We start from the raw sequence: 144,179 nt of genomic DNA, 5'->3' as shown, positions 1-144,179 counted from the left end.
TGGATTTCTTCGAGGACTCAATTTGGAAACTTTCATTGGGAAGCATGTTGTATTTTTAGAGAGGTTTTAAGTGCTTGGAAACCAAGCGGAGCAGAAAACACAAAAGGAATGTTTAGTATTTTTTATAACTTCAAAGTTCCTTACAACTTCTAATGCAACCAAATTTTTGATGAGAGAATGGAAAGATTAGCTGAACCCATTTGCAATCCCTCTGGTTTAGATGAGCTTTTAAAATCAAATATTTTCCATGCATATAAAAAAAACAAATAGATGTGATTTGAAAGTTGTTTTTTTTAAAAAAAAAAATGACTATTTAGCTATGCTCTGAGTCTGTATTTGCTATACTCACATGGTGCTAGAGAAGATATATTATGAGTGAATCTTCCCTGCACTTCTACCAGTTGGTTGCAATAATCACTCAGAAAATATGATTCCACTCTGATTATTTTGTATTTTATTGTGCTTGTGATCTTTTATGCAGCCTATAGTCAAGACTGGAATGTATCATTCCTGTTCCACTATTAGCATGCAAAATACATGAGGAAAAGAGCTCAATACTTTGCGCATTGCCATTTAGACTTTGCCATTTTGAAAAGCCAGAGTGGTAAAATGTGGAGACAGTGACAGATACTGCACAGAAGGACATAAATAGATATGCAATATACTTGTCAGTCACAAAACATGACAAATACCTCACATATCCAAATAAAAACTTGTAATGTAAGCTGACTTACCTTTTCAGAGATAAGGTTACATCTGTGATATTTTGTGCTTTTTTTCCCAAGAGCAATGGGTAATAAGTTTGACTCCAGCATCTAAAAAAAATACCTTATTCTCTCAGTTAATTCAGTAACATCAAAATAGCATGGCATCACCTTTGAGACTAAAAGGAGATTCAGTTAAAACAGCATTTCATCCTCCTTTTCTTCGCTTTCTTTAGTATTTGGCACCTATTTGGCATTCTTGTTTCTAGTAGGACTGACAAAGAAATGGAATGCCTCTCCTGAAAATCACCTGTTTTACTTCAGCCTTGTATTTCTCTTTACTTCCAACACACACAGCTGTCTTTAACTTCCTTGATTCTCTCTTCCGTAATTCTTCTGGATTCCTGTCTCCAATCAAACATCTCATGAGCATCTTGTGCTTCTCGTTCTTAAAGAATGACACTTATCTTCTCAAAGGTCAATCTTCCGAGCTCCCTCACCTATCTCGTTCCTGCTCTTCCACACCTGTTGCATTCTTCAAAGAAGCAGCTATTAGAAGCTGAAGAGCATCTAACAGGAGATTTTAATTCCCACGTTCGACTTTGAACTTGAGGGTGAAATATACTTTTGTCTATATAACTAGGTTCTTAGGTCTCAAAGCATATTAAAAAAATTCAGATCACCTCAATATAGAGGGAATGACAAAAATAATTTAAAAAATCATAAATATCATACATTAAGCCAAGTTTCATAGAAAACTTAATAGATAAATTAGCCTAACCATATACTTGTAGAAAACACCTCTAGATCCCTAAGGTTACTTGGGATCCCTTAATCAGGACTCTTGACAGAAAAGTAAAATGCAGGAAGTATAACACTCCAACTATCCACTATGTGTGTGTTCCTAAAGCATTCACATTTGCATCTCAGTAAAAAATAATTACCAGTCACTTTAATGGAGATGTTTTTTCCTCTTTTCTCTGGATGTTGTAAGATATTCCAAATCTGGGGTAAGTCTGTGGCCAGTTCTTTGAACATTGCCCTGTGAGGTTGTCATTTATAGTAGTATACATCTTTTAATTATTCAGACCTATCTGTTTGTTTATTTTCAGTAAAATCAGTGTTATATAAGTGTAAATGTACACTTATTCTATGAAATAAGAGTATTAATACAGAGGCAAACAATAACAAGCTGGCACTGCAGAAACCCAGTCTATGCGCTCCTCAAAGTCTTTAACAGAAAAGACGGGAAGGAAAACAGTTGGCTTTGCAACATGACCAGAAGGTTAACAAAGCTCGGCCTTTTCCAAAGAGCTATAAGATTATTGTTGCTTTTCTCTCTAGACCAATATTGATCATATGCTCCAGTTTCATCCAGATATTGAATTTGTTTTATTGTGCAAACAGCCGCAGTCATCATTTCCTGTCTCTTAGCAAATATTATTTCAAACTTTTTTTGAACTCATATTACACAAATACGACTCCACTGCGCTCACAACAGTTTTGCCACCGTGTGACATCGATTGAGGATTATATAACTGGTCCAAACACAAACTAACATACCAGTTGTTCTAAACTATGCCTTTCCAGAGCTTTTCTTGATGTTTTAATGGCCTGGTGGTTCTCCACTTGTGGGCAGCACACTCCTGGTCATCCAGCAGGTCAGGTAAACTACTGTCACCAGGTAAGAAAATTTGCTGTCTTCATAACATTTTCAAATAAAAGTCAGGCATTAAAGTATATGATTGCCCTAAAAACAAAAACCCAGTAAACACTGAAATAGTCATCAGTCACTTCAAAAAACTGGGGAAAACTGGAGCTGATGATTCTCTTTCAATCACAGCCTTAATCTGCTTTATTTTTTAAAAAATTATGACTTTCCTCAGAAATAAACAGTGTTTGAAGACAAACCTTTTAAGCATGGCTTCCCTGGACTTCCTTTAGTTAGTAGCCTCCAGCCTATTTCCGAGGATGTTCTGTCAATCTTGTTTGAAGGAATTGGACAGAGCAGACATAGAAGAGCATCAGCATAAAGTCAAAAATGCATGCAGCCCTAGGTGAACTAACATGACAGAACTGAAGACATATAACTGCAGTCGTTTCCATTTCCATAAAGAATAGTGCAGGAAGAAAGATCTGGCATTTAGCGTGTGGTTGTTGGAGTACTTTGGAATTTGGAGATGAACAGGAAGTAGCTGAGAAGCGATGCTACACAAAAAGTACAAAGGTCTTTTGAAAATCATATTTATTAATGGCTTGAGATGTTTAGATTTCAACTTCTGCTTTAAAATTATAATATAGAGCAAGATGCATAATTTTGAAGAGTTGCTTCAAAAACATGCTCAAAACATTTCATCCGATAAATGTCAAAAGAGGAGATGGATGCCAAAATATTTTCAGAGACCCATCCCTTCACCCAGCTCTTTATTCCTCAGTGTTCTCCAAATGTAAAAGCAAAACAGTGTTCTCCTAATGTAAAGAAACATTTTGATTCTAGTGGAGCTGCATTTTTTGGTAGAAAATGTTCTGCTAATTTTTCAATCATTATTACTGTGAAGAATGTTTCAGGAAGCTTTAATATACCAACCAAAATAATAATCTTTTGAGGTTGGTTGATTAAAATTGTTCTGCACAAATCTAGCTCTGTGAACTGCCTAGACTGTTTCAAAAACGTGAAAAGGCAAAGCAGATAGTTTAACCATCCATTGCATTGATTGTGTTCTCTGATTGATATAACTGTGGGTTTTTTTCAGACATGGATGTTATTAAACTATTTTTGAAAAATATAGGTTGAGGTTTTTAAAATTAGAATATCCTTGGTGTTTTAGGAAACAGAACCTTTTGGTTTTAAAATTAAACAAAAAAATCTGTTTTTATTTTGTAGAAAATACTCCATATCAGTAGTTTTTATAGGAATTTATATCTATGTATTTAGATAGATAAAAAATTAATTTTCCAGACAGCCCCAACTCTGATATCACTGAGTGAATCCATAAGGCAATTAAGCCCTACTCCACCGTCACCTTTTCTATTACTGGCTATTTATGCTTGGCTCCTCATGGCTATATACACTAATCTTATAAATCTTCTTTAATTCCAGATATGAGGTTTCTCCAAACACCTCCTAATCTTACCTTGGCTGTGAAATTTGTTTGGGATGCATTTGATCAAGTGAGCTTCAATTACAGGGTATCCCATAGCAAAAAATCCCATCTTTCTTTGTCCTGATTTCTGGTATTTCTTAACATTGTATCATCTATAAGTAGAGACAAACTCTGAAGTCTCCCTCAGAGTAGTTCCTAGAAGGATTATACTTTGCCAATAAGAAGCAGAACTGAAAATTTTGTTAAATTGTATAATATAGGCTGAAAAAATATGTGAAAAGCTCACATTAACTGCAGTACTGATGAAGCAAAATGAAACAAACAACTACAGAAGTAATCAGCAATATCAGTGGTTCTAGTTTATTTGCAGATGCGTACCAAAATCACAAAGCTTTGCCTCTTTGTGTGCAAGAAGACGGGCTTAAAGAAATCTGTTTTCCCATTTTCCTCCAGCTTCCTTGCATCTATAGAAATGCACATACAGGTGAACAAAGCTTTCATATTCAGAGCCACCCGCTCAGTGTGAGACTCATAAAATCTAGAGATATAAAAATGAAGGAACGATCCATTACACTGATACATGACTGAAGACATGCAAACAGGGAACAGACCAAATAGGTTAAGTATTGGTATAAATTAAACAGAAAGCACATTTGCTCTAGCACTGGCCTTTCAAATTGAGAGTGATAGCATGATTAAATAATTGAACTGTCTCACCTTGCACAGTCAGACAGAATTCCAACATGAATAATTATTCCAAAATGGGTATTAAGGCAAATTAAGCTCTTCAGCAGCTACACAAAGCAGTTTGGAACCTGACTTTTTGCTGCCTTGTGGAATGTAGTGCGATCAAGATCAACAGGTCGTTTTTCTTTGGTGTTGCAAGCGTGTCGATTACTTTATTCACTTATGTATGTGTGTGTGTGTGGACAAGGTTTGGTTATTGCTCATGTCAAGTAGTGCTGCAAATAAGATGCCAGTAAATCGCTCTTCTCCTAAAGATTAATTTCCAGGTTCACCCAGCGTATCATTTCAAGCCCAAGCGTCAGCTCAGCTGGCTTGAAGCCTCTTTCCTGAAGTCCCTGCCACAAGACAGACAAATGTCTGGGCACTGTACGTGACGTGTAAGCCACACCTGGACACACCGTCCAAAGCCATCACTTAGCCTGACACGTCCCCATCTCGTAACCACACGTTGGTCACGGGCACGCGTCACAGCACAGGGTACGACCTAAGGCAGCCTGTGACCGAAATCTAACTTGATGTATCTTGTCCTTAAAAACCTCCAGTGAAAGAACTTTTGTCAAGAAGTCATTACCTGAGGTTTCACCTTCCTCAAGTTTTGAAGTGTGAATCTTCTTTGCTAAAAATTAAGCTGACTTCCTCTTCTCCTATAGCATTTTGGTGTTCAAAAGTGCACTTCAAATGGTTTCGGTCTGTGACTACAGGCAGGCACTCACCATTACCATCAGCAATGTTCTTGATTCTCACTGGTCTTACTAAGCATAGTCCTCCCAATCTTCTGAACTTACTCATCTACATTTGCAACCCTTCTTAGTTTTTATTTTAATTGCTTTTTCTTCATAGCAAATAAAAGCATATTTAGTCATTCTTCCCTGCCTCATGGGAAAAGCAAAGAATCATTCTTCTCCTCTAGCTATCTCCTTACTTCTCTTCCTCTTTAAACTCAAAAATACTATTTACAGTCACTCAAGCTTCTCTCTGTCAGGGAGCTCTTCTGATATTATTGCTACAGTTCTTTCTCTGTAGTGAATGTTTCTTTGCTGTTGCTTTAATGACCCCTGCCTGAAGAAACACTAGTAACAATTCTCCCTCTCCAATTTCTTTCTCAGCTCTGGAGCTTGGTGTTCATTTATTTTTTTCCCCTCTTTTTTGAGTTTTCTAGTAGTTTTTCTTCTAATTAGTTCAAGAGAGGTTCTTCTTTCTCATTCCTCCCTCTTTCCAGATGGTCCAACAGAAATCTTGGAAAGACTTAGTCTTTCCTTGAGCCAGGTCAATCTTACTTCTTCCAATCACTTTAGCTCCTTTTGCATTTTTATATCCACCTAGGTCTTGGTTCCCAGAAATCTGGGGGAAAAAAAAAATCTCTTTAGCTTATTTGTTGAACAGAAGTGACCTGCATTACTTTATGGTTACTTTACTTGTTTGCTTAAACAAGTTGGGAAAATGATGGAAAGCTGTAGCTTTCTCTAAACTACCTTATAAATATTTCCAGGATAGTTCAGTACACTGAAAAAATAAAACACTGTGGAAGAAACACCTTTTCCTTCCTTATTTGATTTTCATTATTCCAAACCAAAAAAATGTATACTTTCATTCAGTTTCCCAACAGATAAATTTCTCCAAAAGAAGAGAAGAGGTGTAGACCCTCACATTCATGTCCTTTGCACTTAGACTGGAGACTATACCACTGGAAGCAATCCTGCATGAATAGAGGGATGGGGCTAGGTAGTCTCATAGTTATCTTTTATCTATAACACCTAGGAATTTTGGATGCTTTGTGTGCTCTTCCTTTCTTTGTGATATCTGTGCCACTTCTCCCAGGACATAGTTGTTAACAGTCCAGTCAGGTCGCATTGTAAAGCAAAAACAGGACATGTTTTGGGAGTGCCTTGGCAACGAGTCCACAAGAACAAAGATTTAGCTTCTTGCAGCAGTGGACTAGTATGGCAAATATCCACCTTTCTTTAAAGAAAAGGCATTTAAACTCCACAGAGGTGGTCATACTTGAAACTGGAATCACCCAGGCAACCACTGTTCCATGGCCTTCTCTTCATAAATGCCAATTATTTTCAAGGTTTGACATGGCAGTGAAAAGGCTTTTAACATTTTGATCAGAATTATTGTTACGCAGAGAATCCTTTATGCTTTGTGTCATCTTCTACAGACTCAACAGACACGAACAACGCATTTGTCACTAGCAGCGATGGTGACTATCCTATAAAAAGAAAACATGTTTAGTAAGAGCTACTTTATTTACCTTACAGTTCACTTAAAGGTTTACTCTAAGGTAAAGAAGAAAGAAACAAGAGGAGACTTGAAAGATCTGGGATCATTTCCTTTCTCTCCATCTGCTACTCAACTGGAATGGGAACAAATCCTCAAATGTGAGGATCTGGGGAACTGGGAATCTGATAAGCTAGATCTTAGTTTCTGAAACTCCATCTATGTTACAGATAAGTGTACACTAGAGCACAGTCCAAATCAGCAGACAAATTTAAAGTTTTTGCTCCATGTGCACCAAGCGGTCATCCAAAAACTAACACTAGCGCCCGGTAACAGTAGACGTGGAGGACAGCTGGCTAATTAGGCATCAGGGCTGCTTTTAAAACAGTATGTGTCTAACCTTATGCCTTAATTAATATTAAGAAGACAAGAGCAGTTCCTTATTGAGGATTTTTGCCAAGATTCCTCATTAGAGGTTGAAATCCACCTAAGTAATAGAGTTTGGTTTATAGAACAATGAAAAGTACATTCAATTTTTCAAAATCTTTTGTCTTTAACACTAAGACGCTAGTGACTTAGAAGACTACTAATTATTTTTAATAGACTGATTCTAATCTGCATGAGATTCATTTCAAGATTAAGGCATCTGTATATAGATGCTCAGTGGTCAATGGAGGTCTCGGTGGTACAGTCAATGGAACTTGATCTATTCAGCCAACTAGCCACCAGCCAATTATGTAGATATAGGCATCTGGTATAATTTAAGAGGCTGGAGTGCATGGGAAACTGGAACATTTGTGGGAGACCTTTGGGTGGCCTTTCCCTTTTGAACAGCACTTGGGGACCAGATGAGCAACACATGAATACATCTCAGATGGCTCTAGATAGCTATGTGTGAGTAACTGAGCCCTACATCACTAAGTAGCCACAAGTGGAAACCCGTATGTGCATTAGCTTTTCTGAATATGGAGCTAACTGTCATGTCACATGGCTCATCGAAGTTAATCAAGTAAAGACAAGACTATGGCTAAGCTACTGGCCTAAGATCACAGAGAACTGCCCTCTGTTTCTCAGTTTATTGGATGTCTTATAAGAATAGCATCGTTTCTTTGGCTGTGTCTGCGCTGTCTTTGGGAGCTGTGTTTGAGTTTGGATCAAAATCTCAGGGCTAGATTTCTCAAGCTCACTGCATCCATGCTGTCTGCAAAGGCAGAGCAAGAGCCAATCTTCCCCTTTGTCTGAGGTTCCTTCTAGTTTACTCAGTCACCATTCGAAGCAGAACATGCATAAGGAGAGCCTGATGCCTTTTTTTTTTTTTTTTTAATTCTAACATTGTAAGCTTTGTGAGGCTGTCTCAGCTTCTAACTGTGCCCGTACAACATCAAGTGAACAGAGCCCCAAGGACCGTTGTAATCCTTCCTCTTCCTGTCCTAAAGATGGATCAGGCTCACAAATGACACTAGCTCCATAGTGAGCTTTTCTTTGTGCTTTGAGCTTTAAAATCCTGCTTTTCTGGTTTATCTCTTAGCTGATTCCTCCATAGTGACTGCTGCCTCTTCTCAGGCCAAAGCGCGGTCTTTAACAGGCAGTCACCTTTTATGCAGCAGATGTGTCCAAACAGCTGGAACTCCCTTCTCATTTCCACATGAATGACTCTCTCTCTCAACACATTTTTTTGTTCGTTGTCTCTTCTCTGATACACTTTTGCCAACTGACCACATGAAGCTGACGGTAACATTTCACTTTAAAGAGCAGACGTGTTTGAATGCCAGCTTTTTCAAAGGGTTTGTGTTTTTACCATATGCAGTAGAACAGAGTGCATCCCTATTTCAAGCTGCTTTGCATTTCTCTGTGTGCATGCGCGCACAGAAAGATAACCTTGTCTCTGCAATGTAGAGACAAACAAATGCAGCAAATAAATAACAGTCTATAGATGTGAGAAGTATCATGCTTATTCATATTGTGAGTTTATTGTAGAAAAATACTTCTGTTTTTCATATTTGTTAAAGTCAGGAAAGAGAAGTAAGATAGCATAGCATTTCACTTACCTAGTATCTCATTCTGTTGGTAATGTTTCATTAACTGAATTTAATTCAGTGCATTACCAGGTCCTAAGCTATTTCTCCAAGTCAGGGTTGGGGCACCAGTCACTTAAGGAGGACATAGTTGGTTAATTGTGCCTTCCAGCTGTATCTAAAATCACAGAAGATGTTATCTATTTGTTTGTCTTAGCACAGCAATGAACTAGTTGTTCTTTGAAGAGTTCTGCAGACAGCAGAATTAGCTATCAGCCTTTTTAGTAGGCTGGATGGAAGCTGACTGTGTTTCCTCCTAAAGAAAGCAATAACTAGAGTAGTATTTTTGACCTTAGTAGCTTACGCACACAGCAGAAATGAAATAGCTGGGGATATTAATTTGTCTGAACACTTCTTAACACACAGTAATGATATCCTGTGTAGAAAAAAAATAAGCCAAAGCTGTGCTAGCATTTGTTTCAGCTGAATAATCTCTAAAAATATTACAATATTCCCAACTAAAACATCAAAAAATAAAGTCAAAACCCAAGGAACAAGGAAAAATAAAAGAGCTTTCACAATAATATGAACAACATGAGCAGTTACAGCAGGAGCTGAAGAAAGCCTAAGGCATAAAAAAAATAAGCATTATCCCTTCTATTTGTGGTACAGCAGGACTTTTTGATGGATTATCACAATGATACCAAGTATATCAGAAATTAGTTGTACTGTAAAACTCTAATCCTTCAGAAAACAACACTAATAGGCACCTTTAATCTGCTACGGCACACAATAGCATTCTTTTCTCACCAGTGCCTTGGTCTGAGTTAAACCTGCATCAGCAGCTATGCTTCCTTGGTGATCCTAGGTAGGGAAGTAATAACAGCTACAGCAGAATATGGGCTTTTGCCTCTGCTTTTTGACTTTTTATGCTATTAAAACAGCTACACTTACTGATTTTTTTCCACTTATTTTTAAAAGAAAAATAAGATATTCGAGTCACTGCATTTTCCATGAACTTGAGGCATTTAAAAATAACCCAGCCTTGATATCCAAGATTAAACCTTGAGTGCTGGCAACAGGCTAGTTACATAGATCACAGTTTAGATCTTCAGTGTGCCATTAGGGGACTTTACTCATGCAAATATTCTTAGAGATATCAATATAATGGATCACCTTATGTAAAGGTTACTGTACCATCAGTGAAAAGATATTCATTTGAATGGTAGGAACAAAAATATTTATTTTGATTTATAATTTTAAGAGCTTCTTTTTGTTCCAACTACAAATGAAACTAATATTTTGCATAGAAGATAACAGAAATCTACTTAAATTTTTGGACTCCTCCACAATATTGTTCAAAGGAAATGTAAATTGTGACAGATCCTATGCTTGTTAAAAACAGTGGAATGCCATTTTGCACCAAAAATTAGCATCTAACCTATGCTGAGAAATAGCCATTTTGCTCCCTTCTTGCTGACTTATCTGCCAAGATAGGTCCCTGTCATAAATGAGAATCTGGTTCTGAGTATTCAGTACCAAATACCATAGCAATCTTCCTATCTACCCCTTCATTTTATGCTGTGGTAAGAATTACACAGCTCAGCTGGAACTTCTTGTGTCAAAACAATAATGTGAAACTGGAATCCCTATCCTGTCCTTTATATGCAATTAAGTTAACCGAGTTTAACGTATAGCTTTTGCAGTGATAGGACTAGAAGGGAGGAAACCAACGCATCTAAAGGAAATAGAGCATAAAGGTTAAATTCTTGCTAAGTGAAATTGAAGTGAAACTTTCTATTTGCTTCAGAAAGGCTAGGATTTCGCCCTAGATTGTTAAGAGACTGAGAGAAGAGAGATGAAAAAATGATATGGGAAGAACCTCAAAGATCATTTTTGTTCTGCTTCATATAGCAAAATCTCCATTCTCTTAAGATGCTTTGATTTATTTTAGAGCTACTTTCATCTGAAGTCACAGTCTGAGAATGCTTCAGAAGATGACAAAATTGCTAATGTTCAAAAAATGAATGTAGCATGTGGGAGACACCTTTGTACACACACAGATGCAAGGAGGTATGATATGGTCTTCTCAAGGGATCAATGTATCCATCAACTCAAGAGCAGGCATTTTTGAAAAAAAACTCCAAGGACCTATTTTGCATTTAACTTGTCTACAACTCCTGCTTGTTCACTCTCACATTCTCGTAGAACCGCTTCATGTTTGAAGGTTTCCAAACACTATTCTTACTTCTGGTCTACCAGTTAGCAAACAGCTGAGCAAATCTGAACTTGACATTTTTCCAAGGAGGTTCTTCAGTGAGATTTCCACTTGCTGCCTTAGCCTATCTCTAGCTCCTTCTGGTCAAAACCATTTTTTACTCCAATGGTGTGAAATCACCTGTTGCCTTCTGGCAACCATCTACGTACTTCTGACGATTGCAATGACATAGCTCCATCTGCAGCCATTCCTCTTGAATTTATCAAGCCTGTAGACCATTATGTAGCATGCATCCTATTAAATGTGTCAGCCTTCAGCCACCAAAACCTGACAAATCGTTAGCTCCTGTTCTATACAGGGAGTCGAAGGATGCTGGATGCCTAATCAGCTATGTCTTTAAACATGCTGAATATATTTAAACAGCATTTAATGGAGAGCCAGTTTCCCTCACAGTCAGATGGTGAGCTGTGTGGCTTAATATTACTCATGTCCCTGGGATGTGTATTACTTTGTCAGTGAAGAAACCATATTCTACTGACTTTTTAAGCTTTAAAAGTCATTACTCTCATTAATATTGGTTTGCAGGTTGATTCTTTAGGGGTTGGGTTTAGCTCAGTTGGCTAGAGCATGGTGCTAATAATGCCAAGGTCATGGGTTTAATCCCTGTATGGGCCAGTTGTTTCCCTGCTGAGCAGGGGGGGTGAACTAGATCATCTCCAGAGATCCCTTCCAACCTTACTGATTCTATGAAATGTAACGTTAGTAATTTTCACATCCACTGCAACATTCTGATCTGGCAGGTGCAGAAACAAAACAATTATCAAAATCATAATATTTTATTATTCATTATTACCTTCTCAGATTTTCACATAAACATTCTTATCCCATATTTCTTTCAACTCTTAACTACTTCTGTATGCACAACACTTAGTTCTTCTGTATGAAACAATTTCCCTCTTCTTTTTTTTGTTATTGAATTTGTAGTCGGTCTATTCACTCCTCCTAGATTTGTTCTCTGCAAATACTCACACACAGTTGAAAGTCCATTACCAAAATCAGCAGTAATATCAGCCCAAACTCCTTCTTTCCTCATTTATAGCCCTTAGAGGTTCAGCCTGTAAAATAAACCAGAGATCCACATGATATTAACTTATTTTATTTTTGACTCACAAAGTTCCACAGTTGTGAAAAAAATATCTACTAGATATACACTGTTGCACCATGGTTTTTTTCCATAGTGATACGCAGATGAATGGAGAGTGAATTAATGTAAAACAAAACAGGTAATTGTGAGGCAAAAGAAGTCATACACACAATAAAAACCCTCCTAGAAGGCAAAAAATTCTTATTGACATTAGCAGAAACAGGTAAGGATTATGATTATAGTACAAAACCTTTGTAAATAATACTACTAATACTCTCTTAAATAATTGAAAAACTTGGACTAAATGGTTAACCTATATCAATGTTAGTCTGTACATCTTTAGTACATGTTGGATCAGAAATGCAAAACTCTCCATTAAAATATCTTGGAAAAGTATTTGGATTAATAGAAGAAAAAATAAATTCTTAAAAGTAAACAACCTCCAGTTATAATTTGAAATGTGAGATATTATCCTTAATTCAAAATGGACTCTTTCATGCCTGTTGTTTTGAGCTTATGCCTACTTGAGTACTCTTCTAAGAATCCTAAAACAGAGAAACTCTACTTGGGCTTCCTACAGCAATAAATTACTATGATTTTTTTAAAAACAAACTTGAAGCTAGAATTAAAACATTATTGAAAGAAAGTTTCAGAAACACAGAGAGCTTGTTTATCAATTCCCCTGAATTAAGCAGAATTTTATTACTGATTGCAATGAAAGCATCCTGTCATCAGAGAGCTATTCTGAAGTTATTCAATTCAAGAAAAGTATTTCACATCCATGATGCGCAGTAATTAGAAGTGTATAAACACGGTAAATCAGAAAAGGGATACCCTGGAGCTGAATATCAATAAAATTTTTAAGCAATTAACAAAATAAGTATTATACATTTCTTTCAGCTCTGGTATTTCTCTTTTTAAAATATGAACAAAAAAAATGATTAAGGGTAAACAAGATGGATGCTGCTCATGTCATTTAGAGCACGCTTACCGCCTTAGGTTACCCATCAGTTGAGTTTGCAGCTTGCAGTTTCAAAGCCTGCTAGTGCAATCCTTAGGCAAGTTGCTCTCTGAGCATCTCTTCTTCCACGTAAAACACACTGCCTAACACTCTGGGAGCTTGCAAGTGCTTTCAGGACCCTTGGATCCAGCATTTTTTCCTACGGCGTGGCTGCCTTTCAGTGCTGCAGACAAAGTTTCCTAATATCTGATGGGGTGGTAGGTGCCCTTGCAGTAGCCTGGTAACGAGCCATCCACGTCACGGCAGTACCGCTGTTCGAAGCCCTGAGAGTTGTGACCCAGATCACACTCATTTGGGGGTTAATTAGCTGTTATTCGCACTTGCTTCTGTCACTTCTGCTGATCCTCATCAGTTTTTGAAACTGTTTTGGTGACACCTGAGGTCATGCTTTTCCTGGGCTGCTTACAGGGAAGACCCGAGCTCCCCTCCTGGATGGTTCAGTAGGTCTGGAGCATTTGGCTTTGAGATGTATCAGATTTTTCCATCTGGGTCCCAAAAGTTCTGCAGTGAGTGAATAAAAAAAAAAAAAGATCAAAGACAAAATCAGATTTTGTAATTAAGAATCTGTTTTAGAGATCTACCCAAATAGGCTCTGATCCTACCAACTGAACTACTAACCCTACCAACCCTATCATATTTACTTAATTACTTAATGTATATATGCATGTATGCATGTATCCATCTATGTATCTATTTTCAGGCAAATTACAGTTTTTCCAAGGTTAGTGCAGTCACAGCTAGAGCTAGTGAAGCAGGAAGAACTGCTTTTCATGGATTATTACCAGTGTCTAACACGGTAGACCCTCGAGAAATCTCAACCAAGAAAAGACACTTTCTTCACTTAAATACAGTTTAGAGGATTCAAAGTATATGGTTTGGGGATTACAGAATAGAACAGATTATTTAAATTCCTCTATCTTCTTAAATTTAGGATATTAAAATAAAATATTATAAATAAAGGTTATATTAAAACATAAATGGCCAAGGGGTGCAAATAAGAATGAATATGAGGAATGAGGAGGAAGCTTTTGTGTTGAGGAGGAAGCTTTTGTGTTCAGGTATCATTCATGAGCTTTATTCTTCTGTTTCATTTCAAACAGAAATTCAAACTATCAAAATTAAATAGTTTGGGAAATCCTACTTTCTGTTTATAACTGGTTTCTCTTCTCCCTTGACTAAAAATTAGTTCAGCTAACAACATGGCCAGTAATACTAGTGTATTTGAATGTACATGGAAAGAAAAATTAGATTAAGAATTATTTTTGATTAATGTATTCTTGGGGTTTTTTTTTCTCCTGAATGAATATTAATTTCTCAGCATAAGCCTTATAAAATAACTGAAGTTTGATTGCAAATTCTTATTTATATTCACATCTGTGAATATGGAATTTAACTCTGCCGTCAGACATGTTGATAATTGCTCTAACTGATGTTTTATTCTTCTGCTTTGTCCATAGTTATTGGCCTTCTTAAGTGAAGATTTAACTAAGTTTTACTACGGTAACTTTCTCTTAAAGGGCTCACAAATGTATAATCTGTGATCAGCATTGCCTCTGCAGTGTGGTTTTGGATTGGATGCAGCCAAGATCTGGATGCATGGGAATGATCCTGATGCATAGGAAGATCAGAGTCCAGTGCCCTGAGCGGGCAGGGGAGGGAGGAGGAAGTCAGGCAGGTCTAAGGACAACGTAAGACTCAGGAGATCTCTTCTGTCCCTTGATAAATCCACTCCCGTAAAAGGCCGTGGAAGAGAGAATAACAGGTAGGAAATAGTCACAAATAATGAGGAGTAGAGAGAGAGGGAAAGAGTTATATAACTCATGTTTGGTCCGATCAGACTGACAAATAAGAGGGACCCATGCCATCACTGAAACGTGATGGGGCAAGTGAATGTGTGTGAATATCAGCCGTTCTTGCTTGTAGTGAAATGAGTGCAAGGCCTCCAAGAGCTCAAGGCTCCTGTCAAGTCTAGCTGGGCAGCTTCTCCGCTTTGGCCTTATCAGAACAGTCTCTCACTTAACACAGGCAAACTGGAACTGAAAACCTCTCTACGAAAATTTTCAATGTTTTTTCACAACTGCAATAGAACCTCACAGTGGTCAAAAGATTCATTTTCAAAACTGGTGAAAATGGAGCATTTGGCAAGAGAAAAAAATGATTTTTTAAAGCCTTTATTTTTGCCATTAATCTTTTTTAAAGAGAAGGTTAACCCCCGCTTCCCTGTCCTCCACCTGTACAACACATATTAAGCAGCAGGAAAGAAGTAGTTAAGGTGCTCACTCGTACTATGAAATGGATTATAATGAGGAAATCCTTGAAGTAGTAGAAAAAAAACCAAGTACATCCACACAACAGCTATGTAAGCATAAGGCTTAGCAGCTTGGCCATAGTGCTACGGAAATACAGGTAGACTGTTTGTGGCTCAAACAACTCATATCCAGCCAGCCAAAATGTAGCTGGTCTACACTGGGAACAACACAAGTATTATTTGTGCCTTCCTGGCACAAAAAAATGGGAAACATCAACTCTTTTTCACCTTATATCCCTAGTGCAGAAGGAGACACTCAGGTATTATAGGTAAGGGTAAAGTATTTGTGTACTTTAGTCAAGGTTTAGTGTGATTAAAGTTTAGCAAAAGAACACAGAAAAGATAAAAGCACTTCCAAGGTTTTTGAAGGGAGCTAACCATCTAAGTCAGTAGCTCCAAAATGTGGCATCATTGGCTTCTGTCACTGGACTGGGCCACATGGTTGGAGTAGGAGAATAACTGACAGAAGTAATAAGTTGTCTTCATATGGGTATACCTAGATAAAAATGAGACTTTTTTTTTTCCTTTTCTGACAGCACTTGAGCTCTCTTTCCAAGTCCTGGAAATCAATATTGTCTGGGGAACACCTATGATTCTGATGGATCTTCCAAAACTGACCATTTAGTTTCATTTCTTCAAGCTATCTTTTCATTACCATTCTTCTCAGGTGATGCTCACTACCTGAGCATCAGCTTCTCATCCCACCTCCATAGCTTTGTACAAATGGCTCCACTCCCTCAGCTGCACTCTAGCTCCTCAGGAGATACGCTCCCCAGCAAACTTCTTTTCCCAAATTTCCTAGCTCCCATTCTCTCAAATGTAGGTGACCCAGTTAATGTTCATTAAGTACAGGAGCAACCCGTGTGATTTTCCACTCCAGCCTTTCTGCTGTTTAGCTGCCCTGTCTGTACTCCATTTGCAGCAGATATGAGTCTAGATCTACAAGCGCAGACACCAAGCTAAATCCACCGGCCTAATTAGCGATCTCATCAGGCTGTGACTGCAAAGTGCAGAATAAGCTCTTCTTTCACCCATCAATGTTATTTGAGGCAGCATGGAGAAATGTTACAGCTGACTGTTAAAAACCTAAACTTTGGGATAAAGAACTGTGACCCAGAGGACTGTTGAGCCCAGTCTTCCAGAAAGACAGTCAGCCACACAGTAGATACTAAATCATTGAAGAATGCTCAGTTTTCAGGATGCTTAGCCTTGTTCCTGCTACATTCCACTGAATTTAATAAATACCACCTTCTGCATATTTCTCAAAGAACAAAATAAGATCTGAATACCAGAGTCCATTATCACTGCATGTGGTGAGGCAAGGCCAAATGGATGCGATCCGAAACACAGAGCATCTGCTTTACTTTATTCTTTGCTTTATTCTAATACCAGGTGCGACAAAGAAAGCATAAGAAAAAAAGTACATGCAGAAGATTATTTGCCAGAGGACAGACTAAAAAGTTGTTTCTCAAGCCTATGTTGTTATCTGGCCTTCTGATATTAAAGGCCTGGTTTTGCTATGACTTCTACTTCCCAGATAAATGAAGCTAGCTCTGCTGCCAGCCCAATCCAAGCCTCTGTAATAGAGCAAATTCTCAGTCTCCTGCTAGAAGAAGTCTTTTGATGGAAACTCTCTGGACTATCATGCCTACTAGCATGTAAGTTCTGAGTTTCCCAATGCTCTTTGCACAAAGTTCCCCCCCCACACACACATCTCTTACTCTTAAATTTCACCTTTTAGGAGTAGTGGATTTGCATAGTGAGTTTCCAGAGAAAATCTTATGATGCTATAGACAATGGAGGACATTTTAATTCCTAGACAAGATCAAAGAGAAGGTATCAGTCTAGAGAAGCAGTCACTGCTTACAGGTACAGACTTTTCTTCAGGACTATTTCTTTTTCCTTTTTCTTTTAATCAATAAATAGACTTCACAATTTTTTGCAAGTCATCACATTGAAAGTTAGAGAGGCATTTTTCTGGCTCAGGGGTGTCAGCTATAGCATTGCAAGAAAAGGCGGGGTGGCTCACATATACAACCAGAAATGACTGCACGGTAGGCTGAGAGACACAGGTGTGGTCACCTCTTCCAGATACACAATTCACAGAACAGAAATAACATCCAACTTCATCATCAGTCTCACTAGCAATGGATAAATGACCCTATATCAACCCTGTTACAGTTTTATTCTTCCATGAAAACAATAAAAAATGAAGTTAGTAATATGAGGTAAATGGAAAGGCTATTAAATTTGAATCCCATACCAAATGAAATCTGTGCTTCTTGCACCAGATCCCCCCATGCTGTTGTAGTAAATGGAGCATGGAAAACCAGCCGATGATGAAAACTTTGTCCTGTTATTTCAACATGTGAAGAAAGGCATAATTTGCTGTTGTCATCCTAGTTAATTAACTTTTTGTAAGATGACATCCAAACATTTTGCAAGTCTTTGTACATACTGTTATTCCCATGCCATAGTGGACTGAAGAGAGGCAAGTCTCAGACTCCTTTGAAGTCATGCCGTAAGTTCTACAGAAAAGGCATCGACCACAGCTCAGCATCAGATATGCACAGATTGAATTACATGATTGGATCTAAATTAATCTCCTTATTAAGCTCCCCCAGCATCCTCTAAACTGCTCACTGTGCAGCAAAGACTCACACAGACCCACACAGACCTATGGCTTAGCATACTCTGATTGACTGAGGCTTTCATGTGCTTACAGAGTCCTACCTGTTGAACCTTGATTTAAAGAGGGGAAAAGAAAAAGCAAATAAGCCATGAATAACATTTCCAGTGTTCCGGGAGATGCTACTGCTTTAATGATCCAGCAGCTGGAACAAATGATTGCTCACTCATAACATACATATTGCAGTTGTCATAGAAACGCACTTAGCAACAAAGAATCCTTGACCTTTTCCCCATCTGTTTTGAATCTTCACAAAGGCACATTAATTTCTATGTATTGATCTCCCCCCCCCCCTTTTTTTTTGATTCCCAAGAGGGAAATGCCACATTTTGTGTGGCTCCTGGATATCAGCAGAAGTATTCCAGCCGTCCAACTGCAGTGGTGCTTCCCCTCCTCGCTCCTGCTGGGAGCGAGGCACCAGCTATTTCCTGGCAGTAAGATAACAGCAAATGAAGCGGTACGACAGGGAACTCCACCTCAGCCTGTCAACTTGAAAAACAATCTGTTTCAGTTTGGGGCAAGCTCAGGAATCTCACAGCACTCTGTGTTTTTGAGTGTAACCGTACTAGGAATGCACAGGTACAGTCTTTAATTAAACCAGAACATCCCCTTCAAATGCATGCAGACCATGGAAACAAGATTCTACTATCAAAGGCCAACTTGTGTATAACAACACTACCGTAAGATGAAAAAAGCCCTGCTATAAAGGGCATTGCTAAATTCCTCAAAGAAACAGAAAAGGATTAAATTAATCCAGATGCGGAATAATGATGAAATGACCGCATGCTCTGAAAGCACATCTTTTTTAGATAAAGCTCAGCTGATCTAATATAGCGTTAGATCCTTGGGGGTTGGGTTTTCGAAACTGGCATGACACCACATTTACCATCTAGGACAAGAAGAATAAACTTAAACACAAATGAATGTAAGCTAAAGAAAGGAAGAAAACAAGATTTTTAGAAAATATTTCAGTCATTTTTAAAAGTTTTAGTTTTGTATTATATTTTCTTATTTTGCACCTTCAAATGGATGATGTTTATAATTGAATATCTTTGCTTTGCTTTGTCGCCTACTCTTCTCTTCTCGTCTCATCTTGTCTCTTTTCGTCTCTTCTCCATGCAAAGGATATATATAGCTTTTGATAAGAGCTTTGAAGACCTGGTATGTGATCAAGGAACAACAAACTGTATTTTTAGAACTGAATTTCCTTAATTCTAAGCTTAATGTTTGGCTGCAGTTTAGCTAAAAGCAGATATTGGTATGTGTTTGAGTCTAATGATCCTCAATATCTTCCATTGAATTGTCAGTTGGCAAACTTATTAAAGAGAAGAGCCAAAGATGGTAACAAAAAGTGCAAGACAAAAAGGGAGGCAAGAGAAACAGAGATGAAACACAAACTCAACTGGGATACCTTCAATAGTACAAACAAAATTGTACTTGAATTTTCTTAGAAAGATACAGACGTGCAGGTGCAAGTCCATGCTTTCCAAATACCGAGAAACATTGCATACCTGTTTTTTTTTTTTCAAGTTCTTGGTGACATCAGAAATTTGTTTGGTGAAGAGAGGGACTGGCCAGGACATGTTACATTCAAAATCTTGCTTATGGCCAAACAGGAAACACACCCTGTATATAGAGACAAGAATTTATTTTTAGTATAACTGAAATCTTAACACTATAAACCAAGAAAGATTATTAGTCTAGATTTAATTATTATAGAAAAATAAATAATAATCTATGTATTAATTTCAGTAACAGTAATAATATAGTTAAGATTGCTCTATATACACTCAGTTTTTACCCATTATCCTGCTCTTATGCTCACTCTTCATCCACTCCTCAAGGTCCCCAAGTCAGCGTTTTCTTCTTGTGGTCGAAGCGCAGTGTCATGATGAGCTGCCAACCTCTTCATCCTTCACTGGGAGGAATAAGATGTTCATGTTGATGGTGTCTACCTCAATCCAGGATTTACTTAGGGTCATTTTTGTACATTTGCTTACATGCTTTTACACCTTGCTCTTTCTTCTTTGGTCTACAGCTCCAGGGCAAATCTGAATTTGCTGTGGATGGTGCCTTTTACATATGTTAGGTACAATTTCTTCCTTTACTTCGTCACCCCTAAAATAAGTTTTGCCCAGCTCTAGGTCTGCATTTCTTTAACTGATCATCAGTGAGCTGTTTATAGCTGTGGGGTCTGCAGTTCCAGCCTGTGCCCCATCTATTATCACCCCATCTGTGTGATAATACCCTCCTCCATGCCCTGTACTCTTGTACTCCTCTGTGCCACATCCAGTGTCTCTACTTCCCAAGGCCTCTGTTGTCCTCTCTGGCCTGTATTTCTCAATAATACATTACTATCTTTGAGTTGTAAACCGCAGTGGTACTATACACTAGTAGTACTATACACTAGTAGATAGTGTATAGTACTATACACTGGTAAAGATAGACAAAAGTAAAATAAAATTAGGCACATTTATGTGGTCAAGTAGAAAAAATGTTATAGCTAAATCAAATAAAACAAAGCTGCAGACAGATCAGGAAAACCTCAGACAGAGCAAACCTGACAAACCTCAGTTCTAAGGCCTTGAAAACTTAGTACAAAGGCTGTGGTTTGCTATTAGCAATAGCAATATGGTATCAGAGAACTGCAGAGTTTCAGATGCTGATTACATTCAGATCTTTCAAAGGGCTGCTTGGTGTGTCTTCCTCATGCACTAAACCGGTCACCAGATTTATAGCACAAAAGAAAGTTTTCTTACAGCAGAAAGTTTTCTTGGAGCTATAAAAAAAAAAAAAAAAAAAAAAAAAAAAAAAAAAAGTCTCTTTTCCTTAGAAAATTTTTCTTTCTTAAAGAAAGTTTGTCTTTTGGTGAAACTGGCAATAAATCCTTCCCCTTTTCTTCCTCTCCTTCCCTTTTGCTTTCCTTTCTTCTTTCCCTTGGGATACAATCCACACCCTCTTATTAGCTTAGAATTTAAAGCTCCATAGTATTATGGACTCCTGACATGCTATTTTAGAGCTGAAACAAGCTTTCTGAGGTTTTAATATAAATCCCAAGTATGGTGAGAACTATCTGCATGCATGTGTGAGCGAGGTATGTGAGGAGAGATGTTCAGTAGATAACTGGACAACCCTTCTGCTGTACGATTGCTTGAAATTTTGTGTTCTCTTCTTTTGTTCCTATAGTGTATGTTTAGAGGCTTATACGAACTACATGTATGATTGTATCCTAATGAGCACAATTTACCTTTTCTGGCTGGAAAGCAAGCAGAAGAGTGAAAAAAATATTATGATTTATAGAAAGAAAAGTGATAGATTTCCAGAGCTGATGATTGCTGATTTTTATACAGGCTGGTTTATGTTCAGCATTCTTTTAATGTTTATTTTTGTGTCTAAATGGAGACTTAGGAATCATAATTTGGGTTCCCATTTAAAGCTAATCTTAGCTGTGTATCTACAAATCAGTACCTAGATGTTGACTTAGGGCAGCATTTTCTAAAAAACATTGAACTTGTGATCAAAATCTTGAAAACTGTTTAAATAATTTGTTTTGTGTAGAGCTGGCTTCAGGCTTAATTCCCTTTGGGAATATAGGTCTGAGTCCTCTTGAATACTTACCTTCCCAAAGAGTGTCAAAGAATCTCTATATAAGGTGCTCTGTAAAACAGCACCGTTAGTAGAGAGTTATGACTTATTTTTCTTAGAAATGTTAATAAAAACAATATCAAACAAAGTCCTTCTCCATCTAGGCATCCCACAAGCATTTCTGAATTTTCACCAAAAATGTGATTAGAGAAACATTTAATCCAAACCGCAAATATTCGCACCGGGAAATCCAATTTTTCTAGTACGTCATGACGCCCAGAGTCAGGTCGGGTCATGTCAAGTAGGAGTCCAGATCTGTTCTCTAAATATTATTTAAGTGCCCAGTATACTGTCTAGTATCCCAAGATTTATAGAGTGGTTGTAAACAGCAACCATCACAGGCTCCGTCGGTGCAGGAGCACCACTCGTGACTCCTGACGAAGCACGGTCTGTGATAGACACCATGTTCCTCACTCCTGAACAGTGTCAGAGAAAAACTTTAGGCATCAAGGAACCGGTGAAAACTTAAGTTCTCAGGGAGATGGAGCATCTCCAGACTTAAGCAGCCGCCACATATGACTGTTAAATGCACAAACTTTTCTGTACATCTAGAACTTATGATCTTCCCAATACTACACAAAAAGCCAGCATTAGAGGGGACAGTAGCTGAATTTTCCAAGTCCTAGCCTAGTCTGTGCTTTCTTGAAGTTCAGATCAGTCCAGACAATTAAAAGAGATGACATGAATTCTGTATTTCTTCAATTTTACAGGGCTTTTAATCTTGTTGATATTTCCACTGATGACAAGAAACAGCAACCGCAGATACTCCTGTTTATAAGGATTTAATAGAAACCCTCAGCATAAAAATCACTGAGCAGCATCTTGATATTGGAACTGTTATATTTCAAACTCCATTAAACTTGACTGAAATCACAGCACACGTCCTCCCATAAACCTTCCAGTAAACTCCAAATGGTGAGGCACGTTCCTCCAAGAAAGGCTGGGACATAGCGGCGTGGTTTCGGAGAGGCCATCGCACAGTTAATAAAGCCATTCAGCCTGGAAGACGGTTTTTCAGGGAGCGACTCTCCTCTATAATTCTTCTTCCTTAACAAAGCAGGGAGGGGACTAGGACTGAGAGAGATTAAGTCATCAAAAAAGCCAGCACCTTTTTCTACCTTAAATTCAGGAAAAACAACAGTCTCCTTAAAATAGACCACTGTTATACCCAATGCCCAAATTTTCTTCCCTCTACCTCCCTTAATAAGTCCTATACTGCTTTAAGCAATAATCCTGTTTAGTTTGGGAGCACTCAGAGAAAGTTTCTCTCCTTGTCTTCTCTTATGGGGTTCACAGCAAGGTGGGCAAGTGAGTTAATCCTTTTCCTTTGACGACCTTAGGAGTAACCAGTTCAGTGTGCTCCAGTTTCACTGATCACTGGGGTTCCTTCACCCATTGCTTCTCTGATCCTCTGCAGATCGGTGTTTACTGTCATTTAGTCAAATATTGTTCACTCCCTTGCAGATATAACATATGAAAAGAGTCTGGGGTGGAAGGAGAACGTCTGTAGCTTGAGCAGCGAGTTCATTCGCTTTGCAGATATGAAAGGCCAGTCTAGTGCTCGGAGCCAGCAGCGACTCATATCTACCGTCTGCCACCCTCCCATGCACTATTCTAGCTAACAGCCCCCTAGCCCAGCGCTCCCCGCAGGGTCAGCAGAGATACCTCAGGACAAAGGTTTCTGTTCATCAAAATTTGGTCCAGGCTGGCACGGCAAAAGGTAATTTATTCATTTGAGAGCTCAGTATCAAATAATGGCATTTAAAATGCTTGCTATAATCCTCAGGGCATGAAACTTGGATGAATGGGTCCTAGAACTCTTGTGGGTTTCTAACTGCTAGTGAGGGTTTAGGAAAAGGTAGTATTTTTTTTTATAAACTGGCTGTTATAAATGGAAAAGTAGTCAAGCTTCCCAACACACAAGCTCTTTTTTTTTTGGTTTGAAAGAGAAGCAACAACTGTCAGTGGTAAATTCGTATTGAGAGCAATTGCTCTGAGTTCAACTTAGTATGTTAATTAGTTAAATCATCTAAGAGGAAAAAGTTGCTGGTATATGTAAAGCAAAAGCGTTTGCTGGGGAAAAGGTGATGAGGTGATTATCTCCTATGGGGAGCACAGAGCCAGGTGATTTATCACCCCTGGGAAAGGCAGAAGGCAGCAAGGAAAAGGAGGAAGAAACTGTAGCATACCTTAAACCAGGCTTTCTCCAGAGTCCATGATTTTTAGCAGCAAGTGCAGTTATGAATTTCAATTCACATGCTCATCTCTTAGGGACTCAGGGTGTCTTTTTGGAGGGCTGGGGGATGAGTGTTTTTCCTTTGAGATTCAGGCCAGAGAGAGATGGTTATTCAGTTCCTCTGTTCCTGGTGAACTGATATTTCTGTCCTTTTTTGACCATCCTTAGAAGCCTGTGCTGGTGGGTAATGGTTGTCTAGTTCTGCACGCAGTTTCCAGAACGCGCTTTGCGTGGGAGGATGTACACTTGTGCAAGTGTAATACAAGTAAAGCAAGTTTCAAAGGCATTTTGAGGATATCATTCATCATGAAGGCTGTGAAAATATGTTGACAAACTTCTACTTCCACTACTCAGGAACAGCCTGGCATCATCCAGCATGTGACGATTCATGAGGAATTTGCTTCTGATAAATAGCTTTGAGAAACTGGCAAATACTTTGTAAAGACTACAGAAATCTAGGAAAATACATGGCAAAACATTCATTTCTTCTGTGTGTGTATAGGAGACAGTTACTACACTCAGCACAATAGAGCAGAGAATAGACTGTTGTTGATCCTAAGAAATGATTTATACCATCTATGCCTGTTATCAACACATGCAAATACATATGGGTGTACATATAATTTTGTTATGCTAATGACTGCCATCAAGTGGCTCTAAGAGGCAAATACAGTCAAGCCCAAACTTATAAGCACTCTTCTTGCCCAAATAGGTGAGGTGATCAGGCATCTTTATGGAATAAAACTGGATATAGATAGTGGTGCAACTGTCCTAGACACAAAGCCAAAGGGCTGGAGTCCCACTGCCTGCTTGAAAACTCAGAGGCTAGATCAATAGCTTCCAAAATTTGCATTCATGAGCATCTCCCTAATTCAGACCATACTTCTCCCTGTTTACACTTCCAACAATAACTGGAGCTGCTGCGCCTACATTGGGACTCCTGTGCTAAAAAAAACAAGTGAAAAGCTTAAGCGAAAAAGTTTTGCAGCCACAGTATGGAGGTGATCACATGCAAATGAACCACAAGATCAGCAGTGGAAACTCTCAGGTGGGGATTATGCTTTTCTGGGAATCTGTGGCTATTGATACTATCTGCTATTGTCCATTTGCATAGCATTTGGTGAAACTGGATGTTGAGTACAGTTTTTGTGAGCAGACTGAATCTCGCCATAAGTACATGCAACTCCTACTAGGAATTTCTTACCCAAACAGAAACAAGCTACTCCCAAGTGTATTTAGTAGTGTGCAGAATGCACGCCAGCTGAAAACAGAATCAGAAATTGCTAGTAAATAAAGTAGCATCCATGGTAGTAGATCCAAAAGCAAAAAGTCCTGCAGAGACTCCTTTAAGAAATTTGTTTAGTGCCACTGATGGGTGAAAGAGAGGCAGAGACATCACAGGTTTTCTCCATTGTGCCGTAACGCTCGTACATAAATCAGAGGAGATATTGACTTAGGACACACACAGGCTGCTGCAAGTGAACCCATCAGAAGAGAGCCAGGACTTACAGCCCTCTTCACCCTCCTGACTAAAGACACCCACATATGATAAGCTAACGAGATAAGACAAAGCTACATCTTTTCTGTTAGCAGAGATGCTGCCTCTCTGAACCTCGCCATGGCTCTACACTGAACTGTCCCCCTAAGGCTGTTGTTACATTAAAGCTGACCAGCAGCACCCTCTAATCCCAACAGTTGTTGTAAAAGCAGATGGCTGTCTCCGAATCACACAGGGCTCCAAGTCCAGGCACGTTGCCAAGGGGAACGTTGTTTCATGTTGTCAATGGAATTGGCCGGTGGAAGGTTTAATTTCTTAACTCTAATCAGACGTTGGTGTGAGCTAAGCACTGAGCTGCCAAGTGTGGGGCAGTTGTGGACACCTGTAGAAGGAAACTTGAGATGCCTAGAGAACCCCAAAGTCCAATAGACAGAGATCATGGCATTTGAGGTATTTCCAGGTGGAAGAAAGGGTGTAAAAGGCTGTATCTTGGTTTCAGGCTTGAGTGCTTTACTTCTGTCTACATCCTTCTGTTTCAGACCCCTGAGTGCTATACCGGATCTATTCCTGCCTTCTGGTGGCAGATGCAGTACTAAATATCAATGTTGTCTCCAGAGTTTGTGATGAAGGCCTCCCATCTTTCTTTCCACAAGATCTAGCCCTGAGAACATTTTGGGGTACAATACAAGAAAAAGCTACTGGTTTAGGCCTGTAACTGATCATTGCATCAATACCGAAGCAGACAAGAGGTAAAGCCTCAATAGCGGTATCATTAGCTGGGACCACCATGTTTATTTGGTCTGTGTTTCCTGCACTGAGATTATCGTAGCTCAGCTGGGAGAGCATTAGACTGAAGATCTAAAGGTCCCTGGTTCAGGCCCAGGCTTCAGCAATGGGGGTCCTCTTGCTGCAACCCTGTCTAACATGCTCTAGGTGATCCTGCTTGAGCATGGGGGTTGGACTAGATGATCTCCAGAGGTCCCTTCCAACCTTACTGATTCTGTGATTCTATTTAGTCTGCATTCCCTGTATGGATTTCCTCAGTGCAAGATAGGTTACAGAGGTTACGGTTCATCTTACTAGTATTGCTCATTGCGGCACCCAGTCCACTTCACGCAAGAGGGAAATTGCCTTCTCAGATCCTTCCCACCTTTCTAATCACAGCTGCACCTTGGCTTACATTACGTGTGACGAAAAACAAGGCCAAGCCATGAATTCAATGTGAATGTTTTCCTGTATTTTAATACTTTGAAGAGTGAAAGTGTTTCTAAGTTGTATTATAAAACCACGTTAATAGATGTGGATCAATGGGAGAAGCCTTATAACCACTTGAGACTATACCAGCAGGCTTTTTCTGAAAGAGACAGAAAACCACAGGGTCTGAACTTCAACAGACTCTTTCCAGGCTTTCTTTTTTCATGCAAGAAAATCATAATACTTGGAGTATAATTCTGATTTCATCTTACCAATGTACTGCTCCACTGACTGTGTTAGAATTAATTCTGTTGACACTAGTACAGAAAAGAAATCCTGACAGATCCAAGCAAACTCAGAGTTATTAAAAGCAATAAATAATTGTTATGATCCCAGAGAAACAGTGTCTACTACTCGATTTGTTTTGGGTACGACTTCAGAGATTAGGGGACCCTGCTACTTAATTGCTCAGAGGGACACTAATCTTATAAAGCTCATCTCATAGCAGAAGATATCAAATAGAAACTGGTATCTTTAATAAAGTTCTAGTTGCTAAATTCTCTGTCTTGCTGGGAAGTTTCTGTGTTTAGAAACAATCACCAAAAATATTCTTAGAAGAATAATCAGGCTTCGGTATCAATATCTGAAATTTTTTTGATAAACTGGTACAGAGGTTTTACTTCCCAATCTTTTCTGTATGCCTTAGTTATCTCATCACACATGGTATTTCTTTCCCTCAAATCGAATCTTGACACCAAACAACAGTAATGGTGGAGAAAATTCCTTCTCAGCCTCTGCCACCCTAGGAAGGAGCAGGCTACCTCACTCCAAAGGGCGGCACAGAAGGAGAGAGACAGCAATGGGACCTACTCTAAACATCATGGGGAAATGTCAGAGTTCAAGCCAACAGATACAATTCTGATACCGCAAGTACTTGCCGTGGACCCTTCAACCTCTCTTGGAGAAATGTTGAGTGGCTAAGGCTTTTTCAGTGAAACGGTGGTAAGGGTCTGCTTTGTTTGTGTAAAAAAAAAAAGGAAGTATTTAGGAGTTTGTTCTAAGATACGGCTGTAGATATCTGGCCTATGAGGCTGAACAAACATTGGACAAGTCATAGAAAGCTTAAAACATTCTGCTATCATATGTAAGAACACAAAAGCCATTTGTAAGAGTGTAAAAGCCTTTCTGGCTTGGACCAAATCTTCAGCCAGCCCTGCAGTGCTGTCTCCAAGAATGGCCTTTCGCAGATGACTAGGGGCAAGTGAGATATTTATGATATACCTCCCAAATACTTTCTCTTAGCCTCCAATCAAATGGCAAGTAAAGGTAGTCTTAACTGCAAGAGAGTCCGCTTGTGTCACTACTAGTAATATCATAAATTAGGGAAGGTAGTTCCCTAAAACCCAGGTTTTGGGTTGCATTTGGCAGGGAACTTTCTCTCCAGCTGTTTGTGTAGTAGTCAGCAATCGATGCTTTGAGGATATATGGAATACATCAGCTGGAGTTATCTGCCCAGCTCCTCTCAGAGCAATGCAGTCCGTACCACCTTCAGTCTCTCTGTCAAATCTAGGTGAAAATGAACAACCTGACGGTTTGATCCAATTGAATTTGCTATGGAAAATGGGGGTCCTTGAGGATCCTTGTTATTAATAATAACAGCATAATAAAAATTCCACAGCTAATTGGTGATCCTCTGCTATAAACTGTTAGATTAATAGAAGTAATTCTTTACTCTCAGGAGAGCAGGCTCACTTTTACATTACAAAAATAGTTAAAATGTGATCAAGCGCTGAGATGTCACCCAGGAGGTCTGTGCCTACGTATACGTATGCCTAGGCACACGTTTCGCCTCCTGCGCCAAAGCCACTCGCGAAGGACCAGATCCGCTGTGCCGCCAGGTGCCGGTTCCCTTCTCGTGCATGCCAAAGGAGCAGCCAGGCCACGACACAACGCTCTGCGCTTTCGTACGGGGTCTAACCTCACTGTCAGACCTCCAGCTCCGTACCCGGTTTCACCTCGTCAGTTATACAGAAAAACTTCCCGCGTTCATCGAGATCTGTGCATAGCACGGTGTTTTGCTTTCAGGTTTAGAGCCCGGGAAAGGGCTGCGACATGACTGCAACGTGGCAAATACTGCTACAATCAGTAGAAGGGAAGACCACGGACGGAAGAGACGCAGACAGCGCTCTTCGGGGAGGAAACCCTAGGGGTGCTGCCTCAGGTCCGCAAAGGAAAACTCACCCCGCTGAGGCCAGCGACGTGCTGCTGTGCGGATAAGCACAGGCGCTTGCATGTGCCCCTAGCACGTTCCTCCCTCTCCTGTGTCACTTCAACGCTACCTGCAGCTTCGCTGCAGCTGTTAATGTTTCCCTCTTAGCATCTAATACAAACCAAAACGCTGCTGCAGCTCTAACAAAAGCAGCGGAAACCCACAGCTCTAGACCCACCGGCCAATAAATCTTCCTGTGGCATTTCTTTTTTAATTACTCTTTTAATCTCAGAAGTAATTTGAAGAGAGAAGATCAGAGGAAAATTTCCACTCACACACACTTACTTTCACTCTCCATATCCAATTTGCAGCTTCCTTTCACTCCAGGGGAAAAATGGAATGAAATGCCTATGGTTTCTCTTCTCTGCACTTGTGCATGGAAATAAAACTCCCCTGCAGGCACCACAATGTATTCACAGGTTTGGGGCTGAAGATCTTCACATCTGAAGCATTAGCATTAGACACTTATTCAAACACAGATCTTCTTAAAATAAACAAATAGACCAAAACAAAATAAAAAACTCCAAAAATATCTAAAATGTAATTATTATCATTAAAATTAGAACGGGAAAATAATTTTCACACTTCTGACTTTTGACGTCCCATCCCAATTTTGGGGCAAAGAAACAAATAATATGAAAACATTAATTCACCAAAAGACCAAAGCATTCAAACTGAGTTTCACAGATATTAAAGGAAAAAAAATACAGTATGTTATCTGGCCTTATGTATCATAAAAGACCAATGTACGCTTATTCCATGTTATATTGACCCTACACTGTACCTAGAGTTAGGCATTTCTATTCTTGGGAGTCTAAATGTTGTGTATCACAGGCAGAGAAAAAGAGAGACTGGAATAGCACTAATGCACAAGGATCCTGGTCGCAGAACTGAGATCTGTTCTGTCCGTGAGCCATGTTGTAATGAAAGGGGAAAAAAAAAGAAAGGGAAGAACAAAGGCAAAGGGATAAGGAAAAGAAGAAAGGAAGAAAGGAAGGAAAAAAGGAAGAATGAACCCTTCTCCCTCCAAAATTCCAACTCAAAACCCAGTGGTCCCCGACAGAAGAGCCTAGGAAAGACCTCTTTCCAGAGCCAAATCCTGCAGCGGTTGGGTTCTAGGTATGTGGACCACAAACCAGCCAAGAATCTGAAAAAAGAGGATTTCACTTTTCTGTTCTTCAGTGCTAATTCAATGTGGCAAATGTCCTGGGTCTCCCACTATGCTGAGGCAGTCTTCATACTACAAACCATCTCCACTACCAGTTTGGAGTTGTATCCAGACTTCCTCTTGCAGGTGAATGCTTTGCATCTGTGTCTTTACAGATCCTTTATCTTCGACTTCTTTTAAATGCATTCATGCCTTGCATTCAGTATCTCCTTTTTGGAATTAGCACTTAGCCTTCACTACAGTAGGCATCTTGTCCCCACTGTAACTTGTCCCAAGGATGTCATTTCAATGAGAGGTCTCACTGAACATGCCTGTTGCACCAGGTTCTGTGGCAAGAGGAAGTGAAGAATGACACCTCCTTCGAGAATCCCATTTTTAGCATCATTAGGAATTTTTTATGAGGCAGAGCTTTGAGTAGGTCATTGATTTGGGTTTGAGTCAGCACCTAGAACAATATTTCCATTCTTACTAATGGAAATCCATGCACTCAGCAAAGCTCCTTCAGCAATCTCTGAAGGAAAAATGCAGCTTTCATGTTTCTGAAATTATCAGTGGGACATAAAGTGTGGATATACAGGCTTAAAGATGCAAAGACCTACCTCGGCCTCAAATTTCACAAACATTAGACCTGATTTTTGTCTCTTACATCAGGAGTAAAACAGGAGTGCCACACTTGTACAACTGACAGAATAAGACTCGTGGACTATGTGAGGATTTTTCTATAATCCTTTTGATGTGGATAACATGCTTTCAAATCTATTTTTTTTTAGTTACTGTCTTGTTGATGATTATTTATACAAGATAAAGAATGTTTTAACGGTTCTACAGTAATTAAGTTTCATCTTTTTAGACTATACTTTACTTGTAAAGGTAATTGCTTTTAGTAGTTATAAATCTTGTGCAAAATTCCTCAAGCAATAAACTCAAGCTGCATCTTAGTAATTGTCTATTGACTGCACTTTCCAGTATGAATTAATTTTCAATTATAAACTTCCTTTCTAACTGTATCAGGTTAAAAGTCTGCATTTTGGACACATAAATATTCTTGTCTTGTGTAGATTTGTCTCACATTACACTGGAAAAAGAGAAATAGATTCATTGTGCAACCATTAGTCTGAATATTAACGCAGTATGACAATAACAGTATATGTCAAACTCAAATTTCCTCTCCAAATGCCCAGACAGCAACAAAGACGCATTACCAGCCCTAATTACTTTTATTGCTGCTGTATTGTAGTCTTCTCTACTGTTTCGTTAGAAGTTAATGGCTTGATTAAGAAGGAGACTTAAACTCAGTGAAACTTCCACAGCAGCCACAATCAAAATCCATCCCTACTAACTTAAAGTATTTTAGCTTGAGGCCTAAGAGTCTCGGAGGGATAGTCTTGGGCTGATCTATCACATAACCTTTTGAAAAAGAAGTTGGGGATTATAGCAAGATTTTCAGTGTTCCTTTGAAGTTAGGTGCCTCGTAAGTCGCACTGTACCTTAAAGTTAGGTACTAGGCTCTGCAGATGAAATATGCAATGTTGAGGGAAGTGCCAAATTTCCTCCCACACTGTATCTGGGGGAAAGCTGCTGGTCTGGGGCTTGGAAACAGCCAGCACGGCTAGTGAACACCCTGCCAAAGCGCTCCAATGGCAGGCACGAAGGGTACCGTTTCCAGTGCAGATAAAACATTGTAATGGGTTTCTGCTGCCAGAAGAAGAGGGCTCAGTCCTTCTTGCTTGTCCCTCTCTCACAGCCATGAATTCCCAACCCCCTCTTGAGGGCTCGTGCAAGACTTGGTGCTGAACCAATTGCATTAATTAAAATAGCAGAAAACTACCTACTGTTCTTTCCCTCCAGAAACTGTCTATCATTTTAGTGAAGTGAATTAGCTCACGCAAGGGTCCTAAGAATGCCAAAGGCAGCAGCGTCAAACAAATAACAGGAGAAGGAACCCAGGAAAGGAGGGTGGAAAGAGCTCTAATTATTCAGACACTGATGTGAACATGCAGGATTTTAAACATCTCACCTGCACTGTGTCCTGGCCCCTTGTATTGAATGCAATCTTTTTGCATTCATTACCTAGGTGACTGTGGTCTTCCGAGCTTATGAAGGTCTTGTAACATCCAGGGAGAGATTCAGATCCCTATAAAAGGTCTAGAGCCATTTTAAATCCCATAGAGTTTCCCATCTGGTGCCCACATACTCTCCAATGGGATGTGGATGTTTCAGAGTTCCTGTGTCATATCTGCCAGTATAGTGGAGATGTCTTGGAGATCCTACAGGGTCTAAAATGGTTCACAGACAGCTATGCCACTGTCAGTGATCCCCATTCTCAGTTGCTCTTCAGAGTTGACCTTTACTCTTTATGTCTCGGTGGTTTAGTTGATATCTTTTAGGACAATTTGACCTGTAGGATGATCCTTTTATCTTGCCGACCTTGGGCAGAGCTTGCTGGATTCTAGGAAAAAAAACTGGGCTGGGGAAAGAGACTCTTACTGTGCCCACACAACCCTTGGAGCTTACAGATACCATTCATCTCCAAGAGGCCTTTGATAGGACACAAAAACTGAAACTTAGCTTCTGCCACCAAGCCACTAAAAATTCAGTAATCTTAGTGACCTCAAAGGGGTGTATTTAGCCCAAGAAAATGGGGATATATTAATTCTTCATTAACACATAAAGTATGAGACAGCAAAGGTGTCTTTATAAGCAATTTCAGCTAGGAGTATGATCAGTGGGTTTAAAGTGCAAAATAAGAACTAATAAATAAAAGATCTCCTGCATATACCTAAGCACTCTGTACCCCTGCATTTCCAATTCCTGAATTTCTATTTATGAATAGTAGTAATTTTGCCAGGCACAGTATTACTAATTTTCTGACACCAAAGGGGAAAAAATACACAGACACACACAGACACACACATCCATATATCTCTGCAAATGATTGCACATTTGGTCATTTATTTAACAAGAGACATTTTTCTATTCTTTGGTATTTGTTGTAAATGAAAGAAAAAGAAAAGCAGCAAAAAATCTGATACTCCCACCTGCAGAAATCCTGAGAATGAAACTGAAAAGACTGTAATATTACAGGCACATAAAATGACCATTTTGCTTGACCACTGCAACACGAATAGCTCCATTAAAGCAAATTGTCCTTTTCCTTCTCTTTTTCTTGTATAAGACTTGTCCTTCTGTTTGCGAAATAAAGACTTCAGGTAATAGTGCCACCAGATGGGCCCTCTGTGGTACTGTATTCCCTGAGGGATATAATGGAAAACAGGATAAAAAGAAAAACCCAAACTTCAGCTTTTCTGTTCATGACATCCTATCTTTTCATCGGTGCTCTGGAATTCTCTCTCCAGCAAGAAACTGAAGCTTTACAGTGTCTTACATAACAAGGTGAAAAGACCTTGGTTTTACTTTTCAATGCAGTAACTTAGTGGCTTGCAAATTTCTCACTTGAGGTTAATTGTATCTTCAGAATGCGTGACCCACATTGCAGGCAGACAGAATAAAACAGTTCTGTATATTTTAATGGATTTATTTAAAAGGATGAGCAAGCAAATGTTCACTTAAGAGTGCCTATTAGTGAGCTAATATACTACAGTTTTACTAGGATAATTAAAGACTGAACAATGTAATGGTAAAATTGAGGTCACAATTAAAATTAAATCAGTAAATCAATAGACTCAGAATGACCAAATCACTGTATTAATACAATACATAATGAAATCGAGTTATGAGGTTGATAGTAGATAAAATGAGTATGTTGTAGTCTTTACTTTTGATTGCATTTAGTGAAGAGATGGTTTCCTTCCAGTAAGACCCTATGGGTGTTCTAGCCAACATGGTCTTGATCCAGCAGGTGAGGCAAGCAAATATCCACATATGTGGCTCTGCTGATCTCCAGGCAGTTTCTCCTAGGAGAGGACTAACAGGTAATAATGGAGTCTTGGATTAGGCTATAAAAGAATAGCTCCTAGTGCGTGATTTTAATGGTCCTTCCCCAAGCCTCACCGCTATTAATGCACTACTGTTGTTGTTTTTAATAACTACCCTCTGGTTTTCCACCATAATGTAAAATCTCCCAAAGGACGTAGAACAAGATTGATGATTTAGATTTATGTGATTGTGGCTTTGGAATAACAATCTTTTTCAATGCAAAAGAATCCACTGATTAAATCAATAAAAGGGTTGGGTTTATTTGGGGAAACTCTTGAGGTATCACTAATATTAATCTCATAATGATATTTAAAATATCTCTGAATATGGCCTTTCTTTCAACAAAGAAAAAATAAGGAAACTGTACTTTAAAAAAATAATTTGTTTGCACTCATAACTTAAGTGTTATGTGTTATCTAGAAAATGGTAAAAGCTGGAAGAAAGCTTTCACGTGTTGAAATCCATCACCTGTCCTTCCTCTGGACAGCCCATGAGGCAAGGATAAGCATGCAGTTTCAGCCATTTACAATATGTAAGAACATGAGAACCATGCTTCTTTTGTAAAACATGGATTTAGTAAGGATTATTTTCTTTTGTTCCATTTTTGGAGGTAAGATGTACATCAGTTCAAATACTCTGAATATTCAACACAGTCTAGTAATTAAATCAATACACATTAATTTTTTATGTTTTAGGTCATGTAGAAAAATTCAAGGATCAACTTATCCTTTTCTGTCACACCAGCTGCAGGACAGAAAGGTATGGTGTCAATATTTCAGCTAACAGTATAGACACAAGACCTTTGATACACATGTAAAAAATAAACAGATATTTACTAACAAGATTAGGTTATTAGGTTAAGTATTATCTCCATATCTGCTTTATTTTCATGGCTATTCTCCCAGTGTTTTTCAGCAATATCTAAATTTTTCTGTTTTTTTTTTTTTTTTTTTTTTTTCAGAGATAGAAAATCAGAACCTAATGACTAATTCCAGTGGTTTTTGATCTCAAAATACTCAAAAAAAGGTTTAAGTTTTATCAGCATACATTCTATATATGATTACAAAGTGTGGAACATTTTCTATTCCCCCTTAGTCCGACTCAGATTCCCCATAATCTGACTTGGACGTCTCCATTAGGTAAACCTAAATTATCTACCCAAGAGGACATGGCCAATCTGAATCAAAACTATGAAGCTCAGCCCTTCAAATATCATCCCTACTATCTTAAAAGGAATGACATTTTTTCCATCCTTTACCTCTTTAAAGTTCTAGTCCTACCCTCCAGAGCCCCTGGACAAGGTAGCCGTCCCTCTTTGCCCAGTGAGGAAGCTTCACAACGGATTAATCTTGGAAGAGACAAAGTGAGATGGCATCTAGGAGCCAGATTTCCTTAGGATATCTGATTATTTTGTGATCACCTCACTAGAACTATTTATTTAAGTCTTCTATTATAAAAGCTTTAATTCTTCAACACTAAATGGTGCCAAATTGTTGTTCCAAGATATATGCCCTATTTTAAGAGAATTTATAGAAATAGTTTTGGAAAAAAAAAGAAACACAAATTTTAAATGTTATTTTCTCCAAACTTTTGTTATTCCAACCTTCAGCAGAGGAATTCAACCAATGTTTTACTCCATCACAGTTTATTGTAATCCGATACTGATCCCATTAATGATCCACTTAACTTGTTTTAATTTCTTATTAATAGGTATTTACTATAAAAACACTTAAAAAGTAAATATAACACTTGCCTGGCTTTGATTTTGGTTGTTAAGTAACAAGCTTGGAAAACCAAGCTGCTAAATCTGAAAACAGATACACTTCTTTGCACTATAGTATTATGGGACTGAGTTGACAGATTATGGTCTTGAAATTGGACTACAGACAATCCCTAAGTAGGGAGTATTGATCTGGTGTTTTTTCTGGGCCTATCTCTAGTGGCAACATAGCCCTTTCCTATACTCCAGTAAAAACAAAACAAAACAAAAAAACAAACAAAAAAAATTATCTATTATTTGTTTGACAGCAGCTGCAATGATTTGATTGGAGCTGTGGCATGATTTTGTGACAAATTCCCTGGTGGCTCCCCTATACTGTTCATTTGCGCCACTGTCAGAGAAGTCTGGTTGTGTGTCAGCTAGATTTCTTTTGTAGGAAACAAAGTAGAATCATCTGCTCCAAATGCATGCCAATGCCCAATGGGGACACACTAGTGGGAGGTTGTCCAGAAGGTACCTAACACTTTTTTCTTTCAAAGAGTCTTCCAACACCATGTAGCAGAGATGTTCAGTTCAAGGGACCATGCTAAATCTTACCAAAAAATCTTACTTACATAATAGAGATTCGAGTCAGAAAACACTGACTGTTTTCATCTACCTATCAGCTTATGCTGTGCAAAATTATTTTTTAAAGATGACACAACCAATATAGCAAAAGGCTCTGAAATAGGGCTGAGAAGTTCTTAGCTATGAGTTGGGCAGTGCTTCAAGAAGATACAGGACTAAATCCATAAGGGTATTTTTGTATCAACAGTCCCACTGATTTCAGTTAGACAGTTAGACTCTTTGTGCCCATTTGACATATTTTTCAAGAAACACATGCCTGTTTCTCCACTGAATAACTAACTTTGATTAAATTCCTAGCTTTTAGACAATTAACATGCACCTCAATTCCCTGCCTATTTCCCTGCAAAACAGCTCTATCTTTCAGTGAGAAGTTACACAGTAGACTCATATTGGATCTGTGCCACAGGTTTTGTTTCCGAGAGATCACAGCCAACAAATACCCCAAAGAGCATATCCCAGACCAAAATGTGGATTGCATTCTAGAATTGCTATGGCCTTGATGTGTCTCATAGGCTCAGTATGAAGCTGCAGAAGAGATTCTCCTTTATCTCCAGCAGGAGATATGAAGGTGGGAACCTGAGCTTAAGCAACAGCATAAGTTTAGTTTAGTACCAATGGCCACATGCATTTCAAATGGTCATAGTGGCCATGGATGGACAAACATCAAGTCCTAAACTTTACATAGTTTGAGTGGATTCGGGGAGGGAGACAATAACTCAGGAAGTTCTTAAACAACCATCAAAACAGATCTGAATGTAAGAAGGTTTTGTACTAGCATATTAAATAAAATCCCTGATAGATAGCTAAGTCACAGGAGGCCAGTAACAAGCTTTTGCTGCTGTCAAATTATTAATTTCCATAAAAACATCAAAGACAGGAAACAAAGAAAATGGATGAGATGCTTGCTTCTTAGTAGGGGACAGCAATGGGGGATTTGCCTGCATTAGAACTGCACCATATGCCCAGAGCTGGCATAACACACTGTAATTTCTGTTGCATTGGATTTGCATAATCTCAACAAGTAGTAAAATTTACTTTTCTCCAGAGCAGCAGGAAATACCAGAAGGTATGCACATTTGAGAGAGGCAAGATAACACTACTAGTCTGCTCTTCCCAACCCTAGAAATAATGAGATCAAGTTTAAAAATCACAATATTTAAAAAGAAAATAAAATCTTTGTGCTGTGATTTAGAGCACAAACCATTCTCTGTAACTGGGAGGGATACATTTTCATCTTTAAAAATGAAGTCCAAGATTCTTACACGAGCAAGCGGAATTCTGCTGTCAGGGCTTTGTAAAAAAAGAAACTAAAGAGTATGAGAGCCTGTAATGCTGTTGTCACATCTGTGTGGACAACACCTTGTCCAGAAGACCCGTCAATGTTACTAATGTTCATAGGAAGCTATAACCGTGGTCTAGAGAGAAATGTGTTGTCTAGGCCACAGCATGCCTCTGGCTTAGTACTTTTGTCGGTGGACCAGTGAAGAGTGAACAATTGCTACAGAATTCACCTAAAAGACAGAGCATATTGCTGCCAGAAGAATTTTTGAATCCTGATCCTAGCTTTGTATTGAACATTTGATAAGGCTTTGGGAAGTGTGCAGACATCAATGAAGAGTGAAGAAGCTGGAAAGGATCATTTTATAATGGAGAGGATCATGTTTTTTCTGTGGCACAGTGATAGACCTTCTGCAGAAAGGGTGAATGCTATTTTGTAGTTTAATCAGCCTTTTTGGAGAGTTTGGTGCTTAGGATAAACTCCACCAGCCTAGTTGGGTAGAATTTGAACTCTCATTCCTGACTGAGTAACCTAACATAGACCAACACAGACTAACAGCAAAAAGGGTGGGAATTGTCATTGGTGGGGAGCAGGAGGGTGGAGGGGGGAGAGGGGAGGAGTTGACACCTGCTCTCTTGAGAGTATTTCAGAATTGAACTTTCCATGGACAGACTTGTCCGCTGCTTTCAGACACCTCTCGCCTCGGTGTTTCCTACTACCAGCTATGGATTTCTCTCTGCTCAGCTCATACACATTTTTTGCTCATTGGATTCTCCCCAGACGGAAATCCAGGCTCCCTAATTCTGAGCCTATGGAGTCTATTTGGGTGAAAGGGGACAAAAGCCTAAACTTGAAAGAGCCTAAGTTGAATTTTCACTGCTTTCTTGGAAATGAGACATAATACATAAATGCTATAATCCAAATTCTAGGGCCCTAGCAACCTGGAAATGCTTAAATGAAACCTCGGGTTGTAACTGTTGGTACTGAGGAGAACATGTTCGAAAGCTAGATGAGTTTTGAGAGATTGATACAGCTCCAACCAATTTAACATACAGGATATCCAGGGCTTCCCTTTGCATACTCACAAAAACACATAGCAAATGGCAGTCCTAAAATACCTATCAGTAGAAATTCATAGATTTCAAGAGAATTGATCATAGCCCTCTGAAAGTATGACCTCTTGTTTAACACAGGCCACAGAATTTCACCTGTGGTGGAGAGAATTATTTTTTCTTTCTTTTTAGTTGAATATTATCAAGCCCAATAACTTGCAGATAGTTGAACTATAGCTTATCTTCAAGTAAGACATCCAGTCTCAGAATAAAAAATCCACTGTGAATTTACCCCCTTCTTTGCTATGCTTACAATGTGCTTAAACACCTTGACAGAATTCATTCTTTTCCATCTGAATTTATTCAGCCTAAACTTCCTGCTATCCAATCCTATTATGCTTTCGTGCACTGGATTGAATACCCCTTAATATCATTTCCCTGCTTAAGGTTGTTATGCACCCCACCATATGCAGGACATGAAGGACAGAATTGCTCACTTTCAGTGCTAAAATCTTCTGTATCAACAGTTTGAGATAGTTCAAAGGGGTTGTTCCACGGTGGGTTAAGCTGATCTAGACTGGGACTGTCACAATCAGACACACTGTCCCACTTGCACCAGCCTTCATGTTCCTGGCCTTGCTCAGTAAATCAGTTCAGTGCGTTTGGCTGTAAGAAAGCTAATGCATTTAGATTAGAGACATTAATGCATTAGAGACGAGATCAGTTTTCAGCTGGCTTGCCTCCTGAACTGTGTAGACACACATCTTGCCAGTGCTAGTGCAGGAAAAGGCAGCTCAGGTAGACTGAGTTACACTATGAGGAACTCACACTTTGGGAGAGCTGCAGTAGATCTGCATCGTCTGTGGAGCGTGGTCACACAACACGCAATGTCTGGCAGGTTACAGCTGACCTGAAGGTGATATGAAGTAGAGGCAACCCTGAGCTTGATGTGGAGCTTCACAAAAACCCCTCATTGCTCCAACTGGAGACTCTTAAATTAATCTTCAGTACTAGTCAAGGCATTCACCATCATGTGCAGATACTTCTAGTACCAAAGATCATAGGTGGACTGTCACTTTAGGAGATGGAGGCTGAAAGCCAAGGTGGAAGACTAGACTTAGCATCCTTCTCGCAGACTGCATATCCTGAACAAGCAACCACAGAAAGGGCTCCAGTGTCCAGAGTGAACTGATGCAAAGACAGATTGATGGACTGGCCTGAATAAATTCACATCTTTTTAAAATATTATCTTTTCTTCTTCCTAAATAAAAGGTTGGAATCGTAAATCAGCTAAGCGCATCACTTTGATAAAAGCTATGCAAATCTTTATACACATACATACACCATCTATAACACTGACAGTTCAGATAAAGGCTTTCGTTTCAGTTTTAAATATAAGTTCCCAGTATGGAATGTAAATGCAAACATTTGCTTTATTTTCTTAAGTAATCTGAATTTTGTACTCTGACAGTTACAAATTGCATATATAATTTATTGAACTCCCCCTTTCCCACAAATCCACTCCCTGCTGTCCTGCAAAGACTTCCTAATATTATAAGAGACTGGCTAGAAATACAAAACCTAAGGAGCAGTGAGAAGGAAGATAAAAAGTACAGAGAAATGGTACAGATTAAAGTAAAATAAACAGCAGGCAGCAGTTTAAATTACAAAGCACTGGGAGCATTAAAAAGGAATCAATTATATGTGCCAGGAAAACGCATGCAGTCTATAATATCCCTGTGCCAGTTCTTCCCTTCTAACTTGGGGTCACAGACCACCCTTTTCCCCTTGAAAAGGGGGAATTAGCTTTTTCTCATATACTCGGCTACACCCTGGCTATCAAAAAGGCAAACAGCACAGAAAGGAGAAATAAAACTGCACACATTTCTGTACTTCCCTTCTCTAAAGACTTTTCTACTGCCCCCATCCTTCCTTCCCTCCCCAGCCATGATTTTCTGCCCTTGCCCCTCTCCCTGCCCCTCTTCTGTACCAGGGCAACAGAGTTCATGGTGCTACCCAGCAAGCCAAAATGTTGAAACGACAAGTTTGCAAAAATTATTTTAAAAAAATATCTGTTTTAATCCAGCTAAATTCAGTGACCTGGTTTACACTGTAACCCCACACACAGTTGATTCAACACAGCTGAAGGGACAGCGGGGAACTTCTTAAGCTGGCCTCACTGCCAAAGAAAATGTAGCATATAACTACTCCCAGGGGAGCCATTCGGTCAACTGCTTTGCCAAGCCAATTCTGCCTGGGGAGAGCAAACTTCAGGAAGGGCTCAGCACAACGTGATTGCACTGCAGTTAGGACCTTGTTCAATGCCAAAGTGTTTCTCTTTTTTTTCCCCCCTTAAGTTAACGTACATAAATGATCCCTTAAAACTAAGGCTCTAACCTAATTTTGATTTTACAGACATTTTTACACCCTCTAAATGAGGCTAAGAAGAAATTACTAGGGGAAAACGGAAATCCAAAGAGTCAGCTAAAGATCTGAGACACCTTGTCATGAAAATTACTGTGAATTAAATATATACTCAATTTCTAACACATTGGAAGCAGCTGAAACAATTTCATGTCTCCCTGAACAACAAAGAATTAAAAGGCAGTTTAGAAATCCTAGCTTCAAAAGATCGCTCATATGTAAAACACCATAAAATTCACCTTCAGGGTCTTCTGTGAAACTAAAAATACCAAGTGCAGAGCACTTCTTAGGCTTGCAGTCATTCCTGCAACTTCGGATGTCTAAAATGAACGAGGAGCCGAATGTGTTCCTCAGCATTTAGGTGACAAAAATCACTTTAAGTCCCCATTCAAAAAGGGGGATCTCAAATACCCACTACAGACATTAAAAAAAAAAAACAAAACAAAAAAAAAAAAAAAAAAACTCCTATCCAGAGAAATAATATATCCTCCTCGTGCCTTCTGGATTTTCTTTTTTCTTTTCTTTTCCTTTTTTTTTTTTTGGCTCCAAGAAGATAAGGAGCCACACAAGAGCCACCTCATAGCGGTCTAAAACACTTAACTTTTATTACGGTATCACAGGATAGTTATTGTTTGATTACTTTAGACTTTTCTCTATGCCTCTAAAAGATGTGAATAAAATTCAACACGCGTTTTCATCAGTTTGCCTGGCAAAAGCTAAACACCAGAGAGGTGGCTTGGTAAAAATGTCAGTCTTTATCTCCCAGACTCCAGTTTTGAAGATTGGTAATACAGATTGGTGGTGCCAAAACCAGCCAAATTCCACAAGAAGTTCAGAGTTAATATTGTTTCCACATCACTCTTATGTAAGATCAGTAAGAACAAGTGTTAAATTAGCTTAATAAGCACAAAACTGACAATCTGAAAAAAAACCCTAAAATTATAGAGGGTGACCCATGGGCTGCAAGCAAGGTTCTCCAGGTAGATGTTACATCTTCCACCAGTAATGATGCCCTGCTGCAGCAAAGATTTGTGATTGCTGCTGGAATAAGGGTAGAAACAGGTATCACCCCTGGCCCAGGCTTTTATCTCTCTTAAAGTTAGGAAGTCTAAAACTGAGACATCTTAAAGTTAGGGCCTTCCATCCCCCTTTGTAATCAAGGGTGAAAGAGAGAAAGATGAAGAGTGTCATTCCATGTGTCTTAAAGTTGGCTCCCGAGGTGGGAAGCTCTCGGTGTGCCAGCACTTCACACCTGTCACTGACAAAGGTCCGTACTCCGGTGGCACCTCTGGAGTAACCTTCAGACTGGGTTACACACACAGCAAAGTACCTTCAAAACTAGGACATAAGGAACACAGGAGAAACCTGCCTCTGTGAGAGTGGTAGGATGGTCACTGCTGCTGCTGTTGCCTTTCTTCTCATGAAGGATTTCGGCTGGGAGCGAGGAGGATTGTGGAGCAATGGAGAAGAGTCAGGCCAGGAATGAACACACACATCAGTCCTCCCCAAACTGTCGCGCCCCTCCTCGATTACTCCATCGCAAGCCTAGGCTCTGCTGGATCAAAGTCACTTGCAAACACTGCCAGCCTGCACTGCCACCAAAAGAAAGCCTGGGAAGTACTGACAGCAGTGGAAATCCTCAGTGAAGAGCAGCCCTCACTGCATGTCATCATGGGACTGTCACGAAATCCTAGCGACTACCGCGAAGCCCCACGCTGTGCATTTTCTTCAGCGCTATTCCCCTCCTGGCTGTACCAAACCCCTTAATTTGATTATTCCTTTCTTTTGCTTTTTCCTCCCTCCCAAGCCTCCTGCTTCTGCTGTCAAAGCCTCGTCTTGCCTTCGCTCTCTGATCTAATTAGTTCCCACAGAACACCTGGGTTCTCTGTGCAGGACTGACATCTTCTGCCATGCACCAATCTTTTGCTCGATTGCCTCAATTAGCTTCCATCGTACACCTGGGTACAGCATTAATGTGACATCTGTACAGTTCAGGGAAAGTCTGCTCCATTACAGAGCTTTTCCGTCACTTCTCTGGGAGAAAGATGATTGTGCCCTTAATTGTATCCCCGCCTTAGCCAGAAGGATCGTTCTCTGTCTCCCTGTACCACATACAGCCACTCAGCCACCTTGCAGATGTTGAATCTTGGAAAAAACTGGTCCTCTGCGAGATACATGAAATCACAAACCATCAAGGCTTTGGAAATAGTAATATATCGGAATGCTTACGGCTAGATTTGCAAAGCTGAGTAGAGCTGTTATAACTGTTATTCCTTGACCGAACTCTGCTGTAATCCCAGCAAAGTGTAGCTCTTTGGCTTGCTTGGGCTGGCTTTAAACTTGAGGGGCTCCTCAAGCTGCACAGCAGGACTTTAAAACCTTCATTAGGCTCAGCCTGCTCAAGTTGCTTACAATAAATTGCAGGGGTAGATCCAGATTTCCTGGCCTTATCACATATCAGATATTTTGTGTTTAAATCTGTGGAGCTGCTGGCTAAACTGGCCCCGTTCTCTTCAAAAAGACATTTAGAGACAGTCAAAAGGGCATTCTCAGAAAATAAAATTGCCCATACATAATGTTCATGATTTTCAATTTAAAACTAATGAAAGGTGTAACGAACCTAGATAGTGTGTTCAGTGTAGATGAAGAGAAGGAAGGGCTAACACTACATAGTAAAGATGAAGGCTTTCTTTTTAGAACCTAAATGATAAAACAGCATTTTTCAAAGTCACCAAATCGGGTTCATAAATTTGATTTTTGTAAAATCTAAATGCTTAATAGACTTTTAGTGGATTTGTAGGGAAGAGACTGGCTAATATAATTCTATTTAACAGATATCAAAGCTAGGAACACTATTTTTAGTGGTGGCATGCTGAAGGCCGGAGGAACATGTTATCTCTTTCCAACTGTCTGTCCATCCTTTCCAGTATACCCGTTGAAGCTGTTGGCCAATTTCAGTCAAGTGCAGTGGACTGGAAAGGTCTCCAGGACAAGAATGCATGTCTCATGGTGTAACGAGAACATGATGGTGGTGGTGTTGGATTCAATTTAAGCTTTGAAAACAGAGGAGGAGCTATTTCACTGTATTACACCAAACCCCAGTTGTTCTAGTCCAGTCATCCAAGATGAGAAATGATGGAAATTGCCCTGAATTACACATCTTGGGAACTCAGCAAGAGAATCATCATGAAACAGCATTACACACATTGGAACCTCATTTCTAGATCATTCCCCTTTTTCAACTTGGCCAAACTTTTGATCCTAGGTATATATTCTGCTGTCCTTAGGAGAGAAAGATGATGATGGTAGAATAAAAACTTTAGGGCTTTTTGGTTGTTGTTGATTTATTTTTGTTGTTATTGTCATTTGCTTTTGCTCTGGCTGTTTTATTACCTCCAATTCACAAAAGACACATCAAAACTCTCTTCCTTTCACAAAAGAGAAAATGAACAGTAGCATGGCTGCTCACCACAAACCTCCTTCAGCCAGAATTTAACAAAATAGCTGTCTTTACCTTCTTCTCTTGTCTATTTTTATGGTTTTTCCCCTCCTTTTTTGAGACTGATTCTATGACGTCCTGCTTACTTTTCTTTCTTTTCTGCACATCTCCTAGAAAACAGCTTTAGTTCACCCTACTCAGACCCATCTCATGCATAACTCTGCTGACATATGTGAAACAAATACAGAAGCCTAAGAGCTTCCAACAGCTCTGAAACCTCGGTTCAAAGTAGTTTAATTCATCTCATTAAAGGACTCTATGCCTTTGAGTCATCCCATTGGATTATTTAATTATTAAAATTAAATGACCAGGTATCAAGCTAAGGGGGAGCCAATCTTCTAAATCACCTTCAGCCCATGATGAGAGTTCTGCAAAGCATTTAACCCATTGCCAGAAAGCCCTTTAGAAAGCAACAGGGTAATTGAGAAAGGACTGGACCTGTTTGGAAAGGCAGCTCAGCTGTCTTTAGGGGAAGGAAGCACCGCATAGCTGCCTTCAATTATGTTTGCACTAACAGGGAGAACTCGAGCAATCGTGCTCTTTGGGGACTGTGCAGAATGGACTGCAGATGTTTGCAGTCTGCTGTTTGGGAAAAGCAGAGTCCTCCTGGGTTCTGAACTTCAGCATCGTTATTATTGCTAAGAAGCATTATGGGACTGGAAATAGCTATACATTTTCAAAGCAGAGACACGTTCCCCAAGAGCTGGGGAAGGAGGATCTCGAAGGTCTCCTTTTCCTCTGCTAGCACCGCTCAGTGGGTACGTTCATTCCCTGTCACGTCAGGAGCCCTCTCCACTCGTCCTGTAGCACTCTAAGCAGTGCACAGAAATTGATTTACATATCTTTGAATGCTGGCAAGGCATATCTTTCTTTCCTCCATATGTACCTTTAACTACATATGTTACCTTTCTGAGTTAAGTTCTGTTCTCCTCCAATTTCTTTATCTCTTCTGCTGTCACCATTTCCTTATTTAAGAAAGGTCTGCATGTTTTGTTGGTTTTATTGATAACTCAGATCATTTCATCAGCACTTTTACAGGACTATCCCACAAAATCTTACAGTGGCCCAGAGGAAGGGCAGCATAATATCACACACAGGCTGAGATTTTTGGACAAAAAAAAAAAAAAAAAAAAAAAAGAGAGAGAGAGAAAAGGACTTCCACAAGTGCTGCTGGAGGAAATGTCACAAGGAAGAACATACTGATAACTAGCTGGGCCAATATTACTTGCTTGTATGACTCCCAAGCAATTTCAAAGCTTCTCTTTCATTTTGAAACCACTTAATCTGATTTTCTGTATAATACGGAACCTAGATTAATCCAGTTCAAACAACAGGACACTGACAGAGCTAGGAAAAGAACCTCTCTACCTGAACTTGCCATCCTTTAATTTAAGTATGCCTTCACTCCTAATATATATTTCTCGCTCAAGTACATTGAGGTCTGTAATTACTTGTTCATGCTCCCCTTCTACAGAAAGTCACTATGGGTAAAATTTGAATTCCATGTCCTAAGCCACAGCACAGATGTCCTTTCCTCAGCCTTTAGGAAGAAACAGAATTAAATGAGACTTTTTTCCTTGGTCACTGTGCTGAACCACTAAATCATTCCCATGGGACACGGTGCATCATTTTTCATCTCTCTCTGACTGTGTGACCTATACACAGTAATCCCCTTTTGACTGGGGTCTTTTTTATATGCTGACAGCTTGTTGGAGGCAATATCAAACAGCTTATAATAGAACTCAAGATCAAGCTCTATAGAACTTGAGGGAGAAACTGTTCCTTCCAGAGCAGACTCTCACGTGCTGCTACTTCACTGTGGAATTTTTCTTTAGTGAATATTATTTCCACATGCTATGGTTAATTTGCTGAACAGATAGCATTACCAGTTGATAACAAAGCTCTGAAAATATCAACTAACAGGCAAAAATCCTTGGCTAATGAAGAACCTGATAGTTTTAGAGAATGAAAGTTTCAAACCATGAGAAGAGACACCAGGAAACAGAGAATTTAGGTAGCAGGATATTTTTTATCAGGACTCAGATTTCCCCTCCATAAGTACAGACAAAGCTGAAGAAGACAACCATACAAATAAACCTGTAAGTTCTTTAGGGACAAAACCCAACACCCTCAAAGTTTCGTTTGTCAGCATAGCCAGGTTTTGCTTTCATAGGAAGTCATTACATAGAAGGATGACTGAACAGAACAAAAGTAGTATATGCTGAGTTTTTGCAAAGTCAGTCCAAACGGTATGAGAGTGGCTTGGATCACCAGAGTGTAGGCTAGACTACAGACTGTGTAATGGACTAAAAGTAGTGTTTCAAAGATCTTTGTATTCATAAACGCTATATACAAGAACTTTCACTAGCCAATGTTCACGGTGTCTTTTCTGCAATATATGACAACGTGAGTTCACATACAGTTGATAGCAGCGTATGGACTAAGAATAAAGGATATGGAAACACTTTTCAAGGGGGTATTTTTCCTCCTTCGTCCCTTCACTTTTCAGGCATCAATGGTAGACGCTTTTGGGAGCTCCAACAGTTTGATAATGCCACAAGGGGTGTTTCTGGTCACCTTCCTACTCTAGTCTCCAGAATAATGCTGGACTTTCACTTAGTCACCCTGTACAGAGTTTTCACAAGGAAATCACAGAACAGTTTATGGAAAAATGCAGGGCTCAGAAAAAAGAGTTCAGCCTCTGGTTTGCGGCCTGGGACCCAGGAAGGACACTGAGTTTGGCCCTCCTCTTTCTGGAAGAGTTTTGAAACTGCCAGACAACTGTGTGATGCTGCTGGGGTGACTCTGCGCAATGTCCGAGCTTCCTGAGGGTTACTGTGCCTCCTCAGAGCAAACCCATCAAACTGAGTCTGTCACAGACTGAGAGGATCACATGCTTTCAAAGATAAGTTTTTAAGTTGTTTAACCATAAGAAAATAGGGATAATATTGTGTTCATCCTGAGGCAAAAACTTTAAGGTCAAAGAGAACAAGTGAGAGAGCTGTCAGAGTCCTGTCTGACTCAGTGAGTGGTGTCAGCATCACAGGCACTCAAATTGTGCTTAAAAATCATTTCAAGCACTCAAATTCCTCCTAAAATTTCCCTTTCTCTAACTATGACCCTACGGTGAAATACTGAAAGCTTTTTCCTGCATCTGGCACTGTTCTGTCATGTTTCTTTTGTATCGGATGCTTTAAATGTTATTTGTCATCATACACGATGGACAAATGCTATCAAAGCAATCAACTATAGGCAAGGGAACTTACAGCATTTACAACTGCGTTCAGCTCTCCAAATGAAGCTCATGATAACTTGAAGGCACGGAAAGCAGCAGGTTCAGCTGTCTGCCACGGCAGGTCAGTAGTCACTCATGGCAGATGGGGGGAAGAGGGGAAAGGGAAAGAGAAAAAGAAAAAAAGAAGAACAGATGAGCCATCCTGAATGAACTTGGAAGATAAAATAGATGTGATGTTCCATGGGGCTCCCCTTACCCAAGCAAAACTAACAGCTCTTCCAGGTCAGCGACCTGGAGTTCCTTCTTCTTACCATCTCATTCCAAAGACTTGCAACGCTAACAACTGCAGGAAAAAAGCAGCCTTAAACTCATACCGGCATATAATTGATCTAGGTTCCTAATCACGGCTCCACAGGAACCGGCAGTGCTTTAAAAACAAGATGTATTTAATCACAGTGTCCCACCGACATCAGTTCAAAGGCGGCTTCAACTGCTCTCATCTTCAAGAGAGAACTTTCTTGTCCAGACTTCAATTAATCCCCAAGCTGTCTAATTTTTCAACATTTTCAACCTTGTACAGTTTCTTCGCACAAAATCCCGTCTCTTCAGTTTGTTCTTTCTTCTCAGTTTGAATATACAGGTCTCCAGCCAGAAAGGAAAGAAGAAGAAAAAAATCTCTTATCCAGACTTCTCCTTCCCTGCACTAGGATAAGACTACAGTTGCTTTTTGATTTGCTTTATTTGTCATAGTCAAAAACAAAAATAACCCCCAAGGCTAAATCTCTTCAATTTCACTCTGTTACAAAGATCACCAGTTTTCTGCCTTGTGTAAATGAATTTCCTCACTGTTTTGCCTAAGAATAAACCATGATTAAACCCTTGTTTAGCATGTGCTCCAGATTTTCTTCAAATTGTCAGATTTTCTTTTTAAAACAGGAAACTCTCCAGTCTTCTAACATGCAGCTATACCTGATTGCCTTGGAAGAGGAATGGATTTCCTAATTTCTGTTTAACTCTATTGTCATTTTATTTATATACTTTGGAGTTACAAAAAGACCCTGAAGATAATATTAAATTTTCATTTGTGCTTGAATAAATTTCAATATGGAATTTTCTGCATTATAAATTAAACAATCTGCATTTTAAAAGTCTTAAAATAAAGCATTCATCACAAGCAGACAGAAGAACAGGATCTTCTTACTCAAGAAATCTGCCCTCTGTGCAAATAATTTCTTTTTCTGTTCAAGGCATATTTTATTTTCTTAAGATAAACATCCATTCCTCTCTTATGCTAACACTTTTTTTGCAGAGCATTTGCAGTGAAGAGGGACCATAAAGTGCATATGCATTATATTTTCAAATATATGATCATCATATAGGTCAGCTGTATTGCATCACTTCTTCAACAGTGGCCATGCCAGAAGTCTAAGGAAGGGTGAGGAAAAGAGTGAAAATATATTAATATACTTCTGGTATATTCTCTCAATTTCCAATGACTTGTGAGTTCAGAAAATTCAAGAACTGCAGGTAATATCGTGTTTAACTGACCTTGATGTATTTTTCTTCCATTCTCTAACTGCTCTTTAGCATCCACAAAACCCTATGACAAGGAGTCTGTAGTCCAATTAAGCACTGTGTGAAAAGCACTTCCTTTTGTTTCAAAGAAGCAAATTTATTTGAATTGTTCATTTTCTTTTGATATCGTCTGTTTATTAAGAAAGAGAACAAATAATTCCTTTCTGCTCATTTTTTTTTCCATCTTACTCAGGATTTTAAAACTTCTGTCGTATCCTTCTTTAGCCATCTCTTTCTCGACCGAAGCCTCCTGGTCCAGCCATTAATCGAGTGTCTGGAGCTGTCTCCTGCCCTCGCTTAGCCTTTTCCTCTCTTTCATATTCTCTAGCTCTACTATACCATTTGGGGATGGGATGACTATTCACCGTGTGGCTGCTGCACACACATACAGTGGCAAGAGGACGTTCTGTGTATGTTCTCTGTTCCTTTTCTAATTATTCCTAGCATTCAATTGCTTTCTGACTGCTACTGAGCATGAAAAGATGTTTTCATAAAACTCTCTATTACAACTCTACAATCTCTTTCCCGATCTTTTAACAGATGGGGTTGTAAATGATGCCAATTTTCCCTTATGGTATTATTATTGTTATTAGAATCACTTCCTAACGCTTCCTCATATTCTTTTTCAGTTTTTGCTTTGACTTTCCAAACAAAAACTGAAAAAGGTTTTTATTCTGCATTTGTATTTATGTTATTTTTCAATTGTTTTCCTATGGCAAAATAGGAAAGCAAAAGTAAGGGGTGAAAAAACAGGACAAAAAGGGAAGGAAATGTGTGTGTTAAGGATGTGATATTGAAGTAATATATTGATACTACAGATGATCTGTTTTCTGAGATGATTAGAGCATGGCTTGTTGGAATGCCTTCCACACACACCTGCTGGTTTATTCAGTGGCAGAGGAGACAGGACCCCTCTATGAAAGATGTGGGGACAACGTAAGCCATATGTAAGGTAAATAGCACAAAGGCTGAAAACTTCTGCCTTGAGGCATGGAAGAGGAGGCAGAACAGCCATGCCTTCACTACCCACTTTACCTACTTTTGCTGTGTAACTTCCCTTTTAAAGTCAGACTGTCTACTGCTAAGACACACAGGGAGGGCAGCTGTCCTGCTGTCCTGCATGGAGCGAGGACAAGAGAGAGAAGGGTGCTCTAAGCTGGCAGCAATTGTTAACCACTTTTCACTCCAGGGACAGTAGGAAAAACCAAACCAAACCAAACCAAACCACACAGCTCTTCCCAGCGCTCTCTTTTTACTGGTCTTCTGCCACTACTGGCTGGGGTGATTGAGACCCAAGTTCTTATTCCCAAGGCAGCAAAATTCAATTTTGGCTATGTTGTCCAGAAGTTGAGATAGACCTGTAAAGTAAATACTAGCTCAACATAACAGAAATCACAGTCAATTAACACTTGAGTCATGTAGCTGGCAAGATGGTGCTTTAACAAAGCACCTTCCTTAACCAGGTTACAAGGCTTAGTTCTAAATTCTGACAAAAGAGGAAGGGAGAAAAAAACAGAAATTGTCTCTAGAACCTTGCAGATACTTGTTAGAGCTGACTCTAGACAGAGAGCTCGCAAGGGAAAACCTGACCTACAGCTCAACTCTTGCAGACATCTGAAGTATTTGGATCTCCTTGTATGAGACAAACACCCATAAAGACTGCTTTATTTAAAATCATTGCATGGTTCATTTTCACTTTTCCAGAAAGTCTCAAGTGAATCCTGACATGAAGATTAATAGATGCAAAATTGTGAGAGATCTGATCAAAAATGGCTTTTGTGTTAGAAAATAGGTCTGCTATGAGGTAGAAAGAGGTCTGCCATGAATGAAGTAGTAATTGGCATATTTTAAGATTTCATTCCAAAAGGGCATGATGCACTCAAAAAACACTTAGGGCCAAAGGCATGACTATTCTCCTACAGATAAGTCATGGCTATTTGCTTTTGCAAACCAAAACACTGCCTCTTGGTGTGGAGCTAGAAGTTCAAAGGAACATGTTTCTGCCATCTTGACAACAACATTTTTCTAACTGAAATTTGTTTCAGACGAAGCATTTCTTTCTAGCACTATCTGACACATTGGCAAGGGGTGAAAAGAGATCTGAATACAGTAATTTTTTCCTTCTCCAAAATAAGGTTATGGACACAGGCCAGCAGGCGTACTTGAAGGATTTCACTGGGTGTTACCAACAATGATTCAGTTTTATAATTGTGCTCAGTTTGATTTACGGAAAAAAAAAGACTATTTTTCCTCATATTTTCAGGTAGACCACATTGAAGGTACAGAGTATATTATCTGTATGAAAGGGAAAATATTTGCCTCAGATGTTATCTTCTCTGCAGATATCTGGTGTCCCTTCTTGTATTGTACATGTGCCTTTTCAGCTAGGCTTGTCCTGATGATTCTTTCTGTAATTATTTGTATTATAGAAGTGTTAGCGTTTCCAGACTTACAGCGACAACCATTTCGGAAACCTAATGATGTGGTCCTTGCTTAGAAGAGCTTACAAATTTAAAAGGTCAAGAGAAGATAACACAGATGGATGCAACAGATGAAGTAAGAACCACTTGGATCCCTGATGCTAGATATATGAGATTTCAAGACTAGATAAACTGTTCACAGATATGGCAAACAGCTGGCATCATATCCATGGATCACTAGGATCAAGTCCTTTCTGTATTGTGCCAGCAGAAATTCACTATGAGTCCAAATTTTTCTCAAGTAAAGGTCATTTCTTACTTTATTTTGGTTGAAAACCTAAATAAGAAATAAAGTAGCCTCTTTGACTTCCTCAATCATGCTGGATTACAAGGAATTAAACGAATAAAAGGTAAATAATCAATAAAAGCCTCAAGAGACATTCAAAAAGTGCAGCATCAGTACAAATCCATTTATAACTTCATATAATTCAAGCAAATCTCTAGCTCATGAAAGTAAATAATTTGTGCCTCACCTGGCACCTTTCCACTACCAACATCTGAATACATTTGTTATTCTAAGTTTCACAGAACACCTGAGAGTAGGTAAAGAATAGAGATCACAGCAAGCACAGTTGAAGTCTAGCTACCGTGGCAGCTGAGTACCACATGATGATTTAGAGCCCAAAGCTGGGCGTAACAGAACAGCTTGTTGATCTCCTAGGGCAATGTGATTATCTGCGCTGTGATTTAAGCTCAGTTAATGTGTCTAGTGTGAAATACATTTGACTCTGCTCCAGTTTCTCAGAGGATGGCATTTCCAGAAACCTGGTACCCTCTGCTGCAGCATCATTGGTACTGAATTCAAATAAAAGCAGTTATCTTGTTGGGGCACCACCCTCTCCTACAAATCTAGGAGGAAGACCTCTCACCCACATGATTCTAACTAGGTTTACCAACATTTGCAGGTATGAAAGGTATTTCAGTGTTTGGTGATGGGGTTGTACTCCCAATACTTTGTTAAAGGGGGAGCTCTGAAGTTCTGCAGAAGAAACCAGGTGCACAGAAACAAAGACCTTTTTAAGGTTAACAGCTAGATGAAAACTCAAGATTAAACCTTTCTTTAAACATTCCTGTGCCTACAGCTCCTCTCAGAAAACAAGTGTGTAACCATATAAACAAATTAAAGCATAAATGGGAACTGGACACACATTTAATCCACATCCCAGCCTAATTCCACTGCTCACAGACTTAAATATCCTGGTCAGCCAAACACAAAAACTATGAAGAGCTACTCCCAAAGTGTTATTTAGCCTGTTCTCAATTATTTGAGACCCACCAGGCACAACATGATCTCCAATAAAACTTCACAGATGTTTAGACCCTAGTGTTGAACACATTTTGGGACATGGTATTCTTAGTCATTCACATTGAGTCATAGAAATTTCACACAGTCTCTATGAGCAAGGTGATTTGTCCACTTCTCAGAATGCTAATGTTTGTGTGCCAGTGACTGTGACCTCCTCTTGTAGGATATGGTCTAGAGCAGAAGTGCCTAGGGGTGCAGGTCAGAGAAATAGAACCTCAGACTTCCTTAAAATGATACAAACTTCCAATCTCCCAGCACTGGGAGTATAAGATCCAGCTAGCAAAGTCTTTTGGTTTATCCTTGCAAAGAACATGCCAGCACTACAAAACACAGATGCCATGAGAAATTCAGCTTCACATAAATATTCGCATATAAGTTCCCACTATCGTCCATGGAAATCTATTCTGTACATTCAGCAGAGTCTAATAACTAGGGAGTGATTTCATCCTAAAGCAGGTATATGGCCTTGGTTCAATTTGGCTAAAAGCAAGCACGCTAGCCAAGATCTTCATGGCAGGCTGGTATATACAACATGGAACCTACAGGCTATACATGCTCTTCTGGTGCAGTAGCTGGGCACCAGATGAGATATTGGCTAGATCTGGGATATAGCTTGGATGAAGGCACTGAGATAGAGACACCTTGATTTAGGAATACTAATCTGTGATCCAATTGTCACAATACAAATCTAAGGCTGATGATCTCTATCTGTTTGCCTGGCAAGACAAATGGATAGGGATAGATTACTCCATAGTTTTTCAAGGGCAGGAAAGAATTGAACAGGATCCTAGAGACCCTCTTATCTACAGGATAAGAACATCCATAAACAAAGCAGCTCTAACCTAGTAGGGTTACTGTCCTTCTGTGTTTGTCAAGCATTGGTTGCAATGCTCCTAGATTCCCATTTCCTGAATCCATATTACAGTAAAGCACATTGCTCAAATACTTGACTACAGCTTTACCTAGTGATTTCACCGGGCTTCAGGCGATCTTCAGAGAGATTCTAGTCCAAGGGCAACACTATGCAGTTGCAAAAATTAGCATAGTTGGTAGCTCTGTTGCCACATCTGTGTTTGTCTTTGTATTAGTACCAACAATGTGCCTGAAAATGGCAAATTACAATAGTAACACACCAGAAATCAACACGTGAAAAAAATGAGGAGGGATCAAATCTAAATCTGCTTTTGAGGAGGATTAGTAGATGCATGACCAGCAATTTTAACATGGGCTATGAAAATAATGAAATAGTGGGAAAATATATGCTAGGTGGGCCATTTCACAGAATGACCGAACAGCTGAAATTGGCAGGGACCTCTAGAGATCATCTGATGCAACTCCCCTGCTCACACAGGGTCACCTGCTGCTCCGGGTGTCTGGATATTGCCCAGGACAACATCCAGCTGGTTACTGAGTACGTCTAAGGATAGAAACTTCCACAGCCTCTCTGGGCAACCAGCCCAGTCCAGAGTTCAAACACTCTCACAGTATATATTTATGTATAAAAATAATAATAAAAAAAATCCTTGGGTTTAAGTGGAATTATCTGTGTTTCGATTTGCACCCATTGCCTCTTGCCCTGTCACTGGGCACCATGGAGAAGAGGCAGGTTCCATCTCCTTTACTGCCTCCAATCAGACGGTTCTATACATTGATAAGATCTCCAGCGAGCCTTCTCTTTTCCAGGCTAAGCAATCCTACCCCTCTCAGACTGTCCTCATACTGCTCAATCACTTAATCATCTTTGCAGCCCTCCACTGGACTTGCTCCAGTAGATCCGTGTCTTTCTTGTGCTAGGGAAAACTGTACTTTGGTATAAATGTGTAATGGAGACTGAACTATGGGTGTGGCAATTTATGCTGGTTTACAAGTCTTACGGTTTTCTAGATTATCATATAGCTCTAACTGTACATGAGAAAATTATCCTTGGAACTCACAGTTCTCAGTTATACACCTTTAAAGTTATTTATGCTCCGTATAGAGCTAAACCAGGAAAAGTGTACAGCTTTAAGCTACCCTTCTGGCTCTACATCCTCACTGAAGAAAAGATGTACCCACTGCTGCAGTGTATTAAATCAGGATCAGGGACCCATTAAGTTGGATGCCTAAGCAGAAAACTTGGACTCTGATAAAAAGACCTGACAACATGTCTTTTGGCTACTACTTGCTTCAGCTAAAAAACTAATCATGTTACTTTGCTGTATTTCAGTTGAGCTTTCTTTTTTGTATATACAGAACTTGACGATTAATTAATGAAAACAAAGAAAGTCTTTTCGTTCTCCCTTTTTATACTACATCTTCCCAAGGCAGGATCCAGATTGCCAGATCCAGCTGAAATTAGAGTCCCAAGCTATGGTCCTTCTTGTGTGAGACAAGTATAAGTGAGTTCTGTGCCACAGAGTTTATAGAACTGAGAGGAAAATGAAGTTCAAACTGCAAAAAATGTTCAAGGCCAATGGCAGAAGGGAGCCATAACCAGGACTGTAATACAGAGTCTCTCGATTCCCATTGCAAAATAGTGTCTGTCAAATCCTGTGAAGTTTGAAGCTGAATGAGAGCTAAGAGCTGTCATCTCCTCACCTCAGAGTATGATACCCTTCAGAGATTTGTCAGTGACTTGTTTGTAACTTGGAAAAGAAAAATGCAATACGGCTCAATACCCTTTAAAGTTTACCACCCACAGATTTATGTGCTGAATTGCGTAGACTAGCCTCACAAAACACCTCCTAAGTATATAACCACGCTCCTCTGCCCATTCAGGATCTCTACAAGCACAGCTCCTGTGATAGCTAGTTCTCTGGCATGTATTCCACCTCTAAAAAGACCTCATTCTTTCTCTCAAGGTCTGCATTGCTGCTGTGCTTTTAGGAAAAGAAATTGAATTCATTTCAGTGTAATGCTGCCTTGGCATAACCTGGTTAGAGACCTCAGCTGAATCACTCCTTTAAAGAAGGAGCTTCCTCCCATGCATGCTGTAGTCCTCAACCCCGAGGCAGGCGAATGAATCAGACGATCATTACAGCATCAGCTGTCGCCTCCTTCACCTCTGCTAGGTCAGAAAACTTTGTATCCAAGTCAGTCAACCGCGTGATCAAACCTGAAGCGTCAGAAGTGAAACCATTATCCACACAAGAATGGCTCTCAGCGGGGACGGCCACCAGGAAAAAAAAAAAAAAAAAAAAAAAAAAGCCCAAATTTAAGCTCAAATGGAAGCTACCTACCTCATAGATAGAAGCTGCTACATGACCTGTTGTGCTTCCGTCAGAAATCCTTCCCTGATGTGTCAGTTGACAAGGATATGGCACTAGGAAGGTGACAGGCAGCTTGCTGGACTGACAGTACAGTTGACATCATTAGATAAGGAAAAAAAAAAACTCAATGCAATATTTACTGGAAGGAGAAAAACAAAAGCAAACCAAAGCAAAACCAAAGCCTGCCCCCATACTGGGGACACTGTCATGGGGCACTGCAATACCAACCAGGCGAGGTAAGCAGGCATCCTTCTGTACGTGCACACAGGCACAGAGCTTGTCATTCCACCTAAAGTTCAAGGGGAAGCAGTTAGTGAATGGTTTGTTAAGAGCAGAGAATTTCCCTAATTACCTCAAACCATCTCAGCTACAAAGCTGCTTATATATGACTGTGCCAGGAAGATACCTATTAAAAAAAGAAAAAAAAAATCTGTGGCAACATGGGGTTATTTTATTCAGACTCTAATAAATGAGAGATGTTATATTAAATAAATGTGGGAGAGAAAAGCCCTTGGTTACAATTATCTTCATAATCTGATTCCTACTGAAAGGAGATACACTGAAGAAAGGACTGCGCAAAAGATGGTCTTCTTATTTTATAGATCAAGGGCAAAAGAAGTTGCCTGACACAGTGGAATATGCATCTGTATGATTTACCAATTATATATTCCACTTAATGTCTAAGCATCTAACAAGATGGAGAAAGTGCCACTATCCAACTGTCACTGTGAGGAATATAGGCTGGAGAAAACTGGATGACTTGCCCATGAAAGAACTGATCCCAGAGCTCCCCAGAGTCGCCACATTGTCTCAGCTCTCTTATTTTCTGTGCGCTGTAGTTGATGAATAGAACAGTCTTCCCCTGAACGAGTCTGTAGATTTGCCATCTTCTGATCTTCCACCATTGCTGAAAGGAAAAGGAGGAAAAAAAAAAAAATAACCAAAAACAAACACCACATTTCTGTCCAGGAAACCAAATCAAAGTTCTTTTGCTACATTTTGCACAGTTTCTAATTGTGGAGAGCTTTTAGTCAGAATTTAAACATCTCATGGTGGTTTAGCTTCACCCACTTTGGAAAGGACCGTCCCAGACACCAGTTGAAGTGACCGATGTCTGCGTTTAAGTGAGCTTTTGCAAGCAGTGTTCCTGCAGTTTCAGCTTAGCATCCAGACAGATAAAATACATCACTACTTGATACTCTAGAAACAACTGGTGTTCAGTATTTTCCCCTCCAAAGTGAAATCTGCCTCCCTCCCCCAGCAAAGTCCTTTCTAAACCAGGGATGCTTAGAAGGACAGGAGGGCACTGGTATTATATTTGAAGCAGCTTCACTATTACAGAGAATTGCCACATCAGCTGAAGAGGTTACAAAAATCTATTTTAACACAATCTACCTGCAATCTGTTTTCAATGACTCCCTTAAGACTCCTTAAATGTACATGCTCCAGACAGTTCATAATAATCACTATATTTTACCATCCACTGATGATATCAGGTCCTGTGAGTAAAACCTCTACCGACTACAAAAGGGAGACCGTTTAGCAATACCCTTCTTTGCTGCTACCATGACTCTGCGAAGGACTGTTAGATTCCCCTTCTCTGCTCCTCCTGTCCCTATCCAGGGGCATTATTGCCAAAAAGCCTTGCAAAAGTGCTTTTTATTTCCAATTACACACACGAACAACAAAGCCAAATGGTCTGTAAGAACAGTGATATTTCTTGCTAAAAGGATGTATGCCTTTTTATTAAAATAAGGAACCCATCCCTCTCAGTTTTTCACAAAATACCTTTTTGCAATTGCCACCTCTTCCGAAAAAAAGGAAAATTAGAAGGCTCTGTGCCAACCAGGAGCACTGACAGTTGAAGATGACCAATAATAAATGGAACAATTTATTCCTCCTTCAGATCCCCATGCCAAGAGAAATAAGAGCAGTGATTCCAGAAAAATATAAAATCAGGATGAGACCAAAGTAAATGAAGCAAGGAAACCAAAGTACTCACAAACTCTCTTAATAGAACGTTTTAATGGTATTTATACAAAACACCGCTGCTGCAGAAAACAAGGCAAAACCTCACTTCCTGGTGAGGTTTAACAGGACGACTGTTGACAAGTTATTCAGTGAGCACCACAACTGCTAAAGTTCGGTTTCCTACCAGGTGGTGCACTGTGCTTAGACACGTGCGACGGTGCTCGTAGCCTCGCTCCCTGCGGCTGAAACCGCTGTCTGACACCCCCTGCGGACACTCCTCCGAGTAGGAAATCTACCTTTATGCAACATGCAGGAATGTTATCCACCTTTAATACTTGTACTCCTCCAGTCAAAACCTTTAGTAGTTGTTTCGAGGGATTCAGAAGTTATTAGAGACAAACACACAGTATTGGGCTACATGGAGATATAAAGCCAAGATAGACATACTAAATTAAAGATTCTTACGGATGTTAATCAAGGCTTTACACTACTGAAGAAGGGAAAAAAAACTTTTTAAAAAAGCTTATTTTTTGTTTTGTTCTGCATAATGATACTGTGCTAAGCATTAATAGCCACTTGATTTTACAAAATGTCAGTATTCTGTAAATCAGGATTATATATATATATATATATATATATATATAAAATGCGTGTATATATACATATGTATGTATATATACATATAAACATACAATACACACACAGACATACACGTACACACACACACACATGCAAAATTAAAACAATTCCATTGGTGTGTGAACTTTTAAGAAGCATTTTCAAAAGTATTTGTATTTAGGAGACTCCATGCATTTACTTACATGTAGGACATTGTAGAGGTCCCAGTGCTATACTGTTCTTTATGTTATGTAAGTTCATGGGAACAGCACATGCAGATCAGCCTAAAGACAGTCATTTGTTGGATTCATATCCAGACAGTTTCTCAGCACTCAGATCATTCATCTTCTACAAAATTGTTTGAAAAATACGTTGAAAAAATACGCAAGGTCACAAAATATGGCACAGCAAGCATGAAAAACAGGTGAATGTACTCTCTAGATTCTGTTCTACTGACTCAGACTAGTCTTAAACAAGTCTTTTCATTTCTGTGCCTCAGGATCTTCATTTGTAAAGTAGTCAGTGATTTACACTGTTAGTGTCTTTCTAAGTCTTACGTATCATATACAGATCTCATTTTGGGTTCACATGCTAACACCTAAAATTGTCAAAATACACAGTTTCCATAGGGTGTTGCATGGTCCAGAATATGAACAGGTTATTATACTCACTTCAAACATCATTATTAGTGACCTAGTGAACAATTGTGCTTTCATTTGTAATGTGTCTATAGAAGTAACATTTAACACTTTATGAACTTATTTGCAAAGTGGAATCTGAGGATGAAATCTGATTAATTTGTTTCTGTAAGTTACAAGCTGTAGGATCAGGTTTATAACACAAACATAAGCTGCCTTTTGGGTTTATTATAAGGGATTATCCTTGGCTTCTTTGGCCTACTGGTGCAGTGGCTCACGCCCATGTTGTTCATAAATAGTCTTGGGTAGGGGAAAGAGGACGTTGATTAACACCTGTAACAGAGCCTGCCCTGAGTATACAGCTCACCTGACTTTGAGGATTGTGTCTTTATTGTGATACAAACACTGTCTTCAACAGTCCATCAACCAGTGCAGCCTTAGAAGATCAGACTCCCACTAGCAAGTGGAAGGTAAGTTTGAAAACAGCAAGTCTGCTCTCGGTACGCTGCTAAGATGCTACTCTGACAGTCTTTTAAAGGTGTGTGGTCTGCACTAGGCAATCCTCAAGGTTGTGAAGATTCCCAAACCTAGGCGGCTAGAGGAGGGGTGCTGTCTCAGAAATTATTCAAACCTCCCCAAGATACCTCTTATGAAGCCATTTATCGCACAGGTATTCTCTATAGCCTGCGGATCTCTGAGGATCTCTGAATCACTGTAACAGAATTATGGACCAGTTTCACCAGTGAAACTCAAGATGCCAATAAAAGGGAATTCAGAAGCCCAGAGATATAGCCATCAGAAGGGACATACAATAAGACATAATTCTGAGAGCTCAACTGGACAGTAGATGGGAGAACACAGCTAGGCACACCAGAACTGCTGTACAATGTGCAACCTGCACTAGGGTGCTAATGGCCTTCCTACACATAGGTCACATTACAAGGCACTGTTCTGAATGCCCAGCCTGGCACTGCCGGCCCTCTGAGAGCTAGCAGAGCTCTCAGCTCTGGCTCCTGGGACAGAAGGCAGACACAAGAAGCCACCTGCACACTCTTACTTTAGGGCTGGAAGAATATAGTCTGACAAACAGCTCTTTTTTTCTAGCAGTAAGGATGCTTTCTGCCTGCCATACAACTTGGAAACATACCCTTCCTCTTCCCTAATAGACTTTCATCAACCACTCTTCCTGTTCTTTCAAATGTGTACAAACTAGAAACATTAACCTTTTTCCTCATAAGAAATAATAGAATTAATTCTCTCAAATCTCTTCTCTCATGAACACGTTGTTCTCATCAATCCAAAAAGCAATCCGTCCAGCCAGCTCCTTGCATCCCAGCAAAGCTCACTTTCCTTTCCCTCACAAGCCAGACAACTCAGTTTTCTTAGCTTACTCTGCCTTTTGTCCTCTATGCGTCTTTTCCCTTTTGATCTCTGCAAGATTACTAGTAAGCCATCTATAATGGAAGATACCTCAGCTTCTGCTCCGTTCCTCTTTCTGACTCCCATTCTCCTACAAGTCTGCGTAGAAGTCAACACATCATTTAAGATACAAAAGTACACTTACTGCAAAATATCTAAAAAGTGAATGTGCAGTGAGAAAATAAAACAACATCCTACCAGCCCAGTCCCTGCAGCGTCTAGTGAGCTGACTACTGGAAGGACAGAGAAGAGCCAAGCTGGGGCCTCAGTCCACATGCAGCGGGGACAAGAGCAGCAGTGCATTCCAGGAGACTCTCCTACTTCTGTTATCTTCTAAGTGTAACCTATGCTCCCCACCTCCCACTCCACACCTTCTCAAAAACAAATTTCTCACTTAAGCTAGGCTGTCACCCCTGTGACAAAGGTGACCTTGAGGGTCATTATTTCTGAAATGGAAAGGAGGGGGAGCATATGTTTCCTAAATCTTTTAGCCTAAATTGCTTCTTTGATTCTATTCACAAAGGTCACAGAGCCTGTACAGCTCAACTGCGACCCTTGATCAGAAATCTGGCACCGCTCTGACAAACTGAAAAACATAGACATCACCATGCATCACAGCATCAGTCAGTGTTATAGACCTCCTGTAAAATTAAAAAAGCAAAGGGTAGTACTCAGTGTTGTGAATATAATCTCTTTATAGGTAGCCAGACAAATCATCATAGGACAGAGAAGGACAAAACCTCTGTGATCGAGATGGGAAATTGTCCCAGTTTTAAGGACTGACTGCTGGTGCAGAGCATGAGTACTGCAGAGCTAAACCTGGACGGAAACTCTCTCAACAGCTAGGTATTTCCTTCTGGAGTTTCCTTCAAGAGAACTGGAGAAAGAAAAACTTAAGACCTATACAGTGGAGAGGGCCAGGGGACCTCACAAATTGAGCTGAATCAAGCGTGGCTACATCATACAAATCAACAAGTTCTGCAAACAGGTAGGATACCCCTTCAAAATAAAGGGGGAGGGGGGAGAGGAAGGCAAGTGAAGTCCATGCTCTCAAAAATATCCCAGGAAGATATTACAAAGCACCACATGCAGGAATAATTAATGGCGAATGGAAGCAGCAGAGAAATATTTCTGCCAGATGGACTAAGACAGAGAAAAGCTCACACAAAGAAATGGTAATTACTACTTCTTCAGAGAAAACTAAACTGAAGACAGCAACTACTACTGCGGTTCCTCCCAGGCTGTTCTGTTTTGCCAGCTAGCACAAGCAACAAGTAACTAGGATAATATACACCCTCTAAGCAGCAAATAATCACAGGGGCTGAAAGCAATGTTGTGCTTAACTAACAACTTTGGGTAATATGCTGAAATAACTCTCAGGGTCCATTATAGCCCTAATGGGTTTTCTTCCACCAAAGCCCTTGGGTGTTTGTCAGCAGAAGCAGAAAGCAGGCCTGCCTCAGGAATATCAGTCAGATTGAGATCAGTCCTTATCTTTATAATTGGGAAGGCTTTCCTCCCAACTTAAATTATTATTTAAAAAAATACATGAATATAATAGTACCCTTTGAAGAGATCCACACATTTATAAAGAGCTAGTTACATTGCTGATCATTCAGAACAGATTCATTATGAACTCAATGTGTGGCATAAAAGTCATTTTTTTCAGTGGCCTTATTCTTGCAGCAAGAAAACTGAGTACTTAAAATCCTTACAAAAAATCCAAAAGTTATGAACATAACCTTCTAGCATGCTAGGCTCAGCAGGCAAGATTAAAAAGACAAAACAAAACTCCTCAAAATTGCAACAACAAAGAGTTTATTAGAGTCAGGAATATATAATCACTGTACAGAGAACATTCATAGTTAAAGTGTGAAATACTGAACCACTCACTGTGCATTCTGGTTGCTGAGCTTGCTAGTGATGATTTAATTGGCTGCCTACAGCTCGCTAACTTATTAGCGCTTAGAAAACATTTTTGTAAGCAGCGAAGAAATGATTGTCCTTTCTAGACGATAACATTGCCCAAGGTAGGGAATAAAGGATCACATGAATTACGTTTAAAAACTTACTCAAGATACAAAGTTGGTGAGAGGAGAGAAGACTGTCAGTTTTTTCTTTTTCTTTTCTGTATTTTGTGGCGTTTCTGCTGTATTCTGTACACAGTCCAGTGCAGCAGTAATTTTCACTTTTAAATAAGAAAATATATTAACAGATACAAGAATTAACCATCTAATGCCAGTCTCTTCCAGTTATCTTTGGTTTGGGAAGAAGTTGCTTACTTCAACCATTATGGCTCAATCATTTTCACTAGAAATAAATGTAGTAATATCTGAGCCTAAAGCGTGGTATAAAGAAACATTTTCCTTTAAAATATGGTTATTTTTAAACCTTCAAATAATGTACTCAAAAAAAGCCACTCTGTCTCCTGAGCTGTCAGCTCTCCACGCTACCGAATGTGCAGCCTTTGCCTTCTACAGCTGTTTGGGAAGATGTCCGCAAGGTGTTTGAGGAATCCCCTTCATCTCACGCTGAGGCTCGTATCCACCTCAAGTAGACGAAAGACTTATTTTCTCCAATACTAAAAGAAAACAAAAAACACAGCAGTACATTTATTCAACCTGTTTTACTCTCAGAGAATAAAAAAGTTATGTGGAAATTGAACTTTGAGTTTAAAAACATTGTAAAGTGCCTAAAGGCAGGTGATTTTCACAACTCTTCAGCAGAACCAACAGCCAGGAAACTAACTCTATCTGCCACTTGAGAAGTAGTTTATCTACACAGTCCTGCTGGTACATTTCCCCTGTTTTATTTGGCATGAAAGATCTGCTCCTCCAGCAGGAGAAACGGCAGAGCAGCTCTGTATTGAAGGAAAGAAACTATAGCTGCATTCTAGATTGCAGCAGCACTGGGAGAGGAATGCTTAGAGATACCTAAAGCCAGTTAAATTGAGTTCACTCCTAAACAGACAGCAACAAATCATTAGTATAATCCTAAACCAAGCACCTACACTTCAGTCCTCCCCTCCTCCTCAGGTTTCACTTTTATATCACTATTTAACTTATAAATTTACACAGAAAATAAAATGAAAAATTAGTCACATTAACTGGAGATTTTTTCTCTTGCAGAAGAAAGAAACAAACAGTTAAAGTGAAAATGGCTCTCTGGGGAGAAATGGCTACCCAGTCTTCATCAATATGAACTGAAATTAGTATGTGCTTTTTCTTCTATTGAGAAGTCTTGTACAGTACCATCAATTTATATTCTGTATGTTGAATTTAGAAAGACCCTTTTTTTGATATCCATTAAGACGGAAAGAAATAAATACGATATAAAAAGCCTATAAAATACGTGATTAGATAACAGGTTAAAGATACATTAAAAACTAAAGGCTTAATAACACAGCTTTGAACTGAATCCAATTTACAATATTGTTATAGAAGAAAAGTATCAGTTGGATGCCAAAACATACAGACTGCTTTATACAAGAGTTTCACTTACTATAGCATGACATACTGAACACTGATACACAGTGCTCACTAAACAACCAACCTTACTGAAAGCTGAAGGGCATTTCAAATGAAAAATTGCATGACTTATGGCTAATTTGGCTTTAAGTATGCATCCTAACACCTGTGTAAGAGCTTTTTTTTTATTTTTTATTTTTTTATTACTTTTTAGGGTAAGGCCACTGGTAATTCAATGCAGTATTATATATGAAAAAAATGAAAGCTTCAATTGGGCATTGGGTAAGATGACCACTTTACTGCAAATTCAATTATGCATTAATTGTTCATTTATTCAACGATTTACAGACTCTGTAAAAACTCCAGCAGCACGTTCTTACAAAGAAGGTTGCCTTAGACAAAGAGCACAGATAACGATTTTTGACTAATGAAGTACTAAATATCGCTGAAGTATCCTAACTTGCTTGTAATATGTACAGAACAGACATTTATTACATTTAATTCTGATACAGTTTTTGGTAAGGTTTTTCTTTTTTTGATGTAAATAGTCCTCAGATTCTTGTCAATTTATGATTCACTTCTGACTATTCCTCTTGCATCTTCCTCATTTTATAAGCATTAAATACTGTTGTGGGGGGGGGGGGGTTTACAAGTGTAGTTATTTACAGAACATGAATAAAGGCAATAATCTCAGCTCTGAAACTAGCACAAGAATCCTACATTGTGTGGAGTCAGGAGATGCCTTAGGTACTTATGAAGAAAGTCATTACATTTTAGGCATCTGATGCCAAGAGTAGAACAGGAAAGCCTGAAGGACATGGGTGCCCAAACTATAGCACATGCAGAAGGTTTAGCACATCAGGAAGAACAGTCCCCAAAGCCTCCACACGAATTCCAATGTCAGTCAACTGGAAGGGTGAAAAAGCTTGAAGCGAGACAATCAGAGCAGGCCCACACTAGAGGCTGTCACATCTGCTTACTTGTTATCCAAAGTGCAACACTCATGTGAGCAGAGCTTGTTTTTTTAACTCCCAAAATATGAACAGAAGAGTGTGCCTGCTGTTATATATAAAAGTCTACAGCTAGAACACTGTTACTTGGAGCTAAAAGCCTTGGGTTTAAATTCTTGAGTCTCTTTAAATACTCTGAACAAATGTATCCTGTGATTTTTAAAAGCAGTCGTAAATGCTGAAAAAAAAATCCAGCAAGAGCAAGTCTAACTGGAATAAGAAAAGGTCACCTGAATCAAGCCTGTAAACTCTGACTTACTAATACAGCTTCACAAATGCAGTAACAATTATCTGGGAGAGTCTGGCAGTCACCTAAAAACAATGAAGCAAAAAGATTATGTCTAGAGGAAAAAAAAAAAAAAAAGGTGAGTGTCGGGATGTAATTAAAGGAAAGGTCTAAATACCTACTGGATGCACTTTAAAATTTAATCTTGTATCATTGCAATGGCATGAGCACTGTTCTTTTTAAACCTCAAAGCAGCTGCTAGATGTTTTTCACTTTGCTTATGGTATTTCACCCTACATCCTGCAATCAAAGCAATGCACCATAACTGACAACATATATGCAGTATTTCCACATAATTACATTTCCCTTTTTCATGTGAAAAAAGATCATCTCTATTAAATATATATGCAGATAGAGATGACATTTTTACTGCTTATCCTGCTATTGCTGCTCTTGAAAATGAAATTTTAGTTTACAGCAAACAATAAATTAGGTGGAAGACCTTTAGCTCAATGGATAGCCATAAAAACTGTTCTCATTAGATTTTAATCAGATTTTGATCAGCCTCTTGAAAAAGGAATTGATTAAAAAATACTGACACTAACTGGCTCTTGAGATCAAAGTTCCATTTTCCCTCTGAATTCCATGTCTTGACTAAAACTAACACCTAAGGCAAACTGACAGTGTAATATCTTAAATTCCTAATAAAAACAAACTAAAATTTTCAGAAAGCTTTAAGAAAAAAGGTATTATAAATTCAGAGATGAAATGAAATACTTTTGCATACATATTGAACAGGGGAATTAAACATTTTATTGTCTTGCAAGTGGTCTGTGGTAGGACAGCACATACACATGCAGCTGAACATTTTATTCTTCATACTACAGGACACCATGAGAAGAGTTGGGCTCCATCTTCTTGATTCCCTCTTCTTCCTCCAAATCAGATATTTGTACACCTGGATAAGATGCTCTCTCCAAGTCTTCTCTTCTTTAGGCTGATTCCCAATTCTCTCAGCCTCTCCTCATGTGTCGGATGTGCCAAGCCCTTCAATCCTCTTCGTGGTGCTTTGCTGGATTTGCTGTAATAGGTCCTTGCCTCTCTCGCAACGGTGAGCACAGAACGGGACACAGCACCTCAGACAGGGCCTCACCAGTACTGATTAGAAGAGAAGGATCACCCCCTTTGACCTGCTGACAATGTTCTTTCTAGTGCAGCCCAGGACAGGGTCTGCCTTCTTTGCTCCAAGGGTACATTGCTGGTTCATGAGCCACATAGTGCCCACCGGAATCCCCAGTGCTTTCTCTATAAAGCTGCTTTCCAGATTGTCTCCCAACCTGTCCTGGCACATGAGGTTGTTCCTTCTCAGGTGCAAGAGACAGCACTTTCGCTGAGCTTCACGAGATACCTTTTGGTGCATTCCTCCAGTTTTTCAAGGTTCCTCTGAAAGGCAGCACAAGCATCTGGTGCATCAGTCCCCCCGCCCCTACACACACACACTTTTGTATGGTCTCCAAACCCACTGAGGGTACTCAGCAACATCTCATCATCCAGGTCATTAATGAAGATGCCAAACAATATTGACCCCAGATCAACCCTGGGGTCCACCTCCAGTGATTGGCCTCTAGTGGACTTGGGCTTAGAGTTGTGATCAGTAGCACAAACAGATCAACTAGTTTTCATATCACCTCAGTGTCCCTTTATCTAGTCCATATTTTAGCACTTCACATATGAGGATGTTATGGAAGTCAGTGTGGAAAGCCTTGCTAAAGTCCAGATAAATAATATCTGCTGTTTTTCCCCTAACCTATTGTCCTACTTACTTTATCACAGAAGGCTATCAAGTTGGTCAGGTGTGATTCCCCCTTCATAAATAAAAGCTGACAACTCCCAGTCACCAGCTTGTCTTTCATGTGTTTGGAAACATCTTCCAAGGTAATTTGCTGCATCACTTTCCCAGAGACTGAGATGACGCTGACAGTCTTACAGCTCCCCCCACCTATCCTCTTGCCCTTCTTGAAGACAGGGATGACATTTATATTCTTCCAATCTCCAGGAACCTCCCCCAATTGCCATGACCTTTCAAAGATAATCAAGAGCCTTGCAATGAATCTCAATCAGGCAGTCTGCAGCACACCAAAAAAATGTTGCCCATGTTGGTCTGCCTGCTAATTCTGACCCATGAGCTCTTAGCTGGCTCATTGTGCATCCTCAGGTAGAACTTCATGTATTCCTGCTCTTCTCACGCAAAAGGCAACTCCCCCTTCTCCAGTCCATCCTTTCTAAAGATCCTGTATCCATCCACGGTAGCACTCTAGTTGTGTAAGATGTCCCACCTCATCTCTGTGATCCTAGTAAGACTGTAGCCCTGCAACCGCTCACAGACCCTTAAATCCTCCTGTTTGTTCCCTATGCTGTATGCATTAGTGTAAACACACTTTACAGAGACATCCAGTCATGCTGATATTCCAGAAAAAGTATGAGGAGCTTTCCCATGACGCACTTCCTTATTTATTTGTGTATGCTTCAAGTAGGCCTTGTGGAGGTTTGCAACTATTGCAGAAGATGTAGGTGAAGAGCTCCTGGCTTCCTTCCACATGCCCTGCTGAGCAAGCTGCTGTGTCTGTTAGTTATCAGACAGCCAGCTGGAATACACAATTCAGAATACTGCACAAAAGGTTTATTCTGTCACACAGCATATACCTCTGCAGGAAGTCTACCAAAGGTAGGCAAAAAAAAGTAATTCATCCTCACTCATTTACTTCAAGACCAGAAGTTAAGGAGTTCTGGATCCTTCTCTCACAGAACTCAGGCTTCCCAATTTTCAGTTCTTACCCTTAGGAATATAATGAGTAACATTCCACCAAAATGAAGTAGTTATGTGCAATAAAACAAGTTAATATCAGAACTTAGAGCTTAACTCCTCAGTTTTCCTCCCAAAAGAGTTCAAAGGCACATTTTAAAAGCTCTTTCACTTTGTACTGGTTAGTTCTGTTTCCATGGCTTCAGAAGCAAACAAGTCTGTAGCAAGTGATGAACGAAGAACATGCTCAATCTCAGTTAATCAATTAAAAATCTTATTAAATCCTAGATGAACAGGCAAAAATTTGGCTCCCTTTAAACTACTTTTATTAACAGCCTTACCTGACAAAATACAATCACTGCAGTCATACTGGTTTAACATATAAAAATAACTGATTATCATTAAAAAATATACACACACACACATATATGTGTGTATATGTACACATGTGAGTATATATATACACACACACATATACATACACACACATTTTTTTCTCCAACAATGCGTACCTTACAGCAAAAGGTGTTACGAAATCCCAGGAAATACTCATGGTTCAAATTTTTAGATTTCTCTAAAATTCTCTCTGATTTCTCTAAATTTCTCTTTGATTAATAGCACAGCTATTAGTCAAAGCATACCTATCCAAAATACCTTAGACAGTATATTTGCTAAGGTACTTCAAGGAATTTTGCAGCACCACTGAGGGCTTGCTCCCCAGTCTTGGCAGTAAAAACACTGAACTTGTTGAATACAAACTAAAACAGCACAGAGCAACAAAATGTTTGAGGTTGGAAGGGAGCTCTGGAGATCATCTAGTCCAACGCCCCTGCTCAAGCAGGGCCACCCAGAGCATGTTTCCAAGGGTTGTGCCCAGATGACTTTTGAACATCTCCAAGAAAAGAGACTCCACAACCTCCCTGGACAACCTGTTCCAGTGCACTGTTACCTTACAGCAAAAAAGTTTTCTTACTCAGACACAAAACATCGTAAATAATGAAGGTAAGCACTGAACCTACTGTTTGCCGCATCTCACGAGACACCACCAACTAATAAGCTATCTCACCTGTGCGAACTTGTGTATCTGCTCCACCACAGCTGCGAAGAGGGCATGGACACTTTCATCAATTAGACTCTGCATATAATGTACAGCTTCTTCATCAGACAGGTCCAAACGAAACTTGTCTTGCACCTGGGGCAGGGGAAGAGATGAAAGATATTCATTCATGCAGAAAAAACTCTCAGCAGTTGCAATATGTACTATCACAGTTCATCTATACAGTAGCTGATATCATGACTTCAATTGTGGAAATTTAGTAGGGAATTAACTTCTAAATTACAACACGTTACTGGAAATTCACAACTTTGTAAGAAATGTCTACTTTTATATCTAAACCATCATGAAAATGGATAAGCTACAAATATTTTTGGTGTTTTCCCCCTTCATCTTCAGCTAATCATTTCCAAGTCCCAAGCCAGAAAGTCAGAGAAGCACTTGGACACAAGATTCTAAATGGAATTAAAATGTTATTTCAAAGCATTAAAAGATGAAAAAAGAGAAAAGACTCAAAGGTCACTGTGTGAGAATGAATTTCAGCTTAAAAAAAATGAAAACATCCTCAAAACGCCACACCTTCACATATACAAACTTGAAAGACTCTGCATGAGCCTAACAGTTTCTGAAAGTCTTTATTCTAAACTTAATTTTGGATAAAACTGTCATTTGGATATTGCAAGGCAATTAAGTAGAGAATATGGAATCAGAGGAAATTAGTCCTGTCAAAATTGATCTTTATTATCATAGGCGAGAACTTGATCAACTCTGATTACATCTGCCATCCATGAACAGCTGGTTGGAGACACTGCTACTCCTTACATCATTTTTTCTTTTGACAGCAACATATTTTAACTACTGTACCTATATTTTAGATGTGTTTTGCCTAGTACTTGCAATTGTATATGAATTAAAAGCTGAAAGCACTATATTTAAGAATAAAGCAACACCATCTAAATTTGCTTGTTTCAGCCTCAGGCAAAGCCTTGATCCATGAATATTTAGAAAAGTACAGTGAATGCCTTTTTGTGAATTCCAACCAACTCCATGGCAATTGTTCAGGACTACTCCAGATGTTATCTCCCACAAGCATTTTTACTACAGACATTTCTTTGGTAATATTCAAAACACATACAACTAGCAACAGCTTAAACACATCTACAGAAAAAGATTTCGCTTTTCAGAACTATGTTATTTTTAAATGGGAGGAACCCAAGTAAGTTTGGCAGACGTGCCTTCTCCCTCACATCACTTATGAGAGGTAGATTCATAAATAACCACTCTGGATGAGTTCTAATAACTGAAATACAGATCAGAGGAAATGCTACAAATAGTATAGTGTCATTTTCCAAGTTTTCAAAAGAGTAAGGTCTGCACATCAGGAATGGCAAATATTCACATTCCTTATAAAAAAAAGTGTTTCTTGCATAACATTGATAATTTGGGGAGCTCAATTTGGAAAGACATTCGCGCTATTCAGCTCGCAACGAGTCCATGATTTCTCAGAATAAAATCAAGCACTCTAAAATACCAGTGTCCTCTAATCAATCCTAACCCAAAACTTTAACATTCCTAGCCACTTGCAAAGTAGTGCTGATCATAACTGAAAAATTACCCAGAAATTTTATATTAATTGAAGAAAATGAACCATAGCTAACTAACCACTTATTTTATGCTCATAAGATAAAGTCAGAATGATGTAAGCTCTTGCATCCATCTAGTTCAGTCTCTTGCATAATTAGGTATAACCATATGAATTTTTTTGGTTGGTTGGTTTTTGTTTTGCATCAAGTCTGTAACTTATAGCTTTATTCATTAAAAAATTCTAAAAAAGACTTTTTTTTTATAACATGAGAGAATCTACACATCCTAGGTAAGTTGTTCTGATGATTAATTGCCCTATTTAAAAATCATGACTTATTTCCTATCTGACTTTGTCCAGCTTCCAACCGGAACAGTTGAACCCATTAAAACTGTTTACATTGAAGGAACTGCCCATGAAAAATCTTTCTCATGTAACAACTATCAAATGATCTTAACTTTCTCTTGATTAAACAAACCGACCGTAAGACAGAATGTCTTCCCTGAGCACTTTCCATTTCCTTACTTTTTCAAGTATTAGTAAAAATACTAGACAAATTATTTCAGCAATGTTCTTAATAAGGCTGTATTACTGAGATAATACAAACTGCTCTTCCCATTTTTAGCCATTCTATGTACCAAGAATAATGCAGATGCAACCACCCACTATGACAGCAAAATACTCAAGAGATTTCAGTTTATCATTACCCAGCATTCTTTTTAAAGGAAATGTATTCCAGAATAGTGACCTTCAGTGCTACAATAAAAAGCATGTTAGCCTGCCAAGCATGGAAAGATAACACCGTTTCATTCAAAATACAGTTGTAATACTGCTGATGTGCTTGATGTAAATATAAATTGAGTTTTTCCTCAACTTCCTCTCAAAAAGAATGTTGATCAATATGAAAGAATAGAATAAGGTATAAAAGTTCAAATTCTCAAGGAAGCAAGCAGCAGAGAGAATTATAAAATATTTCAGCCTAATATTATGGATTTTATCTTTGTAACAAAAATGGTAAGAAGGGAAAGTTTATTTTATCCCAAAGACACGCTTACAGAATTGACAACCAGTAAAGTACACAGTACAGTGCAACTGAATTTAATGGGACTATTCACACACTTACATTTATGCACAAGCTTAATACATTCCCAAATCAGAGTATGCAAGTCTACCATATCTATTTCCATGCTCACAGAAAAGGTGATGCAATGAACACTCAGCAAGAATGCTAACTGCACTTTCAAAAAGAAACACACTGTAATGACAAATTCTTTTATACAACTCTGGTCATAAGCACTTAAGCCATCTTCTAATCTTTTCGTAGATAAACATCTTCACAGAAAGTCTGGGAGTTACTAACATTAAAATGATGCCTTAGTCATATAGAATTAACGTCTACTTAAACTATTTACCGCCTTCTCCAGGAGCAGACTGGCACACTGTTAATGCACAGAAAAAAATTTACCCACAGTTAGATCTTAAAAATGTGTGTGCAATTTAACAGCAGGGTCAGATGCTGTTGACAACTATATCTTTGCATGAAAGTTTTTCAGCAATTAAAAGCAACTGCTGCAACCTGAGAAGAAATATGGCAAAATGAGAAATTACTTCTTGAACTGCAGCAGCAAGATTAATACACACTGAATTATGGTTCTAGTAACAAAACCAATAGTAATTGTTATCTGAAATCTCTCAGTTGCAAAGCAAATCATATGTTCTGAAAGCCAATAGTTTCTCACAGAGCTGGTGCTACGTAGCAAGATTTCTGTACGGTGTTTAAGAAAGGAAGCAAATTTTGGAGTCATGTTTTGATGAGCTATACAATTATCTCATTATAAACACACAGGAAGAATGGCCATCATAGACATATATTTGCAAGTTTGTATGAATTATAAAGAATTCTCACTTTAGCATTTTATTAAGCAGCTCTTCTTTGTTTACTGTTACTGTCATTTCTCATTGTTAAGAGAGAGAACAGAAACATACTAGATCTATTTGAGCTTTTGTTTTGTTTCCAGAAGGGAAAGTTTTAAACCTTGCACCATACATACACAGTAATTTTAAACATATATTCTATCAGGTCTCAACAGAAAATTTGAGTGTTTAAGAATGAAAGGGTCAGATAAAAAAAACTTATAAAAAGCAGGATAGCAATAATGAGGAAAGGAAAACTAAAAATGTCCAATCACCATATTAAAAATTGCAGTTAGACATCTAAGGTAATAGAAGGTCTATGTTCTTCATTCAGGTGAACTTATGTCCAGATTATCCTTCTCCTTTTTGGCAGTTTTGTATTTTTGGATGCATGATAAGCATAGGATTGAGGGATAATATGCAATTCAGAAATACTGCTAGCGTAGCTAAGCGCACTTCACTGCAAGTTTTTAGATTTTTCACTTATACTTTGTTACTTAACCAACAACCTCTTCCTTCTCCTTCACCAAACACTGGAGTCATTCCTCCCCCTGCCCATCCCCCAAAAGTTTAATCTAACATGTAATATAAATCACAGCTTTCCTTATATTAAGCTCAGGAATTTGTTTTTGACAAGCAAGCATCTTCTAAAATGGAATAAAACGTAAGCATTCCCCAATCCCATTGGGGGTTTCAAAGACCATTGCTGAAATGGTATACCTAAACCATTAGGTACTAGGTACTTAAGGTTCAACAATAATCCAAATATTTTTAGGAAGTCTCTTGAAGCGTTTTTACACTTTTCAGGGCAGTATCTGTACCCATACTTCATGGACATTTATAGCCAAGCTTTATGCAATTACTGAAGAAGCAGACTATATACACAACAGGTGTTTCTCAAACAATCCTACTGATATTTCATTCTTAGCCTGAGTCAGTCATTCTGAAGCTTGCGGGTTGCTCTAGTATTTCTGCTTCCAGCAAGATAAACCGTCACTCCTGATGTGTACTAGCTACTAGCTACTTAATTATATCACTAGAATAAACAATTGCTCCTTGCAAGGTCGGCTACTCAAGAGAAGCTTCAGTATCGTCATAACATGCATTGAACATAAGCGTCTCGACCATCGCTACAATTTGAGGTAAATCATTTAACAGCAGAATAACAATATTTAGTGAGGCTTTCATGATTATTTTTACTACTTTGCCCTAAAATTATTACCAGTAGTCAGGATTCAATGTTCAAGTAGCAGAAAGAGGCTTTAAATTCTTGGCTTAACCTGCATCATGTTTCATCTTTTTTAGCAAAGGATTTTCTTGCTTTCTCCATTGCTCGATTGCAATATGTTCCAAACAACACATTATACAAACTACTCAGATGCTCTATTTGCATGAATATTTTTATTCAGAAGGCTATTCTGACATCAGCTGTTGTTTTCAAGACTTTCATTTGAACAAACTGCAGTTTCTAAACAAGCCTATGTACACTTTTGTAGCACTTTTCCAATAGAAGCCACTAAAGACATTAGTGAACATCTCTAAACTGAACTTCTACAAAAACAAGGGTTTCAGCTTCTTCATTATTCAAAAACGATATTGTTCCAGCTCAGAATTTCATCATTTTGGCCAAAAAATTATAGTAAAATAGATAGCATGACATGAAGTAACAGGAATAAAGGCATGTTCTCACACACAATTCACTTTATTCCCTATTTTTAGATTTTGAAATGAATTAGTACACATAGAAAAAAATCAGCAGTCCAGAAACAGAAAAGCTGTGTATGCAGCTGCAGCATCATTACCCAAATGGACAGAAAGATGAACATTTGTTGATGCAAAATAAGCTCAGTGTTAATGTGATACTGTTACAAAGAATAAACCTGTCTCACTTCCTCAGAGCAGCAAGTAAATACAAATATTGAGGCAGAACAGACTCTGATCAACCAAAATCGAGTTTATTTCTCTTACATGGGAATAAAACTAAATCTCCTCTCAGCATTAACAAATCTCAGAAATGTTTCAAAGCTCCACTTTTACAAACATTGCTATTTTCAGTCAGGTAATGATGGACAGATATCTACTGCTGCCTAAGAAAGCATGTCAAGCATTAGAAGTCTTTTCTGTTTCGCTAAATTGTGAACTCAGCACTTAATCATCCATTTACTGACTCCGGGGGAGGGCAGAGAACGGAGAAAGATGACAGGGAGTCTTACTACAACCCAGATGAAGAGACTTGCAAAATTCCTCATAAATTCACTCAGGCTTAGAAACAAAGTAGCTCAGAAACTCTTTGTTTCATATCCCTGTTTCAGCTTTTCTGCCTCTAGAACAGGAATTATTTTGCTTCGACATGCTCAATGTCAAAGACACACAATGAAACTCGCCTCCTCTCCCTTCTTGCCTGTTTCTAAACATTTCTACTGTTCACTTCTTACCAAGTGCGGTGAGACCTAGTTAGTGTTTGCACTGACCTGAAAGCACATAGGGTGCTCAACTTTGCAGGCAGAAAATTCTCTACTTTGCAGACTCGATTGAAATTAGCCTCTTCCAGCATATACTCATAGGTGCTATCAAAACTGGAAAGGGCTCCTTTCCCATACAGCAGTTACCCACGCTCGTGAGACGCCAGGTATTTGTGCCATATACTTCCACAATAACCTCACGGATAAGTGAAATATCTGCAGCATCTCTGCAGCACCTTCTTTAATCAATGGGCATTTGAAAGAGTTCAGTCAATTAGAACACTGTCCTTTAATGCCTGCTGAGTTCTTTGTGTGCCAGTGAATCACTGGTCCCCAATGTTTTCTAATTTAAAGGTCAAATTTGCTACGAAGGACAGATACGAGCCATCTGGCTTTCTTAACAAAAAATAATAATAATAAAAAAGCTTTTTTTCCCCCCACAATAGTTGACAAGGCTGAATACATCTGTTACATCTGTTACATCTGAAGAGCAATGGTCTACCTCTTCCGTACGTAAAATTTGTTTATAATTGACTGCAGATTTGAGTCACTACTACTAAAAATATGGCTAAATTAAAAAAAAAAAAAACATTTACAATTAGTATTGCAATGGCAAAAAAGGAAAAAGACAGACAAACAAAACTGGCAGAAACAAAAAGCGAGGGGCTGGCACTGTATCATCAGTTATGCATTGACAAGTCAGTATATACAGATTTTTGCCCAGTCTTTTTTCCTGAAAAAACAGAGAAGTGTAAAAAGATAAATGAGTAGTGGAAAATTTTAAAAGCAATTACCTCAGAGGCCAGAGAAAGGGAGAAGCAAACTGTGGAGAATCTTCTGCTCCTTTTCCATTTAATTTTATTTTGTGACATTTGTGAGCCAAACTGGATTTTCAAAAAGGCCTAACTCTGAGGGTGGCAGCAGGAGACAGTATCATGAACCATGAGGTGAAGCACACTGTCTGACAGTTTTTTTTATAAATAGTATGAGAGGACAAAAGGAGAAGATGAAAGGAACCAAAAAACCCCCAATAACTAGTTTTAAATTCTGTAGCCACATTTTGTAAAAAACACTGTACTGTTAAACAAAATGCCAAGAATTTTTAGAGGGTTCCTAAAGCTCAGGAGATAAAGGAGAAGGGACAATTTCCGTGTAGCTGGTAATCATTGTTTCCCGTTTTTCTTCTACTGGAAGAATAGGCTGAAACTGGACCGAGGGAAGTGAGCCCCCTCCTCACCCCTCCACTGGTAATACACATTGGAGATGGATAGCTATTTGAAATTAAGTTTTCTATACACATTGACAGAATAGTTGTGAAATTTGAAAAATTTGAGAGCTTTCGTTAATTTTTTCAGGCCAATGCCGACAATTCATTTTCATTCCAACTTTAGGTGTGAAAATGCATCATTAAGATCAGCACTGATTTAATTTCTGAACACAAATACTATGCAAAACAAGTGAGAGAGTACTGTCAGATTTTAATTTCTAAATCTGCATCTTCAAAGTCACTGGGAGTTTCTGGTACTTTAACACTAACAGGAAGAAAATGCACATTGTTTTCTTTTCCTGATAAGTAAAATCAATTATTGTAAAGCTTGTAACAAAACAGAATACAAGAAACAAAAGTGGCAAGTGTTATTTATTTAAAATAATTTTACTCTATCCATTGCTAGCCATACTGCCTGATTAGAGATGCATTTTGCAAATTTTATTTTCATTTACAATATGCATATTCTTGGAAAAATTAAGCCTCCAGCTTCAAAAATTAGGTATATTACCTTATGAAAGTTGGAGAAAGGGGAACACCAAAAATATTTACAATGCAAGACCTTACTTGGTAGCCTGTTGTTACATCTTACCATACTCTTCATATCAAGCAAGTATTTCTCGCCACATCAAATACCTCACGGACAATCAGAAGTAAGAAGGTGGCATTAGGTCACTTTGCAAAGCTGAAGGTTAGACTGGAAACCAAGCTAATATCCAACAACAAAACGTTTTCACTTTGAGGTATCAAACTGATTGTAGAAGAAAAATCTTTGTTAATTCACATCAAAGTAGTCCATAAAATTCACAAATCTAGTTCAAAGGAGAGTTCCACCAGTGAATGAATTAGCTCAGAATACATTCATTTTAAATATGTTATTATGTGACTTTTTTTTTTAATATAGTTAGGATAAACCCACATGAATGTAGTTAGAATAATTTATATATGCTCATAACAGCAGTGTAGGTTCAACTATGAAAAATCTCAAAACTGAGTATCACTTTACTGAAGAAATTATTCATTAAAATAATTGATTTATAATACTCTCTTCAAAAAACCTTTCTTGCTTCAAAAACAAAAATATATACTTTTTTTTCTACCACACACATTTCCTTGCTGTTTAATCACAAAGCAATAAAGCAGTATTCTGATTTATTATCAAGCTTCACTGAAGATAACCTGTCTTGCTTCCTCAGGGACTTGCCTTCAGCTGCCTTGGAGGCTACAGCCTCGCTAGCTTGCCAGCCCACAGAAACAAAAATGTGGGCTCTGCAAAACAAAGAATGAATATTGCTACAGCACCCATAAAAAATGAACTTCCACCTACACTGATAAGTAGCAAGCCTTCTTAGATTAAAAAGTTTGTAAAGCTCCACCTTTGTCCTCCATGAAAGTGGTATCATGGTTGAAATGACTATTGACTTGACTCTGACATCAAAGGTAATTTAATTTTACAGGTCAGTCCAAAATGGATCTTTAGCTAATTTGAGTCTGTTGAAATATATATAGATTTTTTGTTTAAAGCTTGGAAAGGAGGGAAAAAAAATCAATTGAGATGCTGAAAACATTTATTTAATTTTCCAACAGAAGGTATACTACTATCTTGTTAAATGACTAAACAAACTTGTCCCTCAGCCCAAGGGATGCAAGACACCTAGTTCCCTTTTTATTACTACTAACAAAGCTCATAACTGATTTGAGACAGGCTATCGGGCATTTAATAACCAAAACAGTTTTCCATTAAACACTGCCTCAAACTCAGCAATGACATATTCATCTTTCTGCAATGGATTAAGATGATTCCGATGCTGGATCATTTTATACTTGACTTGCTAAAAAGCAACTGTTTTTCTTCATAGTAAAAAAGAAATCAATAAATCAAAAGCAGAAAACTAAAGAAAAAAAATCCTCCCATTGACGCTTTGAACACAGTCACATGCATTTGGGAGGTCACAATGCCAACCTTATGGAAGGGTCCTTTGTTCACCTACTCTTTAGAGACCTTATTATAAGGTATAATTTTTGCACAAGTTGTATATTCAAAGTACTATTCTCAAATTAGAGGACCAAACTTGAACAGAATATTCTTTGGAGTTACAAGCAGCAGAACTGTCAAAAACCATGAAAGCTTATTTAAATGAAAGCTTATTTAAAATAACACTTTGGGAAAGGTTGGGGAGGGTTGTTTAAAAAGTGTATAAGATACACACAAAAACAACATTTAAAACAAGATAAAAATTAATCATCTTTCTGGTAACAGCTTACTGTTCATTTTCAAAGAACAAACTGTAAGCAGAATGTGAGAAAGTAAGATCTTCAGTATAGTAACTGTATCCTTTTATAATATTTATTTTGCAGCAAATTATTTTAAGTTTTTGCTTTTCCTTAATGGAACAACAATTAAAAAAATGCTGAAGCTCTGCGGAATTCCTTAACAGAAATACATGTCTTAACGGTTCAGTTCTAGCTCTTCTTACATTTTAAAGCTTTTAAGAGAATAAATGAATCCGAACTAGTCAAGAGCTTAAAAGTCACAGCTCTTCAAGCTGCAACACTGTTAGAGTTCAGTATCACAATAACAAATTATTACATTCGATCTACTATTGACCTGTCATACAGCAAATAAGCATACATCTGTTTCTTGCAGAGAAGCCACTATTATTTATACTTTTTATAAGAGAATCTAGAAATAAACACATTGACCTAATTCAGAGTGTCAGAACTTCCCTTGAGGTTTTGCTTTCTCCTACATTCTCCAGTTTGATACAGCATCATCCTGCTTTACATCACTGGGATTTTAAATACTATATTTCACTGAACTCTAATATACTTAGGTAGCTGTAGAAAAGAATTCCTGACTTTCAATTCTGTTTGTCAGTTTGCTATTTCAGAAAGTTTATATAGAAAACACAGTAGGAGAATTTTATAAATGCCTCCAATACTAAAATGTTGCTACATTAAAAAAAAAAACTTCAAATATTTTACAAAATTTGACAAGCTGCTATAGAAAACAAGCAGGGAAAAGCCCCTGGACAATGCTTCTATGAATTTTATCAACATAAAAGATGATGCCCAGGTATTAATAAGCAGCAAGGATACTGCATTTAATTGGCAATGAACACTAGGAGACTCAGTGATAAAAAAATGTCAGAGAGCTCACAGGAGAGTATTCAAGGCACGAATGAACAGTATTGTGGCAAGCAACAGTGCACTCTTGACAGAGATGAATGAGATTAGAGCAAGCAGTAAGTTTCAAACTCAATCTTGCAAACATGAAAGTACTAACACTTCTGGAATCCAATGAAACTGTCAGTTTGATCTCTCAATGACTTTTTCAATGACAAACTTTCCAAAATTAGCCGATGCAATAGCTGTAGACTGCCTCTGAGGCAAAGTTTTCTGTATTTATTGAAAAACTCTTACACATAAAATAAACTGACTTCTGATAAAACAAGCACATACTTTAATCTCTCCCCTGATTTGCCGTGTACCTCTTTGCAGACTTCAAAACCTAAGCGTTTTTTCTTCCCCATACCTTATCACTGAAGTAGAAAATGTACTGTTGTTTATTTTTGCAATATGAAACCAGAAGCAAACACATTTTCTTTACAGGGAAGAAATTTATAGAAAGGTGTTGCATGGATATTATTGTTATGAATGTCTCAAGTTGACACAGGATTTTGGTATTATTCATAGGGAATTCAAGAACAAATGTCGTTACTCCCCTCACCTACAGCATGGGAAAGAGTTTCAGTTTTCCAATTCAAGTTTTTATTTTCTAATTCAAATCTAACAGAGTGCTTAGGGTGGAGATGAATTGTTCAAACACTGCTGTTCATATGGAAAAGAGTTAGTTTTGAATTTTATGGGGAAACAATTCAGGGTGAGAGAGCTGTCATGCTTTCCACAAAACACAGCAAGTTCTGACCAGCCTTTCTGGAAATGAAATTGAATGCCTACATGATCTCTTAATATTAAACTGAAACTATGAAATTCTGAATAGAAATGCTTATATTCTTACAGGATAGAAGAAAGATTCTTTTAGAGTTTAAGAAAAATGTATTGTGACCAAGTAACAGAATTGTGTTAGAACATAAAATGTTAATCTTTCTGAACCTTTACTTTTCTAGCATACTGAAAGCACTGAAAACCATCCTATTTAGAGAAATTACATTGCTCTTGATTAAAAATGGCACTGAACAGATTTCCATTGGATAGAGAGGCTCCACAATGTCTTCTGTAGAATTAAAATAGATAGCCTGCATCCTAAATTAGTTTATACAAAAAGTCAAGATTTGCATAAAATGCAAATGTAATGAAATTAATACAAATATTTATCTACTACTCTTAATGTCAACTATTGTTAATGCATCAACAGAGGAATGATTCAGCCTCGTAGAGAGGGACAAAACTAAAGGGATACATTTCACAGAAAACAGGATTTCATATTCAAACAGACTTCTTGGCGATGAAGATATAAAACCACTGAGAAAAAGCACCCGTGACTTGCAGGATTCTAGACTAGCTAGAATAATCTTTCATGATATAGTCAATATTGATTGCTTCACCTCTTAAGTTTGTTAGGCAGGGACCACTATTCTCAAGAGAATGTTAAAATATCACTTGGAACACAATGCTAGAACAGACTGAGCACTACTGCACAAACAAAAAAAAATCTGTATTTATGGATACATGTGCTTGCTGATCTCAAGTGCATATTCATCTAACTTGAATGATTCTAGAAATAGTTCAGACTCCAAAAAATAGGAACACACACACACCCCTTCTGGTCACAGTTATTTGCAAGTCGTGCTAACTTACTGCAAAATGTCACAATATGAAGATTTTGGTTATTGAAAGACAAAAGAAGGTCCCCAGTTACCTTTTTTACAGTCTTGTCAGGTTCAAGCGCAATATCTGGAATGTTGGCATCCACCATAAGGGAAAATAAATTCAAGATCAAATTGGAATACCTAAGTGGAAGAGCAGATTAGGTAAAACACTTTTCAAACTGTGCAAAAGATAGTATTTTTTGAACAACTTCATTTAAGAAAGGACCACGTTGTCTTAGATAACGTGAGCTGGTGATCTTTAAGAGGAAGGTCCTGTAATAACACAATAGCTGGACATATTTATGTCTCTGTAAGGGGATCTAGTCCTCCTTCAAAAAAAGGTATGTAATTGACTTCAAAATCTGGAATATTACTAGGAGTTTTATAGATGATGGAAAAAGTTCTTAGCAGCAACATTTGTTTATCACTAAACTTAACTATGAGCTTTTTTTATATAAATGTAAGTAAATACAGAAGCTGGCATATAAATTTATATATATACATATAAATATATATATACACACACATAATAAGGTGGGAATTACAAAGTATTTTAACTACCCATAAGCTTCTTAGCCCTATTTTACAAAGCAAATACAGCTCAAAAAAAAAAAAAAAAAAATCTCTCTAGAAAGGCACAATTCCATTAAAATTGTGTTAACAGTTAACTAACTAGGACTAGCAGTATCTAATATTTTCCAGTATAAGTTTTAAAAAGACAAAAGTTAGGAAAGAGTTGCTTATTACACTGTAGTATCCACATGTCTTTCTCTGCCCCGCATATCAAGATTTCTGTCATTCAGTGCTCAACTAGATAATGGCCTAGGGACATAAAAAGCCTACCAGGTAAATTAATTAGTTGCTTCTAATATTGTCGTCACATATTTTGCAAAATTTAGAAAAAGAAATTAGGATTGGAAAAGAGAGATAAGCACTGTCTACATTAGACAGTTGATTGTCTAAGTCGATCCTTCCCATAGACAACATCTTTGGCAAGTAAATCAAGATGTTCATAGTTGGTCCACTGAAGGTCCAGACTCATTCCGTCTAACATTAGCTATTTACATCATCCACTGCCTAGCTAGAACTCTTCCAAAGGAACAACACTTCTGCAGGCCATCACACCTTTCTACTTGTTACCTGGAGTTTCTGCATTCATATCCACTCTTCTATTGCTACTGCCCTTCCCTTCCTCTGTCCACTACACCTCTGCAAACAGACTAAAGAAAAAACAACCCAGTTAATTCAGCTGGCTATCACCATAAATCCCGAGCAAATCTCAGCCCAATCCATAGTTGCTGCTGCTAGTTACTTCCTTCCTCCTTATATCTACCTATGCCCACTAACTCAAATTGAACATCAACCTTGATTAAAACAAGGGAAAACCTTATTTGTGAAAGACTAACGCAATCTAGGACCTCATCTTGGAATGACTCTCAAATGTTGATAGCAATATTCTCTCCGTTGGAGCCTGTTGAGAATCTGTAAACTGAGAATTTGCTAGGGAAGTGGAGGGAGAAAGATTTAAAAGTCCTGTTGTGTGTCAACTGAGGTGTAGCAAGCTGCTGCTTTCCAAATGAGGATCTGCCTTGTAGCACACATTCAGAATGCCTGAATAGGCTGCTTCTTCACACACTGCTGACAAATATAACCAATCATTGTTGATCAAACAAGTGGAAAGCATCTTTCCCCAGCAAAACCAATGATCATGTAGCAAACCTCTACTAATCTAGAACAAAGAACAAAATGTCTTTTTCAACTACCAAAATATTAAACTTCTTGTTTGCATCACCCAGCAGCTATTCCTCCACAAACACTGATCCACTCCGAAATACAGCACTTAAAAATATGCAGAGCACTGTCTCTCAGGGAAACATAGGAGAAAAAAAAAACATGACAATTTGATGGAGATGACAAATAGAAAATTTGCATTTTGTCTTAGCAATTAGAGGTTAAGATTCCTCACTTTATAGCTGGAAGCATCTGTGAAGTGATTTGTGTCAACATGCAGAACTATAAGAGCTAAGCTATTTCCCCTCTAATTATTCTTTTTTCAATAAGCAAATAATCTTGATTTTTAATTCTAGCTGCTTATATATAGTAATAGTTATAATACAAATATCCTATGCCTTCTTTGCTGAAAGCTTTAAAGATATTTATCCAGAACTACTTAAAAATACGTCCTATTAAAATGAACAAATATTGGAAAAACTATTGGATAATTATAGCTATAGTCTCAGTCACTACAAATGAAACCATATTGATTTACAGTTTAGTTTTATACCAAAATTACCGTTATACTTCACACCTAACTATGATCTGCAGCAAATCACTACATAAACTAGTTAATGCAATGGATAATCCCTTATTGATATAAGAGATCTTTCAACTGAAATAGTTAAGTTTAAAGACTACTTGGGGGAGGGGAGAGAAGAGGAAGTGATTCTGAAGCGTCTATGAAAAACTCATCATACAAAACATGAAATAATTCTGTATGAGAGATTCTTTATTACAACAGAGTCCTGAACCTGCTGCTGAATGGGGCAGGGGCCTGGTGATGAAAGATATAGAGAAGGCAGAGTTACTGAATGCCTTCTTTGCTTCAGTCTTTACTGCTAACGGCAGCCCTTGGGAATCCCAGAGCCTGGAGGCAAGAGAGAAAGTCTGGAAAAAGGAAGACTTTCTTTTGTCTGAGAAAGATCGGGTTAGAGATCTTCTAGGCAAACTCGATGTCCACAGATCAACAGCCCTGATGAGATGAACCACAAGTGTTGAGGGAGCTGGCAGATGCTGCTGCTAGGCCACTCTCCATCATGTTTGAAAGGTTGTGGAGAACTGGAGTGGTGCCTGAGGACTGGAAGAAAGCCTGTGTCACTCCAGTCTTGAAAAAGGGCAAGAAGGAAGACTCAGAGGGTTACAGGCCACTCAGCCTCAGCTCCATCCCTGGAAAGGTAATGAAACAGCTCATCCTGGACGCTACCTCTAAACATATGGAGGAAACAGGGTGATCAGGAGTAGTCAGCATGGATTCCCAAAGGGGAAATCATGTTTAACCAATCTGATAGCCTTCTGTGATGGCATAACTGGCTGGTAGATGAGGAGAGAACAGTGAATGTTGTCTACTTTGACTTCAGCAAGGCTTTTGACACTGTCTCCCATAACATCCTCATAGCTCAGGAAGTGCAGGCTAAATGAGTGGACAGTGAAGTGGATTGAGAACTGCTCAGAGGGTTGTCATCAGTGGTGCAGTCTGTTGCTAGTGGTGTTCACCAGGGCTCATTACTGGGTCCAGTTCTTGTTCAACCTATTCATCAGTGATCTGGATGAGGGGATGGAGTGCCTCCTCAGCAAGTTTGCTGATGATACCAAGCTGGGAGGAGTGGCTGACACACCAGAGGGCTGTGCTGCCATACAGAGAGACCTGGACAGACTGGAGAGCTGGGCAGAGAGGAACCTCCTGAGGTTCAACAAGGGCACCTAGGGAGAAATAACCCTAGGCACCAGCACAAGCTGGGGGCTGACCTTCTGGAGAGCAGCTCTGCAGAGAAGGACCTGGGAGTGCTGGTGGATGACAAGTTGACCTTGAGCCAGCAATGTGCCTTGTGGCCAAGAAGGCCAATGGTCTCCTGGGGTGCATTGGGAAGAGTGTTGCTAGCAGGTCAAGGAAGGTGATCCTGTTCCTCCACTCAGCCTTGGGGAGGCCTCGAGTACTGTGTCCAGCTCTGGGCTCTCCAGCACAAGAGAGACATGGAGCTACTGGAGAGAGTCCAACGGGGGGCTAGAAGAATAATTAGAGGGCTGGAGCATCTGCCCTATGAGGAACGGCTGTGAGAGCTGGGCCTGTTTAGCCTGGAGAAGAGAAGACTAAGGGGGGATCTTATCAATGTGTACAAGTACCTGAAGGGTGTCAATAGGATGGGGACAGATTCTTTTCAGTTGTCCCGTGTGACAGGACAAGAGCCAATGGGTATAAACTGAAACACAGGAAGTTCCATCTAAACAAGAAATGTTCACAGTTGGTCTGCTGAAGGTCCAGATTCATTCTGTCTAACATTAGCTATTTACATCTCCCTCCTGTGAGAGTGACAGACACTGGAACAGGTTACCCACAGAGGCTGTGGAATCTCCTCCTCTGGAGACAGTCAAAACCCACCTGGACGTGACCCTGTCTAACATGCTCTAGGTGATCTCAAGAGGTCCCTTCCAACCTCAACTATTTTGTGATTTTGTAACTAGATAAAATTCTTTCCTCTCCTTGGAAGATGCACTAAATACAAAACAAAACAAAAAAAATCACTCAAAAGACCAAGAGCATTTACACCTATGTTCTGTTCAAATAGAACAAAGCTGAACAGCTGAACTACTCAGCCATCCAAAAGACAAATAAAGCAATGAAGCTGATAATAAATGGTATGGTCATTATAAAGGAATGAAATTGCTTCCAAATCTAATGGTGAGTTCTTTTTGAAGACAGTCTAAAGCCATTTTAAGTGTCATGGCTTTAGGTAACTAGAGAAGTTGCTAAAATACTTAACTGTCACCATTAGCAGCTAATATTTGTCCAACAGGATCTACACCCAACTAAGCTTACATACACCATTTTCAAGGCAAAGAATAATAGATTTTGATCATCACTAATCTAAAGTGAAGGATGGAAAGAAAGTAGCAAATAAGTAAAAATTTAAATGGATAGATACTAATTATCAATAAGTAGGAAAAAGGCAAAAAAAATTCAAAATGAAAGCTACAATTTAATACCCTACAGGAGTTATGAAAAAGTTATTTAGGTTATTAGAATAGCAAAATTGAGACCTTTAACTTGAAGGACAGAATTATATTCCAGCTCAGTGTCACATATGTACTTGTTGTGTTGTTCTCATCCCTTTGCTTTGTACAGATTCTTGTTCAAATTTTGAAGGCAGATGCTTTGAGGTTTGAACAGAAATGTTTCCCCAATACATTCACTCATCCCTAACCTCATGGTAGATCTAGTAACTGTTTGTATCAAACTAGTATTGCTACCTGCGGAGATGAAGAAAGGCTGTGTAGCACTGCTTACGGAACTCCTGGTACTGCTCACTCTGCGTACCTCCCATGCCTTCCACCATCTCCTTATTCAGCTTCATTGGAGGAGGCAGAGGCTTAGGGTCACGACCCAAAATGTAACCAAAGTCAATGTGAAATAGTTTACCTGTATAAGAAAGTTAAACATAATTACTTATCTCAGTTTTTCAAATCTTGACGCAACAATCAAAAACCTAAGATATGCAGATATTCTAAAGATTAAATATTACATAGATATGTGAACAAAAATATAGTCAATGAAAATCATAATAGTACAATTATAATTCCTAGGATACCAATCCATAGGAGTATTTTTGATCCATTTCTAGAATGGAAAATACTGACTATACAAAGCAAGAAAAAAAAAAAAAAAAGCCTTTGAAAATGTTACCGAGTAGATTTTTTACTTTGGTACTAGCTTTTGAAATGCATAAGTTTAAACAAAAAAATGACTTAGGTCATTAGTGATTTCTTTAGGACAGATACAAATCATCGTCCTGAAGTCACCAGTAATGAGGAATTGGGAAATAAATTAGAGGTCAAAAAGGTGATGCATGTTTGAACTACTGGAATTAATATGAGTATTAAGTCTTGCATCTAAAGCAAAGTTCCCTAATGATATTAACAGATTTAGCTTTAATATCTACTTTAGAGAATGAACTGTGGATATAAGATGAAAGATCTCAAAAAAGTAACTGGGAAGTGATTAGCATGATTGTTATACAGACAGTCACAAATAGTACACAATATACAAGTACAATGTCTTGCTTCAGAATTATAAAAGGGAACAACATTAAGGACTGACATCTACTTTCCAGCGGGTATTTTAACCTTTAGAGTCCATATTCATTTTAATATTTTGATAGCCTTAGGTGCTCAGCACTCCTGAAAAATCAGAGCAGCTAATATTTTTCAATTAATCATCCCTCTTTGTCCATTTTATTGAATAGCAAATATTCCGTCATCAGAGAAGATGACTTGAAGCCTGTCATAAGCACTCTTCTTCAACCCAAGATGCATACATTCCATCATGGTCAATCTTTTAAGGGAGATCACAAGGATGCCTAATGAGCAGGCCAAGTACTCACAAGCTGATAAATGTCACAATCATTATATTTTGCATACCTAATTGTCTGTGCTCAGAAACTTCCTTCAATAGCTTTCTCAAACTAACATGAGTTACTTTTAGAGCTCATTTTCATACACCAAGTTTTTGAAGTAGGCTCTTTGATAATATGTATACACAGCATCATTTAGTTATGAGAAATGTTTAATTAAGAAGTTTAGGGCGGGGGAAAGGGAAATTTGTTTTCTGTTCACTTGTTCAAAGCTGTCACCTTGAAGAGTCAAGAGACAACATTTGAATAAAACAATAATTATTGTGGCAGTAATTAAATATTTTTTAGTTTGCTCTGGAGATGGGGAATAAGAAGTGCTAATTAATAATTTAAATTGATAACAAAGATGTTTCTAAAATATTCAAAAACATTCTTAATAGTTAAGTAATACACATTTACATAAATTACTTATCAAATAGTTTACTTAAGTGCTAATTTTTAGGATCGAAGTATAAAGGAAAGTGTAAAAAGAGACCAGCTTGCATTGTCATTATATTTTCCTTAACTGTACTTCAAATTTTAGTAGATTTTAGGCTACAAATTTAAATAACACATGTGAAAAGCTTTCACTTTAATATATTAACATACATAATATTTTTCATACCCACACTAAACATAAAATTAACTCATTTTCATTCATGCAGTTCTTTCAGGATCAAGTCAGCATAAGAGAGCACAATATCAGGACACAAGGCTCCTCTGTCCTCAACAAAGACTGACCAACCAGTTTGAGGTGGAACTGCAGTTTTAGAGTTTTCCAAAGAAAAGTCTGACCTGCATTCTTCTTGAGGACTTAGTTTAGCTGGAACAAATGATGAAGACAGACAGTCTATTTTGACTAAGTGAAATTATTTGCATATTACACTACTGAAAATTAGGTAGAGCTTTTATTAATATTAAAAGATTTCACGTCATTTATATAAGTTAAAGAGTAGGATAAAAAGGTCAAAAGCATCTCAAGTGATCATCCAAAGCCAAAGTCTTATCAGGGTACGTCTCTCAGCATCCAACTTTAAAGATATTAATGATGGAGATGCCTTGGCTGGTTCTTAGATCTTTGAGTAGATTTTACTTCAAGTTTGGTGACCCTAAAGATAGGGTTCCCCCACGTTACCCTACAGAGAGGTGACTAAATCTCTCTAAGAAGATCAATTAAAAAAGCGATAGGATAAAGCAGTGTTGAAAGATGCTACATCCTTGTATTAGGCTGACAGTGGGGAATGTATCAGGTAAAAGAAAAGAAAGAAAGAAAAAAAAAAAAAAAGAAGAACAAAGCAAATCCAAAATGTAAAACCCAAAACACTCAAACCACAAACCAAGTTAAATAAAAAAAGACCTGGAGCAGACTGATAACCAGAATTTCTCATTCAGAAAGACAACTCTGACACGCTTCCTGGCAGTCTTTCTAGAGGCTTATATTCACCTTTGCTATATACATATGTATATATACATATTTTTGTCTTGGATTATGTTATTTTTCTCAGCTCTCACCAGCTGTTTTCACTGGCAATTCCACTGCCCTATCTGCCTGCGAGTTCCCCTTTCATGCCTTTAGACTATAGCGCAGTGTAAATTCTATTACAAGAATAAGGCTAAAGAAAGTATCTGAGACCTACTTGACAACGTGCTGCCAGGAAATACTGAACAGCAGCAGAAACAGAGGAGGATAAAAATAGGAACTTGGAACACTCTGGCTCTGCATAGAACAGCTATTCCAAATCATATGAGCTTCAAACAGAAAAATACTAATTTGGTGTAGCAATTTTTGCATAAAATGTACAATTTTGAAAGGGCAGCAAATATAAATTATTACTTTTATTCTGTCAGAATTGATCTTACACTGCAAAAAGCATATTATCTCCTAACATAATCATCATCTGTGATATGCATCTGTAAGGGAGGAGGTAAAAACCATCAGTAACAACTTAGGAATTTGTGTTTGTCAGCTTAATCATCTGTTTTCCTTCAAAAGTACTGCTCCTCAAAATATTACTGATTTGAAATTTGTCAGTCTCAGATACGACAAAACACAAACACACCCACAACTAATATGAGCTGAAAACAGTCTATGATTGGGGTAAGGAGAAAACTTAGCATCATATTCTGGCAGCTGTCTGGGGCGATTTTTTTTTTTTTTTTTTTTTGAATGTCACATACCAATTTGTGTAGTCTTTATTGAAATGTTTCTGAAAGCTAAGCAGTTTGGTTGGGAAGAAACTCTCCTTTTCAACTGAATTTGAAAGACAATTTTTTTAAACCCTCAGTTCATACTCGAACGTATGGTACTTATAAATGTTTATCATAGAATCAGTAAGGTTGGAAGGGACCTCTGGAGACCATCTAGTCCAACCTCACTGCTTAGCAGGGTCACCTACAGCGTGGTAGACAGGGTTGCATCCAGGCAGGCCTTGAATATCTCCAGAGAAGGAGACTCCACAACTTCTCATTTACCCTCCTGGTAGAGTGGTTGTGAATTGTACAACACATTTCCTTCCTTCCTTATACAGTGTCGTTGTCATGATATTTGTCTTTGTCTCTTAGACCATCATATCTTTACCTCAGCTTATATTGCATTTTCCATTTATTGCATCTTAATCTGAAAAGCACCTTAATTATTGCTGCCTACTTAGCAATTAAAGACACAACTTGGACTACAAGTATTGGTTAATTCCTGTTCCTCATTGATGACTAAACCCTAGTCCTCCAGTGATTGTATGGATGAGGAGGTTTTGTTTTGTCTTAAAGTCATCAAGAGAAGTTACTTAAAACACATGAAACCTATTTGATCCTCTAATCTATTTATACTCTTGCAGAGTTAGACTTATAAAGGCCTTAGATGTCTGTATTTAGACACCCAGCTCACCCCAGCTGTTCAAATTTCTAGGATTGAAAATGGCTCACTCCAAGACTAATAGGTGACACCAGCATTCTTTCATAAAGTGGGAAAATATCTGCTGGAAAGGCTTCAAGCAGAGGTTTTTTTTTGCCTGGGAAGACAATGCCCTCATCATCACTCTCCATTCCCATTCCAGCTATTTTACCACAGAAATTCACCTCGTCAGAAATCAAAAGCAAGACACAAGGCATTTACTGACTGGAAGAGGAACATAAGATGCTTCCAGGAATATGCAATTATGCAGCACACATGCACACAAAAGTATTGTTTCATAACCTAAAAGCTGATAGTTTTGTGTATTAACAAAAAAACCCAAACATGTTCATTTGACTACATTTTCCTGTAGAACATTTTTCTTTTGTAAACTATGGAGCGGAGGGAGATGGCATCAAACATGAAATTTTGCTGACTAGCAGTCAGGACGTAAGGGAGATGAAACTCCAGCTGAGCTCCTTTCAGCCTTTAGACTGAAGAGAGCTTTGATCAAGTGAAACACAGACTTGCAGAGACTAAAAATTGGTAACTGTTGCCTCAAATAACCAATGAAATCTGACCAAAGCTACAGAGGCTTATTTGTCCATCACTTTTATTGCTAATGCCTCGATTCTAGTCCTGGACAAAGTTCCTATATAACAGCACAGAAATTGCTTTATTTCACTAGAGTACTGCTAGACATAACTACTGAAAACCTGCTTAGAACTTTGACATCCTTAGGTTAAGATTAAGGCAAAATAAGTTAGATGCTATTACTGAATGAGACTGCCAGGACTCATTCAATAGGTTAAAAAAAAAAAGTCAAGGTCTAAATTGCAATATGCTTTCTGTAAACTACAACTGCCACTATTATTTTAATCAAGCTTGCATAGAAAAGTATTATTTACTAGATACACACAACTGAGTCAGTATTTTAAATCTGAATCAAGAGGATAAGAATTCCTCTGATGATAATGAGGTGAAAGTTTCCTAGCTTCCCTAGCTATTTCTGATGCCTCTATTAAAAACTCTTTTGCTAACAGAATAATGCCACAGTGGGGGGGCAGGGGGGGAATACATACTTCACTGTCATCATTAGTTATTGGCTACATATTCCAACTTTTCTGAAGACTAAGCAAACACGAAAAAAAAAAATGTATGAACTACTAAGATCTTATTCAGGATACAAAGTTGCATAGAGAAATCTAAAGGATAACAGTACATCAGTGTTTTGCTATTTTTTTTTTAAAGGACATTTATCAAGATATGTAGCATTTAAAAAACTTATTTAAAAGTTGCACTTTTTTTACATGCAATAATACTTAGGAACATTATTAAATGTATTTATGCAGGCATTATTGTAGAAGGAGCGGTCGAATCCTGAAGTTTTTCCATTTATGTCATACTCAAACCTGCTTTAGGATAGATCGTTTTAACTGAGAAGCATGGAAACTAGAGTGAATCTTGCATGTGGAACTGTTTAGATCTTTGCTGTCTCACCTGACAGCTATTTCTAACAGAAACTGAATAAAGAGAGTAAATCAGTTGTCCATTTTTGCACTTCATATTGAAGATGCCAGCCCTAATTCTAAGCGCAAAATGAGAAAGCAATGTAGTTTTTACACTTTACCATGAACAACGCTAGAAGCAAACACAGTTTTCAAGTTCTCAGCCTCCATTCTCTGATGTATCCTCAGATCTTAATGACATTATTTTACCCATGTAGCAACTTGTTCTACTACTACTACAAGTCCAATTTCAGGTGTAGGACTCGGACACCTATGTTTATCAAAATCGTAACAGGTATTTACATTAAAGTCCTCAAAGACTGAGTAGTGAAAGATTAAGTTGACCAGCCACTAGGGTGAGATTTAGCTGCTTACATATATGCATGCAGGGCCGCTTGAGAATGTCATTTGAATGTTGCATTTATGTCAAGACCTTTCAGAAACCTGTTCCTGCTATAACGAAAGTTGAAAGTACAAAGACAAACACGTGAAGTCTTTTGTCCAATTTGAGTTATCAGAGCTAAAACACTAAGCTCTAATGCTGATCATACTGGCTGTTCTGGAGTTTAAATGCCTAGCATACATAAAGACATCCATCTTTGTGTGTCTACATCAGGAGCTAGATCCCAATTTCAGCATTAAAAACAGGCAAATGTTAAAGAAAAAACAAACAAAGGGTCATCAAGAGATGGAAAAAAGAGAACATTAGCATTTGGTGTTTCTATAGCATATTTCAGAAATTTAACTAAACACATCACATCTGGTATATCACAGTCCAAAGTCACAACCAGCACCTCCTTCCACAGCAACGAAGGGCATACCTACCAATAAGTCAAACCCCAGCTTTCTTACACACATCAATTTGTGATCCTATAATGATGGGCTGGCCTTTCAAATACTGGCATTAATATATAAATCAGTTTGCAATCCTACATAAGGCTGATGTTACTTAAAGTCAAGTGCTCTATTGCAATACAGAGCATCAATTTACAGGGCATTAAAATTTGCCATTATAGATTTTGAAACAAGAAATTAAAGCATACAGAAAATGGTAACATATTTCACCTTCAGGAGAAGTAAATAATTGAATGTTCTCAGAGAAAACAAAGAGTCTTTTAAGACAATGTTGGCTAATATAATGTGATATTCTAAGTAATAAGTTAATGAACATTTTATAAAACTCATGCAAGTATTTAATACAAACTTTTGTATTAATTTTATTATTGACAAATGACTTTTTTTTGACTCAGAGTACCCTGTATGGGATCTTTTTAATCTCTTTCTAAATGAACTCCTATAACTGCCCTTGAAGTATCATCATACAGCAGTTATCAAACAATAAATCTGGATTTGCAGATATTATTTTTAAAAAGGCCATATATTAGAAGTAGAAGTCAAACAGTGATGAAACAAGACAAATTTCAACTAGATGACAGGTGTTCTGATCCTATAGCACAAAATGTTCCTAAAGTTGGGGATCAATTTGTTTTTAATGAACTTTAACATGAATTGTTTAATATTTAATTTATACCCAATCTATTATAAGTATAGCCACCTATATGATACACGACGATGCAGTAATTCTACTGGAAAAAATCCAACACAGATGTTATAGATGGAAGGACTGACAGAAGGGCAGGAAAAAAAGAGTTACATATTTCCATATAGATCTGAAACCAAAACATGTGAACCCAAAAATGGACTTTTATCCTATTTTTATCCTTGGTCTTTTATCCTGTTGTAAACAAACGCTTCAGTTGTTTAAATCTCATTAAGAAAGGCCTATATATATATGTGTATATATAGGTATGATTATATTAACTAAACTACTTAGAAAGATGCTTTTAGTTTTCATTCTTCTTAAGTCTTCTCATCTTAAGGCAATGTTATTCTCAGCAGCAAGAAATGGAGGTCTTGGTAGCAGTTTAAAGAAAAAAAAAAAAAAAAAAAAAAAAAAGAAAAGCTCTTTAAACATGACCATCAGTGTAAGCCCACAATGTCTCGGTTTACAACAGTTGAAAAGAATTTCAGACTCTGAATTTACTGTGGATGTGTGCTGCCCTCTACTGCACTGCTTAAACTCTCCACTAAGTCAAACCGTGATTTTGCTGTTACCTTCCGACCCAGGAAAGATGTCTATTATCCAAAATCAAAATACTGACATATTACTACCCTGAGGTGTGTCTGCTATAGGAAATGCTTTGGATCATGACTAAGGATCTTTAACTACACATATACTTGTGCAATTCCAAGCAGATAAGGAAAAATATTCACTTAAACTGTTCTCCCATATGTTTAGAGCAAGACCTTTTGTATTAATCGTGGCCTGGTGCCTAATATTCTACTATATCATACAGAATATGTCGACATAATTCAAGCTCATCTATAAACCAACAAACCTTCCAAATTTATCAATGTCCTTTTTTACCTAGAGAAAGGGTCATTAGGCCACAGAAATTGCTTGTGTCAGTCTTATTCTGTGGTCTTCCGTGGCATTCCCAGTTTTAAGATGTATCATGTTAGTTTCTTAGGGAAACAGAGACTTGGAAAGCTTTATCCTGCTGTAAACAAACACTTCAGCTGTTTAAATAAATCTCATTAAGAAAGGCCTATATATATATATATATATATATATATATATATATATATGCGTATGATTTTATTAACTAAACTACTTAGAGAGATGCTTTTAGCTTTCATTCTTCTTAAGTCTTCTCATCTTAAGGCAATGTTATTCTCAGCAGCAAGAAATGGAGGTCTTGGTAGCAGTTTAAAGAAAAAAAAACTACTACTTTGGAACTACTTTGGTTAAAAGAGACTCAAATCAGGGACAAGAATTTGCATGGATATTTCAGTAAAATCATCACGATTATATCTAATAGCTATATGACTACTGACAACACATGTCTAATCTTCTGTATTTGGGAGTGTACAGTAGTTGCCAAGTCATTCTGCACAGACTTTTTACAAGTCATCCAGTTAACAGATCTTGAAATTACTTTCTGATACCATGTGAAAGAGCCTATGATGTATGAATACATCAATTTAATGAAAAATTAAATTAATAGAGAACAATTAGAATACTTGGAATGGGAGTTACTTTCCAAATAATCATTATTTCATCCTTGTTTTCAGCTCTGAACCAAGAGGTCAAAGAAAGCATCATGAATGATTATAAACTTGCCTTAAGATAACAGCACTGTACTTCCTGATTTTACGGAAAGGCTGTCAAATTTTACTGCATGTTATGCCCACACTACTTCCAAAAAAAGGTCAGCTTGGCTCAAGAAAATCTTGTGTTATACAAACCCAAATCAAAACAAACAAACAAACAAAAACAAAAACAAAAAAAAAAAAAGAAACACCATTCTTAGTTGAGAATATTTATCTTCCTGTTCTGTAATTTGGATACAAGAGTAAAAACAGAAGTTCAGCTTTCATCAGTGTAGAAAATGTTACAATAGAACACAAGACTGTAAAATAAGCAAATTGAAAACTAATAAGAAAAAAAGAAAAAAATCAGTGTTTACAAACATGATGGTATTTCAGTGAATTTAGACTTCTGTTGTACATCTACAGATCTACAAATGAATCTTAAACTGATATCAATATCACAAGCCAGATACGTGTTATGTTTTATCTAAGGTGACTTTTGCTGAAAATACATTTCACCACAGAATAAAGTTACTTTTCAGTTGATTTCAATGAGAAACTTTCATGGATAGCAAACATAATGTTCATATTTTAATCAGCACTTAAGCAACCTACTTGCTTTCTTAAGCTTCAGCTGCCACTTCACACTACTAATAATTTCTAGCTAAAGTTTGATTTGTTTGATCATTTGTCACTTTAGATCTGACAATATGCCTCTCCATAAACCCCCCCACAAAAATTCTAGTCTAGAGCACTCAGTAGGTGTTAGATCCTCAAGAAAAATTGAGTAAAACATTACTAACAGATCAGAAATTAAACTTTTATATAAATATATATTTTTATATATAAATATATAACGTTATATATTTACATATGTAATATATGCATGTCCTTTAAATTACAGAGAAGCAGGTTTGCTCCATCTCATAGAATCATAGAATTGGTAAGGTTGGAAGGGACCTCTGGAGATCATCTAGTCCAACCCTCAAGCAAGTGGCCCGTACAGGGATTGAACCTGCAACCTTGGCATTATTAGCACCATGATCTCATCAACTGAGCTAAACCTCACCCCCACATAAACAATTATAAAACTGTACTGCTAAAAATATTACCTGTTTTTGTTAGCAAAAGATTATCCAAATGTCTGTCTCCAACTCCAAGGATGTAAGTAATTACACAATAACCAGCTGTAACAATAAATTGTATCAATACAGATATCCTTCTTGAATACACAGAAGTTTCACATCTTTAACAACAGCATATCTTAATTTTTGTTCATAAATAAGAAAGGGGGGAAAGTAAGAATTATCAGCAATATGAAGAACATTTAAAGTAATAAAATAAATTTGTGGAATATATTTAGTACTACTCAAGATCTTCCTTTCTTCCTATACAACTATATGCCCAATAATTTAGTTTTTATTCCAATATTGAGACTGAGATACTTGAAGATAAAGTAAGATAATGAATGCAGACATTTTGAACTTCTTTCAAGACACTTAGAAGTTTTGCAAAGAGGCACTACACATTCAGATTTGTATTGTTTTATGTCAACACTATGCAAGGTGATATATAAACTGCAATTAATGAAAGGTGTTCTTATTAATTTACCCTCCAGCCAGAATATTCCAAAATAATCCTAAGTGATAAGCCATGAGAAACAGAATGGGAAAGGAGTAGATAGAGTAGAATAATAATGAAAATACAGTAGAATAATAATGAAAATATATTTTTTTTGGTTGAAAAAAAAGCAGATCATCATAGAGTGACAGTATTTTTAAGTTAATTTCAATGAGAAGCTTCATGGATTGCAAATATAACACCAACTTTTTAATTGGTTTACAGAATAAAAGCTATACCACAACTTCTCCTTGTTACCCAAATAGGATGAGATATAGACAGTAGCCTAACTCAAGAAATAAATCAGTTGTTTCAAAAACAAGTAAGAATTTACTAAAATTTACTAAAATTTTGATTACTTCTGGAAAGAAGGGAGTATTTAATTTCTTAACTTACCACAGCTTTTAACATACGTATCCATCACCTCTGCACTTATTCCATGAGGCCCAGTCTCACTAGGTGCATGCTTTCTGAAGAAATTCTAGGGAGCAGAAAAAACAAAATAACAAAAAATTACATATTTATTTGTTCCACAGGATCTCAAATAAAATCTTTCCGATCGATTGAAAGAGTACATTTAAAATAAGACGACAAATGGCTGTTACTGTAATCTATGAATTTTTGCTTAGACCACAAAGCCAAATGCAGGAGCGTGTTACTCTCAGAACTATTAAATTTCCTTTAACAAACAACCACTCCCAGCTAACCAAATGATATCTAATTTAATTCTATATTGCTAAATTTACTTTCTATGCTAATCATCATATTCTTACACTCTACAGAAACAGATCTGAAATTCTGAACTGAAACAAACTTTTTCTTCATAACAGGCTCACTAAACTACCAATGGATTGAAGAGTTACTAATTAATAAACATGAGGGTAAAATACTTCTACGGGAAGCAGTTTAGAGTAGATTAGCAAAAGCTAAACAGGACTAACAGTTCAGATTAGTAACTACAGTTAGGACATACACACCTCTTAAAGGCTTAACATCATTGTATCTCTCCATATTTAATTTTTCTTTCCTTGTTCTACATTGCCCAAATATTTGATCATGGTTGGCAGCATAGGAAATCTGGGTTCTATAATATATTTTGTCATTAATCTGTGAAGTAATCTGAGATATAATTCTTTCAGCGCCTTGCCTATTTAAATCAACAATTCTTTTGAGGCAGGATTGCTCTTTGAATCTGCATAGCAGCTAAAACAGTGGATTATCTATTTTAAATAGGTATGTTTCATAAATAATAGCAAAATGAAAATTTTACATGCATTTCTAAGAAGCCATTTTATGAAAATGCATACTAGACTAAAGCAGCACAATTACAAGAGTATAAAGGATTGCAGAGGAAATAAATTGCATGTGACAGAATGTCATTGTAGTTGAGGATTACCACAATATGTAAGCAACCGAGAGCTGAAGAAACATACACAACTTCATGTTGGTCCCTGATCAGGATCTGCTACCTTCATAGTTTTAAACATGTAGGTTATAATAGCTAGGAGCTATTTATTTTGGCTTGCAGTTACTGAGCTATGACCTGATGCACCTTTCAGTATCCACCAACCCACACCATTCTGACAGACTGAATTCAACAAAAATACAAGTAGTTTTCATAAAAAAGTACTAACCTGCCAACTGATATATGCTGTACTATGTATCTATACTATATAAAATATAGTTAGTGTGTGTATATATATCTCAAACTGCCAGCTGATTTTATATATATACACCAAACTGTCAGCTGATATATTAACTACCGATATATAAAACAGACATATATTTAAATATATGAATGTTCAGATATATAAAAAGCTACCAAGAATTGTGTGTGTCACTAATTATGCGTCTCTATTCAATTCCATGACTGTTACTGAAAGCTCATTCTTAACTAATCAGTATCTATATGTTCGCGTTGGCAGGGAAATTGATTTCAGAACTAGTGAAGCAAAAAGCATTAAAACATTTTGACAAGGTACCACAGCCAAAGCTACAGAACAACATAGGTACTTTCAAACAAAACTTTGAGGGTAGAGGAATCTTTCATTCACCAGTACAGTAAAGCCAGAATTTCAGTACTACAAATGAATTATAATCTAGTTCTTTAAATAGTATTATGTCTAGGCAATGATATTAATGTGGTGATTTAAGTGTATTTTTCTAAAACAACCTGCTGTACATACCCATACGTTTCAATTTGAAATTCTTGTTCTAAACAATATATGGAAGTCAGTTAAGGGACTGAAAAGACTGAAGCATGGGATCTAATATACTCTCTGACGAGTAAAAGATTCTAAGGCCCCACAATACATACCTGTATACTTTCTTCAGTAGCAAGAACTTCTGCAACTGGGACTGACTGAATAAACTGCATGAAACCTGTGAAGGAAAACCACCAACAAATCTCCAATGCACAAAACTCTGAAATAAAACTACCCTATAAGGCACTTTAATAAAGGACAGCACTAATGCATGCTTTCATGCAACTGCTTCTCAATGGTAAAGAAAAAAAGTTTTCTCCAATTTTCAGCCTTCAATCAATTTTAAAACTACTTTTCGTGATTCCAAATTAGTTTACACTGGATTTTTTTTTTTAAAAAAAAACAAAGGTTACAAGAATTTAAAGTACTACAATGTATTTAAAAATGTAAAAATGTAGCCAAGCATTTTTTCCCCTCAATTTAAAGAAGAAATTGATAAATAGGAGTACTACATATGATTTGCACATGATTACATTGCAAGTTAGTAAGCAAAAATAATGACGTACAAATTTGATTGACTGTTTCAAAAATTAGACTTGGTTTCTTTTATGAACACATTTGAGTCTCCTATGGAATACTACAGTCACTCAATTTTTTTTATTTCCACAAGATTTATACTGAAACAAAATTATCTTATACATTTGAGCTTTTTAGAATGTTGTATTAAGCAAAGTATCCCTTATGAAAATACTGCATCGTGACAATCTATGAACATACGGAGAAGAAAATTCCTCCTGTTACTGTCTTTTTTTTTTTTTTTTTTTTTTTTTTTAAAAAAAAAGAGGGTATTCATACCATGTTTTGTACTAGTGGCCAGCACTTTATAGGGTGTCAGCTTCAAATCTAGATTCTCCTTTCGTAACAGCTAGAAAGAAAATGAGAATATAAGTACAAAAACAAACAGCTAAAGCTTCTATAATTGGATTGATCTCCATTGTTCTTCATTCAAATCACTGACGAGCAAAAGCAATTTTACCAATCTTAACTACAGATGATCTTTGCATATATCTAAAGAGAAAAAAGGTAATAAAAGAGTAAGTTATTTGAGAGATATGAAAACTATGGAATGTATTAGCAATAACTGAAGAACTGAATTAAGCTGCATTAACAGTTTTTCCCATTCTTGCTCATGGCACAGAGAATCAGTAACTTAAAAAAATAAGGATATCCATTAATAATTCTCACCTTATCCATGAGTGAAATAATCTGAAGTATAAGTTGATCTTGACGTAAATCATCACCATGTTTAAATATTACAGGATATTTGCCTCCATCTTCTGTCTTGAAGAATAACTGAGCAGGCATTAAGGCACTCTGAAAAAGGAAACTTACTCTACTAAATGTGTTCGTAGTAAGATGTGAATGTCAACACTGCTACACTGGAATTCTAAAATAAAAATCCCATTTACAGTACTGTAAATTAAAAAATGAATTAAACAAGTATTAGATCATGGGCTTCAGATATCAAATTCAGTTACAAAAAGATATGGACTAGTTCTATTTGGTTACCTATGACATGGAACTGAGGAACAGGAGTTCCTTAATGTTCCTTCAGTTTGGCAGGAGGAAACTGATTCTAAAAATCTTACAAACCAGTTAAACACTACCTAGGGCTCGGAACATATCATTTCCAGCTACCCAGAGTATGACATAGGCATGTTTTTGAAAGCTCCTCAGGCTTGCCATTGTTGAAAGGAAAAGAAAAGTTAGTAGGAAGTTTTCCCAGCAGCAGCAAAGTGATGCTAATTTTGCTTATATGCACGCAATCCAGATCAAAGACGTGCTATGCAAAAGGTCAGAACAAAACAAATCTAAATCGACCGAGAGAGAGAGAGAGAGAGAGAGAGAGAGAGAGAGAGAGAGAGAGAGAAGAGAATGCTAAACATCAAAGAAATTCTAGGTGCAAGACATCCCAAACAATTAATTGCTTTCTTAACCTACTTAGTAAAAGCAGGCATGTCTTTTCACGATGTTGTTCGAGAAACCTAGTTTAATTGTCTGCATTTTTGCTACACAAAATGGGTTGAAGGGGATCAATTATGTGCATGAATAATTTCACATATTGCAACTGACCAAGTCACTTCTCTCCAAACTAAAACAATAATAATAAATAAAAGTCAAGGATACAGACTAATACTTGTGCAGTTTCTATCGTGATAAAAAAGGTCATTGAATACCTGACTTGATTTTTACCTGACAAGTTAAGTTGTTGTTCCAGATAGGGAATATTTGGCTGCTGATCCAGGAACATAGTGGAACTAACTACGATTAAATTTTCTTTTAAATCCCACAAAAAGCTGGCTCTCAAGCTTGCAAAACCTTGCTTTTTTGAAAAGGTCTGACAAATTCTTTCCAATGCTGCCTCCAACTTGAAGTACAGGAGCATGGAGTAGGACAAGTGCCCTCTTCAAAGAAATTAACAGATGCATAAAGAAACTTGCCCAATCTTTAGAACTACAAGATTGGGTGGTAGAAAGCCACGGAAGAAGGTTCACCTCTGATTTCAATAGACACACATTATACCACGTTCAACAAGGAATCTGTCAACAATGTTTCAAACTACTGAACATTAGTTTATGACCTAGTAGAGATGAGGGATTAACAGTGGTTGCAATGGCAGCTTGAAAGCTTTGTAACTTTTGCATGCCACCTCCTGCTCCTCAGCCTGGCCAGTAAAGTATGTTTTAGTCACCTTAAAATTAGATCGCAGTAGTGTATACAAGCTGAAGGTAAATTTCACAAAGATGTCCTAGATCACCAGACATAAGCAATAACTTAGATTCTGAGTAGCACAGGATGCAAAGCAATCCCAGTCTTTTCAACAATATTTAACAATTAACAATTTAATTTAATTTAAACAAATTTAACAATTTTACTCTGCAAAAGAACAGACAGCTGGGATGCAGCACTTTTGACTAAGCAGCATCATGCGACTTTGATCACAAATGATATTCCCATTGAACACCAGCAAACTACAGTTCAGGGACTCTTGAAATAGCAAGCATATCTCCACCTTGGGAAGTAACTTCATTAATCAACATTCGCACATAAAAACTTAACTGTATTCTGCTTTTGAAAAGACAATAGATACACTTCACTGATCTTACAAAAAAGAAAAATATTGCTTTGAAATTGGCACTTTAACTTAAAAGCATTCACAAAGAATTCACAAAAAAAAATAAAGAGTAATCTTTCTGATAGGCTATTTAACCACTGTAAGGTCACTTTACAGTTAGATTTTGCCTTCACTGTATCAACCTCTTGCTTGAAATCTGCCAGCTGAGGTTTCTCAGCTTGGTGATCACAAGATTGGTTATATTTCAACTATTCAGAAGATCTCATTTACCTTGAAGAGCGTGGCTTTTTCAGGGATTATCCCTTTAATTTTCACCTGAGGTTCCAGTGGAAGCGGAATAAGTTCCATATCTGCTAAATTCATCTTTTCATTATCTGCTAATAATGCCTGTAGCCTCTCATTCTAAAAGAATAAAAGAAGCAAGACCTTGTTTTTTAAAAGAATAGATAGTAAGTATATACGAACAATTAAAAAGGTATTTTAATAAAGAATATGTATGAATAATTAAGAAATATTCCATTTATTCAACTCTTTACTCTTCCAAAGAACAGGAAGTTTCACTCTTCAAGTCCAGTGAAATAAAAATGCTCCATTTGCAGTAATTTGAATAAGCAAGGAAACATTCCATCTAGTCTAAATTTGGCTGAGCCATTTTGTAAGTGTCAGATACAATAGTCTTGCAATAATTTATTTCAAAAGTGCTTGCAAGAGTAGCAAGATGGTTTATTTTCTACACCAGTATCAGTATTAGTTCTATTTTAGAAATTTGTTTCAAGTCATCAGGTCTGATCTTGTAAAACCCTGAACTAAAGGAGATTCCCTATCACCAGTGAATCAAATTGCCATTAGCTTGCATAGATCTGATTTCAGAGCTTGCTCTACCTTCCTATATCTGTAGATACCAGAAATTCAATTTCAGAAGTTCAATACCAGTCAATTTTCCTAGTACTTTACACTTGGTGTCCTACATAAAGGTCATATACATGAAAGACTCTAGCCTTTTCCCCTATTGAATAAAGCCAATATAAACACAGAGACACAGCCCAGTACTGTTCGGAATACTTAAAATGGTTAATTGCTGCTGGCTTGATTTTAATCCACAATCAAACCCTTGTGTTTCTTAGTTTCACGGACATTTCTTTGCAATTATAAAAGTCCATCTGACAGAATGCTACCACTATATTGTACAAGGAGTACATTCTTATGGATTAAAAACTCCAAGAATACAATCATTTTCTTTTAGTGATTACATCTTTATTATTGATGCATAACACATTCATAAAAATTCATAAGAATTATACTAAGCTCAAGTGTTCCATTTTCCAGCAAAAACATACCTCACAGATTTAAAGAAATAAAGGTGACTGATATTATACTGAAAAAGCAATGCTTAAAAAAACCCTGCTATGTGTTATATAGAGAAAAAGAAAACGCATAAAGAGAAATCTCTTTAGCATTCCTGCTTTCTCATCCATACCAGTATATCAAGTATATTCTTAAGATATCTTACGTGAGGTAAAGCATTTTAAAACGCATCTATGATAGAAAGCTTATTATTTGAGACATCACCTTTCAACAACAGGCACACCGCCCCATAAAAGAATAGTTTTGCTGCTCTTCCAACAAATGAAACCTCGTAACAATTGAAATTGTTTCATGGATTTTATCTATACTTGCATAATTCTGACACTACAGTAACCTCTACTCACATCCCCTATAACATCTCACAGACCTATCACTACTTTTTCCATGTTTTCTGTATCTTTCAATTGCCAAAGGTGTTTCTCCTAAACCCAAACCCAAGCTCTTTTACTTGGCCATTAGTTTGGGCAAAAGACAGGACCATGCAAGTGAGTCAGATATTTTTGTGGATTAGCCAGCTGACTACTGCTCCTCAGTTGCAGGCTCAACAACTATAGTAAATAAGTGTCAATCTCTATAGTTTTGCTAGAGAGAAGGCCTCATCTCTCTGTTCTCATACCAACTTTCAGAATACAAAGGAACTTTAAGCCATCTAATACCCTCCTAAGTTTAATACTGGCTAAAATTATTAGAGAAAAGATAGACACTTAGCACATCTCAGGGCTAAGAGTTTTTAGTGGAAAGTTAGTATTCCTGCCCTCAAATTCTAGCCAGAGATAAGTTTTCCAATCCCTTACTTACTTTTTTCTTACGATTCCCACTTTCACGCTGTACTGCTTTCATTAGATGAACCAGCCGATCTACAAATGTCTGCTGGGCTGCCAACAATGAACGCATAACCCTGACAGATTTATCACCCTAAGTGGATTAAAAGAAACAAAATTAGTTCTTTGCTCCATAATTATTTTACCTGGAATTTGTTCCTTTAATCCTAGACCTATGGGTTTTTTTAAGTAAGTGAATAAAGATCAATTTCCTTTCAATTCGAAAGATATTTTCTGTAAAACATAATCAAAATCACTGTAGCTAGCAAACAATTATGTGACCTACAAGTGCACTTCAATTTGAATGAACAATAATTAGTCCTGAACATCCATGCATGACAAGCTTATTCACACAGCCAAAATAAGTTAGTAAGGATAAGCATGGCAGCACACATAATATTCTTACGTATTCTAAGAGTTAGAGATTTGAACAACACTACTAAAATCGGAATTAGATGTAAAGTGTGAGATACACTAAAACCAGCAAACACTGCACATCTTCTATAAATTATAGGCTGTACTTTGCAAGACTTGTTTCTGCTTTCTTCCCCACTGCTCCAGCACCCTCTGCTGCTGACATATCGAACAACATTGTTTCCGAATTCAAAAGACAGACCTATCTTCTCTTGTCCTTGCAATTGTCAAGTATACACTGCAAGGAAAAGTGCTTCCAATAGAGAAGCACTTAAAAAAAATAGACTCATTACAAAAGGCAGAGGATTTGGGAATCAATGTTACTCATGAGAGCAAGTAATAAAATAAAGTTCTCAAAAATTCCTTGTATTTTTCAGCAAAGTTACTGTTTTATCGCAGTGAATATTCAAGGAAAACTGGAAATTTTTTAGATTCTAGCACATGACTGTCCTGCTCCTAGGCATCTGTTCATTTCTGAAGGATGACTATCCCAAGCCATTAAGTACTTCCTTACACAAAAGCATTACCTTTAGCAAAGCCTGACTAAATCTTCTCATCACATTTAAGTACATTTCATGAGTCTTTGGGTCCCTCTGCTGAGTATCTTGGTCTTCACACTCCACTATTACATACCTGCAGCATAAAAACAATTCAAGTTATGCTGTACTCCTGTGCTACACAATTTTTGAGTGAAATACAGCAGCCCTCTACTATAGGTCTGGGGCTAAAAATAAAGTCAGTGCTCACATCAATCTACCTCAAAACACATGTGATGGCTTCAAAATTGCACAGTCAGCCAAGTTCCCACTTAGATATGGAGAACATAACAGATCGAAATTTTTCACTTACAAAGAAGCGGTGTCATTCACAAAGGACAAGTCAGATGTCCAAGTCAACACCTCAACCAAGCAGTGGAAGTAGATGTTCCACTTATCTACCCTCTACAGTCCAGGCATAATATAGGGGCTACAAATTGGCAATGTAACTAAGTATACCTGCAAAAGCAAAAATCACACAATACTTGTGTGAGATTCTGGCATTATTCTACCAGCAATAGCAGAAGAGACCTTACTGATCCCAGTGCAGCTCTAAAAAGTCTATATTCTGAAATAAGTTTTAATTTCTAAAATTACGATTCAGCTACAAAAGTTAAATAAGTCAATTTAAAATGGTTATACTGACAATTTATTTTGATGAGTTCATAAGAGCTTTTCAAAAAACTTTTTATTTTTATTTCTATCCACAACACCGGAAAGCAAAATGTAGCTGTGCACAGATCTTCCTTCTGTTGCCCAGCATTTCATAGCATTGCCCATGAAAAAAGTATAACCATAGCATTTTTGAAAAAAAAAATTAGCAAGTCAGTCTATTTTCAAACACTGCATTTGGATTCACAAGTGGCTACTTTGACTTTCATCAATATGTGCTTTCATAGTATCCCCTTTCAGTTGATTATGGTATCAGATTAGAGATCTGTCATTTGCAGCCAACAGAAAAATGAAATGTCTGCTCTCCTGTACTGGTGGTATTTGAAGAGGTAAGTTGACTTGCTGCAAACACACAGTACTGGAATATCTGGACTCTTCTAAAACTTCTGCAAATGCTTAAGAATGATGACAGCACAAGATTGACTCAAATGAACAATACAGAGCTTTGCTGACTTTCTTTTTAGTTACCTGTATTAATTTTGCACTGATTTCAGTTTAGCTACAATATAGTAAAAGACACATGTCATCATAGAATCATAGAATCAGTAAGGTTGGAAGGGACGTCTGGAGATCATCTAGTCCAATCCCCCTGCTCAGCAGGGTCACCTAGAGCTTGTTACACAGGGTTGCATCCAGGCAGGCCTTGAATATCTCCAGAGAAGGAGACTCCACAACCTCTCTAGGCAACCTGTGCCAGTGCTCCGTCACTCTATAACTAGACTTCACGCCACTCATGACGACCCTCTGAGCTCTGCCTTTCAGCCAGTTCTCAATCCACTTCACTGTCCACTCCTGAGATTATCTAGGAGGATGTTATGGGAGACAGTGTCAAAAGCCTTGCTGAAGTCAAGGTACACAACATCCACTGCTCGCCCCTCATCTACCCAGCCAGTCATTCCACCATAGAAGGCTATCAGGTTGGTTAAGCAAAATATCCTGGACTTCTATTTCAAATTTTAAGTTTGAAACTGCTGTCAGATGTTTAGAAAGGAATTGGAAGAAAGCCAACTTGTCAACATTTTACATCAGAAATAATCCCCCTCCCCTTCTGCACAATCCAATCCTCTTTCCTCCCCAAAACAAAGAGAAAATTCGTAAGGAACATCAGTGTGATGGCTAACAAAGAGCTATAAACACACACATTTCTAGACTGTGAAAATGTACATAGCCAGGCAGATTTGACTGTTACTTTCGTTTCCTTCAAAACAAATAATTAAGTTTCGTCTGCACAAAGAGTTTTCGATTTTGTTCTTCATACTGAGCTAGGAACTCTACTAGAAGTGGCTAAAACATTAACTTTTTGCATGTCAAATTTTACTAAGCTTATTTCTGAATACATGTAACACATTCCATACACACTAACACATGGCATAAGTATCTTATTTCAGGATTACTATTATCTCAGTGAAATCTATAACTAGAGGTTACTTCTGAAACTTTACTGATTCATTGTCCTACATTATTGCCTAATTAAAATCACACATTAGATTGCAGTAATGTAAATATAACAAATTAAAAGTGTGTATGTGCAAAGTCTGCACCAAGAGTTCAAGGAAAACAGTAAGTAATGAATGCCTGCTTTTTTCATCCTTACTCATTAAAACAGAAACTTTAGATAGAATTACTTCAAACAAGAAGTTCTTACTTCAAACAAGAAGTAAGAATGATGCTTCACGCTTTCGGAAGAGCCTCATACATCCAAAGAGGACATATAGAGATAAGCAGCAATACTGACTTCTATAGGCACTGTGAAAGTATAAGGTTAGGATAGTTTTAGAATGGTAAGTGAATAACGTTTGATTTTCAAGGGTTACTGTACTTTTTCCATTGATTATTTTAGGTGCATGCTGTGTCTGGATAGTTGAAACATGCAATTGATCAGCAGCCAAGAGGATTTATAGCTACCTCAGCTGTAACAGTGGCTGCAACATTTGTATTTTGTCACTGAGAAAATGAGATGTCTGGAAAGAAAAGAAAGAATGAATTGACTGATTTTTTTGTAGTCAGAAGACAAAAACTTTAGAATTATGGATACTTTTAAATTTTCTGTAGACTGTCTCTGTACGAGACGATGCCTAAATATAAGTGCATTGTTTATATTAACGTGCTATGTGAGGAAAAACTCTTAAACAGAAGTGAATTAATTTCACAGCAACTTCAACTTTGCTCATCATGTCACAGAAATAAGCTAGTCTAGCAACATTTACCTTAATGAAGAATATTAGATTAAGTCAAACATTTGGCTTCTATGCACATCAGTCCAGCTGCAATTGTTTTAATCATTTAAATTTAATAGCATCTTTATTCTGAAGTCAAACATTATCTTTGGGTACTGGAAAAAATATGCATACTAAAGAACTGTAGTTAAAGTCATGCACTTAAATATCCTAATTATTTAAATTATTGAGAAAGCAATCAAAAAAATAGAACAGGAAAAGATGGATTTACAGATGGACCCACTCTCAGGGTAGATTAGGATTCTTATACAATTTTTGTAGAAATAGTTTATTTTGTCATATCACAACCAATTCAAAATTCATAGAGTATCTGTAGTTAATTTACATATGCTTAAGTGTATGAAGATTTAGAGGCATCTAAAAGGATACAAATGAGAATCATTTTACTTCATTTTAACCACATAAACAGAAGATGTTCATTGAGACACATATTTATTCACATACATGTACATACATGTGTTTGCTTATATAAGCACATGTATGTGTGTGTTTCCCAGAGTACAGTTGTATTTATTCCACTTTTTTAACATGAGATAACATGAGATAATTCAGCTCTGGAAATACACACTTCATTAAGTAAAGAAGGCATGAAGGTGATCAGTTTAGGCATCTAGTTTAATTCTTTAATAGCAGAAGATAGATAGGATTCTTAAGAGTCATCTTACCTTTTCACTATCTAGATGAACTATTCACAACTACAATTCTCCCTTAAGAAAACACATATCTGCAATGACATTTTGTTTGTGCTCATAACATACCCACAGAATCTTAAAAGAAAAATCAGGTCATCACAAAAGGCTTAGAGTGCTTTATGATCCTTTTTTAAAATATACTCTTGATATGCTAAAGTGACTAACTTTAATACTCTAGCCAACATTATAAGAAACTATAAACACAAACCAAACAGAAAAGCAAAGCAGAAAACGAGTGTATTTCCTCCCCACCACCACAAACTAATTGAATAATTCAAATCATACAGTGAGCATTTTTTTCTTTTTGATCACTGTATAATTAACATCTTCTTAAAGAGCAGTGCGTGTAACTCTAAAGAGTGCCCTGCTTTTACTAATTATTCTGTTTGATTGTGTTGTTGTTTTAAACCTACCACTTCCATCTATCCAGAAGTTAAAATTTTCAAATTCTCATGACAGAGTTTATCTTTTGTTGGGCATCCTTCTGAGCATTTTAGCCTTGATTTCAATGAGATATTCATATATTATGAATAAATAGATCCAAACATACCAGTATAAGTAGTTTGCCAACGTGGAATTTTTGCATGCTCGTGATATCAAGAAAGTGCAAAGGTCTTGCTGAAAGAGATTTAAGACAGACAAAATTAAGTTATATAGGAAATCTGAGTACTTGAGAGACACACAAAATAAAGAAAAAATCCCCCCCAATTGCACAGAGTTTTAAGAAATTAATTTCCCTTTAGGTCAGATTGAATTCAGCCTTCAACTTAATATTAAGTTATATTATTTTTAATATTACTTCAAAGAAATTCAGCAGCAATATTAAAGTCTACCTCTACAGTAATGTATTTACAAACAAAGTAAAAAGCATGTGATAATCTCTAACTATAAATCTTTAATGTAAAATGTCTATCTATAACATATTACATTTTCCTCCTACACAATCATCATCCAAGTGTACAACTCAACCCTGGAAGGCATTTGCTACACTTCCCTGCATCCAGATCTAGATATTGTTAAGATATTCTGCATCTTACCACGAACAATGAATCTGTACAGTATATATAGGATCGGCCTGCTTTTTCAGGGTCTGACAGTTCAACTGAACAGAAGTCTATGCATCATTACTGATATGCTCCATTTGAGATTTATTTTCTACATAATGTTGAGGCTCAAAAAGAAAGACTGCCAACATCCAAGGGATTAAAGATCAATTAACTGCATATGAGATTAAAGTCAAATTTCCCAACTGTCTTCACCTCATCTTTCCCTCTCTCCAGTCCCATTTTTACTACCCAATTTCTACTAAAAGCAGAAAAATAAAATCCTTGGCAGGTGTAAATCAACACTGTCACTTAGGTCCACAAAGATATGACACATAAGCCAAAGAATCAGTTCCAGGAGGAAAACACTGTAGAGATTAATACAGTTGAATAACCGTTTTCCACACAAATCTCTACCTTAAAAATACTTCAGCTACACGTAATTATTAGTATCTCACGCATGTGTGATAGCCTTTGCAGTAATTTTCTCCTTTAAAAGAGAGCCACTTTGTTATTATGGAAAACACAATGTACAATCTCAAATTTGGATAATGTGACCATGTTCATGAATAGATGGCCTATAAAACACCCCTCAGATAAGGTATTGTTGTTTCCTTAGCCTTTAAATCACACATACTCTTAGAGCACTTTCTTCTAAAGTATTCAGTAAAATAGAATAGAACGATTCAAATATTCCCAAAAACATAAAAACAGCACTAGTTCACTAGAAAACCCTCAAATATCACTAACATAATTTGCATTAAGTTTCTATTTTGATACGCCTCTAAGTAACAAAATGTTTGACTTACGTCAAGGTTTTCGTTGTCTGCAAGCTCCTTTGTCTTAGAAGTAAGAGGTGGTGAAGAAACAGGAGGAACAGGACTCATGATCTGGGAACTACAAATAAAGAAGAACATATAATTAACTTGATGCAAAGTTCTTGCTTGGGTGGCGTAACAGCAATGCATTTCACTATCCACAGCATAATAAATCCAGAAACCTGCAAAAGAAGTATCTTCAAAGAAATCACCTCACCCCCATTTCAAGACAAATTACATGAACAGTAGCTACAAAAACTGCCGCTCCTCTCTGGAAAATAGTAAAAAATTACCAGGCTACAACTAACTGTAAAAAGGCTACAAACTCACTGTAAAAAGGCTACAACTTTTTGTATTGCCTGGGTAACTACACTGTTTGTTTGTGCATGAAGAACATTCACTCGTATTGAACTTAGTATTTTGCTTTCAGCTTCCGTAAAAAATAAGCAGGTATTCATGGAAATTTAATAAATCCAAGTGTTCAGTATAAGCTTTTTAAAATATTGTTTTATAATGAAGTTGCTAAAATACAAACCTGCAAGCACTCAGTTCTAGAATGCAACCATACATATCAGATTAGACAACTCAATGCTTGCTTGGCAAAATTCTTGCCTAGTAAATTTACTGAAAGGAAGTAAGCAAGCAGGCCTACTAATGTCTAAGTGGCACTGCAGCCTCAAACAGACATTAGGCCTCCCAGGACACCTACTCTCCATTAGGATCAATGTATAGTAGTATACCTGTTAGAGAAAGAGCACTTAGTAGTGACTTAAGTGATTAGATACTGAATCTTAAGATTAGAAGCCTTGGAAATTTGTACTAAGTATTTGCCAGGAGTTTGAACAGAAAATTCTGTTAACCAAGTTTGTTTGCACCGTACTTAATACCGCATTAATCAGAAATTTCAGGCTTTCTTCTCTATTCCTGTAGGAAATAAAATGCGTGCTCCTTGGCTCTTTTATGTTCACAGGACTCTCTTCCTCATCTTCAGAAGCAGCAGGAAAAAAAATTCTTCCTGGTTTAGACTCAAAGCTATTAGATCCAGATTCTTATATAAGAATATAATTTCCAGTTTTGTCTAAACAGCTTCATTGAAGACATCCTATCTATTGCAAGGACAGAAGGAAGCCATGCCATTGCTCTTCCAAATGTTGCCTTCTTTTGACACAATTAAGCCAAAGGCTACAACTTTTAAATTTAGAGTTGCAAGAATTTTATAAACTATCTGTTCTAAGAAAATACATTCAGTGAAAATTCAAGAGGTTAAACATTTTTTTTTTTACATCACTGCTCCAGATTATGAACCCTCAAAGTCAAATATGCAATGGTCTCTACAAGGGAAAAGAATCTGAGGGCTAATGATATTAGTTATTACTGCTTTTCCACCCCCAAAATTCTTGCTTTTTTACCTGTCTATTTCTGTACCACTAGTTCCAGATGTAGTCATGCTCTCAGACATGGAACCCTGACTGTCCCTCTTGCTTGGTTCCAGTCCATTCTTTATGTCATCAAAGTTTTCATACTTCAGTGCCTGGACTAGCTGTAACAGGTACATCAGCAAATCCTCAGGGAGAAAAATACAAAGGAAATTGAAAAGTCAGTCAAAACTGCGTGGGACTCATCTTTTCAAAAGTCTATCTGTAGAATAACTTCAAGTAACCTATAAGGAAATGAAAAGTGGGGTCTCACTAGCAAATCATATACAGTTAAAAAACTAGTCTAGGATGAAGCCTGACTCATAGAAGATACTCAGTTCTCATTTCAGTAACTCTTCATTACTGCAAGGCTGTAAATGCTAATTAAGTATACTGACCTCTGAGAATGGAATTCAAGCATAAAATCTGGATAAGGATACCAGGAATTCAGATCCCCTCTCTTTTATGCACCATCATATATTTCTTTTGATCCCTGGTAATAAATCCCAGTATCTGATCTACTCAAGACTGAAAAATAAGATTTTGATCACCTGCCATTTTTAATGTTTCCCTTGCGATTCCACTGGGCCAGTTTAGTTGCCTTTAAATGTCTTGCTAAAGGTACGTTTACATCGGTGCATTATCATGTTGGCTACTGAAGAGGGTTTGATAAAATTAGAGATTTATATTCCCTATTTTCACCCCTGTTGATTGAAGAGTTACAGTGGCATCTTCCAGGTATTTATTTTTTACTACCCGAAGAAAATAAAATAGATGGTGATTAAAATTTACAAATTAACTTCTTTTAAAGTGGACTACATTTTCAAATAACAGCTCATCATATCCCAATCAGTTTACCACTAGATGTACCTTGTTTCCATATATGTTTCTCTACTTATTTTCTTTAACAAATGTAGTATAATAATATACTACTTCAGTTACCAGCTAAATTTGCTGGAAATCTTTAATAAACTATTCAGAATTTATCATTGGTAGAATATATGGTTATTTCAGTTTTTTAGGCAAAAGCCAAAGCTATCACTGAATGCCATTTTATAGCAGGAAGACTTTGCTCCATATAGTAAAGAGCTTTTAGTAAACAGCATCGTATCAGCAGCATATTGTTTTTTTTTTTTTCTTTTCTCCTTTTTTTTTTTTTTTGCCACTGTTACTGTTATATTCCTGTAAACGGCTTAAAAAGTAGCAAATATTTAAAGTACTTAGTAAGACTATAAAAGCTCTGTGCTCCAGACCCTAAGATCAGCTGACTTTCACATGCACTCACAGAACAACGAATACCTCATCATCAGCCTGCTGAAGCCGAGCGACAGCGTATCGACGAACTGTTGGATTAGTGAAGTGAGACGACAGGAGTTCTAAAGAGTCTTCCACATCCATGGGCTTCCATTTTCCCAATAGCTCCAATGCTTGCTTTGCCTCCTGTGGTAGGTCCCAGTTGACACATTTTAAGAATTTTGTCAAGGCCTAAAAAGAGAAAAGTTGGATAATTCATCTATGAAAACCCAGGATTAACAGTTGATTTGAGAAATTAATGTTTCAGGTCAAGGCAAAAATACATTCAGGCTGTATTTACATAAGCATAAACCTAAGAATACTACTGACATAAATGACATCACTCTAGAAAAAATAAACAGCACAAACAAAAGGCTTAGCAGTATTTAGCGGGTTTTTTTCTACTAACTTTCTAGATAAATTGCCAATTTTTCCTGTGATCCTATGAGCAGCAAAAATGGTTTACTATTAAGAAAAATCACATTCAACTTCACAAAACTGACATTTTATTCCAAAACATTTGAACTGTAATATCATATCATAGATATTTACCACCACAGGTGATCTATACTGAGTAAGTGGAAGTTAAATCTCTGATCCATTTCCAACTGTGTAGTCAATTAGATAATTATCTTAAGCATGCCGCCATGAATTTTAAAGCCACATGGTAACATTCACTTAGCTTAGGGAGGGGAAAAAAAAAGAGGGAATCATGATGCCACTGCTTGATTAGAACAATAGGAAATTTCAGTTAGAAGTGCAAGTTGTACTCTGTATCATTATATAGCAGTACATCATACATATCATTAAATATATGTATCATATACACATATTATACATATATCACTGCATACATATACACACACACACACAAAATGACAGCTACGATACATCACTTTTATATAGTATATATAATGTACCATTATACAGGGGGACTTTTAATGTCACTGTTTTCTTCTGATTTCCTACTGAAAATAAATTTACTGAAAAACCTAAATTAAAAGTGATGCTGCCTTGTATTAGTTCTGGAAGAAAAACAGGATGACTAGCTAAATAACTGTCCATCCTGAACCTACCCGATTCATTTTGAACATATTTACAATTTTAGTCAAGTCTTTCATAATGTAATTACACTTGATATAAAAAACTGCCTCTTATTTTAATCCTAATGTTGAATAACTTTATAATCAATAACCTACTTGCTTTTCAGCTTCTCCAAATAATTTGTGAAAGCCTTAGAATGTTAGTTTCCCCAGGTCCACTGTCTTCTCCCTATCCTGAAGTATCCCACCGTTTCAGAAGCTATTCCATACCTTTGTTCAGCTGTCATCTTCCTCTGCTGCTTCCTGAAATAAGGTGACTAGAACTACATACAACATTCAGGACACAGGAAGATCAAGGATTTGAGCAATAATGTGCTTTCTATTTTGATCTCTATGGTATTTCAAATATTTTGTTTTACTAGCCATTACAGAGAATGGAATTGACGTTTTCCTCAACCTTTTTCTTGCAGACTTACTCACCAATGTAACTCAGTCTACTTAAGGGAGAATTTCAGAGTTACTGAGCAGAAATGCTTTTTTTCTAAAAAAGGAAAAAAGTGTGTTACCATTTAATTTTGTTTGCATGTTTCATAAGGACTACCTCACTTTAAAAAAAAAAGGTTTGCTACACAGAGATAGACTACTTATTACCACCAATTTTAACAAATATGACACATTTAAACAGATCTTCCAACATTTTAGACTATGGAACATTTACTAGAGAGATAATGCCTACTTGAAGTATAACTCCTGCTCAGGTATCTTCCCAATTAACTTGATGTTGTCTAGAATACTTCTCACATAAACCTACAGAAATTCATTAACAAAATTCACTGACACTTGGCTACCGCGACATTTTTTGTAGTATTAAAAGGGAGTTGACAGCAATCAGCAAGTAAGCAATAAACCAAAACATGACACAAAGTCTTTTCCAATCCCATTCCCTCTAGTACAAGCCACAAAAGTCAATTCTAAGATACCACTGGTAGACAGTAATTACGTAGTGTTGCCAGTTGCTTCAGTATCTTATATTGTGGGGAAAAAAGGTGAGAAGAGATGCACATTCAGCAGAAAAGGCTTGCTAATTTACCCCAATTAGCAAGGCACATATTAAATGCTTTGTAAAAAAAAAAAAATCAAGAACTTACTCTCAATTGGTAAACATCATAGTAGTAGTATTGCACAGAATTTCAGTTTAACTGACAAGTGTTAATCATGGAACAGTTGGTCACTTTACTGTATGCTATTTGATTGTTTTAGTACATTTTGAAAAGTGGCATCTGGATTATCACACAAGTAAAATGCAAAGTCAATGGTTACTGTTATACCACCATTACCTAAAAAGTGTTGACTGCTGTGTGATTACAGTGTTTTGGTGCACTAATACATATTCTGGCAATGCAAACCCTTCATTAAAGAGATGAAATAATTTATTTTTTATCGTTTTTCTCTGCTGAAGGAAAAATGGAAACACTATGAAACCTTATAAGGAGTCATTCAGGGCCTGTAGAAAGACTGCTGCAAGAATAGTGTTAGTATGATTTTTGAGGAAAAAGAGTCACTAATTGTTAATCAATACAACTGTACAGAAGAAAAAAATGATTGGCTTCTGAGACATCAAAGCTTTATCTTTGCAAGGACAGAGCATTATAAAAATCAGTGCCAAATAAAACAGGACGCAACATGACGCATCAATACATCCCCTGAAGTGATTCAGCTTACCTTCTCCTGATTAGTAAGGTAGTATCTGAATTTCCAAACTAGATCCTGTTCCTCATATGTTAGCTGCTTTGTCGGTGGATAACTCACTATGATCTATTAAAAACATATTCAGAAAGTGAACATGAATAGAGGCAATCACTTAAGTTAACAGAATACAAGGTGATGAAGCACAACACTGACAACACAGAAAAATAGTTAGAAAAAGGTTTTCCAACATCACACTCTTCTCTCAAGCTATCACAGTTAGGCTCCCCAGCCAAAGCTGAATGAACTGGCAGTGCAGGTAAACATATGCATTTCTAAGACTACCAGTAATACCAATATGACAGTGTGTACATAATATGTATTCTTATCCCTCCCCCCTAAAAATCCTGCAGCAATACAATTAACTTATTTGCGGAAATGAGCAAGTACCTTTCTGGTCATTTCTGACCACATTTGATTAAGCGCTTGACGTAACAAATACCTGATGACATTTTTTAATTAACAATTTCTTTTGAGCTGCAATGAACTGCATTTTGTTTAAATGGTCACAATATTTGCATACCAAAAAGTTCTTCATGGAACTGTAGTCATCATATGACACTGACTTACGTTAAGCTGATCTCGCGTAGCTGCATTAGGCTTGAGATCATGATCAGAAGGTCCACTTCTTAAACTTCGAGCAAGCTTGTGATGTTTGCTTTCTACTAAGTTCTCCTGAATGCAGAGAATAGCTTTGTGTTTATAAATATTTCTATTCCAGAGAAAATTACTCCTGAAATGAAACTGTCCAGTAAAGACTCACCAGCGTCTTGAATAATTCATGGCAATTAAAATTCACATCTAGAACTACAGCATCTTCAGGATTTACATTTTTTGAAGAAGTTCTTCCAAAAATACACTTACACCATAAAGCTATATATATATATATATATATTTTAAGCTTCACACAGTTTATAAGCCTACCTTGCCTTTGGATGAATTGCTTCAAAATGCAAGTGTTTCAGTCAACAGATCTGTGATTTAGACAGCACTCAAACGTGCTAGCCATTTTGCAAACATTTTTAGGATGATGTTTGCAATCTAAAGCTTTGTATGCAAGAAAAACATTTTCAAAAATTCCCACTGTTAATACCATGTTAGCAACAGTAGGAGCAACAATAGGAGCCACGGTGTCAATGAGATTTCAGCAGCCAAGGCAGTTTTCAGCATTGTCAGACTTGCTCTTGCAGTGTTAGATTACACAGTGCTCAAAACAGTGTTGCCAGTAGAAGCCCACTTACATTAAGGTTCCCAAAGCTGCCAATACCAGTCCCACTGAATTGGCATCCACAATAATGGAAATCTTTTCTAGAACTGTACTTAGGCACTGTCTACATGAAAGACAACACACAAGAGAGCGTAGGGAGAAAATATTTTAACAAATTAAGTGACTATGAGTTACTGCACTTTCTCTATTTCATTTCTCTTCTTCAGCTCCCTCCTACTGTATGTCCCACCCTCTGACCCCCTTTACCAACAATCTCCCTTCTCTGCTTTCCTACACCTCAGAAACAAGCATATTATGTATGCAAAGAAGGAGACAAAACATTATGTGTTAAGTCAATTATTACACATTAATCTAGAAGAAAAAAAAGTTAAACCCGCTGATATCTTTTAAATGGTGAAATATATCTTTCCACTGTGATTTTAGACTATCACAAACAACAACACAGTCAAGCTTTCATCATTATTTATGAAAAATTCTCAGAAATACAACAATATGGATTGCATTACATGTACCATTACTTACCATAGACATCTGGGGGTCTGGAATCTTAACAATTTCAGAACTTGTTAAAATTGGAGAAGACTCATCACCATCCTGAATAACAAGTCAAAGGTACATTAGACATGTTGTGTTTTGAGAAAATTTTACCATTATCATTACATATGTGTTCCAGAAGTACAAAGAAATAACAGGGTCCAGTTTTCACTGAATTCAAATCATTTTCAAGGAACAGCAGCCACATCACAAAACTGAAAACTTCTTAAAACAGTATAACACAAAGGCTCTCCAAAATGCAGCTGAATTTGAGAAAATAATACATGTACCTATCAATTGCAGGTTCAACGTAGGATGTCACACTTCTGGGAATTCTGATGTTGCACATCTGCAACACTAAGACAGAAGCCTGACAGATTTTCAACAGGTAATCTAGTCCTGCTGTTGAGTGACTAGTGGGAGAAGTCACAGGTTTCCTGTTTGAATCAGGCAGGAGGAGAAGGGAGGGGGACAAAACAAAATGGAAAAAGAAACCCACAAAAATCTACAAAACACTACCACAAGACAAAAATAAATAAAATAAAATAAAAAGTAGCAACGTTGTTCCTCTTTTCCAGCAGTTTTTGTCTTATTCTAGGAATGCAATCAAGCATTACTTGACATGACCTACAGAATGGTTAATTCAAAAGACTATAAAAAAAGCAAAAAAAACCAAAAAAAACCCAAAACACAGTATAATACGCTCTCCGTAAGTCTCAAGTTTGTTATCGTTTATTTTAGAATAATTTTCAGGAGTGCATCCTCATAAAACGATTCAATGCCAGCTCAGTCCAATAGGACATGTGGTAGAAATTCCAAAGATTAAACTTCAGTTTAATTGAGCCCAATTTTCAAAGGCAACTAGGTACTAAAGATACAAATCATGTGCCTGCTGGAATTATTTTCCGAAGCACCTACTCTACATTTTTACCTTTGAAAATTCAGCCCAGAGGATTTAATCAATAGGCTACTGTAAACACTGAGTCTTCCCACTAACTTCAACATCAGATCTTAGAGCAGATCTCTAATCTTCAAAGTGTCAGCTCTTGGTACAGTTTCCAGAGAAATCAAGAATGTGTATGGAGAAGGAAAAGAACTGGTAGAACTGGTACAGATATGCAGCTTTAATTGAGAAATTATTGAAAAAATGTAGAGGTTAGCTAGTTAAGAGATGCTTAGTAGTCCACTCAAATGAGAAATACACTGACAGATTATCTTTAAAACACATCAACACAACAAATACAAAAGCACAGTGATTCTACCAAACATTTACTCCACAGGAAACTATTTCATCTTCATTTAATGTTAAAGTAAAATATACAATACATATACATAAATAGAAGTAAGAGTTTTCATTTTAAGAGAAACTAGCATTTCAACTGAATTAAGAACACAAATTTTTGAAATATCAAGATTTCTCTCTAAAACAGAAGTTTTAAGCTAAATTACTCTGGTTTCCCAGGTTTTCTTCCCCCTACTTTCCCTTCCCTTCCCCTTTTTCCTCCTCCTTTGCTTTTCCAATCACATGCCTCAGTCAGGGTGGCTTTGCTTTTCTACTTTTCAGACATAACTTTCAAAGTAGTGAAGAGCTATAGTAAGGGGGAAAAAAGAGATCACCAATAATAAGGCACAGGAATTAACTAATTAAAATTAAATTAATTAAAATCACCCTGGAAAAAAGACAAATGACGACATATTAAGGAATGATATTTGGCAGGCGGAATCCCTTCCCCCGGAATAAACTAGTTTGATGACAAGAGATGACATAGAAATCCGGTAGAAATCAATCTACAAATGGATTGTTTTCTCAATCAAGCTGTAGCAAGGCTACAAACTGACCTTTATAAAACAACGGACAAATAAAAAAGCCCCAGTGACAAGGTTCCACTCAGAGCTTGGACCCTTGACATAAAAGCTCTGCACAAAAACCTTGACAAAAGAATGGATTCAGGAGCAATTAATAAATGTTCAAACTCCTACTGAAGCATTTAAGACATGCATATGCTGTGTGGATTCTCTGATAAATAACAATGCCCTTTCCACTGCATCTTTCCCCCAGTAAAAATGTTCAGATAAGGGAAAGGAGTTTTACAATGCTTTTAAGCTTGTAAAAACGGGGTACCTACCGTGCAAACAGAAGCACATGATCATGATCACTAATTCAAAACTTACTAGTATTAGAATGACAAATAAGCTTTGGTTACTTACAAAACTAAACTAAACAAGAGCCATAGCTTTTCAGCGTACGTATATGACATCCTCTAAAATCAAGATTAGTGATTTTTTTTCACAAGATTAGTGTTAAAAGAATGAATTCTAAACTGTTGACATGTCACTTTTTCTTTACATTTCAAAAGGAGTATTATGACCAGTGTTCTTTAAACCCCTCTCTTCAAATGCAGTTACATTATGTTGAAGCATCAAACCGAGAGGCCCTAGTTATTTGAGCTGAGATTCTGGGAAAACTTTGTTCCTGTTTCATTGCTTTAGAATAAAGCCTGAAACTTCAGCCAAAATTTACTATGAAACCCAGCTATAAAACCCAGCTGTGCCAAAACTTTCATAGGTCAAATTATGTTGGGAGTTGACACTGAGCATTTTCAGAATACACTATTTTGCGACAGCCTCAGTAAGACAGTATATCGTTAGTTTGCCAGTGAAGAGAGTCAGTAGTTTTATTTACCTTCCAATTAGGTAAACATGCAACACTAACTCTGTCATACTTGCAGAACATTGCATGTATCATTGTGATCCTGAACGTACAAATGTACTAAGTCATACCAAAGCCTGAAGGTGTATTTAAATCAGCACCTGAATTTGGTCAGGTATATGCTTTAGTTTATGCCACAGAAGTCTTGGAGAACATGTAATATGCTCCAACTGCTAGCAGTTATTCAGCTCATGGGACCTGATTAGAGCTAGCCTGAAGTACACAGGCGTAGCACAGATACGAGGCCTTCAGCAACAGCTTTCTCACTCTGCAAAGCTTCTTGATAACAAAGACATAGCCAGAGATGACCTGCTGTTTGGCCAGAGGGAAAAAAAAATAATATCAAGAATAAGCATACAGCATCAATTTGCTTTAGAGGGATTGCACTACATTAAATTCAGTGTATGTAAATTTATGTAAATATTAGTCACGTTAAAAAAAGTCAAAGTTTGCAGAATGTTCTGGATCAGCGAGATTCTGATGTACTTTCCTGAAAATTACTCTCATTTATACAATTAAAAAAAGGTTCTACTTAACTCATTCTTTAGTCAAAAAGATCATTTCAAGTAACACCAAAGGAATCCAACTTCTTGCATTCAAAGCTTAATAGACACCCAATCCTGCTAATTTTTTATTTCTCTTTCTTTTCTTGAAGTTATGAAAAGGGTATCTCTGATAATGAGATTAAAAAAAAAATGGATGCAGCAGTGCAATCACTTTATTCAAATAGTAGTTTTCACCCAAAACTCACACAAGATGAAAAACGTTGGTGATATTTGTACTTGGAAGTTCACAGCAACATTTTGCCTAACTGCAGAATCAGAAGTGATGCTCTTGCCACATGTCATTTGCTATCCTTTAAATCATGAATGCTGTATTAAAACTAAGTTAATAGAGAATATGGAACTTCACATTACTGAAACTGAGAACCGAGCCAAAGAATCTCAAATTTTACTGGCTAGTTTTTAACAGGCTAGTTCTTCGTAAACACCAGAAAACATTTATCAACAGAACTGCGACAAGTAATCTTTGCTTTGACTATTAGTCACAGACAAGTGACAAAAGAAAATGCAGTTTCATTAGATTCAATGTACTGGATTGGTGATGCTGGTGTATTCTGTACACTGTAATTGGAAGTACGACAAAACTGAGAAGACAGGCACTAATTTACGTACCATTTTCTACCACTGCCAGAAAACAGTCAAGAACTTGTTGAAAAGCTACTTGATATCAACAAATCCCTCAAGCTGCAGTTACTTATGGTTTTAGTACGTACTATTACACATTCAATTATTTTATTGCCACACAGAGCACCCTATAGTTTTTTGTTCCATGCACTTTTAATGAGCTTCAGTAACAGATGTCAAGAAATACAGGTATTTGAAGCCTGAATCTCCTTATCCTCAACTTCTACACCTGGAAAAAACATACTGAAAACTGTAAGAGCATACTGTGTTCACATCAGGAGTAATTCCTCTTTATTGGTAGGTTTCTGGAGGGGAAGAAAATATTTTTAGGAACATATGTTGAAATATGAAGAGAGTCAAGCGACATGTTAGACATGCTCATCAGTTTGTATCCGTGAAAAGAACAGAATAGTCTAATTTAAAGCTATTACTACAATACAGCAACATTGTTTAGTAAAATGTTTCAATACTTTGATCGTGTTCCATCTCAATTGCCAGAAAATACTTCCCTGATTTCCACAGTAGCAAGTAAATTTTAAGTTATCTTACTATCAAAAAAAATCCATTGTGTTACAAATCCAAATGAAACCTGGAATATGCCAAATTTCCCTAAAAAACAATTTAACTGGTTCCAGGGTAAGCCTATAGAAATACTATGAAACAAGCTATTCTACAGGTAAAAAGACAAAATAGATACATCTAAAGTTAGTGCCTTTGATCTCAATAGTACTCCACCCTATCATCATCATCATCATCTACCTTCTTTCTCTTGCCCATATAGCTGGATTACTCAGCAAATTTCTGAATTCTTATGGCTCTAAATATGCTGAAGACTCTAAGAGGTAATTTCTGTCAAATGTTTTTTTTTTTTTTTTTGAAACCGAGTTACAGACGTACTGCTTTTTCCATTTTGGTGGATCTCTGTGTGGCACAGGTCCACTAAAATATTGATTATGCCTTTCAAAGTCACCTTTATGTCTGTTAAGCTCATTATCAATCTTTCTTTCCACTAGATTTGAACTCTTAAAAGCACTGAAGGCACTCAGTATATATGTATTCTATACTAGAAGGTATAATCCTATTCTATACTGGAAAGTGTAACAAGAAATCCTGTAGCAATCCTCTCGTATAAACTGCACATCCCCTTGGAAAAATTCAAGGATTTTTCAACTGCTAAATAATTTAACCATTTTGCTGATACTACATGACAGCTTGATGCACCTCTTAAACATTTCACTGCAATTGTATCGTCTGATCTAAAGATCCTGTAGCATCTTTTTCATTTTTAAAGATTGCTTTTTCAAGCCTATAATTTTCTTGATACTTCAGAACGACATAGTTAAAAAGCAAGTAGTGAATGAAACATCCATTTTGATGGAGAAAGTATTAAGCTATAATCAATACAGAAGAACAAACTGACAAAGTCCTATTACACATACTGAAAACACACACCTGTTTTTCACCCTTGGCATCTAAACTTGTATGCGCATTTTACATGTGAGAATATTAAAAGTTACCAATTTCAGAGACTGCTTTGGAGACTGCTGTTTACTATACAGCAAGAGAAAAGAAACAAGACATCCTAATTCAAAGTGTTTTTTTTTTTTTAATGATTTTTAAAGTATCTTCAGCATGAAAAAGTAAACTTTTATATTCGTGCATGTTAGGGAAAAAAAAAAAAAAAAACACTCACCAGCACAGCTCCCCTGAAAAGTCTTGGTAAATTATCTTTTATAATGTCACCAGTGAATATAGGTACATTTCTTTCTGATACAAGACATTTTCACATAAAGCTACTCTGAAAGTACTGCTGGATGACTGAAGAAACAATAAATCAGAAAGGTTTTTTTTAATCATTTACCCTTATTAAATTCTGTAATTTTGAATCGCAGTACATGAATGGTTGACTTCTGTAATCTTTTTGCATCTATAGCATTTGATTTATATGTACGTGAACAGCTGTCACTGACAGCTGTCTACTGTTATACTGCAGCTGAGTATTTCACCTCAGGGGAAAAACCTGTCAGTTTTAGGTGCAAATGTTACTTTTTAAAGAAGATCAAAAAACCATCAAGGCACATACCTTTTCATAGTAAACTATTCCATATTCTTTGTCATCACACTTGACACAGCGAAACTCAATCATCAGGTACATAAAATTAGAACTTCGTTTTTCCCTCTGAAAAGAGAACCATCACAGATGTGTATCATATATTAAAGAGCAAACAATCATCAGATTTCTCAGTACAGCAATTATTCAATTTCTTTTGTGGTGTAATCAATAAGTTATCAGTTGTTGGAGTCATTATTCAGGTAATCATCTGATAACACTACTTAAAACACTACCACTTTTTTCCTGACATTCTTATGGCAATTCACACTTCATGATAAATACCACTATGTAAAAGATAAAAGCATACTGCCTTCTTCAATGCCCTTAAGTTTGTGGGCCTAAAGGTCTGAAAAAAATGTAAAGAATAATAATGAGCTGACAGCAGTCTTCTTCCCCTTCCCTTTCCTTTTTTAAATAATTATACACAATTATGGATCCCACTAGGGAATATTTAGGAGTAAAAAAAAAAAATGACATGAGAAACACTATTTTAGATAAAACAATGAAAAAGACAAATTTAACTTAGACTATGAGGTATTAAATTTGCAGCTCACTGATTTGCAGAGGAAGATTTGCTCAATGTATACATTTTTAATTGCTTAAAAGAAAATATGTTTTAGAAATTTGAAAGAAAGGAATTATACATAATCACTACCAGTAACACATATTCACTAAAAGAAAATAATAATAATATGCATGCCCTTTAATGACAAGCAATTCAGGTTCATTTTGTGCATCAATGATGGATCAGACTTTCTAAAACAAGCAAACTTTTTCTGTATTTAAAGTACAGTTCTAGGAATCAGAAGCACTGAATTTTACATACACAGCAGGTCTGGGAACAACACCAAGAGCTTGGAAAAAATAGCTTCTTATAAGAAGGTAAAGAGGATAAAAGAAATCCATATTTCCAATAGGAATATGCTTCACAAGTGGTTATAAAAAGACCTATGTAAATGTTAAAGGATTTGATTCCTAGAGGTCTAACCATAAATAAGTCAAATAAAATAAATTCTCAGAATGCCAAGCAGAAAACAAAGGAGTTCTGTTAAGCAAGATAAACAGACAACAATTTGGGTTTGTTCAATGAAGGTAAAACTTCATTCAGGAATAAAATCCTAGGAATTATTATTATTTTTTAATATAAGTAAACAAATTCTGTAAGTATTTTCCCTCCAGTATTCCAAAGAACATCAATTGAAACAAAGTTCAACCTTAGAGAACACATCTAAATTCAAGGCACAGTCTGTACGAGTTGAAAGTTTCCCATCACAGCCTAAATCATAAAGTTCAGTTAGTTATACGTAAGAGCATTTGTTCCAAACTATCCCAGCACACGCATTAATTCTCTCTTCTCTGATCAAGTTCATTGAAATATTGAAGTTGACAACTGATAAGACAGCTGTCTATTCTCCTTTTTGCCAAAGTCCAGTCAACTTTGGAAACTTAAAAGAACTATTTGTCCTTTTCATGTATACACTAGAGGTTGAAGAAGAAATAGGACAAGTGCTTTGAGTTACAGTCTTCTAAACAAGCCAAGGTTTCCACATTAGTAAGATCCAAAAACCCATTACAAATCTGACATATGATGACCTACCTCATTGATCATTTCTATTTCTCTAAAAGTTAGTCTGTCCAGCCAATCCACTTTTACCATGTGACCCTGTCGATGAGACTTGGTGAGCTGCCAACGAAATATACAGTGATAATATTTAGATTGCTGTGATTAAGTGAAAGGACATCAAATCAAAGTCATAATTTTACAGGGACATTAACATATAAAGTCTGGAAAAAAATGAATTGGAAAAACTGCTTTTACATTACACAATGTAGACCCTCACAAACAGCTAAGCTATGCCATAAATATACTTCTAATACCTAAAACATCAATCAGGGCAAAAAATAAAACCACATTTCATTTTTGAATCTCTAACATACTAAAATAGGATCCTATTTTTTAAGGAGTCACACACGTAAAATTGTTTTTTTCCCCCCTAACTTACTGTATTTCATACAACAAAATTTACAAAGTCAAAAATAAACAGAAGGTATTTAAAAAAAATAAAAATGCACACTGCTGTTCCATGCACAACTTGTCTACCATGACCCTCAAGTCCTCTGCAAAATTGCTTTCCAGCCCATCAGCTCCCAGTCTGTATTGACATAAGGTTATTCCTCCCCAGGTGAAAACCTGGCATTTCCGTTTGTTGAATTCCATGAGATTCCTGTTGGCCCATTTCTCCTGCCTGTTGAGGTCCCTCTGAACGACACCACAACCATTAGCTTTGCAAACTGCTGAGGGTGCGTTCCATCCCATCGTCCAGGTCATTAACGAAGACGTTAAACAGTATTGGCCCCAGTGTTAACCCTTGGAATATACCACTAATGACAGGCCTCCACTTGGACTTCATGCTGCTGGGCACAACTTGGCAAGTCAGCGGACTTTCAGTCCAATTACTTACCCTCTTAGTACTTCATTCTCATTTTGCTTTTCTGCTGCAAGTTATCTTTCCTAGTATAATAGGTCTGTTCCCTACTCTCTTTCAATTGCAAATATATTCTTCCTCCCTACTCCCCTTACCATTTTACTATTTCCAGTCAATTCATACAGAACCACCAACTAGTTACTATTTTCCACAACAGCAACATTGTTTCATCTTCTATTAGATCCAGAACTATTACTATGAGCTAGAAAAGGCTGTTCAGCAACATAAAGGAAGTCTTAGCTTCAGTGCACAACGATTGTATCATCTTGAATAACGGCATAACCTCAAGAACAACAGCAATCAGATGGGAGTAAGAGTTACAACAGAGATTGTGAAAGATAGCAAACCTTTCACCTAGAGACCTTAAAAGTGAAATATGAAAAAAGGTAAAAAGGCTTGAACAATGAACAGAAACTCGCCGGGGGGGGGGGGGGGGCGGTGGTGCAAACATTAATAAAAATAAATGCAAGTAACTGACAATAGGAAAAATTTTTTTCTTCCTCAAAAGCCTTTTAAGATTTGCCACGTAAGTTTGCACTGTTTAGCGGATGCTAGAGCAAATACTTATTTGCGTCTACTCTAAAATAAACTAAACATACCAAAAGAAAAGTACAGACTTAAACATATCTAAAAGGATGGCAAAGTCAAAACATTGTGAAGCCACATAAGTTGAAGTTCATTCTCTTTCTATACACAGAAATACTATATCTAGTTGGTAGAAAGTCTGTACTGTGTATGAAAAGTTGTTTTTCTGTGAAGTTTTCACTTCAGGTATGTAACAGCTGGTCTAGATGTTTTCATTAAAGGCAAAATAGAGTTAAATCTTAATTACAGTAGTAGATGTTAAATTGAAAGAGAAGCTAGTGAACTATCTATAGTTCTTTACTCCTTTTCTGACTTAAGACTCTAGGACTGTATTACAATCATGTATCTTTGTTGACTTACTTCCGATTTACCTGTTGTTTCTCCATCTCACTTGCTAGAAAATAAATGTTTGGGTTCACACTAATCTTAAAGCAAGCAAGCAAACAAATAATCCTTCTGCATGTTTCCCAATGGGTCTAAGCCAACCATGTGAAGTATTTATGTTACCCTAGCTTTTACAGTTTAATCAGTAACTCAGTGTTAAGGTAATACGACATAACAGTAAAAATAAAAATAAAATTATCTCAGCTTCCTCAAAAGACTGGAGAAAAACTTCATCCTCTTCTGTAGCCTCTAAAGATAGAAAGAGTTCGGATCATTTTTGTAGGCTTAAAAAAAAAGAAAGAAAGAAAGAAAGAAAGAAAGAAATTCAGTATTGCATGTGATTTCATTTTCACATGACTTAAAGACCCCCCTCACTCGACTTTGGACAAACAGATTATTGGTTGCTTCTTACTGATTTCTTCCAGGCCAGCTTTATAAACATCTGAAAATATAAGAAAAGCTGAAGTGTACAAGCTGTTCTCTGATATCACAAAAAAAGTGTTTTTTTTTTTTTTTAAAAAAAGCTACTGTGAGAAAATAGATTAACACTGCACCCAGTAGTACTGCTTCATCGTTCTCACTCAAACTGTCAGTGAACTGTGTCTCAGCAATCAAGGTCCACACATCATTGCACCTGCACCCTACAACAATTTCTGCCTAGCAAAGATGACTCAGGCCAAACAAATCCCACACAGATATACTTTGAAAACAGTATGAAATACATGTCCAGGTCTGGATCCTGATAGGTCTGTGCAGTACATACAGGATGTAAATTCACAGAAAACTAAGCTTCAGAAATTGTACGCTGTAGAATCAAATAGATTCTTACATCTCCTGGACACAACACCGGTGTAACAGACAAATATTGTCTAGTTTCCAGAAGACTCCAAACAACCATTAAAACTAGTAATTAAGTTAAATTTCAGTGTTCTGCAGCCTCTCTGCAGGTGCTCTTGTTATTTCTCATTACCCACTACTGATAAAATGAAGTATGTGTCATTCCCTACAATACTATGGGAGCCATTAAAGCCCAATGAGCCTGTTAAAGATAAACTGGCAAGCATTTATCCTTCTCCTTTAATGCCTTAATCAACTGCCCTTTAATGTCTAACAACAGATAGTCTTGCTTGTTTGCTATTCACACAGCAACTTTTTTTTTTATTTCAAAAGACAAGGAAAATAGACAGAACTTATTTGCTTCCCTAGTTAGAGTAAAATTTTGCATTATAGTCTAACAGGTTCCTAACTTCCAAGTCCAAACAAGAATCCCAATTGATTTAATATTCTTGGAAACACAATTTAAGGTAGAATTAGTTGGAATACAATACAGCCCTTGCAGTGACCTTTCCCTTCAAGATTGAAGTTAAATCTTAAATTGCTTTGAGCAGTAGAATCAATAGCTGAAGTATAAAAATTTCCACTGAATATTAATCTTTGTTTGCAGAATTTAAACTATACCAGAAACCTAGAATCAGAAAAATTGAATTATACAACATACTTGTAAAGTGAACAAATACTGGTATTGAGAGCTGAATGCCATGCTTGCTTTCCTAAGTAAAGCAGTCACAATTTGACAAGTAGTTAAAGAGCTCTTCAGTTGGGAGGGAAAATTCTATCTTTTTTTTAATATCATTTCCAGATATTCAATAAACAGGCCATTTTAAGAAGGGCCAAGTAGTAAACAGGACTCAGTGGTCTTCGTCTGAAACTCTTTCCATGAAAGACAGAAACATCACCTCATGACGATGAGATTGTTTGCCTAAGGCAGCTGATTGGCCTAACTTTTTTTTTCAAGCTCTAGACCCCAGTAATGCTTTATGGAAGTAATACGATGTGATGTATCATAAACTTCCAAGGATCACTGCAGCCTGTAATAACTACTTAATTCCACTTAGTATATAGTTTATTTCTAGTAAAGTCTGAACTAATAATTTTCTACAGTATTTATCTGCTAAATGGAATTATGGAATAGAAAATCCTGTATAGAAGAGCTAATCTTCAGATTAGCTTGAGACTTAAACAGTACAAAATGAAAAGGAAGAAAAAAAAAAGGAAGAAAAAAATAATCCTGACTAACATTTCAGAATGGTGGATGTAACCTAAGCACAGAAACCAGAAAAATAGTTTTCAGGTTCTTTTAACTTACCAGTAGGATTGCAAAAAGGACCAGAACAGAGTTTTGTAATTTTGTGTTATATTCTACAGCTAGTTCATCATATTCTGTCTCACCAGTATTAGTGCAGTGTGTACTCTGTCTGTGCTAACAGAATCACACAAGACTTGCCTTTACCTCATGTATTAATTCATAATATATTCTAATGCTAAAGAACCAGCAGCAAGTGGCTATAACCATGCAGTGTGGATTCCATCACTTCCATCTTTGCATATATCCTGTCTACTTTATGAGAAAGGCCTTTCCACCCTCAGCAACCAAAAGGTTCTTCATCCTCATGCATACATCATTTCAGCCATATCTAGATTACTTCTTACTGTTTTTTTTTGTTGTTTTTGTTAACCTAAAAACAAATATATTTTTTCTTACTCAGACTAGCTCTTTTACTTCCACTCTTTGGAACCAACACATCATGTTGTGTTGGAATACCACATAAACATCATTCATACAAAGCTTCAGAATCAAACCTATCAAAGCCTTGGCAATAAAATATTATTTAAATTGTGTTTGTCACAAATTACTATTAATTTTCTTTTTCACTGCGCTAGAGAATAAAAGAAAGTCATTCCATGCGTTTTAAAGCAAAAGATATTAGTCTCTTAAACCTAGTTATGAGTAACTAATGTGTCAACTAGTTACACCTGCATACAAGGCCCTGATCTGTAGGCATATATATACACACACAAAGAACTGTTCGATTAGATTCGTATTTAAAGCTTAAAATAACAGAAAACTTAGTATCTAAAGAGATGTCTTATTTAGTAGCTGAAGCTAAATGCTTCTTTTCCTAAAGAAATACCACCATTGCTCACCAATCTTTTTAGATAATTTCACTCAGCTACCAGAAGGGGTGAAGCAAATGAATGAATCAAAAAAGAACATAGCAGAGTACCTTCTGTTTAAGAGGAATAAATTATTCAATCACTTGTAAGAATAAAAAAAATTGTGATAAAATCTTGATACCATTAATATTTGAGTGTATTAAGACATTCTGCACACTTCCCATTTCATCTGCTTAGCACGGGGGAAAAGAACTAGCATTTACAATAAGCCTAAGGATGTAAAGTCATGGCTTTCACCAGTAGCAAGCTAACAAGCAATTTTAATGTGTTTTGTAATAGTATAACCACATGGCACTTCAACATAAAACGGAGAACTTTCCATGGTTCCAGTTACTTATGAAGGTCACGGATTCCATTGTTTTGACATCTAGTCATTAATTTTTATCTGAATTCCCCATAATAATAAATACCATACCCAAACCTTTTTTCTTTTTCTTTTTTGACACATTTCTGAGTTCTCTCTCACATGGAGAAAAGGTCCTTCATCAAGCTCTTCTAGCAAGCTCTTCTCATAAGATTTATTATCTATAGGACTTTAATTCGGCTTCTGATATTGAACAGTCAGTAACATGACACTTTTACAAACCATAATTCTGTCCAATACACAAACAGGAAAAAATCCTACTAAAACAATAAAAGCCCACCAAATCAATCTTGTATTAATTAGCACCACTCCTTACCTACACTTACATATACCTTCCCATACAGTTGCATCAATAAGCATTAATCAACTGATGAATAAGTTATAGGAAAAATCGAAGCTGACTGTACTCAAACGATAGCTACTGACGAATGACCCACTTGAAATGAAACTCATCTGCTGTGGAAAGAGCTGTGCAAATGAAAGCTTCCATACACACACTTCCCAGAAACCCTATTCAATTTCTCTACCAGCAGCATCTGCGAGTAAAATGTTTTTGTATAAGAACACAACAAAATACCACTGAAAAAAAATCAGACTTGCAGATTTCAGAAATTAGTTTTTCCTAAGACAATTTTCAGAACAGAAGATGGTGACAGTGATACTATTAGTCTTTAAGAGTCATTACCTAGACCTCGCATTTGGGATGCAGAAAAAAAAGCAGAACCATCCTCTTCTCCTCAAGACATTTGAGCAGTCATCTTCCACATGCCAAAAGAACAGGCTAGAACAGACCCACATATTCTGAGACTAAAATAGGCCACTTAAGTTACGCATATTTTTTGAGTTAGGGAGTAGAAGGGAGTGAAGAGAAGGGAAAGTAGAGTAGGGTATGCTCATGCTTGCATTATGGAAACTTGCAGGAAAGGGAAGGCCTACAATCCAACATCTTTGCTCAAAGTTCCACCTTCCCATTCACATCACCATTTGATAAAATACAAGCTACAGAGGATTTTACTACGACCAAGAAACGGGGCAACATAGCTGGCAGATGCAAGTGCATAAAAGCACTATGATCCTCCTCCTAAGATCTTCTCCCTCCCTTTCTCTAACCTAAAGCCTACAGTATATCAGAGCTAAACTTAAGTAGACTATACAAATCAAACCAAGAACATATGCTGACACACTCTTTAGTTTGCATTGACTAACATAAGTTTGCAAAAACAATGCAAAACCAAAGAGTTAAATCAAACATTTCTATAGTTTCATTTCTTTAGAATGCTGTTGGAGTAAAGCTATCAGTCTGAACTCTCAACAAAATCAGTATTAAGTCAAACAATTATAGTCCCTCTCTGCCTAACAAAGAAAGCTATTATGTTGCATCTCAATGTTCTTCTACACCAAGGTTGTCGGTGCTGCTCTTGAAGTTTGCCTTCTTCACTTTATGGTGACCTACCAGCCGCAAATTAGAGGATTATAATGAGTTTCCCAACTCAAGGTGAACTAACCTTAGAAAAGACAGACCTTAAATGAAAGTTAGTTTATTGCAATAATAAATCTCTGAATGAAAAAATGGCCTGGTGCTTTCTTTCACTTCAATTTGCACAAAGGCAAAGAAGAATTAGAAGACCAAAATTAAGATGAAAATACACCAAGTAAGAGGGTTGAACCATTCGGGTTGAGCCATTCAGTAAGATCAGTTAAGTTCACCTGAAGAATCAGGGATATCTTCTAGTCAAACGAAGAGTTCAGAGAACTAGTGTTTATTGATCAATTCCAGAAGTTGTGTTTATAGCCAAAATATGGACTGGCACCAAGCTGCAGAACAGATGATATTATATACAAACACACATTCACAAACCTGAATGAATTAATTCTAATCAAGTTCCTTCTAAAGCAGGTATATTTCATACATGTCTGAGGACAACATCAGATAGTCTTAAACCTAAAGGATGGCTACCAAAGGAAACTGGACTAACTTACCTGCAATTTCTTCATAAGTTATTGTTAAGAGTTCTTACTGAATAAGCTAGCATTTTGGCTTCATGTATCTTCAAGATACAATCGCATTTTTTGTTCTATCCAAAGCATTAGTAGTAACAATGGAATATTGCATATATTAAGAATTCCTTATGCTGTTAATAGTATTCATGTCTCCTTTTAAGTAATACTTCAACAGCAAATGAGTATGATCTAGTTCATTTCTTCATATGAATCCTGTGAAATATTTAACAGTCAAAGGAAGATAATTTTCACATCAGAAAACAACATGTGAAGTGTATCCTCATTAAGTGGACTTCTTCATTAAAAGTGAAAGCAACCTTTAAGATATATGCAAAAACCTTTTCCATTACCTTTGCCAGTCGGCTCATCTGATCTTCAGAAACTGTGCTGCTGGTTCTCCCAGGAGTTTTGGTGGGCTCTGAACCATCAGCTTCTACATTGGGCCAGACTTTCAAATCATGCATTCCTTGACGAAACATACTGCAGGGGGAGGGGGAGGCGGGATTCAGAATCACTTCAGTAAATTGAGAATAATACAGCTGTCAAGAATCAAAGTACAGCAACAGCTGCAAGAAAATGAACTAGCGTTTTTTGCCAAACCTACAGACATACATTGCCGTGCATAATTTAACTGAACTGCAAAAAGGCCTGGCACTTCATGCCCCATATAAACTCCATGTGCCAATAAAAATGAAGGCTAAAAGAAAATGAGTAAATCTAAGATAACTTATCTGGCAAGTAGAAGAAAAATGGGCCATTTCCAAAGTCAGTGGGACAGTACAAACAAACAGAGGACAGAGCTTGACCTTCACAGTTTATTTGTAATGAGGCATAAAGAACACCTATTGACTTACAGATTATAATATTGTGGCTTTATTTCTACCAATCTGCAAAAAATTCAGTGGGAAAAAAAATGTAAGTTTCATTTGAAGGTCAACTGATAAAAAGCAGCTTCCTGAATTTCAAAAAGCAGAAAAAGCCAGGAAAACACACCATCCAATTGAACTGAAACCACGTAATGAACAGAACTTCACCAGGTCACTCACCACATCTCTTCTCCACAAAACCTTGCCCCTTTTGCATGTGTGCACTGATCCCCTTTTAAAAGATACCCCAAGGAATCAAATGCATCACTTTTATCAATGAGAGCTGATCTCAGAGCTGAACTCCCTGACAATTTTAGACAAGTACAACTGAAAGGAACACTTAAAAAAATAGTTATTACAAATGATTAAGTAGTACTGGACTAGAAGGACCACTTAACCTTGAATTCATGCACACACACACATACTTGTGCTTATATATTCCATTTGTTTGCACATTTCACAACAGCATCCTGATATTTAAACATGCACAACTAAGATTAACTGTAAAATTCAGGTCTTTTTCAGGGTCTTCCTGGGCAGCCGGTTCCCATCCAGTGTAGCTGACTGTAGTCAATACAAAATACTCACACTTATCCTTAAACTGCATCTTGTATTTTTTCAGTCCACTCTGCACTTAGTCAAGATCTTTTTAACGTATAGTCAACTTCCAAAATACTAATGTCTTCCAGCTTATTGTTACCACGTTAAGTGAGCCCACTATTTATCATATAGATTAGTAATTCTAAATATTGTAATTTCCTGAATTACATTTTGTTATTTATAAATAACACCACATTAACAGCCTAACTGCAGGCCTATCAAACATATGTTAGGGTATCAGTGCTGAAGTCTACAAATTACAAAAGCATACAACATGAAGTGATCTCAGTACATGCTACCTCAAACCTCAAGCTTTTAGAGATCTAAAAGTAGATTTAAACTTTGGTTTTCCACTAGAGGTGACTTATTTTTCTCCAAACTGTAGCATATATAAAGTTATATTAGAGAAAACAAAAACAAACAAACAAAAAGCATAAGTCATCTACATGTCTGATTTTTTAACATGGCACTATTAACTTAGTGCAAAACAAAACAAAAACACTAACATAACCACCTGGTCTTACTATTCATTTGTGAGGTTCAAATTTGTATCACAAAGGAAAAAGCAGTATACCCATATTTCCCAAAGAGCGAGACTGTTGTTCCTCCCACAGGAACTGCTTTACCCGGTCCATATACATCCCAGATGGTCAGAGCCACTTGTGCATTGCGAGGCAAATCTGGATACTTCACAGGCAGTTTCAGCCATTCATTCCAGCTGCAGAAAAATACTTTTTATTAAACAAGACTTTAAGTTACTCTATATTAGTTTATACAATCCAGGTCCTCCCAAGAATATGAATTTCTAGGCATTTTCTTTCAAGCTTTAACCATTTAAACACTTAAGTGTAGTCCTGAATCTAGTTACATGCACGTATAATTAAAAGGCCAGAGACTTTCACCACTCATCCCCAAGCTCAATCTGTTCCACAACAGCACAAAAACATGCTAGCCCAGGCCCTAAAAGTTACAAGTGAGCCATAATCAAACATGCAATTCAGTGTATTGCTGTTCACCCATTACACAAAAAAAGACTGATTTCTATGTTGTCAGAGATACACTTAACAAACATAAACAGATTTGAAGAAACATTAAGTTATTTGAAGAAGACAACAGAAAACAAACACAGACTTATTTATGTAACCTGATGTCCCAGTAACTAAGAAGTATATGAAATAAAAGGTAGTTACTTACTTCCACCTAGTGCTAAAAGCTTTGTAGGAAGTTCTAACTGGAAGAGCAAGAGGCTTCCCTTCCGCAAACACCTGACAAGTTACATACAGGTCAGAGCAAGTTTCTTGATAAAGTCCAGAGAACTTCAGCATCGGGTCTTCCAAAAGAGCTTTGTAACTCTTTTGCTCTCTTTTCCCTTCCAGACTCCCTCTATAAGGAAAAAAAAAAAAAAAAAAAAAAAAAAAGGAAAAAGAAAAAAGGAGAGAGAAAGAGTTAAGCCTAAATTTAGTTTCTCACAATCACTTTAAAATACTAATGACATTTAATTTTAAATTAGTACTCTGGATATATACATCTCTATATTCAAAGCCTTATTCTACTTTCATAGCTTATATTTAGTTTACCAAGTATTGAAACTATCCGATTACTAGTAATCCAAATATCTGAGACAAACTCAGGTTGTGAGGTGATGAGCAAACGTACATGGCTTTTCTTTTTTAGGAAGAGCAGGAAGAGGAAGGATTACTTGTTTGCCTTTCAAATAGAGATAGTATCTTGCAGTAGAACTTGTACATTCTTAGACAGCACCAAATGTTGCCCTGCTTAGGGCACCTCAACAATGAGATAACTACTGTTATCACTTGTATTTAAAAACAAAGTTTTTAAAAACATTTAAAAACAACAGCATATACTTGCTCTGAATACTGTTCAGAAAAAGGGGGGGGGGGTTCTCATGAGCTTTTTTTTTTTTTTTTTTTTAAAAGAAATACAAAACGTAACTGGCTTGAATGAATCATCTCTCAAATCATCAGCGTATCAGAGCTAAAACTTAAGTAGACTACAAATCAAACATGTTTTCATTAAAGCTCTGCAGCAATTTGCAGAATTTTAGTGTTACATTAAGTAGATGGAATTTCCTCAGACCTCATGGTATCATGATGCACATATCTGCAAAAGATAGTTATGAATATTAAATAACTGTGATTGCACATGGTAAAAAAAAAGAAAAAGGGGGGGGGAGAGATTGCAAGAGGGAAAAAATCATTAAAACAAATCTACCAGCAAAGCAAAATTTAACGTTACCACAAAAAACACTTCAGAGAAGGTTAACAAGTTTCTTGCAAGAAAAGTATTGCACATTCCAGGAGGACACTCACTGCCTTGTAAGCATGCACTCTCCAAAGCACAGGTAACTAATAGCAATATTGTTATTTAGGCACATGCATCTGACCTCCAATTCCAATACCATTTCAAATCCAGATGAAGATAAACAAACTCAAAACAAACCTCCAGCAGTTATGTTTCTAAGGACAGCTTAAACTACCTGTCATAACATCAGCCTATAAGATCTTAGAGCTGTGTTCCTCCTACGAAAATGTAAATATCCCATTGTGCTGACACAGAAAATCCAAACTTTAAGAGAACTGAACCAGCAAATGCTCCACGTTTTGGTGAAATATCGGCTTTAGCAACATCGCTGGCGTGTGCCCGGTGCAGAACCTCAGAGGTTGCGGGATGTGCTTAGGACACAGCACCTGACCGGGAGCAGCTGGTTTGCAAACGACCGTTGCCAACGAGCAGGGGGCAAACGGCCTCCTCAGATCACCCCCTTCCTCTGGCGCGGCCGGGCGAGCCGTAACACCGGCCGCGAAAGCCTGTCAGGGACCTCGGCTCTGGACGGATGATCCTCCTTTGCCTTAAAGCACTGCCCTGCACTCCAGGGTTTAAGGCTACGAGTGTTTTTAATGTGTTTAGAGCTTCCCTCTCCCCTCCCCGGAGGACAGGACCAGGACCGGGCCCCTGCCTACGCTGCGCCCGCCGCCCCCGCCGCGGGCCGCCCCCCTCGCCCACACTCACATCTTCAGCTGCACGTTGATGTCCAGGTCGCAGCTATAAACATAATAAAGCTTCTCGGCCTCGCCCATGGCTGTGGCCGCCTCCCGCCCGCCGCCTCAGTAGCTCCCGCAGCAGCCGGCGGGCATGAGCGCCAGCCCGCTGCAGCCGCTGCGTGGCCCCAGCGCGCCGGCCCGCTCTGAGCATGCGCCGCTGCCGCCATGTTGGCTAAGGGAGGAAGGAACGGAGACGGTAACAGCCCTATACCAAGATGGCTACCAGCCGGCCTCTGTCGAGTGGGCGGCCCCAAGATGGCTGCGCCCGGGTCTCTCTCACCAACATGGCTGTTCCCAGCTGTACGGTACCGCAAGATGGCCGCGCCCATGAGAGACACGGCAAGATGGCCGCACCCTCAGTGCTGCGTGCGAGATGGCGGCGTCTTCCGCCTGAAAGCCAAGATGGCTGGGCCGGGTGGAGGTTTCCTTTGAGGTGGCCAAAGGCTCAAGATCCCTGGCTGCTTCACCTGAGGGAGGACGAGTGCCTGCCCCGTTCCAGGGGGAGAAGGAGCAGAGACCTTCCTGGCCGCAGAAAACACTTCATTGCTTTGCTGTATTTCCCCCCTCGCCAGCCCAGCTGCCGCCACGAAGAGCAGCTGCTGTCCTCATAGTGCCCCTGTAGTGTGCCCCCATGGCGAATTCCAGAAGTTGTGTTTATAGCCAAAATATGGACTGGCACCAACCTGCAGAATAGAAGTGCGACAGCGGCATGTGCCCCTCCGCGTTCGCGTGGACAACAAGAGCTGTTAACGGGCAGCTCAGAGAGGACGTCTTCAGGCAGACCTCTCCTGCGCCGGAGCGCTAGCTGCCTGGGGAGGAGGCTGAACTAGGGGACAAACTCTGATTTAATTAAAGAAAGACCACAAAACTTTTCTTTCTTTTTTTTTTTTTTTTTTTTTTTTTTTTTGGTGGTAGGGAGGTCTTTTTTTGTTCTTCTCCACAACTAGCACATTGGAGAAGTTCATGATCTAGGAACACCTACCATTAAAATGAAGCCTTTGCTCGCCAGTGTTGTGAAGTGGGAGCGTGTCACGGGTGCAAAATGTAATTTAAACTCAGTTGCATCAACAAATTCCTGTACGCAGATGATGTTAAAATAACTCTCCCCCCCCAAAAAAGTGATAATCTTTTATCCAAGAGTCTTCTCTATCTTCATTTGCCACTTTTCTATCATATTTACAATTTCTACAGATTGGATATGTTTTCAATTATTGGGATTAGTATTATCAGTTGAATAATCATACAGTTGATTTCACTGTTACAAGGAAATATTTTAGGCTATTATTCAAGTTCTGTTTAGTTCTCAGGGAAGGGAAAAAACAGACTGAAGACTTCTGAAATAGGCATTTGTTTTTATAAAAGTTTTTAAGTGATGTATTTCCCAACTTTCTCAGATTCTGATGTGTCTAAATAGGTAAATGAGGTCTGTGGGAGGCAAAAGAGGAAAAAAGTTTAGGAAAGACATTTTTGACAATAAGATTGTAAAGAGATGCAATTGCAATCAAAAAATGCCATTTTGTACTACCTTTTCATATTAATAACCTTTCATTTATAAGTTCTCAGATACTGCTGCTATGGGGATCACATCATACAGGCAGACAGCAAGACCCCGTTTTTCACCTAGAAGGATCCTGCTTAATGAACATACCACATATGTCCATGAATCATTGCCTATACTACTGAAACAGGGTCTTGCCTGAGGTATCTATAGCATTGATTACCTGTAGTATCTAGTATATAGCTGGTATGATGTGGCATATGTTATAGACATTACACACAGTATAGTAAGATGGGTTCCCAGGGTCGGATATTAGGTAGGATTGATGCAGCCAGTCTGTGCACTTTATTTCAGAGCCAGAGAATTGTCTTGGCCTCATTTTGTTTTTCAGTGCAGACATACCCAGAAGTAGGAAGCTGAGGCATATTCACACTATATTCCAGTGAAAACCTAGTCCCTTAACCCAACTGCAGTGAGTACAGTAGAGACATAATCAAAGAAAGAACACAAGCTGGCTGGTTCAAAATCAGGCTTTTTATTATTATTATTTCTCCCAGAAAAATTTGTTTTACTCTTTGCTGCTGCTACATGGATCCTTCAACACACTCAGAAGTCAAGGTCTATGTCTACACAGCTAAAAACATCCACCACAGGCAGTTGCCCTGAGATCAAGCAGTGTGAATGGCCCATATCTATGCTATCTTCTTGGCCTTTGCGGATGAAACCATCTGTATCTCCACTGCAATAATATTTGGCCTGGATCTCCTCTAGGTGCCGAGGACCACTCTTTTTGGCAGAAAACCGAACTATATATGTGTGTGTTTTTCAACTCAAAGTGCCTGATGTAATGTAAAGGTTGTTCTGCAATCTGCAAAAGGGTTGTTTTTATAGCATGGCATCTAGGGCACAGCAGGAAGGTATGTTGTGGTGTTGCCTGTCTGTGGCCTACTGAAAGATTATTCAAAGCACAAGATGCTAAATGTGGCATGGTTTGTTCCCGTGCCAATCTGCAGCAAATACAGAAAAAAGTTATCCTAGCTACTCTATTTGGGTGTGTGTCCTCAGCAAGACGATTGATAAGATTAGCCTGAGAAGGAATCTAGAAGTGAATTAGCACAAATACTGAACAGAAATCTGCATATATGTGATAACAGGGACAAGTTCTGGAAGCAAACCAGAAAGGCAGAGTTTTGGTGCTGTTAAGTACATCGTGAAGCAAGCTTTGCTGTTTGCCTTAACAACAGAAAACGTACGTCTGACCCTTCCAGACCTGCGATGAAGCTGTCAGTCCCTGAGGGCGCTGAGAGGCTTCATGTCCCTGCCCAGCCCCAGCCCAGCCCATCCAGGCTGGTTCCTGGCCTGCCATGCCACAGCCCTGCGGGCCACAGCCCCACCATCACCTTGTCCCTGCCCTCTTTTGTCTTGAAACATCAATTTAACTCAACACATGCAAGCATTTGCAAACTTGCTGTATAAAGGCACACAGAGAAAAATCCGTTTTATTTTTCTCATGAAGAGTATGAGAAACAGGCTAGATTTAGATACTTGCTGATAGTGCCTTTCTTACCACTGGAAAACCTGTGTGAGCAATGCAAGCAATGCAAAGCTGTGGCAGGCTGCTCTTGATTGCTTCACTCATGTTAAAATCTCTCCCATCAGTTTTCTATTTCTCAGTTTGATAATTTGTCGGGTCCCTGAAGTCTGATGAGACTAAGCATTCAGAATACAGTGGGTACAGTACAGAATACTATTTCTAGCATGGTTTTCTTAGCTATTCTCCCTGTTTTGAAGCAAAATATGGACTTGCATTTCTAGCATGGTTTTCTTAGCTATTCTCCCTGTTTTGAAGCAAAATATGGACTTGCAGTCCATATTCTATTGATAGCCACAGAAAAAATACCATCTTTCCTTCCTAATAAGAAGTATATACCATCTGCCAGAGCACAGCATGCTTTCTCATCCGTTCCTGCCAATGTACCATCTATTTTCTGCTAGTAGGACGTTCACAATAACTATCACAATAAGCAAGAGGACTGATCAGTTCGTGTTTAGCCACATCACTCATTCTTTACTGAGACTTTTAGCAAGTTGCTGAAGGTAGATATGACTTTGTTTCTTTTTCTTTCTTTCTTTCTCGCTTTGTCTCTCTTTTTGCTTTCCCTTTCCTTTTCCCTTTCTTTTTTTCGTTTTCCTTTTGCTCCCTCCTTACCTCCTTCCCTTCCTCCCTCCCTCCCTTCCTTTTTTCCTTCCTTCTCCCTTCCAATATCTGTCCTCAAGAAACTGGACTGAGACAACTAAAAACTGTACATAACCCTTAGTACATCTGTCAGATGATAATGACTTTCAGTCACTAATGAACTGGAACTAAAACTGAATTGGTAACAGCCTTTTTCACTCTAGTAATATCCTGAGAAAGACATTACATGCTGAATACGCAGCAGAGAGCTTCTGCTGTTTGGATACCACAGATGATGGGCAGGTCTTCAGAATCACAATAGAGTAAAATAGAATTCTACACAATTGCGATTGTATTTCCTAAAAAATCAGTAGTAATACAATTTAAGAAGATAACACACCTTTTGCTTTTCTCAGCTGTATGTTTTATATTTACTTATAGATGCATTGAAAGGTCACTGATTCATGTACTATAGGTATGGAATAATATTGAGTGTCCATGCAGAACAATACTTGAGCATAAGAAAAGTGTTCATTTTGAGTTAAATCCAAACTTAGGAGTATCATTTTGCTCCACAAATTCACCTTTCTCTCAATTCAGGCCTTGCAGCCAAGCTGTTTCTGTAATGCACTCAAAAGACCATCTAGACTATACAGAGCTGGGAACAAATGTCCAAAGTCTATCAGAAAGTGTCCAGCCAGCAGCTTATCTCCCTAGAGAGACTTGAGGCTCTCAAAAAGGTGATCATATGGATTCAGTTTCTCATCCAGATAGTATAAAGAGAGTAAAGCATTATTTGAAAACTCAGAGTTCCAATAACTTGAGCTTATGGAATGATGTTTTACTTATAAAGCCACTGTATTGTTCACAAGGTTCAGTTCTCTGTTGATTTTATGTATCTCCTCAATTTAAGACTGTTAGATTTACGCTGGAGTTCTGGACTAGAGTTCTTTGAGGACAGTCACATACGCTTATGGATTTCTACTGTGTTTCACAGGGCTTGAACCCTAAACACTGCTGTAAAAAGCACAATAATTTCTACCTGTTTATTATGTTCCATGCTTCTTCTCAGTAAGTAACACTGCCACAGAATCAGCTTTCAGTGCCAGGTACTCTTTTTCCCAATCTTCTGCATGACAGAATCACTCTTTGTGCTCAGAGAAAATAGGACCAGCAGGGATCTCATCACACATACACTGTTGCCAGCACCAACTGATTTAATCTGAGTATCATTTTACAAGCAAGAAGGATTTTGTATCCACTAAGCCCATGAGAAGGTTGTCCCAGAATAGTCCCATTTAGGAACCTTCTATCTTTTATCCCATCCATAAGAATCTGTATTCACTGGGTGTAGTCCTGACTGATGCTGCATTTCTGCAATTGTTAGGAACCAGACCTTCACAGTGTCTCCTTGCTCTTGGAGTGGATGCCAATTCTCACTGAATCGGATGCAGTGGAGAAGATGGGATCTGTCAGCAGGCCATTCTGGTTGGCCGTTCAGTTCAGAGTGCTGCAGGGAATAGGTAGGCCGTGAACAGGAGTATTATTAAATGCATTCTTTGTGTTATTAAGGGATTTTTTCTAACCCAGTAAAATGAGGTATGATTTTACTTTTTTGTTCTCAGAACCCTCAGGTCTTAGGACATCAGCTAAAGCTGAAAGCACTGGCTTTTGTGCAACATCTAATTTCCATGAAATGGCAACAAAGCTGTGGACTTTCCTTGTATTATAGAATCAGCTTCTGCAATAACCCTCCTTGGAGGAGTCACTGAACTAATTCACCCCTGTATAACTTGAACTCAATAAAGTTACAATAAGGAAGACTTTGGCCCATTAGCTTTAGTTTTCTAACGGTGTTTAGTCAATAAGCCATATAATTCTCAAAACAAAGAAAGGAAAGGAATAATAATAAGAAACATGAGAAGTCAACATAGCCTGTTCCGAAGGAAAAAAACTCTAAAGCAAAATGTAATACTGAGTCAGGTCATCAGCTGGAGTAAATCTGTGTAACTTCAGTGAAATCAATTAAATGATGTTGGATTACCCGAGAGGAGGAACTAGTATATAGTTTTCATTTTTTTCCATTTTCCCCCTTATTTAACAAGATTTGTTTAAAAAAAAAAAGTCTACTGGATTTTGCAAGTTCAGTAGTCTGTTAACTGACTAGGTAAAGATATAATGAAAGCAATAAGTGCTGAAACATCATACATGCAGTACATATCTCCAGCCAGTCCAATTTTATGCCTAAGGAGACTGGCAGAGTTCCTGCTGCGATTCAAATCTTATGTCAAATTTATAAACTTGTTTTCTCCAGTTTCTTCTCCTATCTCCGTGTCCCATCAATCAGAGCTTATACCTGCACAAAAGGCTGATCCATCATTAAGGAGGCAGGTTGCAGCCATATGTAAATTTGCACTTGAAAAAAAAAAAAAAAAAAAAAAAAAAGGAGTAATGCTAATGCTGCAGGGCAGGGTCACCCTCTGACCCTAGGCAATCTGCCTCTCAATCTGCAGAACACAGGCTCAAATAACATGTCCGCCGAACAAGCAGTAAACTTTTCTGCTTCTGCCTTTTTGAAGATTCTTGGAGTTGCTGCGTCTGCTGGCTGACACTCTGTCTGTCTTTTAAAATATGAAAATCTCCTCCATATGCATTGAGCTCAGTTTTCTACTTAGCATTTCAAGAGCCCTAAGGACCTTCAGGAAAAAAAAAAAAAAACATATTCTGAATTTTCAATTTTGATGACAATTTGCTTTCCCTACAGAATGTGCAGAAACAC

At 37.6% G+C, this 144,179-nt stretch overlaps 1 protein-coding gene across 2 annotated transcripts; it reads right to left on the bottom strand.

Moving 5' to 3' along the window:
• Positions 1–63,008: 63,008 nt before the first annotated feature.
• On the bottom strand, positions 63,009–137,891 carry PIK3C3 (phosphatidylinositol 3-kinase catalytic subunit type 3). 2 transcript variants are annotated; one of them, XM_062599139.1, is made up of 26 exons: positions 137,695–137,891; positions 135,859–136,047; positions 135,239–135,382; positions 133,549–133,678; positions 125,961–126,047; positions 124,334–124,429; positions 118,342–118,413; positions 117,833–117,922; positions 117,162–117,266; positions 116,568–116,660; positions 113,809–113,994; positions 112,504–112,658; positions 111,086–111,173; positions 109,784–109,851; positions 105,624–105,729; positions 104,660–104,776; positions 102,767–102,898; positions 100,606–100,734; positions 100,216–100,285; positions 99,474–99,538; positions 97,553–97,637; positions 96,649–96,723; positions 86,847–87,015; positions 81,875–81,965; positions 69,780–69,905; positions 63,009–63,788 (listed from the first exon to the last, which is right to left on the bottom strand). In XM_062599139.1, exons 1-26 carry the CDS (start codon positions 137,760–137,762, stop codon positions 63,774–63,776), a joined length of 2,751 nt encoding a protein of 916 aa, XP_062455123.1. In that variant the 5' UTR covers positions 137,763–137,891; the 3' UTR covers positions 63,009–63,773. The 2 variants fall into 2 exon arrangements, with proteins under 2 accessions (XP_062455123.1, XP_062455125.1); XM_062599141.1 differs by lacking the exon at positions 117,833–117,922 and having other exon boundaries at positions 137,695–137,890.
• Between the last annotated feature and the right edge of the window lie 6,288 nt (positions 137,892–144,179).

The sequence above is a fragment of the Rhea pennata genome, chromosome Z, assembly GCF_028389875.1.
Source record: "Rhea pennata isolate bPtePen1 chromosome Z, bPtePen1.pri, whole genome shotgun sequence".
NCBI lineage: Eukaryota > Metazoa > Chordata > Aves > Rheiformes > Rheidae > Rhea > Rhea pennata.
This window is presented reverse-complemented; position numbering and strand designations above follow the sequence as displayed.

What these genes read in the sequence shown, in the direction of transcription:
- PIK3C3 (XM_062599139.1), bottom strand. Translation starts at nt 137,762, where the DNA reads ATGGGCGAGGCCGAGAAGCTTTATTATGTTTATAGCTGCGACCTGGAC. An exon ending in AAAAAGCCACGCTCTTCAAG is followed by an intron (nt 100,735 to 102,766) that starts GTAAATGAGATC and finishes TTCCTTTTTCAG; the next exon opens with AGTGCCTTAATGCCTGCTCA. An exon ending in TTATTTCACTCATGGATAAG is followed by an intron (nt 100,286 to 100,605) that starts GTGAGAATTATT and finishes TTTTCTTTCTAG; the next exon opens with CTGTTACGAAAGGAGAATCT.